Source organism: Phocoena sinus, chromosome 5 (genome assembly GCF_008692025.1).
Source record: "Phocoena sinus isolate mPhoSin1 chromosome 5, mPhoSin1.pri, whole genome shotgun sequence".
Classification (NCBI taxonomy): domain Eukaryota; kingdom Metazoa; phylum Chordata; class Mammalia; order Artiodactyla; family Phocoenidae; genus Phocoena; species Phocoena sinus.
In genome coordinates this window covers 87,493,961-87,638,139 of record NC_045767.1, presented here as the reverse complement: position 1 = coordinate 87,638,139, position 144,179 = coordinate 87,493,961, and the positions used below count along the sequence as shown (strand labels likewise).

General features: G+C 37.1%; 4 protein-coding genes and 1 pseudogene across 4 annotated transcripts in view; 4 read left to right on the top strand and 1 right to left on the bottom strand.

Annotated features, from left to right (window-relative positions):
* Positions 1–1,249: 1,249 nt before the first annotated feature.
* LOC116754360 (vacuolar protein sorting-associated protein 45-like) lies at positions 1,250–2,839 on the bottom strand. The gene is given in 3 exon segments (XM_032632935.1): positions 1,250–1,289; positions 1,405–1,916; positions 1,919–2,839. Coding segments are annotated over 2 exon segments (1,191 nt in total). The 5' UTR covers positions 2,613–2,839; the 3' UTR covers positions 1,250–1,289; positions 1,405–1,419.
* Positions 2,840–24,891: 22,052 nt separating this feature from the next.
* TMPRSS11E (transmembrane serine protease 11E) lies at positions 24,892–64,944 on the top strand. The gene is made up of 10 exons (XM_032631989.1): positions 24,892–24,974; positions 29,905–30,029; positions 34,544–34,665; positions 36,827–36,894; positions 40,371–40,534; positions 48,250–48,288; positions 49,769–49,946; positions 50,800–51,059; positions 51,666–51,808; positions 64,783–64,944. The coding sequence occupies exons 1-10, from the start codon at positions 24,892–24,894 to the stop codon at positions 64,942–64,944; spliced, it is 1,344 nt and encodes a 447-aa protein (XP_032487880.1).
* Positions 64,945–70,451: 5,507 nt separating this feature from the next.
* Positions 70,452–71,549, top strand: LOC116753972 (annotated as a pseudogene).
* A 206-nt stretch (positions 71,550–71,755) lies between these two features.
* Positions 71,756–98,980, top strand: TMPRSS11B (transmembrane serine protease 11B). The gene is given in 11 exon segments (XM_032631988.1): positions 71,756–71,819; positions 84,206–84,321; positions 84,402–84,433; positions 84,435–84,467; positions 85,653–85,813; positions 87,197–87,235; positions 95,719–95,896; positions 97,421–97,548; positions 97,551–97,679; positions 98,039–98,179; positions 98,817–98,980. Coding segments are annotated over 11 exon segments (1,185 nt in total).
* Positions 98,981–134,686: 35,706 nt separating this feature from the next.
* Positions 134,687–144,179, top strand: part of LOC116753970 (transmembrane protease serine 11F-like) — a 9,841-nt gene continuing 348 nt past the window's right edge. Inside the window, 4 exon segments of the mRNA XM_032631987.1 lie at positions 134,687–134,946; positions 138,691–138,861; positions 138,863–138,948; positions 140,172–140,314. Of these exon segments, the coding sequence (XP_032487878.1) occupies positions 134,687–134,946; positions 138,691–138,861; positions 138,863–138,948; positions 140,172–140,314 (660 nt within the window).

The following is a 144,179-nucleotide window of genomic DNA, read 5'->3' as shown; positions in this document are numbered from 1 at the left end:
CACACCATCAGCAAAGAACTCTCAATAACAGAATCTTTTAGCAGTAGACACAACTGGATTGAACCAGAGAAAGACCTGGGACGCTTTCCCACACCGACACATAGCTGATTATGTAAAATCTCTACTACCCTATCTCCTCTGTCTGACCCCAAGCTAGAAGAAATAAGCACTGAGGAGGAGGGGCCAGACCTCCTTCCAACTTCTCTACTCCAAGCAGCCAGCGTCATAGTTTATGCTTGCGTTAAGGGGAAGAGGAGGTGATCGTATTTATATCAGACACACTATTGAAGTTTTACACTAGACAAAGGTTTAAAATTAGACTATAATTAATAGAAAATGATCGTATGTACCAAGATTTCTTTAAGGAATATGAAAAGGAGATTTGGCACATCATGGATAGAAGCTTTTATTGGAATAAAGATTAACCTATGGTGCATTTATGCACCTATTGAGATACATTATACAATCCAGCAAACTATGAGACATAATAATACAAACTACACAGGAGCTAATAAGGAGTCAAAGTGCACTAATCTAAAATCATAATCTCATGGGGCTTTATGTTATTTAAAAGTAAAGTTTCCTCCAGCTCCTCAGTTTTGACAAAGTATTGATATTGTCAATTGCCTCTTTGGTGTAACAAAGTAAATTAATCTTCCCTCAATCAGCAATGCATAATCCTAACTCTCCAGGCCTTTGTCAAGGATATGAATTCAGAATCTCCTTTTCTGTTCTTATAAAGGTCTTCTGAGAGAAGTGATATTTAGGAATGTTCATCTAAGGAACATAGTATCCCTAGTTAAGGTAATTCAAGTTCTACCTTTGGATCAAGCTAGACCAAAAAGTTTTTTCTTTTCTATAATGAGAATTGTCTAAGTTTCTGTTGTTATCCTTACTGCCAGGAAGTTCAAAGCCAAATTGTCAGCTCTATCAAAGCAAGTATAAACAATATAGAGAGATAGTATATTTGCATTTGTAGTTTTTCTTGAATTTGATCCTTATTTTATCAATATATTTATACATCTTGGGGTGTCTATTTGTAAAGAGGTAGAGTGTAGATAAATACATTTAATTCATATCTCAGGAAAAGTCTGTTCAGAAGACTGAAAGGTGATCCCTCAACATGAAATTCATAAATCTTTATTTTATGCTATCAAATACAAGGAATACATTTATGTATTTGATAAAGAAAACATGAGAAAAGTGGGTTGGAATGGGCTCAGACTTATTCTCAACTCACCACTGGAGTCTTGGTGTCTGTGCCAACAGTTCAGGAATCAGCAGGCTACCTGGAGATGGTTTATAACAAGAAGTACAAAACCCAAGGCTCTTCTCCAACACCCCTCTGGTCAGTGGAGAAAGCCTGCAGTGAGGCAAGAGGGGAAGTTGTGTCATTCTTCTCACCTCTCTATCACCATTTCATCTTCTGCTTGCTAACCTTGATGTAACTTGAGAGCTGTCCTTGCTTTGGCTGTGCAGTCCAGAAGCCAGAACTTCCTCTAGGAAGCTTTTCGTGTTATGCACAGTGGCTCCCCCCAGGACAATCCTCACTCCAGGAGTGGTACGGTTCAGGTTATAAACTGTTAGAGCCTCTTCATAGGTGGCTCCTCCAATTATAAACACAATGATATCCTGATGTCTGTCTCTGAGTGTGCTGGGGCCTAGATAAGGATACAGGTTTTCCTTAAGCTTTCCTTTGATGAGATGGTCCAGGTTCTCATGTAAGAAAGGCTGATGCTGAGCATATACATTTTCTACTCCCTTCAATCTTTTGAGGAAATGTTTGGTAATAGCCACAGCGTCTTTGGGGCTGAAGAGGTCACTTCCTCTGACCCGTTTACCACCATATTCAACAACTGTAGACCCAAGCTTTCGATACTTCTCAGAAACACCTTTATTCCTAAGGTCCATCATAATCCTGGTAGGCTATTGCTGCTGTGTTGCTCATAATGTAGAGGATAAAGCATCAGCAGGCTGCACGCATCAAACTCTGTCACTTTGGGGTTCTGCAGGAGACTCTTTACATTCTGGAGAACACTAGAATGGTCATTTTGACAGGCCAGTTCTTGCTCAACCTCCAAAACCTCCAGCAGATTCCACTCACTGACCAACAGAGACAGCTCTCCAACCACTGTCATGTGCTTTGATACAGTCCCAGACATCTTCTTGAATTGTGGGTAATTCTCAACAAAGGCCTTCATGTCTGCTATTGATTCTAGTTTTTGCTGTTCTTTTGGTTTCTTCTTCTGAAAGTCTTCCATGAGATTCTTTATGTTGCTACCAATCTCAGCAAAGTTCAGGTACATATTGTTAGTGTAGAATTCATCATTTTCAGCAGATAGGACCACCTCTCTCATGTCTTTACTGATCCCTGGCACTCTGGAAAGATCAATCCGATTGTTGTTTATGCCCAGTAGTTCATGGACCATGGCCTGATATGTTCACTGGTTTAGCAATGGGGTGATGGCATCATCGCAACGATCTAAAATAAGTAGCAAGGGAGGAACCTCAGTCCGCCAGAATTCAAACAGTTCATATTCTTTAGTTATCACTTGCTTAACACATTCTACAAGTCTCTTTGCTGCCTCTGATGAAAGCTGGTAATGAATCATGGGACATTTCTTCAGAGATAAAAGGAGAGCTGCCAGTCCTTGAGTTGCTCTGGATAGTTGGACTGGATCCCAATTTCGACCCTGGCAGCAACCCAGAATATTGAGGGAAAACAAATGTGGATTCACAGCAATGTAATCACCATAAAATTCCTGAACCTCAGCCACAACTTCCTGTTCATCAGGTTCAGCTAATGACTTCACATCACTCTTGCTGATCACATTACTGAAATAAATAAAATATATACTGTATTTGGGTCTTCAGAGCTCCTGAATCAGATAATCCACATTCTCCTGCTAGTGTGGGATGGTCTCCTGCAGAGGCAGAGGGTGGCTGTGGCTCACCATGGGGGCAAGGACACTGGCAGCCTGATAAATCTTAAAAATGTTTTTTAAAGACTAATTTAAAAAAATGTTTTAAAATTAAAATGGGTCCAAAAATGTTATCCTCATTCACTCACTAGTTTAACGACATTAACTAGTCTATACTGTATATCCCAATACATTAAACAATAAAGATTGTTTTAGCATTGTTATTGTCTTTTAATTGTAAAAACCATATCTCTGGTTTTTACTATATGTATCACTATGTATTGTAAAGCTTAGCAGATCCTCATGTCAATGGCCAGGAAAACTATCCCTAGCATAGGAGACAGTTATAGCAGGTGCGAAACATCTTATAGAGGACTTTGTTTTTCATTTCATAAAACTTTATTTGATTAAAAATTTGCCTTTTCTGTGTAAACTGGAATGCTTTATTCCTATGCATTTTACAGAGTTACAATCTCTCATTTTAAATATTACCCCAAAAGTAATTTCAGAAAAAAAAGGTTTTTTGAAACTAAACTTGACTTTTAAAAAACCATATGGACAAACAACTCTCAAACAAAATTGGATTAATAATATTTCTTGCCTGCTTAACTACATGACAGATTTCTTGTCCCAGTCCCCTTTCTCAAAAAAAAATCATGTGGAAACTAAGCTAGAGAAAAGATTCTTCCCTAAGGCAGTTAAGGGAAAGGGAAGGGCCAGAAATTTCTTCGGCAAACAAGTATATGCATAGCCATTTGTGTGTTTTGCTTCAAGTACAGTACATTCTTTGGAGGGAAGGTGAGATGTTGTTCAGAGTGGGAGTGGTACTCTCCAACCAGCTGAAGTGCAGGAAGTTATCTACAGCCTCTTCCCCATGCTTGTGGTTGCATCCTGGAATCAACTCTGCCAACCCTATGAGTGCAGTACCAGGTTAAAAGCCAATGCTAGTTTGGCTGAGATGGTCTCTTCCACTGCAAAACAATGGATAAGATGGGACTGAGAAACAACCACTACATGATGACATTCAATAAAAAAGGTTTAGGGAAGATAAAAAAAGGATTTCAAAGACAGGGACAGATAGGCTGGTGAAAAACAAATCACATTTTTGCTAAGAAAATTAGATAAAGGAGAGTGACAGAATGGTGATAGCTTGTTCTTCAGAGGAGCTCTGCATGATCTCTTTTTGCTGAAATAGAGGCCAAAGGTTAATTAATTATATTAATGCTCTTTGTTTTCTCAGCTTAAACAAACTAAGGTGCATGGGTACCTTCAAAACAATACATGATAGGAGGAAATGGATCCACAAATGACAAAATAGCTATGTTTACTCTGGTAACTAGCTCATTCACTAGTTTAACATTGGTCTGTTTGTTATGTACAACCCAATAAACTGGCCAATGAAAGGATCTCTTTAGCATTACAGAGACATAATCTAGGTATAACTTTGAGGGTTTCCGTAAATTAATCAGATTACTATCCTTAAACATCCATGCATTGATATTATCAGGCATAAAAGAACTTGGTTCAAGCCAGGGGACTTGAACCACCCATGACTAGCCACACTGGCACTATACCTCTTTAGCATACTCATCCTTGTGGCCATCAGATGTTTCATTGCTATGACATTGCTAAATATGTAAAGAACTATGGAATAGTTTGTTGGCTGGTGAAAATGCCTGTGGTCTAGTTGCTATTTTACTAGTTATGCAATGTGACATATCTACTGTGGGTTTCTAAGAGACTTGAATCCACAAATATATTCCTCCTGACTCTGCTTCCACATTGCACAGAAGGACACAGGTAAGATAGATTGTCGTATCTCAGAAACAAAGAGGTGGATAACTCTGAATACATTTTCTTCACACCATAGTTTAGGGCAAAGGATTGCAGAATAAAATTTATGATTTCAGAAAAACAGTATAAAGAAAATAAATATTTGAATGAAAGACAAATTTTTGCTCTAAGATACTATTTTTCCCTCTTAGAGATCAATTAATTTAAAACTGATTGGCTTTGTTTTGGTACCCCATAACTCTAAGAATGACTTTTTAAAAATTTTGTTTTATTTATTTTTTTATATAGCAGGTTCTTATTAGTCATCAATTTTATACACATCAGTGTATGCTTGTCAATCCCAATCGCCCAATTCAGCACCACCATCCCCACCCCGCCATGGCTTTCCCCCTTTGGTGTCCATACATTTGTTCTCTACATCTATGTCTCAACCTCTGCCCTGCAAACTGGTTCATTTGTACCATTTTTCTAGGTTCCACATACATGCGTTAATATATGATATATGTTTTTCTCTTTCTGACTTACTTCACTCTGTATGACAGCCTCTAGATCCATTCATTTCTCAAAAAATGACTCAATTTCATTCCTTTTTATGGCTGAGTAATATTCCATTGTATATATGTACCACATCTTCTTTATCCATTCATCTGTCGATGGGTATTTAGGTTGCTTCCATGACCTGGTTATTGTAAATAGTGCTGCAATGAACATTGGAGTGCATGTGTCTTTTAGAATTATGGTTTTCTCTGGATATATGCCCAGTAGTGGGATTACTGGATTATATGGTAATTCTATTTTTAGTTTTTTAAGGAACCTCCATACTGTTCTCCATAGTGGCTGTATCTATTTACATTCCCACCAACAGTGCAAGAGGGTTCCCTTTTCTCTACACCCTCTCCAGCATTTGTTGTTTGCAGATTTTCTGATGATGCCCATTCCAACTGGTGTGAGGTGATATCTCATTGTAGGTTTGATTTGCATGTCTCTGATAATTAGTGATGTTGAGCAGCTTTTCATGTGTTTCTTGGCCATCTGTATGTCTTCTTTGGATAAATGTCTATTTAGGTCTTCTGCCCATTTTTGGATTGGGTTGTTTGTTTCTTTAATATTGAGCTCCATGAGCTGTTTATATATTTTGGAAATTAATCCTTTGTCTGTTGATTCATTTGCAAATATTTTCTCCCATTCTGAGGGTTGTCTTGTCGTTTTATTTATGGTTTCCTTTGCTGTGCAAAAGCTTTGAAGTTTCATTAGGTCCCATTTGTTTATTTTTGTTTTTATTTCCATTACTCTAGGAGGTGGATGAAAAAAGATCTTGCTGTGATTTATGTCAAAGAGTGTTCTTCCTATGTTTTCCTCTAAGAGTTTTATAGTGTCTGGTCTTACATTTAGGTCTTGAGTCCATTTTGAGTTTATTTTTGTGTATGGTGTTAGGGAGTGTTCTAATTTCTAAGAATGACTATTAAAGAAATACCTTGAGTGCATGAAAGGCTCCATTCAGTGGATAATTTTGTATAATGTTTCATTCCTCTTTCTTTCCTTGTTATTCTTCAAATTTCTATTGAAAGGTAAGTAATATCATGAAATTTGATGATACACACTGTTAATGGTCTTTGTGTAGGGTGAATGAAGGCCTTTTATATAGGAAGGAAATCGTTATGGTTATATTTTGACCGACATCCACTCATCCTCTATTTACGTATCCTTAGTCTCTGGTTTTCTATAATTTCTAGCTTATATTCATAGGGTTTTTAAAAAATTCATGAAAGCCCTCTCATTTTTTTTTTCATTTACATGTTCAGGTATACATAAACTTAAGTAACTAGACTATATGAAGGATTTATTTGAGTTTGGAGTCTGGATTTTGGTAAAGAGAAAGAGTCATGGGGTTCTGTTAAAATGAGTCTGACAAGTTTTGGCCCAAAGTCACTCTGAGGGAGAATATGTCTTCCTTTGAAAGCAAGAGTATAATCAATATTTTCATAAAATATTAATATGAAGTAGAATATAGTATGTCAAGCCAGTATTAACATTTCATTAATGAGGATTTCATTTTTTAAAGGCTATATAACAAGAACAGGTTAATCTCATAACCTGAAAGTTTTTACTTCATTATTGTTTCTTTATTTCTGGCTAAATTGTACTTTCAAGTGAGTAGAGAGAAACATGATACTATATATTAAGTAACTTCAAGTAAATATCCATGCTATTCTTCAGTGTTAAGTGATCTCTTGGCTAATAAAAAGGGTAGATGTGATGCTCTCTCTAGTCCTAAGTACAGTGTGCCCCAACGTAGAGGTTTCTTGAGTTACTGTTAGAGAATGATTCCAATTCTTGGCAGTCTAATCCCACACTTCAGTATGGATCCCAACTTCTACATCTGTTCAGATGAGCCGTTGGCTAAATTGCTGTGTAGTAGTATTCAACAATATTTATTTGTCTTATTTATGGTGATTTTTAGGACTGGTCATACATACCCCCTTCCTCCTTCATCCCCTCTCTCTTTTCCATGCATATTTTTGAGAGCCCATATGTCTTAGAAATAAAGTTACTGTCTGTTAAGAATTCACAGTCTACTGGGGTTGAGATAAAAATAAAAAATTCTAGTACAATATGGTAAGTGTTATGATACCATGAGGACACAGAGGAGAAACATCTTATCTAGTTTATGGGGATTAGGGGAGGCAATTTAAAGATTATGCCTGACACAAATACACAGATATTTGTATATACATGTGTTGGCACACATTTTTAAAAACTAGGTTATTATCATTTCAGAAATAAGGTAGTAATGCCTCAGTGTTGGCTGATATGCCTGTCTCCACCATAGTAAAAGAAACACACTGTCTTAATTGGGGGTTAATATTTGCAAACTACTTGACTTTTCTAGTAGAACGGTGGCATTGAGATATTAATGCTTTTCTAATCTTCGCTGTATTTTCAACAGCTGACTTATAGTAAATACCAAAGTAAAACTTTTATAATATGCATGGTAGGGTGGAAAGCATGTCAGATTAGTTTTTAAAAAAATAGGTTTTAGTCCTATATAGAGGCATTAACTATGTGATTTTGACCTATTTAACTTAATTAAACCTCAGTTTCTTCATTGGAAACATGAAGAAGTTTAGCAAGATGATTTAAAAAAAGTTTTCTTCTAGATTTAAACATCTGACTTTTATTGAAAAAATCTGGTTTATATTAACATTTTGAAATCATTATAATCAGAAGACAATAGATTTTAAGTTCCCACTCCTAGGAAGTGCTTGTATTATTGATGTTCTCTCCCTCCCTATAAAATTTGACTTCATCTTACTAGTCACACAGTTCCCATCATACTAGCCAAGACTTGTCAGACTGGTTCTAGTTAGATCATCAGTGACTTCTTTCTTCACCTCAGACTAGCCTACAAAGTTGCTGATAGAGCCTGGATACACACACTTGATGGCAGACCTCGGTCTCCACAGGACCAATCCTTGCTGGTCAGCAATGTATCGGTGAGTTTTCTTCTCTTTTCCTCTGTCTTAAGTTAACTTGCTTAAAGTGGCATGAACCACACCAAGGAATGTGTAGATCTCCAATTTATTATTTGCTTAATGTGGAAAAATACTTTTGATATTTAACATAAAATTATGTCAAGAAATAGGTTTCTTTTCTTTCTATACTAGTGTTCCCTGTCCTCTTGTGACCCATCCCAAATGTTTATGTACTTTCAGAAGAGCTCAACAAAAGATAAAGTCACATGGTGTTTAACAACTGTCTTTTAGTTTGTTTTGTTTTGAGAAAAATAGAATGTGTTTTTAGCTTGGGTTTTATTTGTCCCAAGTTTATTATATTATATTATATATTATATTTAATACTCAAAATTATACATGAGAAAAAAATCTAAAACCATGAAGATCAAACTTACACTTCTTTCTGTAAGTAAATAGTATAAACTAAAAAATATATATATGTTTTAAAAGAACAAGAAACAATTTAAGAAGACAATGTGATTAAATTATTATAGTTGGATTTTTAAAATAAATCCAGTGATATACCTGGTCACAATCAACTTCTCTAATAGAGAAGTCATAATTATTCTGAGGTTGTTTTCTTTAAAAGTTAGAAACTAAACAGTAACAAGATTTCAGTGTACCAGTTTGGGCTCTGAAAATAATTTTATCTTCATGTTAAGAATTCATTTTCTCTGATTGAGATATTGGCATGCTCTTTTTTGTTAATTTCTGTTTTGAGGAGAAAACAGTTTGAAAAGTATAAAGCTTCTAATGGAATCTTAATAGTGAAAAACACTCAGGCCCTGTAGTTGATAGGAAGAAAGTTCTACATAGTCCTCATGAGAAATTTAATACTCTCTATATTTGTTGATGAATCAACTAAGAGCTACAGACATCACAAATTAAATCAGACTTTTCAAGGCTTCCTGCCTTCTGCAAGTACTTCTCTATAATCCATGATGGTTTTGTGTCCTATCCTTTTTACCTGGATTATCTTTAAGAATATTACTATAGAAAACAGTGCTTTTATTTAAACATATAATTTCTATCAAACTCAAGATTCTAAATTGATTTCAGGCTTTGCCTATGCTAAATCTGAGTGAGTCTGGAGTTTGTGTAGGGGAGTTATAATTTGGAGGTATTGGAACGAATTTTCCTGAGTATAGTCTCTAATTTGAAGCAAAGATGTTTTCAGTCTTGCTTCAGAGTAGATGGAAGATACCTCTCAAGGAAAAACAAACAAACAAAAAACTCCTTCCTGATCTAAAACTTGTATACAAAGTGGAGCATATCGATGTTTGAGTCAGCCTAGGAGATGTTCAGAGAATGGGCTAGAGTGAAAAGGGATTAAATTTATTAGCACATTTGCTGGAATAAGTGTACCAACAAGAATGCTTTGAAAAAAGAGGTATATTGAGATACTTGGCAATTTCTTTTTAAGGCCATTTGCTCATAACTGGGAAGGCATATCAGAAACAGGTGGAGAGTTTTATCAAATGGCATGTTCCTTTCTCTTTGACCAAAATTTTGATAGCCCCTTCCTCACTCCACCTGTTCTAAATGAAAACCACTATGTTAGAATTTAAAGGTTAGAAGAAAGTTAGACCAGGTAAACATTATTCTTCAGATGCTATCATTTTTTCCAAACTCTGATTTTATACTATCCTTTGAATATGAAGAAATCAACACATTAATTTTATAAAAACACATACAACAGAAGGTTATACAAACACATAAAAACACATTAATTTTATAAAAACACATACAACAGAAGGTTATACAAACACATAAAAACACATACAACAGAAGGTTAAAGAAGACTTTTTCAGGTATAAGTTTATAGGGAAGAGATTTGAGAAGAGAAGAATATATTTATTAAATATATTTATTATTGATAGGAATGTCTGCCAACTGTATTCACCAGCAACCTCTGACAACCAGCAGACCAAATTTGTAGACATTAATATCTACACATGTTTAGATAGATGAAGGTAAACTGAGTAATATTCAAATGAAACAAAATGGACAACTTTAATTTTTACTTCGTAGGGTAAGCATTATCTCTCAACATGTGACCCATGGACCCCCTCCATTAGATTCACTGGGTACTTATTAAAAACAGAAAAGTCCAGTTCCCATCCAAGAAATTCCTGTGAATCTCTGGTTGAGGCATGGGAATTGTATTAAAAGTTACACAAGGTAATTCTTATTTACTGTACAGTTTGAGAAGAACTGATACAGTACAAAGCCATAAAAAAAGGAACTTGTAAGATAGAAAGAAATTAAAGTGGAAATGAAATAGGTCAGTTTTTGAAGTGGTAACTCTTTGTTTTATTTAAACTGGTATAATTATACCTCAATGGGAGGTGTTCTCTCGCAGTTTACCTTTTCCTCCAAGGGAGAAGAGTAGTCATTTATGCAACATAGTGATGATTAAGGAAAAGAGGATAATTTCAGAATGTCTGGAAAACTGAAGGGAGGATACAGACATAATTTGGGTAGTTTGTGTCAGACAGGGAGAGTGGTCTTATTTGGATTAAGAATCTATTTGTTTACAGGGGAAAATCTCAATGTAAAATTAATCTATTGTAGCAACCTCTTCCTTTTTGCCCTGAAATTAGTCAATAGATAATGATACTGAAGGGTCCCTCTACTGAGGTGCAGGTCCAGAGTTGCTTTATGATAGTGTTCCAAGCGTTTAATGCTGTGCCTCATTTCTCCTTCAGCTAAGATCAGTCCTGGTCCATGTAACAACATTTAATGAGTTCTCATTGTGTACTAAGTTCTGTATGGAAGAAAACTTTGTTGAGCACCTATTATGTATTGCACATTTTGTAAAATGTTACCTGATTGAATTTTGGCAATACTTTGAGAAACCATTATTGTTATCTCTCCTTAAAAAGATGAAATAACTGCAGCTCAGATTGTCCAGGGTTAGTAAGTGTTGGATCTAGAACCTGACCTTGGCATTTCTGGCTTTAAAGTCTATGTTCTTTCTACTGTAACACACTGTCTTATCATGTGTGGGAAGCAAAAAGAAGAGTCTTTGGAAAGTTTGCCCTCTAACAGAAATGGAAAATGTGCACACATGCATATACACACACAGAGAAAATGTGTATGTATGTGTAGGCATACATGTTTATATAATGTATAGGCAAAGAAACAGGTCAATACAGGTTAATATGAAAGAATGCACATATATGTTGACGGAGGAAGGGTGGTGGTATAATTTTACTTTCATTGACAGGTCTTTACAAATGTTTTGAAGAATGCACAGACTACTGTTATGTAATTTTCTTAAAACTGTCTCTGTATTTAAACAAGATAAGAACATGACCTAACTTTTCCGCACTATCTCAAAGGTGATCAGTGACTGAGAGTACAGCACTTCAATTATATCATCACTGTTTTCTAAAAAAGATTGCAACATTTGCTATTGTGTGAAAATCAAGTTCATCTTAGTGCAGCATTTTATGGAAGGAATTCATCAGTCTGTAATAATTATAACTGTCTAGTGAACCTTTGTTATTTTTTCATTATTGTCTGCTTTCCTCCAAAAATATAATTGCTTCAATATAATAAGGGAATAAATAGAAACATTCAAGAAAAAAGCAACATCATGTGCTTCCTTGTCAGCACTGAGATTTATAATTATGCCTGATGCTTTTGTGCCTGACGATGGGGCTATTGGGCAGTTGTGGAGCAAGTCTTCTAAGATGGTCGGTGGTGAAATGAGTGCTCTGTCTGCGTTTCATGGCTTTATCAGGGTTAGATTTTAGAGGAACTCCACTAAGTTCATCTCAAAGCACACTCCTTTGACATATTCTCATCAAAGATGGTGGATAAGAATTGTGGAGAATGTTCTCACGGTTTCAAGCATAATTTGATAGGTTTGAAATGAGTGGATTAGAGGGTAGGAAAGTTTTAAGAGGTTGAGGGGAAAAAAATGCACTGCAGACATACCAGGTCATGCCAGAACCTGCAAGCCGAACCTTCTCCCAGGTACATATATGGCCTGCATGGTTGAGCAATTTCTGAGAACTTTACAATAGTAATTCTGAGATGATAGAACTAAGTTTAGGGGAATCCAAAGTATCAGTCGCCATTAAATTCTATCTTGCAGTCTTTCAACCTTTTATCTGAAGATACCAGATGATGTCTTTTTTTTTGAAGCTGCAAAAGCAAATACAGAAGGATTTAGCACTCTGTTTAAAGTTGAGCTATGATTCAGTGCAGAACAAATAATAATTGCTATCATTTGTTTCACATGTACTGTGTACCAACTACTGTTCTAAAATAGCATGCACATTTAATCTTTATAACAAACAATGGTTATATTATTATACCCATTTCACAGATGAGGAAACTGAGGCTCAGACAGTATTTGCCTAGAGGTGATAATGGCAGAACTGGAAATTAACCCTGGTCTATCTGACTCCAACCCATGATCTTAATCACAATGCTATACCATCCCCACAATTCCTCCTTTATCTACCTAGGTGATGCTACTGCTATGCTGACTTAACTGTTTTACTGTGTTAAAAGATATAAAAGTTATATTTACAAGGAACAATGTTATTGTTCAATGGATAATCTTCTAAGTAGACCTCTGAGGATTGTAGACAGGAAGCATCTATGTGTTCTATAAATTAAGGGATACCACAGTCAAGGATTAGGTAGTTTGCATGTGGTCACAGGAATGGGTGAGTCAGTCAATACTAAAGCTTGAATCTGTCCTCCCAGTTCACCTGTGTACCAAGTCCAATGTTGTCAAGTAGAAGAGTTAAACCAACACAGGTGTCTACCTGACCCAGGAAATATTGTTATTGTTATTACTATTACCATTTGAATTTGTATAGAATTATACGGACTTTTAAAATTTGGTTATTGCACATTAAAAGCTTAGCAGGTCACAGCAAAATCCAGAGAGGGTACATATAGTAGGATATATATGTATATACACATATATATGTTCTTTACACATAATTCCAACATATATTCTTATTTGATACCTATCAACAACTGTGAGGCAGACAATTTTAATATTATCATGATTTTACAGATAGGAAAACCAAAGATTAGGAAGATTGAGATTTCCGAATCTCTGAGTAAGTGATTGGCAGAACTGGAGTTTGCCACACATTTCTAACTATGGTCCTGAACTTTCTAATACTCCCTGCTGCCTCCACTACATCATGATCCCTGGAATCACAAGTGTTCCCCTTGGTTAAGCAGAGATAACTTTCCTTTCTCTTTAAACAATTAGCTTAACCCTTGTGTCTCAACTTTCCTAGTCCAGAAAATACCAAAGATAATAAATAATACAACTAAAATATTTCAAACCAATCTTTCAAACCTTACAGTACATTCAAGTTGTAATTAAGCACTTGGATATATATTACTGGATTCAACAGCAAAGCTAGATTTGGGATTCCTTGTTTTTTTTTAACATCTTTATTGGAGTATAATTGCTTTACAACGGTGTGTTAGTTTCTGCTTTATAACAAAGTGAATCAGTTATACATATACATATGTTCCCATATCTCTTCCCTCTTGCATCTCCCTCCCTCCCACCCTCCCTATCCCACCCCTCTAGGTGGTCACAAACCACCGAGCAGATCTCCCTATGCTATGTGGCTGCTTCCCACTAGCTAGCTATTTTACACTTGGTAGTGTATATATGTCCATGCCACTCTCTCACTTTGTCACAGCTTACCCTTCCCCCTCCCCATATCCTCACGTCCATTCTCTAGTAGGTCTGTGTCTTTATTCCCATCTTACCCCTAGGTTCTTCATGACCTTTTTTTTATTTTCTTAGATTACATATATATGTGTTAGCATATGGTATTTGTTTTTCTCTTTCTGACTTACTTCACTCTGTATGACAGACTCTAGGTCCATCCACCTCACTACAAATAACCCAATTTTGTTTCTTTTTATGGCTGAGTAATATTCCATTGTATCATCTCACACTGGTCAGAATGGCCATCATCAAAAAATCTAGAAACAATAAATGCTGGAGAGGATGTGGAGAAAAGGGAACACTCTTGCACTGTTGGTGGGAATGTAAATAGATACAGCCACTATGGAGAACAGTATGGAGCTTCCTTAAAAAACTAAAAATAGAATTACCATATGACCCAGCAATCCCACTACTGGGCATATACCCTGAGAAAACCATAATTCAAAAAGAGTCATGTACCAAAATGTTCATTGCAGCTCTATTTACAATAGCCAGGACATGGAAGCAACCTAAGTGTCCATCAAGAGATGAATGGATAAAGAAGATGTGGCACATATATACAATGGGTTTCTTAAGTAGAGTTCTAAATCCTTGCACAAAACTGTATATGTCATGGCTGACCATTGGCTTGATGTATAGATTCTTAGAGCTAAAAAGGTCCAAAGATGAGTAGTTTTACACATTGTCTTTACCAGTTGAATCCCTTTCACACATAAGGCTAATGCAAACCCCTGCTGTGTGGAGCAGTGTTGCTCTGGGTGGAGTGGGAATAAGGCTTGGGAGCCTCACCTGTTCCATCTTCTCCTTATCCCCTCAGTCACATGAGGCAATTTGAGGGATTTTTCAACCTGTTTTGAAAACAAATTAATTCCTCATTATGAAGGAGGAATAATGACAAAGCCAACATTTGCTGTGCATGTACTGTGTACTTGGTATAATGCCAATTGCTCCATAAGCGTTATTCCATTTAATCCTTAGAAGAACTCTATAGTTAGGTTCTATCATTATCCCCATTTATGGGAGGGGAAATGTAGACTTAGAGAAGGTGAGTAACTTGCTTGGAGCCATCTAGCTAGTAAGAGGTAGAGCCGGGGCGAAACCCAAGCTGTTTGACGCAAAAGCCCAGACCTATATCCACTAAGCAAGAAAATAGAAGTCATTTGCTTAAAGTCGTAGAACTTTTTACAATGAGATCATCGATGAAAACTTGGCCTCCTTATTTATTAGCATCAGATATATTACTTGTATCTCAAAATTGTGCAGCTAGAAAATATTAAGTAAAAATATTTTATTAAGTAAATATATTTCTTGAATGTCTTCTTCTCCCAAAGATAATTACATAAAAAATCACAATTTACCTTGATTGCAACTAATCTGTTTTGCATATTGCAATAGTATCAGCTTAGATATGAGTGACAGGAAGCTTAGGATAAAGTGGCTTACATAAAATGTCATTTTATTTCAGTTTAATGTAAAACAAGTCTGGAGATAGTCAGGTAGGGGCTGATAGGGAGGTTTACCAAGTAATTAGGAATCTACTGCCGTGCTGTCCTATGAACATATATCCTCCCAGTCATGGTTTAGTATGGTTGCCAGAGCTCCAACTAGCACATCAGGATTCTACCCACTGGAATAGAGACTCCATTGGTCAGAACTTATATTCACAGGGAGAGTCATGGATAAAGGACGTTATTCTATTTTCCAGGGGGCCATATGCTCAACCGAAAATCAAAGATTCTATTATTAAGGAAAATATTTGGGATAGGCACATATGAGTCTGTAGCACAGACATGCTTAGTTCGAATGATGAGACGTATATCGTGTTGTGATGAACAGTAGGCAGATGAATATATGGGTCTGAAGTTTAGACAGGTAATCTGTATTTATAGATTTGGTAGCCATCAGCATTTAGATATGAATTAAAGACATGGACATTAGTGACTGAAAATATTTAGCCCTTTTGGATAAAATAATACTTTTAAAAATAAATTTATTATTTTTGGCTGTGTTGGGTCTTCGTTGCTGCTCACGGGCTTTCTCTAGTTGGGGTGAGAGGGGGCTATTCTTCGTTGCGGTGTGCAGGCTTCTCATTGCGGTGACTTCTCTTGTTGTGGAGCACGGGCTCTAGGCGCACGGGCTTCAGTAGATGCGGCACATGGGCTCAGTAGTTGTGGCTCATGGGCTCTAGAGTGCAGGATCAGTAGTTGTGGCGCACGGGCTTAGTTGCTCCGCGGCATGTGGGATCTTCCTGGACCAGGGCTCGAACCCATGTCCCCTGCATTGGCACGAGGATTCTTACCCACTGCGCCACCAGGGAAGCCCTAGATAAAATAATACTTTTATAATTTTATGGTATTTGCACAGTAAATTCTACCTTATTCTAATATGAATCTGAGCATATTTCACTATGTTATTATTAAAATGCCAATATATTAAAGTATAATTAAGTAAATATATTTATATTAAGTAAATATATAATGATCAACTTCACAAATTTGTGTTCCATCCAAAAGTTAAGACTCAATACTTCCATTATATTATAGGTCAACAACTGAGGCAGGAAATTCATTAGTCAAGAAATCCCTCTTTTGGAAGAATAATACAAACACTAACAAGAGTCAATACATTTCCAGTTGTCTCTCATTGCTAAATTAATTCAGATAGGGTTTTATTATATACAGAAATTTCTAGATTATCTGAGGGATTCTTTGTGTATGGCTTACAGTACTTGCCAGGGAAACAGCCAGAAGGACACCACACAGTCTAGCACATGTTGCAGCTGGCACACTCCAATTTTAAGGCCCATCAGTGGCTTGCACAAAATGCAGTTTTACAAGTCTAGGAATTTAAAAACTGGCTTAGAATGCAGGTAGTCAAGAAACTTAATGACTTCCTCATATGAAACTTGGATTATTTCAAATGACTTGCAGACTCTTAATTTGACCATTCCAAATGATCTGGCATGTAGCCATCAGAAAAATAACATGTGAAAAATTATGTTAAAGTTGATTGTTTAAAAAATGCTAAATTTTAATTATAATAATGTTGAGCATTTTTAGGTTATTTGAGGCATGGAAGGCGAGCTTTGGTGGAAACTAAAGAGCAGCTAGATCAATTAAAATTCTCATTGTTTTCTAATAATAAATGAAGAAAATGAGAGCATACTTTGCATCATTTAAGTTGGGGGTTACAGGATGCTGGAACTTCCGTGATGTTGAATATGCTCTCAGATTTCTCATCTGAGAAACTTAGGACTTAGATGAAAGGACTTAGTCTTTCAATAAAAGTTCTAAGATGGAGACACAGGTCACTGGTCTTCCAGTTCAGAGTTATTTCCACCATATCATGCCAACTTTCATAAGAGGCATCTAGACAAAGTCATGAGAAAGATTTGGTAGAAAGATATCTAATGTTACAAAAAAATTTCTGAAAGGGAGTGCTATACATTAGCAGCTTCAAGAGTGTCTCTAGCTCAGGTTTCTCAACAATTTTTTCTTCTGATACAACAGCCACAACATAGTCACACACTCCCTGTTAATGCTTTTTTTTTCCTTCCACATTTTAAAGTGCATACAATTCCCTATGACTAGCTGCAACGGTGTCTCTTGTCAACATTTCTGTGGGAAACTGCTGCTTTTAAAATTGCTTACTCAGATCATTTTGACTTATTATCTTGAACTGCAAAAAGTGTGAAGAAAATAAAGCAAATATGTTAGTGTAATTGTGTTAAAGTAGCTCACTTTATAATTCTATAGACCCATACTTAATTACTTAATAATATCTTTAAATTTTTTGCACCCCATCTATCTGTGACTGTAAATTTCTAGACGTCAGGCAGAGTGCCAACCTAAATCTCAGTTTGTAGTCTCCTGTGACACATCATATCTGGCTGGGAACTTAATAAAGAGCTAGATGATAACACAGTGGAGACCAGAGACATTCGTTACAGTTGAATTGTCACTAATAGTTATATAACACACGTGTCCAATAAAAGCCTGATGATACCATATTTGTAATCACAAATTCCTTTTAAAGTAGGTGGGAGGAAACATATTATCACTTGAGTTTTATGGTTAGTTAAATATAGGAGTCATTAAGCTATGGGTTTTACCTAAGTTAACAGTTAGTGGTAGGGTTTTATTTCATTCCCAATATTTATTAAAAACTTACTATTGCACTTAGTAATACTACGCTTATTAAAAACTTATTATGGTACTAAGTAATAATATATTTTTATGTCTATGATTTCAACTTTTAGGTACTTTATAATGTGAAAGTGCCACACAGAGCCATTTCAATAATTCGCAAAGTGTTGTCAGATATTTAAAAACATTATCTTAGAGCTTGGTATAAATAATTTCACACTGCTTCCCCCACATAAAATTGTTTTTATTGAATAGTCATTGGTGCCATTTTCCAGTATTTAGGGGCATACTAAGAGTATTATAAAACTAATTTTTGTTTCTATGCTAAGAATATTGTGGTGAATAGAGTTCATGATATTACACAGTATTCTTTTTATTAGAATCTGAAAGAATTGTATTGTGGCTAAGTAATTTCTCAGTTTTAATCTTATGGGTGACATGAAGAATGTAACTGAATAGGGTTTAGTTGTTTTCTTGTTTAGTTTTGTTTAGTTTTGCTTTTGAGTTGGCTGCTAGAAAGCTACAAAGTTTGTCATCTGACTTAAGGAAATATCTAGATAGGAATTATGATATGTAGTTTTAGTACTCTTCTCATTTTGTGTTTTCACTTATGTTTTGCTTTATTCTTGCATCTCTATGTTTAATTTAATACCATATATGTAAATGTAATTTAATACTATATATCATTTAATAATTATATAAATGTAAATATATATCTTTATAAGCTACCTTAAATCAGTCTAGAACACGGTAGAATATAAATAAAAACATTTAGAATAAAAACAATGACTTTCCCACCATTTGTCTTGGTGCTATTAAAAGAAAATGGAAACAGTTGTCTGGTAATTAGACTACCACCTTGTTATGATGTAACTTCTCTTTGAGAACTATTCACAGTTATTATGGTAGGGAATGCACACATAATTCAGTCCAAGGGCCTGGCTGATGCTATCAGACACTTTATAGGTATGTTTGTATAACAGTGGAGACGACAGCAGTAGGCTATTTGTAATTTATTTTTTGAATTGTATTTTATTTATTTTTTTATACAGCAGGTTCTTATTAGTCATCAATTTTATACACTTCAGTGTATACATGTCAATCCCAATCTCCCAATTCATCACACCATCCCCACCCCCCCTGCCGCTTTCCCCGCTTGGGGTCCATACATTTGTTCTCTACATCTGTGTCTCTATTTCTGCCCTGCAAACTGGTTCATCTGTACCATTTTTCTAGGTTCCACATATAGGCATTAATATACGATATTTGTTTTTCTCTTTCTGACTTACCTCACTCTGTATGACAGTCTCTAGATCCATCCACATCTTAACAAATGATCCAATTTCATTCTTTTTTATGGCTGAGTAATATTCCATTGTATATATGTACCACATCTTCTTTATCCATTCATCTGTCGATGGGCATTTAGGTTGCTTCCATGACCTGGCTATTGTAAACAGTGCTGCAATGAACATTGGGGTGCATGTGTCTTTTAGAATTATGGTTTTCTCTGGATATATGCCCAGTAGTGGGATTGCTGGATTATATGGTAATTCTATTTTTAGTTTTTTAAGGAACATCCATACTGTTCTCCATAGTGGCTGTATCTATTTACATTCCCACCAACAATGCAAGAGGGTTCCCTTTTCTCCACACCCTTTCCAGCATTTGTTGTTTGTAGATTTTCTGGTGATGCCTATTCTAACTGGTGTGAGGTGATACTTCATTGTAGTTTTGATTTGCATTTCTCTAATAATTAGTGATGTTGAACAGCTTTTCATGTGCTTCTTGGCTATCTGTATGTCTTCTTTGGAGAAATGTCTATTTAGGTCTTCTGCCCATTTTTGGATTGGGTTTTTTTTTTCACACACACACACACACACACACACACACTGTATTTTATTTTTACAAGAGATAAATTAACTGACACCAAGCATTATAAATGGATGACTACAACAAAAGCAACAATGATTGCATTTACCAAACACGAAACACACTCAAACTATGTCATAATATTGACATTCAGTCCAGTAATCCTCCACTGTAACAGCTCCTTTACTTTGCAGTGAAAATTGATTTGTATATTTTTTGCCTCTGAGTCCTTGTGGGGTTTTTTTGTTTTATTCAAACAGAAATTCACAAAAATTATAATAATCCTCATCAGTTCACTCAGTCCCATGTAATTTTTTTCATCTTCATCTTTTGTTAGCACTTTTATGAATTCATCAGTTTTCCATTAGAGTTCTGAAAATGCTTATTCATACTGCAGTATAGTCAGTTACTAGAAACCTGTACTTGTCAGAGTCTTTTCCATGAATTCCTTGAAGATGAAACCCTTTATAGGAACATATTTGCAAAAGCATCACAGTGGGTTGTTTGTTTTTTTAATATTGAGCTGCATGAGCTGTTTATATATTTTCGAGATTAATCCTTTGTCCATTGATTAGTTTGCAAATATTTTCTCCCATTCTGAGGGTTGTCTTTTCATCTTGTTTATGGTTTCCTTTGCTGTGCAAAAGCTTTTAAGTTTCATTAGGTCCCATTTGTTTATTTTTGTTTTTATTTCCATTACACTAGGAGGTGGATCCAAAAAGATCTTGCTGTGATTTATGTCAAAGACTGTTCTTCCTATGTTTTCCTCTAAGAGTTTTATAGTGTCTGGTCTTACATTTAGGTCTCTAATCCATTTTGAGTTTATTTTTGTGTATGGTGTTAGGGAGTGTTCTAATTTCATTCTTTTACATGTAGCTATCCAGTTTTCCCAGCACCATTTATTGAAGAGACTGTCTTTTTTCATTGTATATCCTTGCCTCCTTTGTCATAGATTAGCTGACCATAGGTGTGTAGGTTTATCTCTGGGCTTTCTATCTTGTTCCATTGATCTCTATTTCTGTTTTTGTGCCAGTACCATATTCTCTTGATTACTGTAGCTTTATAGTGTAGTCTGAAGTCAGGGAGTCTGATTCCTCCATCTCCACATTTTTCCCTCAAGACTGCTTTGGCTATTTGGGGTCTTTTGTGTCTCCCTACAAATTTTAAGATTTTTTGCTCTGGTTCTGTAAAAAATGCCATTGGTAATTTGATAGGGATTGCACTGAATCTGTAGATTGCTTTGGGTAGTATAGTCATTTACACAATATTGATTCTTCCAATCCAAGAACATGGTATATCTCTCCATCTGTTGGTATCATATTTAATTTCTTTCATCAGTGTCTTATAGTTTTCTGCATACAGGTCTTTTGTCTCCCTAGGTAGGTTTATTCCTAGGTATTTTATTCTTTTTGTTGCAATGGTAAATGAGATTGTTTCCCTAATTTCACTTTCAGATTTTTCAGCATTAGTGTATAGGAATGCCAGAGATTTCTGTGCATTAATTTTGTATCCTGCAACTTTACCAAATTCATTGATTAGCTCTAGTAGTTTTCCGGTGGCATCTTTAGGATTCTCTATGTATAGTATCATGTCATCTACAAATAGTGACAGTTTTACTTCTTCTTTTCCAATTTGTATTTCTTTTATTTCTTTTTCTTCTCTGATTGCCATGGCTAGCACTTCCAAAACTCTGTTGAATAATAGTGGTGAGAGTGGACATCCTTGTCTTGCTCCTGATCTTAGAGGAAATGCTTTCAGTTTTTCACCATTGAGACTGATGTATGCTGTGGGTTTGTCATATATGGCCTTTATTATATTGAGGTAGTTTCCCTCTATGCCCACTCTCTGGAGAGTTTTTATCATAAATGGGTGTTGAATTTTGTCAAAAGCTTTTTCTGCATTTATTGAGATGATCATATCTTTTTTATTGTTCAATTTGTTAATATGGTGTATCACATTGATTGATTTACATATATTGAAGAATCCTTGCATCTCTGGGATAAATCACACTTGATCATGGTGTATGATCCTTTTAACGTGTTGTTTGATTCTGTTTGCTAGTATTTTGTTGAGGATTTTTGCATCGATATTCATGAGTGATATTGGTCTGTAATTTTCTTTTTTTGTAGTATCTTTGTCTTGTTTTGGTAACATGGTGATGGTGGCCTCATAGAATGAGTTTGGGAGTGTTCCTTCTCTGCAATTTTCTGGAAGAGTTTGAGAAGGATGGTGTTAGCTCTTTTCTAAATGTTTGATTGAATTCACCTGTGAAGCCATCTGGTCCTGGACTTTTGTTTGTTGGAAGATTTTTAATCTCAGTTTCAATTTCATTACTTGTGATTGGTCTCTTCATATTTTCTATTTCTTCCTGGTTCAGTCTTGGAAGATTATACCTTTCTAAGAATTTGTGCATTTCTTCCAGGTTGTCCATTTTATTGGCATAGAGTTGCTTGTAGTAGTCTCTTAGGATGCTTTGTATTTCTGCAGTGACTGTTGTAACAGTTCCATTTTGAACTGTTGAAACTGTTCCATTTTCGTTTCTAATTTATTTATTTGGGTCCTCTCCCTCTTTTTCTTGATGAGTCTGGCTAGTGGTTTATCAATTTTGGTTATCTTCTCAAAGAACCACCTTTTATTTTTATTGATCTTTGCAATTGTTTCCTTTGTTTCTATTTCATTTATTGTTGCTCTGATCTTTATGATTTCTTTCCTTCTGCTAACTTTGGGTTTTGTTTGTTCTTCTTTCTCTAGTTCCTTTAGATGTAAGGTTAGATTGTTTATTTGAGATTTTTCTTGTTTCTTGAGGTAGGATTTTATTGCTGTAAACTTCCCTCTTAGAACGGCTTTTGCTGCATCCCATAGGTTTTGGATCATCGTGTTTTCATTGTCATTTGTCTCTAGGTATTTTTTGATTTCTTCTTTGATTTCTTCAGTGATCTCTTGGTTGTTTAGTAACGTATTGTTTAGCCTCCATGTGTTTGTGTTTTTTACGTTTTTTTCCCTGTAATTCATTTCTAATCTCATAGCCTTGTGGTCAGAAAAGATGCTTGATATGATTTCAATTTTGTTAAATTTACTGAGGCTTGATTTGTGACCCAAGATGTGATCTATCCTGGAGAATGTTCCATGTGCACTTGAGAAGAAAGTGTAATCTGCTGTTTTTCGATGGAATGTCCTATAAATATCAATTAAGTCCATCTTGTTTAATGTGTCATTTAAAGCTTCTGTTTCCTTATTAATTTTCTGTCTGGATGATCTGTCCATTGGTGTAAGTGAGGTGTTAAAGTTCCCCACTATTATTGTGTTACTGTTGATTTCCTGTTTTATAGCTGTTAGCAGTTGCCTTATGTATTGATGTGCTCCTATGTTGGGTGCATATATATTTATAATATTTGTTATATCTTCTTCTTGGATTGATCCCTTGATCATTATGTAGTGTCCTTCCTTGTCTCTTGTAACATTCTTTATTTTAAAGTCTATTTTATCTGATATGAGTATTGCTACTCCAGCTTTCTTTAGATTTCCATTTGCATGGAATATCTTTTTCCATCCCCTCACTTTCAGTGTGTGTCCCTAGGTTTGAAGTGGGTCTCTTGTAGACAGCATATATATGGGTCTTGCTTTTGTATCCATTCAGCAAGCCTGTGTCTTTTGGTTGGAGCATTTAATGTATTCCCGTTTAAAGTAATTATTGATATGTATGTTCCTATTACCATTTTCTTAATTGTTTTAGGTTTCTTTTTGTAGGTCATTTTCTTCTCTTGTGTTTCCCACTTAGAGAAGTTCCTTTAGCATTTGTTGTAGAGCTGGTTTGGTGGTGCTGAATTCTCTTAGCTTTTGCTTGTCTGTAAAGCTTTTGATTTCTCCATCAAATCTGAATGAGATCCTTGCCAGGTAGAGTAATCTTGGTTGTAGGTTCTTCCCTTTCATCACTTTAAGTATATCATGCCACTCCCTTCTGGCCTGTAGAGTTTCTGCTGAGAAATCAGCTGTTAACCTTATGGGGATTTCCTTGTATGTTATTTGTCATTTTTCCCTTGCTGCTTTCAATAATTTTTCTTTGTCTTTCATTTTTGCCAATTTGATTACTATGTGTGTCAGTGTTTTTCTCCTTGGGTTTATCCTGTATGGGACTCTCTGTCCTTCCTGGACTTTGGTGGTTATTTCCTTTCCCATGTTAGGGAAGTTTTCGACTATAATCTCTTCAAATATTTTTTCTGGTCCTTTTTCTCTCTCTTCTCCTTTTGGGACCCCTATAGTGTGAATGTTGTTGTGTTTAATGTTGTCCCAGAGGTCTCTTAGGCTGTCTTCATGTCTTTTCATTCTTTCTTCTTTATTCTGTTCCACAGCAGTGAATTCCACCATTTTGTTTTCCAGGTCAGTTATCCGTTCTTCTGCCTTAGTTATTCTGCTATTGATTCCTTCTAGTGTAGTTTTCATTTCAGTTATTGTTTTGTTCATCTCTGTTTGTTTGTTCTAGGTCTTTGTTAAACATTTCTTGCATCTTCTCGATCTTTGCCTCCCTTCTTTTTCCGAGGTCCTGGCTCAACTTCATTATCATTATTCTGAATTCTTTTTCTGGAAGGTTGCCTATCTCCAGTTCATTTAGTTGTTTTTCTGGGGTTTTATCTTGTTCCTTCATCTGGTACATAGGCCTCTGCCTTTTCATCTTGTCTATCTTTCTGTGAATGTGGTTTTTGTTCCACAGGCTGCAGAATTGTAGTTCTTCTTGCTTCTTCTGTCTTCCCTCTGTATTATTTGTAATTTTATAAGTAGTAATTTATTTGTATTTCTTTTAAAAACATAGCAATGAAAACATATGATCCATGAGCATGTATTCAAAATTTTAGTTCTGCCCTGGATATTTTAATAGTCTTGTTCAAGACTAAAATAAGAATCTAATAAGATTGAAGATCTCACCAATGCCGGCTGATATGATTCTTCCACAAAGCACAAAGCATCTGAAGTGTTTGTGTGAACAAGACAAGCAGGCACAATCTATAAGGTAAAGAAATGAGCTAGTGCCAAATACTCAACAAAAACTGAATAAATATTTATTAACTAATATTTTAAAACTTAAGCACTGACTTAGGGAATTAGTAATGTCATGAGGTACTATGCTGTTACTTCATTATGGTATCTTTCCTTATGCTTTTGTTTGGATATTGTAATTATATACAGACATTCAATGACCACAAATAAGAAGTGTCTCCTGAAATTAATGTCTCCTTATTTTCATTTATCACTTTCTGAACTATGATAATACTTCACAGTAGATAGATAAAATCATAGTTGGAAAATTATATATTTTAAACAAGTGAAATAGACATATCAACCACAAAGCTTGATTATTATATAAAGTGTTTTATGGAAATCAGGTTTTACTTAAATAGTAATTATTCTTCACAACGTCTGACCTTTCTTTTCTTTTTGTAATATTCCAAGTTCTTTTCTAAGACTAAGGCAGAACAGAAGTGCTTTGAGAGAGGTTGAAACCCATATTGTGGTACTGACAAATGGTCAGTTCAATTTGGCTTAATCAACTTCAGTTCAATCCCCTCTGTGAATATATATTGAGCATCAGAGTGGTCAGAGAATAAAGAGATAAGTAAGGCACAGACATTATCCCCAAGGGGCTCAAGATGTATATTATGATGTGATACTTAGGGGTGAATATAGTTTACTGAAATAAAGGAGACTTTTCTGAACTGGCTCTTAAATGCACAAAGGCTTTTATGATGCAAGCAAATTACAGACTCTGAGTTAGTCCATATAGGAGGCAGCAGGAACAAAGGCAAAGAGCTAGAAAGCTCGTGGGGAAGAGGGGGAATGCCAGGCTAACTGAGGCCAACTTGGGTTTCAAGTGATCCTAGCCATTGGCTCTATCACTTCCAGAAAGAGCACTTACTGTAATGGACAATGATTCAGAGATTGGGGAGGCAGATGAGAAACCTGTCATCGAGCTGGACGATGAGTTTTAGTGACAATTATCAGAACAAAGTTAGTGGTAATGGGATTGGAGACACACTAAATTAGATTTGCCATGCAGTTGAGACTAAAAAATGAAAAGACTATTATAACTTCCCAACACAATTATCATTGACTTGTAGGCTATTGCTTATGTCAGCCATCAGTAAACTATGGCCCAAGGGTGAAATCCAGCCCACGACCTGTTTTGAGCTTGAGTTAAGAGTGATTTTTATACTTTCTAAATGGTTGAAACAAATCAAAATTTAAAAAATATTTCGTGACAAGTGAAAATTATACAATAGTCAAATTTCAGTGTACAGAAATAAAGTTTTATTGGAACACAGCCATGTTCATTTGTATATGTATTGTCTGTAGCTGCTTTTGCAGTACAATGGCAGAGCTGACTAGTTGCAATAGGGAGTGTGTGGTCCAGAATATCTAAAATAGTTACTATCTGGACCTTCACAGAAAACTTTGCTGACCTCTGGCTTAAGTAGTTAATGATGCATTAGCATCACCAGCTTTATAGATATTGTGCATGTGTTCATTCAAAACAGCTCAGCTGGACTGAGCTGATGAAACATTCCAACTAAGAATATCAGCACTGCTTACCATTACAGAGAATGGGCAATGAGTTGGACATCTACTATTAATCGGTCCATGGTGGTGGTGTTAGGAAAGCATTTGTTCTGGTAAACTTTCCTCTGAAGCACTGTGAGCCTTGACTTATGGTTCTCCAGTGCTTGCCATGTGGTTTATTTGTGGCAGTATGTTTTTTCCTCTCTTCTTTTTGTTGTTGTTTCTGCTGCTTTTCTTTCTTATACTATTCTAGAAAAAGACACATTAAGAAGTGATAATGATAATGCACCTCTGGACTTGTCTTCTGGCAATTTGGAGATTATAAAAATATAACCATATTTTAACTGCTATATTCACCTGCTACATTCACCGTCTAATTACACATCCTCAATTGAAAAGAAAAATCATAGAAAGAAATCTGATACCACTGAAGCTATTAGAATTTACCCAGTCTGTCTGAAGGTGGTTTTATAAGAGCAGGTTCATGTAAGTTTCAACAGGCCCCAGTAATGATTGGACAAGTGTTTATGTGCAGGAAGAGGTTAGTTACACAAGTGTCTGTTGATATGTAAAATAGATTTATTCCTCCATTTTACTAATTTTTTTTTAGCACACTTCTACTACATCTAATTTGGAGCAATTCAGTATAGAATCACTTGCTGAGAGAGCAAACAAAAAAGGTAATTAAGAAACAGGGTGAATCAGTTTGAAAAGCAATCTCATACAGACTGGGAAGGGAAGAGATAATGTTTCAAATGAAAAAATCTCAGTAATGTGGTCATTACCATTATTATTAATAATTAAAATAATGATGATAATAATAATAGTCCTTACTATTTGTACAATGATTTTCTACTGGGCAGCTCAAAGTAATGAAATACTTCATCATTTTTATCTCTAAGAGCTCATCAAGTTAGGAAGGGTCTGAAATTCTTATCCTTGTTTTTCATATGGAGAAAATAAGGGAGAGAAGTGAATCTGCTGGTACCACACTATACAGTAGGTTGGTGGTCAGAAACAGAAACATACTCTCTTAACTGTTTATTCAAAGTGTTTTTGATGGATTCTCTTTTTTCCTTATCCCTTACTATCCCTATTATTTCCCTCAAAGCCACCAAAGACAGAGCATCCCTAAAATAGTTTTGAAAGGTGGGAGACAGGAAAAGAAGACACAGCAGTACCTCAAACAAGATAGTGATAGGAACTCCATGAAGAGACACGTATAACCGTCCTCGTTACTTTCTCTCTCTTTCTCTCTCTCTCATTTAATTCGAAAGCCATGATTTTTTTTAAAATCCATCATAACATAAAAAGTACCTAAATTAAAATTAAAGTTGCTCTCTTACTTCTGTTATTCCACTTCTTACTGTTAAAAATTTTGTGTGTCTTTCTATATACTTCACTATGCACCTACACATATAGCTTTATTATGTACAAAAACTGGAACATAGTATGCATATTATTCTGCAATATTTTTTCATTAAAATATATCATTGACATTTTGCATGTTAATATGGGTAGCTCTACCTCATCAATTTAATGGCTGCATTGTTTTAATTTTCTGTCTTAAGAGTTATTGTAGAATAAATAGAACTTGTCTTATATTTCACAGTTCTACATATTCTTTTGATGATTATCAATATCGATTGTTTCCTACATTTACAAATTCATGTTCTTCATCTGACATGTGTTGAAACTAGTTGAGAAGCCCTTCCCTCCCCATATTCCCTCCAAACTTTTGCTTATGTCTGCTATATGCATCTCCTTTCTTCTGCAAGAAATGAATAGCAAGCATTCAGGGATGAAGGAACAGGAGTCAATTTATAAGTTTCTTACGCATGTTTTCACGTAAGAAGTGTGCAGAAGAGAAGTGGAGAAGTCTTTTTATATTACAGTAATTGTCATTGTAGGAACAGGTGCTTGGAATCCCACTCAAGGGAGAACTGGAGATGGAAGAGATTGGGGAGAGAAAGATAGTTTCCTCGGCTACAGCCCCATGGGGATATCACAGAAATAAGGGAGGAGACCAAGTAGAGTCCCTGGAGCCTTCCACTACATTCCAGTGACTTCAGCAGGGCAGAGTCATGTAGCGATGAAACTGTTGACTTCTGCAACAGTGTTCCCACCAAACAGGACATTGAGACAGAGCCAAGATGGGATGATGGTATGCCAGGGACCAGAATGATTATATCACTTCCTGGTCTTGTATCATCAGGAAACAGAGTTCTCTTGATTTCTGTAAGCAACGATTATTTACTGTGAAATGCTTCACAGTTTCCAAGAAGTTTTCACATTCCTGATCTCATTCTGGGTCCCACAGTCAACCATGTGCTTTAAACAGAATGGGTAGGCTGTCTCTTATTGACAGATGGACAAACTTAGTTCAGAGTCTAAATAACTTGTCCAAGCTGGTAAGGAAAGGGCTGGACTTGGAATTCTCTTTATTCTGAAGCAACCCCAGGTGCTCCTTCAGGATAAGACTTCCCTTTCCCTCAGTTCTTGCACCAGACTGCTCTGGAGATAAGAACACATGCCTTGATTCTACCAACGTGCTAAATACCTCAAGAAATTTAAAATAACAGCATCGTATTTAAACAACTTGGCCAACTCTGACTTATTTCATTTTCCCTAACTTTTGAGTTTGTTTAGCAGCTATTTTAACACAAGGGAATGACAACCTTACTAATCAAACAAAAATCAGGTTGATCAACATTTTTCAGTAACATGTATTTTTGAAGGCAGAACAAATGGGAGAGGTTGAGGAAGTTTCATGCAGAAGGGATTTCCTGCAGCATTGCTGAAGTTTAGAGGTAAATATTAGCTCAAACACTCAGGTTCTTTAGAAGAGACCTCTGGTTATCTCTTATGTGTATCTTCTAAGTTTGTTTCAGAAAAAATAGTAAGAGAATAGAATTAGAAACTCTGCCCTCAACCTAATATGGTTCAAACTGTAACATATATCATAGGCCATTTAAGATTCTACAGTGGAAGTGCCCGACTTGGTATCTTGCACATAGCTGGCTCAGCAAATCATAGCTAACTCTTAAATAGCACTTTCTACATGCGAGGCACTGTTGTAGGCACTTTACATACAGTAATTCATTTAATCCTTACAATAATCCTATAAGATTGGTACTATTATTATGATCTTCATTTTTTGAATGAGGAAACTGAGATACAGAGAAGTCAAATTACCTGCCTAAGGTCAAGCAACCAGAGCCAGGAATGGTTTCAGCAGCCAGGGATTAGGATGTGTTCTAAAACAAAACAGTACTCTTCCTTCTAACTGAGTGTCCTGAATTAGTTCCCCAGGAATATCTACTTCACCTAAGGAGTGGCTATGGGTGTGCACTGTAATATAATCCATTGTTTGCTTTCTTTCTCAGGCCAGCTGTGGTGAGGGCCAGGAGGAGAGCTTGTTTGGAGCCCTGGGTTATTGGCCTCATCACCTTTATATCCCTGATTGTCCTGGCAGTGTGCATCGGACTCATCGTTCATTATGTGAGATACAGTAAGTATGGGTTGCCCTGGCATCAAGTGATTTACCTCAAGTATTTCCTGATTATATACCTGTTTTGATTTGCCTCAAGCTTATTCATTCATTTCTATAATTTGTTTGCATAGCCGGTACAAAGAACTCTTTACCAGCCTTGTTACTCATTTAACCCTCACAAGCCAAGGAGGATTCTTTCTTCTATCTTTGATGTAGCAATGCTTCCTGCTGGGAATAGCATGCTAGTTTTCATATTCATTAACAGCAATAATCAAGTCTTAATTAAGGGAAAACCATAGGAAAGCTACAGTCCAATGTTTGGGGTTGTTTGAGGTCATAGGACAATCATCTTGATTTAAAATAACTCCAACTCATTGAAATCCCGACAGCTCAATAAATTGTACAATCAGGGATCATAGGGAAGTAGGCTCTATTTTGTACTAGTAAGTCGGGAAAATGCTTATAGTAATATATTGCTGAATAAATGCCTATTCGTTATTTTAAAATCATCTTGGTATATATTGCAAGTGATTAAAGGAGATAGGATATGCTGAGAATATTAATTACAAAGAGGTTCACTCTGTGGTAATCAGGTACCTCCCTGCTAGATGAACCCTGAACACTGCTATGTTATTAGAAAGGTCCCCAGGGTACTTCAGAACTGTTCTTCTAGGGCATAACAACCCTTCTGAAGTTTCCTTCTTACTCTGTCTCAGGTTTTAATTTGTTGACTACACTTTGACCTATTTGTTTAATATCTCCTTTAGTGACTAGATAATGCTTTGATGTTCAAGACCCTGTAACCAAAGAAGCTAATCACTGGATTCTAATTGAATTGGGAATTTGTAGCAGTTGCTTTTTTGTAAAGAGAGATGGTGATCTGTAAATTGGTTATCTTCTACTAGCAGACACAAATCCAATCTCAATTTCCTAAACAAGGTGGATTATTCCTGAAAGAAAAAGTATTCAAAGATTTTTGGGGGGGGGGGTAGAATTTGCCCACATGCAGTTCTTTGAATTTGGACTATCTGCATTTTGATAATTTCTCTGGAGCATGTTTTTTAGTATAAAAAGAATAGCTAAAATAACTTTATAATTCTACAGTTCTGTTCTGAATATATTAAGTCCCATTATGTTGTAAGCATCATTATTCCTCTCCATGGACACCTATGTTTTACTCATTTTTATATTTCTAGAACTTATTAAAGAACTTATTAGGTGCATATTAGATAATTAATGTTTACTGAATACTGAATGATAAAAATAAATGAATTATACCTATGATATTTTCTTGGGGCATATTTTGGTTTGTCTGACTTAACAAAGAATTCCTAGTCATGTTAGGGATCTTATTACTTCAGTGAGAGAAAATGTTCTTACTACTTCTCCTTTGCCTCTTCCCAAGCCAAGTATTATAAGGCTTACAAATCTTACTCATATGCATACAATAAAAACCTGGTAAGATTTCAGTAACCTGTTCCTGTGTACCCTATTGTTGGGATGATCAGCTAAGTAATATGGAACACACAACGTCCACTGCCCACACACCACACCTGAATAAACAGCAATTGTTATGATATGTGTTACTGTCATATTTGTGATCTGTCTTTTGTTTAGAGATATAACCTAAGAACAGAGTAGATATAACACATGAGAATTTAGGTGCTGGCACGCCTAGATAACCAAACTGAGCCAAACAAATCTATTGTAGAAACAGGCAGATAAAGATGGAGGTGATCAGACTGCATCATTTTGGCATAAAACCCAGGACAGCATAGAACTGTGTGTTCAATTTTTATCCAGTGGCCTTTGGGACTGCGTTTCTGTCCCTTTTGTGATTTGACTGACAGCAGGTGAATCTATTATGAACATCATTGTAGGTTATAGAATCACAAAGCTGTTAGAAAATTATCAGCAAACTCATGTTCATCCTTATTTTTCTTTTCTGTTAATATTCTCAATAATATTTTTCAACAACTGCACATGCCATATAATTCTGGTAACTGGAAATATGTTTTTGCACCTAGCAACCTATTTGAGTCTATCAGGCAAATTAAAATATTGACTATAGATAAGTTGTTCATTTGGTTGAAGTGTATAAAATTGCTGATATTTGACCATTTTTAACCTATATAAATGGCAATTTCAAATAATTCAATCTAATAACTGAAAAGAAACAGGTCTAAGGATGTAGAAGAGTATGTTTTCCTCCTCTTTAGAACCTTACTATTCAACATGTGGTTAGGTACCAGCAACATCTGCCTCATCTAGGAACTTGTTAGAAATGCAGAATCTTGGGCCCAACTTTATTTTTTTAATTAATTTTTATTGGAGTATAGTTGATTTACAGTGTTGTGTAGTTTCTGCCATACAGCAAAGTGAATCAGTTATACGTATTCATATATCTACTTTTTAAAATTCTATTCTCATATAGGTCATTACAGAGTATTGAATAGAGTCCCCTGTGCTATACAGTAGGTTCTTATTAGTTATCTATTTTATATCTAGTAGTGAGTATATGTCAATCCCAATCTCCCAATTTATCCCTCCCCCCATTTCCCCCTTGGTAAACATAAATTTGTTTTCTACATCTGTGACTCTATTTCTGTTTTGTAAATAGGTTCACTTGTACCATTATTTAAAATTCCACATATAAGCAATATCATATGATATTTGTCTTTGTCTGACTTCACTCAGTATGACAATTTCTAGGTCCATCCATGTCACTGCCAATGGCATTATTTCATTCTTTTTTATGGCTTTCTTATTCCACTGTGTATATGTACCACCTCTTCTTTATCCATTCCTCTGTCAATGGACATTTAGGTTGCTTCCATGTATTGTAATAGTAAATTTACAATACAATACAATTTACAATACAACACAATTGCTATTGCAAATAGTACTGCAATGAACATTGGGGTATGTGTATCTTTTTGAATTATGGTTTTCTCCAGATACATGTTGGACCCAACTTTAGACCTAAAGTAAACTATTGGTCAATATTTAGATAAATTTAAAATGTTACTTGAAATTATGTATATTGTGATCTGCTTGCATTTCAGGTCAAACAGTCCTCAGGGCAAGGGCAAGGTCATTCAGTGAAAGAGAGGGAGAAAGGCAAATCCTCCCTAGACCCTCACTTAAGTGGCTAATGCTCAGAAGACCCTGACCTTTCAGTGTCATCCATCTCCTTTATGCATAACCAACCCCTCCCCAGGCCTTGTCCGAGTCTGACCAGAGGTTTCCCTTTCTGTACCAACAAATCCTCTGGATGGCTAGAACGTTCTTTTGGAATTTACTGGTAGTTTTTTTTTTTCTTATATAACTCTCATGTAAAACTAGAGATTTCTCCTATAGTCTCAGTGAGTGTATTTGGTTTTTTCCACTCCAAGAAGCAATATATAATGAAAATTTGTGCTTTGGGAATTAGACCTTAGCTTGAAACCCAGTTCAGTCTTTTCCGGCCATGTCACGTTAAGGCTGGGCAATTTATTTACACTTCTGAGATGGTAATCCTTATCTGTTAAATGTGGATAATACTACTTTCTTATGGGAGTTATTTTAAATTGAATGAGATATGCAAATATGCTTGGGACACAGGTGTCTAATGTTAGTTTCCTTTCCCTCTGGGGTTTAAGTGAGGGAAAGGATGAGAAGCAAGAGAGCACCTGAGATTGATGAGGCACACTCCATTTTCCTATCATAACCATACGCAACCATCATGTTCCAGATGCTTGGCACAGAGTCTCTCACAGAAAAGATAGTCAGCTGAATATTCATGGAATGAATCTTCTGAGCTCTGCGCTTGCTTCATGTACAGGAGGGTAGAGGAAAAGCTTGAATTGTTGCACTAATTCTTCAGCAGACCAAAAACATGGGCTGCTTGAACTGGATGCAGAAAGTGGAGACAATGGCTAAAGAAACAGACAAACCAATTCCTATGGCTGGTGGGAGAAAATAAATAGAGTGACAAGGGAACCAGGTGAAACTAAGTAGTGTCTCTGGAGGGTTATGTCCAGTGGCAACTCTACCTCCTTAAACTTCTATATACTGAGCTCCTAGCATTTTAATCCCTACCCTCATCTCCTTATCCAAAATAAATATTCTTACACTAGAGTCCCTATGGCAAGAATTGATGTGTAGTTTATGGAATTGGAAGAAATCTATTTTTAAAATATAAAAATGCATTTACTCTTGGGAAGCTTCCGAATCTATTCCTGTTGATATGCTCAGATGGTGTGACTTACTGCTTCTTGTGGCTTATTCAGGAATGGATAACACATGATTAATTAGCCTACAGGAACACCAAGCATTTCACATGGCTTTTATACTCTAAATCTTATGATGATGAACGTTGTTGTCTTTTATTTTGAGATAACCATGAAGGTCAGAACAGGATGATGGAGATGTTGACCAGGGTAGCATTGTTTCCTGTCTCAGTCTGTCTAGCAACTACCAAATAGGGAAATGATGATGCTTTACACACATCTGATAAAAAGTATGATGAATTTTTTCCTCTATCCTTGTAGATAAAAAGACAACCTACAATTACTATAGCACATTGCCATTTACAAGTGACAAACTATATGGTGAGTTCGGAAAAGAGGCTTCTAAAAATTTCACAGAAATGAGCCAGAAAATTGAATCAATGGTAAGCATTTTATTCCCACTTCTAGGGTATTTGCTATCACTTTTCACCATAATTTTTAGTATCCTAGTTTCTCAAACATCCATTCAACTGATCTTGTATATCTTGCAAAATGGGGAGAGGCCCTACCTGAGAGATATAAGACAAAACTAACAATACATGAATTGGAGGAATATGCCTTACAGGGCTAAACCTAGTGACGTTTAGCCATTTCTTTTTGTACCTCCTACTCACCCTTCCTTAGCTAGTGTTACAGTATTGATCAGCAGAGTCTAGAAATTCTGAGAATGTTAGGGTGACCCAAGATACAGTGTTGTATCATTGATTTCCTAAAGAAGAGACCTTTAGCAAAAGGACACAAGATTGAAACTATTCAGACACATACTTGAGAACTATCTTAGTATTTTAAAATATCCAACCTTGGACAAGTTTTTGGTACATAAGTCTACAGGAAATCCTTGGATATTCACCTTTATCCTTAGGGCATCAACATTCATCCTGAGGAATGAACTGAATATTTTAAATAGTGGAAAATTTAGCAGTATAGGCCAAAAGAGCAAGAGCCTGGGTGATGACTTCTCTTCATTGTCAGACTACTTAGAGAATAATTTAGACTTTTCCTGGTAGTCTGGGAAGTAATTAGTGAAATGATGTGATGGAAAGCACCCTAAACTAGGAGTTGGGACACCTAGTTCTAGTACCATTTACTAGCCAGTGATGTGTCATTGACATATCTCTTTATCATTCTGGAAAAATTCTCTTATGTGAAAATTAAGGCACTAGACTAGAAAATTTCCAAATTGTCTTCCAGTTCCAATATCCTGAGTGAGAACAGAATGGCAGTGGCCCACCTAGAAACTGCCTGGTAGACTAGGAGCCTGAGGATTTGGATACTTTGCTGAGAAGAGGGTCAAATCCTGGTTGTATTTGTACTTGTAAACACCAAACCAGGGAAATATCAAATAAGCTCTTTTTAAGGAGCTATATTTTAGGAGATATATATATATATACTTAAAATATAACATATATTAAAGGAAAGGAAATAGAACTAAAGAGATCAAGTAAAGATGCAACTATTTTCCTTGTTTTTTGTGCCATTCACTAAAATTTTTATAAGATCCAGACTGACTTAAACATATAGGAATATAAATAAGACTCTAATACTCTTAAAAATTTTGAAATTGTTTGATAAAAAAATAAACCTTTAAATAAATATTTCCAAGTGAATGCTGTCATTAGAGAACTCATTTGAATTGTGCTGATTTGTCTCATAATTGAAGTAACTTTCCTTGGGCACAAAGACTCAGAAGTCAAACAAAATGTAAGAAAGAATAAAAAGGCTCATTGTTTCTGTCAGTCAATTACCAGCTTGTAGTATCTGTATTTGGTAAATATCCATACAGTGAAAACAAGAAACACTTGATGTGTTTATCTTGACTTTTAATTTAAAAATTTAAGGTGGCTAGAATTCTTATTTGTAGTAGTAAGAAATACCTCCACAAAATACATTCTTCCACCCTACTAGAATAAACCTTATAGGAGGTATTAGGCTATGTATCCCAGTTCACCTGGGCCTTCCTAAGAGCATCTTGAGTGCTGAATTGAGTGCAGATTATGACAGGATATTTGGTAACTTTTTCACCAGGTTTGAGAACCATGTGACACCATTATGCGTTCATTTCCCTCTTCCAAGTACTAATCAAGCCCGACCCTGCTTAGCTTCTGAGATTAGATGAGATCCAGCATGTTCAGGATGGTGTGGCCATAGATTGTCCTCATTTTTATGATCTACCACTTGACAGAGCTTTTTCATTTCCTTTGTTTATCTACTGTAAAAGTCTGTATCTCACGGTGTGGATGCTTACTCTTACTTTTCAAAACCCAATCTGTTTATTCTCTTTTGTCTCTTTCTGAGTGTAAAATAGAAGATGTCACTCCTGGCCCCCCTACTATGGTTCCCCAGCTCCTATAATTCCTAAGGCAGAGTTCAGTTGAAATCACTGAGTAGAATACAAAAAGAGATCCCTCAAGTTTAGCACATTGTGAAATGTCAGTCAATGTGTTTTGTTTTTAAGTTTTTTAAAAATGTTTTTAAGCTTTGAATCAATTTGCAGAATTTCAGAAAATTATCCTTGCCGACGTATTTTGAATATTTTTGGAACAGGTGAATAATGCATTTCATAAATCTTCATTGAGGCAAGCATTTGTCAAGTCTCACATTATCAAGTTCAGGTATGTAGATTTAAAATGCTGACTTCTGAATATAATTTAAAACTAAAGCTGTTAACCTGGTCAGTAATAAATACTGTTGAAGTGTTAATGATATGATATAATTCAATTCAATAGACGTTAATTTGGTACCTGCTCTGTATAAGTCATGGGTTACAATGTGCCTTACTCATTCTTTAAATTCAAAAGAAGGCATTTGCAAGATGATTTTGAGGGACAGAAGTGTTATTGGTGGCTATGTTATAGAACTGTTTTTTTGTTTGTGTGCTTTTTTGGAATCCCTAATTAGCACAAATAGGGACCTAAGCCACATCCCTCGGTTTAATAGCAAATAAGTGTCCTATGTAAAATAGTGTAGTAGATGAGATTTTTCTTCTCCTCTTGGTTCTCCTTCCTACCAATTTTCTTTCCTTTCCTTCATTCCACTCATTTTTTCTACAAATACTTAAGATCTCAGATCTAATCATCAACCATCAATAAATAGAATCCAGAACATAACATTTTAAGCAAAATACTATACGAGGATCTTAAGTAATGTATTATCTTAATACAAATTATTTTTATTTTTCAAAATAAAACAAGAGCTATTTCCAACATTATTTCAATGACAAAAACTCCAAGTTACTTCTCAGTCTATTACTTAGTTGACATCTCTGAGGTGTTAGTTTGCTCACTTTCTCCTGAAAATTCCATACTGTTTGGTGTTTGAATTTTTACTTTTTCTTAGATCTGCTTCTCCAGTTCTTAAATTTTCACTCTCTCAAGGGGACTTCATCCACCCACAACATGGTTTCATGTGCTATTGAAACCCAAGTTTCTATTTCCAGTCTAAACTGTTGTCCTGATTTTTAGAACTATATGCCTGCCCATGCACACCTCCACATGGAGGTTTCACAGAAAATTCTTAAACTCAAGAAAAACCCAATCACACTAATGAGAAAACTGGAAGTCATCCCACACTCCTTCCTTTCCTGGGCCCCTCGCACTTTATGAATAACTACCAATTCTGTCTTCCAAATAACTTTCTATTTTGTTTAGGCCTTCATCCCAGAAATCTTGCTACTCATTATTCTTTCTTCTGTTACTACAATATGAAGAAGTGTAATTTGTTGGAAAGATAAAGTCAGTCTTAGAGATGTTGATTTGAGGTACTAAGGGACCTTACGAGCCTGAAACATGCGTCTGACGTAAGGGAGGAAATGGAAACTGAGCTGAAGACATAAATTTGCTCAACATCAACTCAAAGTATTAGAAAGTGTGGGTGTCAACAGAATTTCTCAGAAAAGGAGTAATGCAAGAAAAAAAAGGATGATGAAGAAAGCTTGAAGAATGACAGTATTTAAGGAAATAGAAGAAAAATAGGAACCTAGGAAATAGGGAAGGGGCAGGAAAAATGAAGAAACAAGAGAGGCACCACTGAAGGTAACAACAGAACGTCTCAGGGAGTGAGTGGTCAGCATCAACAAGACTCCTGAGATGCCAAGTAATGTGACTAGAAAGAATCCATTGGAAATGTCAATGAGGAAGTCATTAGTGTTCAAGCAGAGAAACAACTCAGTGGAACAGAAGGGGAGGATGCAGACTGCAATGAAGTAAATATGAGGCAGAATGTAATTTATCCATTTAAGAAGGTTTTCTGTGATATGAAGGTGTGAGATAAATTGTATAGCTGGGGTAGAGGGAGAGTTTTGTTTGTTTTTGTCTCTATTAGCCAGCCAGTATAGGAATAGTTTAAGATAAATAAGAGTAAGTAATAGATTATAGGGTTGCTGAGGCAGTGAAATGGGATGAGATATATAACAATAATCTCTTTAAAGTCCTATTTGTTTTTTTCATATTACGAAAACAATAGAAAATTTTATAAAATTCAAATAACACAGTATTACAAAAAATAGAACGCGAAAGCCCCCTCTCCAATAATTTCACACCCAGAAATGATATGTTTTGTTAACAAATTATATTTAACATTTTCCCAATGACTGCATATAGATCTATTTCATTCTTTAGCTGGCTGTATAGTATTTCACTACAAGTATATGTCAAGATTGATTTAGCCAATGCCCTTTTGATGAACACTTGGGTTGTTACATATTTTTCTGATTTAAAAATAAGGTTATGACAACATATGTGTATGTATCTCCTTGCACACAAAAGAGTGTATTTGAAAATTAAACTTCTAAAAGCAGAAATGCTGCATCAAAGAAGATGGATAGTCAAATTTATAACAGATAAACTGCCTTCCAAAAATGAGATTCTAATTTATATTCACACTTACAGTTTGGGAGCATAGGAGTTGATGCAGTATACAGTGAGGAGTAAAATTGTTTGGGGTTCTGGTTCAAGATGGTGAAGTAGGAAGAACTGAACTCACCTTCTCCCATGGACACACTGAGTCTGCAGCTACATAAGAAACAATTTTCCCTTAAAAAAAAAGAAAGTTGGTTGAGTAAATACTACACATTGGGCAAATGAGAAGAAAACCACATTGAAGCAGGCTGGAGACAATGGGACACAATTCTGTCATAAACTCCACCCCAGCAGAGCAACCCACACCAGAAGAAAACTCAAAACCCAGAGATTCTCCCTGGTGACTGAAGGGTTCGAACCCCATATCAGGCACCTCAACTTTTAGGATGTGCACCTGAGAGATGAGCCTCCAAAACATCTAACTTTGAAAATAAACAGTGCTTGAGTTCTGAGAACCACAAAACTGTAGCCACCTGGGAGATGGCTCTTAAAGGGCCCATGCACTTAGGCTCACCCATCCCAGGGCCCAGCACTGAGGCAGCTTATTGCACCCAGACTAAAAGGGAACTGATTGCATTTGAAAAGAAGGGGTAGAGTAACTGACAGAGAATGAGAAAGTGTAGTCAAGGATGATTCCAAATAAATAAATAAAGGATGATTCCAAAGTAGTAATTCATTCAAATAATGCTAAAGCTAGTGAACACTCTATCTTGGAAATATAATCATGTGAAGTCAAAACAACTTGCTCAAGCTTTCTAATGTCCTTAGGATTGGGAGTTGTTTAGGATAGCCTGAAGGCTGCTTAGGAGAAATCACTGGATTTACTTAAGCCACTGGAAATTAAGCCTGAAAGTCAAAGCCAGAGTTGATTTCATATTTACCATACATTTTATTTGATAATTTTGAATGGTTGACAAGAGAATTGTTTTTTATATTAATAACCCAAGTATTTAACTAGATCCTATGGTGGTAAGGGAGATCATGAGCATACTAGTTGCTTATCAGAGAGGCTGAGATGGGAGTTCTGTATATGACAAACAATAGGAGTATAGAAGAAAACAAATTAAAACTTTTAAAATTGCATTTATGGATTTGTTTTGTGTTTGTGTTTGTGCTTCAAATGAATGATAAAGAAAAAAATAGAGTTTGATATTACCATAAATCTTATTTGGAACTTTATCATTAAAAACCATCTTTCTCTTTTTTTTTTTTTTTTCCTTTTTGGTCCATAGTCAAGAGGAACATGGAGTATTGGCTCATATGCTGCTGATTTTTAGATTTCCCTCTTCTGAGGATCCTGAAACCATAAATAAAATTATTCAACATGTTCTACATAAAAAGCTGCAAGATGCTGTAGGACCCCCTAAATTCAATTCTGAATTTGTTGAAATTAAAAGTAAGTTTATTTCCTATTATGTAGTTCAATTCTCTTACATAGACTAGCTCCATGTTAAGTTTGGTCTTGGGCACTGATTTTTTAAAACGTTTTTGGATGTCTTTCATTGTAGGGATCTTGCCACCAACAGAATATTTCTTTCGGACTAAATTGGTTCTAATGAAGTTTAAAATTTTTTAATACTACCTTAAACTTACACCACTCATGCAAGTCTGTCATTAATCCCTGAGCCTGTGTTCTTTTTCTATGTTGGGGCTTACACTTTAGCTATAGAATCCAATGATAAATGGAGAAAGTGGCTTTGTGCGTTTATTCCTCTTCTTTTTCTTGTTGCTTACTTTTTATGTTCTGAGTATGATGCATGGAAAGATTCATGCCATCCACATATTTGCTTTCAAATGTCATTAGCTTCTTTACTTAGGCCCTTTACTGATGAAAAGTTTATAATTTAGTTTCTGGTATAAATTATTTTTGGTATATTTTACAACTAATTTGAAAAATCTGAGGTTTTTGTTTTAGCTTCTTTACTTAGGCCCTTTACTGATGAAAAGTTTATAATTTAGTTTCTGGTATAAATTATTTTTGGTATATTTTATAACTAATTTGAAAAATCTGAGGTTTTTGTTTTTGTCAGGGGAGGGGGACAAGATAAACAGTGATAGGTCCTCATTACTAGAAAGTATAAAAATAGGAGATCCTTAGGGAAAATAAAAGACTGGTTAAAGCTAAGTCATGTGCTATAGAACAACGCTAGTCTGTGGAAATATTGTGCCAGCCACATGTATGATCTTAAACTTTCTAGTAGCCACATTAAAAAAGTAAGAGTAAACATGTGAAATGTATTTAAATAATTTATATATTTAACCCAATATATCCAAAGTAGTACTATTTCAACAAGTAGTCCAATAACTGACTACTGGTTGAAATGCTAATGTAATTTACATTGTATTCACAATGTAATTTATATTGACAAATAGCCCATGTAAATATTACTCGTGAGATTTTTTTTTGTAATAAGTCTTTGAAATCGATTGTATATTTTATATTTACAGCGCATTTCAGTCACATTTCAAGAGCTCACTAGGCGCATGTGGCTAGTGAATAGAATATTGGATATGGCAGCACTAGAAACTAGAGAAGAGGGGACAAGTAGAAAGAATGAATACAAGTGCTGATATAAAAGCTGACAGATGTAACTAGAGGCCTAACCTGGTGGTCAGCCCCTCTACTTGCTTAGAAAAGGAGGCTCACTTGTCAGGGCCAGCTATGTAATTTGTCGGGCACAGTGCAAAGTGAAAGTGTAGGACTCTTTGAAAAGCAATTAAACAATGCTGTTAAAGGTACTAAGATATAAGACTTTGCTTTCTTTCATGGTCTCTCTCGACTTATCATGGCATTTTTACTTGTTAATTAATGATTTCTAAGTGAAAAAATCCAAACTTTAAATTACTAGCATGAGTTTTGCTGTTCACCTTTATATTGTGAAATGTCAATTTCAAATGTAAATATAAAAGCATTTAACTTTTATTTGGAATCATGAAAATTATACAACGGTATTTCATAGCTCATCCATGCATGTACTTTGGTTCCATGCAATGGAAACACTACAGAAGTCTAGCTCAACATTTTTTATTTCCCTTCTTGATACAGGCACATTTTACCAATGCTCTCTACCTTCAGCTTATGTGAGGAAGAACCAAAAGATCCTTCTATGTCATTATTTTCAGCTGAAGCTGTTGGTTAATACAAAGAAATAACAGGAGCAAGAAAGGATATGAGAGGGCCCCTTAGTCATTCATGTTTATTAGAATGCCATTGCCTTCTTTTGTGTTCTAAGCAAGTTCTGGTTCAAACAGAAAACAGCCTCCTGAGACTGTCACTGCTCTCTGCTTACACAGTGGTAGACATCACACACTTATACTCACTTTGAGTTTGCTAAACATTGTGGGTCCACTGGAATTCTTAGTTCTTAGGATGTTGTGCATGATATATACAAATGGGGTAGCAAGAATCCATGGGCACACCTATTGTGTATATCACCTCTGCCCATGCCATCTCTATTATCCTGTCAAAATTCACTTCCAAACATGTTATGAGATAAAATTATTATGAATTTCAAGACAGTGAACATTAAACCAAGTGAGATGTCATGCTGAGAGCAGGACTCAGTGCAGATACACAAGTCACACACCCATGAAGTCAGCTCTGTTAGTAGTATTGTATAAAAAAAAAAAAAGAAATTCAACTAAATAAATTTAAAGATCTAATTGTCTTTATTTAATGATTCACAAATTGTGCAGCATTCTGCCTTAGCAGATAGATAGGAGCTCTGAGGAGCTGTACAAAATGGAAGATTTTTATAGCCAGAAGGAGGTGAGACAAGGAAGCTTTCTAACAGAGTGGACTGTGTCATGAAAGGGCAACTTCATTTGGGGGTAGGTGGGGTCTATCAGACAGATTACTTCACTGGTGCCGACCAGGTAATTCCAGATTGACTGATTAAAGGTCACATTCCTGAGACATGCTGAAACTGCAATTAGGCTAGGTATTAGGTGGTTTGCTGATGTAGGACTTACAACAAGTCACTCCATTTTGAGTCTCCTTATTTCTTTGTTTAACAGTATCAACATGCAAAGCCATTTAAAGCTTGTGTTTCCATATTTATTTTCTGTTTGGATGATCTGTCCATAGTGTAAGTGGGGTGTTAAAGTCCCCTACTATTATTGTGTCACTGTCAATTTCCCCTTTTATTGTTGTTAGCATTTGCCTTATGTATTGAGGTGCCCCTATGTTGGATGCATAAATATTTATAACTGTTATATCTTCTTCTTGGATTGATCCCTTGATCATTATGCAGTGTCCTTCTTTATCTCTTGTAACAGTCTTTATTTTAAAGTCTATTTTATCTGATGTGAGTATTGTTACTCCAGCTTTCTTTTGATTTCCATTTGCATGGAATATCTTTTTTCATCCCCTCACTTTCAGTCTGTATGTGTCCCTAGGTCTGAAATGGGTCTCTTGTAGACAGAATATATATGGGTCTTGTTAAATAATACAATAGACCAGATAGATTTAATTGATATTTATAGGACATTCCACCCAAAAGTGGCAGAATACTCTTTCTTCTGAAGTGCACATGGAACATTCTCCAGGATAGATCACATCTTGGGTTACAAATCAAGCAGTGGAAAATTTAAGAAAATTGAAATTGTATCAAGCACCTTTTCCAACCAAAATGCTATGAGATTAGAAATCAAGTGCTGGAAAAGAAACTGTAAAAAAACAAACACATAGAGGCTAAAAAATATGTCATTAAATAATCAAGAGATCACTGAAGAAATCAAAGAGGAAATAAAAAAATACCTACAAACAAATGACAACGAAAACACAATGACCCAAACCTGTGGGATGTAGCAAGAGGAAAGTTTATAGCAATACAGTGCTACGTCAAGAAACAAGAAAAATCTCAAACAAACAATCTAATCTTACACCTAAAGCAACTAGAGAAAGAAGAACAAAGAAAACCCAAACAGTAGAAGGAAAGTAATCATAAAGATCAGAGCAGAAATAAATGAAATAGAAATGAATAAAACAATAGCAAAGATCAATAAAACTAAAAGTTGGTTCTTTGAGAAGATAAACGAAATTGATAAACCTTTAGCCAGACTCATCAAGAAAAAAAGGAGAGGACTCAAATCAATAAAATTAGAAATGAAAAAGGAGAAATTACAACTGACACCACAAAAATACAAAGGATTATAAGAGAACACTACAAACAACTATATGCCAATAAAATGGACAACCTCAAAGAGGTGGACAAATTCTTAGAAAGGTACAATTTTCCAAGACTGAACCAGGAAGAATTAGAAAATATAAACGACCTATCACAAGTAATGAAATTGAAACTGTGATTAAAAATCTTCCAACAAAAAAAAGTCCAGGACCAGATGGCTTTACAGTCGAATTCTATCAAATATTTAGAGAAGAGATAACACCATCCTTCTCAAACTCTTCCAAAAAATTGTAGAGGGAGGAACTACAATTGTAGAGGAGGAATTGTAGAGGGAGGCCTCATTCTATGAGGCCACCATCAACCTGATACCAAAACCAGACAAAGATACTACAAAAAAAGAAAATTACAGACCAATATCACTGATGAATATAGATGTAAAAATCCTCAACAAAATACTAGCAAACAGAATCCAACAACACATTAAAAGGATCATACACCATGATCAAGTGGGATTTAGCCCAGGGATGCAAGGATTCTTCATGATACACAAATCAATCAATGTGATACGCCATATTAAGAAATTGAAAAATAAAAACCATATAATCATTTCAATAGATGCAGAAAAAGCTTTTGACAAAATTCAATGCACATTTATGATAAAAACTCTCCAGAATGGGCAAAGAAGAAACCTACCTCAACATAATAAAGGCCATATATGACAAACCCACAGCAAATATTCTCAGTGGTGAAAAACTGAAAGCATTTCCTCTAAGATCAGGAAGAAGACAAGGGTGTCCATTCTTGCCATTATTATTCAACATAGTCTTGGAAGCCCTAGCCATGGCAATCAGAGAAGAAAAAGAAATAAAAGGAATCCAAATCAGAAAAGAAGTAAAACTGTCACTGTTTGCATGTCATGACACTATACATAGAAAATCCTAAAGATGCCACCAGAAAACTACTAGAATTAATTGATGAATTTGGTAAGGCTGCAGGACACAAAATTAATGCACAGAAATCTCTTGCATTCCTATACATGAACCACAAAAGATAATAAAGAAAAATTAAAGAAACAATCTCATTTACCATTGCAACAAAAAGAATAAAATACCTAGAAATAAACCTACCTAAGGAGGCAAAAGACCTGTCTGTACTCAGAAAACTATAAAACAATGATGAAAGAAATAAAAGATAACATAAACAGATGGAGAAATATACCATGTTCTTGGATTGGAAGAATCAATATTGTGAAAATACCTATACTACCTAAAGCAATCTACAGATTCAGTGCAATCCACATCAAATTACCAACGGCATTCTTCACAGAATTAGAAGAAAAAGTTTTACAATTTGTATGGAAGCACAAAAGACCCCAAAGCAATCTTGAGAAAGAAAAACTGAGCTGGAGGTATCAGGCTCCCTGACTTCAAACTATACTACAAAGCTATAGTAATCAAGACAGGATGGTACTGGCACAAAAACAGAAACCTAGATCAATGGTACAGGATAGAAAGCCCAGAGATAGACCCATGCACATATAGTTATTTAATTTATGATGAAGGAAGCAAGAACATACAATGGAGAAAAGACAGCCTCTTCAATAAGTGGTGTTGGGAAAACTGGACAGCTACATGTAAAAGAATGAAATTAGAACACTCCTTAACACCATACACAAAAATAAACCCAAAATGGATTAAAGACCTAAATGTAAGACTGGAGACTCTAAAACTCTTGGAGGAAAACATAGGAAAAACACTCTTTCACATAAACCACAGCAAGATCTTTTTTGAACCACCTCCTTGAGTAATGGAAATAAAAATAAAAATAAACAAATGGGACCTAATGAAACTTCAAAGCTTTTGCACAGCAAAGGAAACCATAAACAAGACAAAAAGACAACCCTCAGAATGGGAGAAAATATTTGCAAATGAAGCGACAAAGGATTAATCTCCCAAATATACAAACAGCTCATGGAGCTCAAATCAAAAAAAACAAACAACCCAATCCAAAAATGGGCAGAAGACCTAAATAGACATTTCACCAAAGAAGACATACAGATAGCAGTGAGGCACATGAAAAGATGCTCAACATCACTAATTATTAGAGAAATGCAAATCAAAACTACAATGAGGTATCACCTCACACTGGTCACAATGGCCATCATCACAAAATCCACAAACAATAAATGCTGGAGAGGGTGTGGAGAAAAGGGAACCCTCCTGCACTGTTGGTGGGAATGTAAATTGATACAGCCACTATGGAGAACAGTATGGAGGTTCCTTTAAAAACTAAAAGTAGAACTACCATATGACCCAGCAGTTCTAGTACTGGGCATATACCCTGAGAAAACCATAATGCAAAAAGACACATGCACCCCAATGTTCATTGCAGCACTATTTACAATAGGCAGGACATGGAAACAACCTAAATGTCCAATGACAGATGAATGGGTAAAGAAGATATGGTACATATGTACAATGGAATATTTCTTAGCCATAAAAAGGAATGAAATTGGGTCATTTGTAGAGATGTGGATGGACCTAGAGTCTTTCATACAGAGTGAAGTAAGCTAGAAAAATAAAAACAAGTATTGTATATTAACGTATATATGTGGAATCTAGAAAAATGGTACAGATGAACCTATATGCAGGGCAGGAATAGAAACATAGATGTACAGAACAGATATGTAGACACAGGTAGGGAAGGGGAGGGTGGGATGAACTGAGAGATTAGGATTGACATATGTACACTACCATGTGTAAAATAGCTAGTAGAAACATGCTATAAAGCACAGAAAGCTCGGTGCTCTGTGATGACCTAGATGGGTGGGATGTGGGGTGAGTCGGGTGTGAGGGAGGTCTAAGAGGGAGGGGATATATGTATACATATAGCTGATTCACGTCACTGTACAGCAGAAACTAATACAACATTGTAAAGAAAATATACTCCAATTAAAAAAAATGCAAATCCAGAATTTTCTCTAGGAAAAGCTTGAAATAAAGAACAGATTATTGAAATAGGGAGACTAGTGGTGGTGTTTTATTTACTGAGAATAAATGGTCGCTTCTTCCTCATTTTTGTCATTTTCCCCAAATATAGCCAGAACAGAGAAAGTTAGAAAGAAGCCTCTCAAGAATACAGATTTTTTTTTTTTGGTAAATCAATACTATTAAATACTAAAATAAAAATTAACTTTAAAATTTTTTGCATTTAGAACTCCCATCTTACCAGGTTCTAAGAAAATAGGTTGGGCCACTGGAAATCTACTGAGTCAGGAAATTTGAGTTCTTAAAGTTTTATGTATCTGTCGGTTGGTTTAGTGTTTGTATAGCATTAGGGCCTGATTGTTGACAAGTCAACAAACTAAGGAGCCACTGGCTAGAGTTGAATGACAATTTGAGGGCAAACTGTCTTGCTAAAACTTCAGCAGAAAGAAGACCTGGAAAAGGATAACATTTGCTTTTAAATGGGAATAAGGACAAATTTATGGCCACTGGAATATGTTATACAGATGGAACTATGACTATGAGTTTGGTAAAAAAAAAATCTGAAATAATGGGCAATAAAAATACTATCGCATCTGGGGAATCAATACTCTGGTTTAGAATAGTATGTCCCACGCAAAAGGCTGAACTACCTGCATCTTATTTCCGGCTATAAAATTCAGATTTCTGGGTTTCAGCACAAAGCTACTGAGTCAGAATCAGTGGGAAGAGGAACAGGAATTTACAGTATAAAGATGCTCTCTAGGTGACTTTTAGCCACACTAAAGTTTAAGAAACACTGTTCAAATCTCCCTTCTCCCCAAGACAATGAACGTTTTCTATCTATGATAAACTAACTGTGTTGCTTTTTTTTTTAACAACATAGAGATACTATCCGATAATGGAATTGAGCAACCTTTAGTATTTGAAGTACTCAGAGGCATTATGAAATTCTGATGTGCAGACCCTGTTCTATTCACCATTTCTGTGTGTTTCAGAAATCAACAAGACAGAAACAGACAACTTTCTAAACAATTGTAAGTTTAATATATTTATTAAAATTGCATTACCTGAATGAAAAATTTAACTCTGGATTATTTAGGCTTACTTTATTGGTATTATAGGGTCAGAACAAAGTTTGATCTGTGCACAGCTCATGGTATTTTATCTTATTTCTGAGGCACATTTTATTGCAAAAGGATAAAAACTGGGAGGACTTTGGAATGGGTGTATGGGGCTTGTGGCAGATGTGTAGTGGAAGAGAGTAGTACAGTTGTTAAAGAAAAGGCAAAAATACTCCTCAATGTTCTGATTGCAGATATCTACAATATACTCTCATGAACATTTTCTAAAGATTATATAAAAGTAATCTGTATGTTGCTATTTGTCAGCTAGAGGCAGAAATTTAGTGTTACTCTACACTAAATAAAATCTTGATGTTATTAATCCCTATTGTAAAAATTACAGACAATTACGGGGTTGGAGTATAGACTGATGAAATTATTGAAGGCCCAGATAATATCTTCACCCATATTTTAAAAAAATACTGACTCAAGGCTTAGTATTTCCTTTCCCCTATAGCAGAGTACCCTACCATGATTTAGAGAATACATTTGATATTTAACAGAATTAGTACACAATACATTTATGTTAAAAGATGAAAGGAAGTGTGTTATTCACTAGCTCAGAATGTTGGTTAATTCACAAACTTAACTAAACATAAAAACCAAAGGATAATCCCATTACCTAAATGGCATATATTTTTGTCACCAATATTTAGTGGGAACTTGCTATGTGCTAGTGCTGTGCTAGTCAACAGGGATATAAAATGGATAAGATTTACTCCTTGCTTAAGGCAGCTCATACTCAAATGAGACTAGATATATGAGACTAATGCATAAACAGAGTTCTAAAATAATAGTTCTCAAACAGGGGCAATTTGGCCCCCAAGTGACTCTGTCCTATTGTGGCATTTTGGTTATCATGATTGTAGTGGGGGGATGCTACTGGTACTAGTGTATATAGGCCAGGGATCCTTTAAACATCCTATTATGCATGAGACGGCTGCCCACACAAGGAATTATCCATCTAACAGTGTCAATAGTGCCAAGATTGAGACATCCTGTTATAAACAATAACCCTCATACTAATATTAGACATATATACACACAATAATATAAACTAATATATATTAATCTATTATATAGAGAGATATATATACACAGAGTATTATTATTGTTATTATTATTTTGATGTAAGCATCAAGAAAGTCATAAGTAATCCAGTCTGGAGGCAAGGGAATTATTAGGGAAGGCATCCTAGAGAAGGTCATGACTGATTTAAATCTTACAAGATGAAAAGGAGTTAAATAAATGGAACACTATAGTTTAAGCAAAGGTAAGCGCAAGAGAAAATATTTGATACTGTTGGAGCACAAAGTATAAGAAATTTGAGACGCAGTAACACAATTTGATACTTAAAAAACAACTGCTAACTAACGCATCATGTCTTTTGCAGGCTGCGGGACACGAAGGAACAAAACTACAACACAGAGTCTCAGGATTGTTGGTGGGACAGAGGTACAAGAGGGTGAATGGCCATGGCAAGCTAGTCTGCAATGGGATGGGATCCATCGCTGTGGAGCAACTTTGATTAATGACACATGGCTTGTGAGTGCTGCTCACTGCTTTAGAACGTAAGTCCTGAACCTTGAGAATGACTAAGGGTAAGCAAAGTGCACTGCGGCTTGGCAGGAAGGAAATACCTCATGAGAGATGAGTTTAATACAAATTAAAGATCATATACATATGAGAGTGGGAAATTCATAAACCTTAGTAAGAGGTTTTATAGTTTAGAAATGGAAATGGTACCAAAGTACATGTAGATAAATTATCCATTGACAACTACACAATAATTTATCAAAGGAAGCAGGAATTTGAGAGTCATCTATCAGGGATGGAGGCTAGGTGGATTGTAGGTTTGACCCTGATAGGGAAATTCCACGTTGTAAGAAAAAATTAAATATGAAGAAATTTGGTAGTAACAAATTATACAACTGAATAGGTCGACTAGTTATATTTCAATGAATTTCAATTCAATCTTCCAACCCAGTGCAAAATGCCTACAGTATACAGGATAAGTAATACTTTGTTAAATTATTGTATAACATTTTTGATTTTCAGAGAAATGTGTGGATAGGCAACATGGTGCACATAGAATACATTCAGTTCTCTCATTCTGTACAGGATATGCTTTCCATATGTCCCCTGGAGTCAACTGATGCCCAGAAATGTCAAAAGGTCCTAGGATCTGGAGTGGGTGACTCAGCATGCTGAGTGGCGTGCATATCCTAAGAAACATGCCAAGGTGGAATTTCCACCTGATCTGACACCTGAGCCTTAGATTGGAAAGAGTTTGTATCTATGCATATAAACCATCATTTTAAAAAGAACACTTACATTGATACTTTTACACTAAATTATTTAATATAAATAGTTATATTGGTAAAAATGGTAAAGTAGGATTTGTTCCTCATACTTTCTCCTCAGGTATAAGGACCCAGCCAGATGGACTGCTTCCTTTGGAGTAAAAATAGAGACTCCAAAAATGAAACAAGGCCTCCGGAGGATAATTGTGCATGAAAAATACAAATATCCATCACATGACTATGATATTTCAGTTGCAGAGCTTTCTAGCCCTGTTCCCTACACAAATGCAGTACACAGAATTTGTCTCCCTGATGCATCCCGTGAATTCCACCCTGGTGATGAGATGTTTGTGACAGGATTTGGAGCACTGCAAAATGATGGTGCGCATCTGAGGAGAAAGTCAAATCATAGTAATTTAATTTGGTATTCTAAGGCATTTAAACAATGGAATGCCATTATGCCAAAATATGTCTGTGGGTTGGTCATATGGACCGGGGCCAAGTCAGGCCCTACTTGTGAACTAAGTCATTTAGAAGACACATAAATTCCTTCAGGCCTTAGGTTACTATCAAATACATCACTACCACTATAGTAACTGTGCTTGGTAAGGTGTCTGAAAGAGTAAATATATCTGAAATTTTTATTAGGGTATTAACCACATAAGAGATTAGGGATCATTAATACATACAACCAGTTGTGAAGATCAGAGAATCATAAAGCCACCATTCTCCCCTGCTGAAATTATCTTCTAAGCTTAACAATGACAGAGAAATTACTTAAACAACTGGAGCTTCTTTCCTAGGCACCTAACTTCATTTAAAATAGTTAGAAAAGAATTCATTTCCCAAATTTTACTGTACCTGAAAAAATATGTATCCTAAGATTCTATGCCACCACCTTATCTAATAATTAATTATAAAAGAATTTCTTCAGGTTTATAGAATATATGTAGATTTATAAATATGAAGTCTATTTTTTTCCTTTAGGAAGTAGTCAAAATCACCTTCGGCAAGTACAGGTGGATCTCATAGACACTAAAATCTGTAATGAACACAAAGCTTACAATAATGCCATAACTCCTAGAATGTTATGTGCTGGATCCTTGAAAGGAAACAGAGATGCGTGCCAGGTAAGTGGTTTGCTACATAATTTTTTGTTCACCTTTTATTTTTAAATAATTACAGCTTTACAGGAAGTTGCAAAGATAGTACAGAGGGGTCTCATCTATCATCACAGAGGTCTGTCTCCCTTTATAATAACATCTATTTCCCTCTCCCAACACTTTACCATCACTAACACCTGGCAATCACCAATCTGTTCGCCCTCTATAATTTTGTAATTTTGAGAGTGTAGCATCATACAGTAACCTTTTTTTAGAATTCCACTTTGATTTATTTATTAGTGTTTTTGACCAGACTCTCGCTTTGTAAGAAAATTGTGTGGTTCCTCTAAGTTAAACACACATAACTTATCAGAGTCTACTGGCACTGAGATTTTACTAGTTTGACTGGGGTTTAGAATAGAAAATGTACCTCCCTTTAAGTCTCTTTAACCCTCCCTCATTTATAATATTAAATATTAATAAATATTAAATATTTCCTCTCTATATGCTGAGAGCCACATCAAACAGTGTTTCTGCTTCAAGTGCCAAATGTAACTTAGAAAACTCAAGAGGAGAAGGGAAGTCTATTTACTCGTAATTTGTTCTTTCTTTCCCTCTGGTTTTCTAAGATTATTTTTATATCATTTCTTTCCTGTTTCAGAAACTTCCATTAGCCATTCTTTTTTTTTTTTTTTTTTTTTTTTCTGATTCTTTTTTTTTTTTTTTTTAAACATCTTTATTGGGGTATAATTGCTTTACAATGGTGTGTTAGTTTCTGCTTTACAACAAAGTGAATCAGCTATACATATACATATGTTCCCATATGTCTTCCCTCTTGCGTCTCCCTCCCTCCCACTCTCCCCATCCCACCCTTCCAGGCTGTCACAAAGCACCGAGCTAATATCCCTGTGCCTTGCGGCTGCTTCCCCCCAGCTATCTACCTTACTACGTTTGTTAGTGTGTATATGTCCATGACTCTCTCTCGCCCTGTCAAAACTCACCCCTCCCCCTCCCCATACCCTCAAGTCCGTTCTCCAGTAGGTCTGCGTCTTTATTCCTATCTTACCCCTAGGTTCTTCATGACATTTTTTCCCCTTAAATTCCATATATATGTGTTAGCACATGGTATTTGTCTTTTTCTTTCTGACTTACTTCACTCTGTATGACAGATTCTAGGTCTATCCATCTCATTATAAATAGCTCAATTTCATTTCTTTTTAAGGCTGAGTAATATTCCATTGTGTATATGTGCCACATCTTCTTTATCCATTCATCCGATGATGGGCGCTTAGGTTGTTTCCATCTCTGGGCTATTGTAAATAGAGCTGCAATGAACATTTTGGTACATGACTCTCTTTGAATTTTGGTTTTCTCAGGGTATATGCCAAGTAGTGGGATTGCTGGGTCATATGGTAATTCTATTTGTAGTTTTTTAAGGAACCTCCATACTGTTCTCCACAGTGGCTGAACCAATTCACATTCCCACCAGCAGTGCAAGAGTGTCCCCTTTTCTCCACACCCTCTCCAGCATTTATTGTTTCTAGATTTTTTGATGATGGCCATTCTGACTGGTGTGAGATGATATCTCATTGTAGTTTTGATTTGCATTTCTCTAATGATTAATGATGTTGAGCACTCTTTCATGTGTTTGTTGGCATTCTGTATATCTTCTTTGGAGAAATGTCTATTTAGGTCTTCTGCCCATTTTTGGATGGGGTTGTTTGTTTTTTTGTTATTGAGCTGCATGAGCTGCTTGTAAATTTTGGAGATTAATCCTTTGTCAGTTGCTTCATTTGCAAATGTTTTCTCCCATTCTGAGGGTTGTCTTTTGGTCTTGGTTATGGTTTCCTTTGCTGTGCAAAAGCTTTGAAGTTTCATTAGGTCCCATTTGTTTATTTTTGATTTTATTTCCATTACTCTAGGAGGTGGGTCAGAAAGGATCTTGCTGTGATTTATGTCATAGAGTGTTCTTCCTATGTTTTCTTCTAAGAGTTTGATAGTTTCTGGCCTTACATTTAGGTCTTTAATCCATTTTGAGCTTATTTTTGTGTATGGTGTTAGGGAGTGATCTAATCTCATACTTTTACATGTACCTGTCCAGTTTTCCCAGCACCATTTATTGAAGAGGCTGTCCTTTCTCCACTGTACATTCCTGCCTCCTTTATCAAAGATAAGGTGTCCATATGTGCGTGGGTTTATCTCTGGGCTTTCTATCCTGTTCCACTGATCTATCTTTCTGTTTTTGTGCCAGTACCATACTGTCTTGATTACTGTTGCTTTGTAATATAGTCTGAAGTCAGGGAGCCTTATTCTTCCAGCTCCTTTTTTCGTTCTAAAGATTGCTTTGGCTATTCGGGGTCTTTTGTGTTTCCATACAAATTGCGAAATTTTTTGTTCTAGTTCTGTGAAAAATGCCAGTGGTAGTTTGATAGGGATTGCATTGAATCTGTAGATTGCTTTGGGTAGTAGAGTCATTTTCACAATGTTGATTCTTCCCATCCAAGAACATGGTATATCTCTCCATCTATTTGTATCATCTTTAATTTCTTTCATCAGTGTCTTATAATTTTCTGCATACAGGTCTTTCGTATCCTTAGGTAGGTTTATTCCTAGATATTTTATTCTTTTTGTTGCAATGGTAAATGGGAGTGTTTTCTTGATTTCACTTTCAGATTTTTCATCATTAGTATATAGGAATGCCAGAGATTTCTGTGCATTAATTTTGTATCCTGCTACTTTACCAAATTCATTGATTAGCTCTAGTAGTTTTCTGGTAGCATCTTTAGGATTCTCTATGTATAGTATCATGTCATCTGCAAACACTGACAGCTTTACTTCTTCTTTTCCGATTTGGATATCTTTTATTTCCTTTTCTTCTCTGATTGCTGTGGCTAAAACTTCCAAAACTATGTTGAATAAGAGTGGTGAGAGTGGGCAACCTTGTCTTGTTCCTGATCTTAGTGGAAATGCTTTCAGTTTTTCACCATTGAGGATGATGTTTGCTGTGGGCTTGTCATATATGGCTTTTATTATGTTTAGGAAAGTTCCCTCTATGCCTACCTTCTGGAGGGTTTTTATCATAAATGGGTGTTGAATTTTGTCGAAAGCTTTCTCTGCATCTATTGAGATGATCATATGGTTTTTCTCCTTCAATTTGTTAATATGGTTTATCACATTGATAGATTTGCGTATATTGAAGAATCCTTGCATTCCTGGAATAAACCCCACTTGATCATGGTGTATGATCCTTTTAATGTGCTGTTGGATTCTGTTTGCTAGTATTTTGTTGAGGATTTTTGCATCTATGTTCATCAGTGATATTGGCCTGTAGTTTTCTTTCTTTGTGACATCCTTGTCTGGTTTTGGTATCAAGGTGATGGTGGCTTCGTAGAAGGAATTTGCTTTGGAATTCCTTCGTAGAAGGAATTTCCAAACTCTGCTATATTTTGGAAGAGTTTGAGAAGGATAGGTGTTAGCTCTTCTCTAAACGTTTGATAGAATTCACCTGTGAAGCCATCTGGTCCTGGGCCTTTGTTTGTTGGAAGGTTTTTAATCACAGTTTCAATTTCAGTGCTTGTGATTGGTCTGTTCATATTTTCTATTTCTTCCTGATTCAGTCTTGGCAGGTTGTGCATTTCTAAGAATTTGTCCATTTCTTCCAGATTGTCCCTTTTATTGGCATAGAGTTGCTTGTAGTAATCTCTCATGATTTTTTTTATTTCTGCAGTGTCAGTTGTTACTTCTCCTTTTTCATTTTTAATTCTATTGATTTGAGTCTTCTCCCTTTTTTTCTTGATGAGTCTGGCTAGTGGTTTATCTATTTTGTTTATCTTCTCAAAGAACCAGCTTTTAGTTTTATTGATCTTTGCTATTGTTTCCTTCATTTCTTTTTCATTTATTTCTGATCTGATTTTTATGATTTCTTTCCTTCTGCTAGCTTTGGGGTTTTTTTGTTCTTCTTTCTCTAATTGCTTGAGGTGCAAGGTTAGGTTGTTTATTCGAGATGTTTCCTGCTTCTTAAGGTGGGCTTGTATTGCTATAAACTTCCCCCTTAGAACTGCTTTTGCTGCATCCCATAGGTTTTGGGTCGTTGTGTCTCCATTGTCATTTGTTTCTAGGTATTTTTTTATTTCCTCTTTGATTTCTTCAGTGATCACTTCATTATTAAGTAGTGTATTGTTTAGCCTCCATGTGTTTGTATTTTTTACAGATCTTTTCCTGTAATTGATATCTAGTCTCATGGCGTTGTGGTCGGAAAAGATACTTGATACAATTTCAGTTTTCTTAAATTTACCAAGGCTTGATTTGTGACCCAAGATATGATCTATCCTGGAGAATGTTCCGTGAGCACTTGAGAAAAATGTGTATTCTGTTGTTTTTGGATGGAGTGTCCTATAAATATCAATTAAGTCCATCTTGTTTAATGTATCATTTAAAGCTTGTGTTTCCTTATTTATTTTCATTTTGGATGATCTGTCCATGAGTGAAAGTGGGGTGTTAAAGTCCCCTACTATGAATGTGTTACTGTTGATCTCCCCTTTTATGGTTGTTAGTATTTGCCTTATGTATTGAGGTGCTCCTATGTTGGGTGCATAAATATTTACAATTGTTATATCTTCTTCTTGGATCGATCCCTTGATCATTATGTAGTGTCCTTCTTTGTCCCTTTTAATAGTCCTTATTTTAAAGTCTATTTTGTCTGATATGAGAATTGCTACTCCAGCTTTCTTTTGGTTTCCATTTGCATGGAATATCTTTTTCCATCCCCTTACTTTCAGTCTGTATGTGTCTCTAGTTCTGAAGTGGGTCTCTTGTAGACAGCATATATAAGGGTCTTGTTTTTGTATCCATTCAGCCAATCTGTGTCTTTTGGTGGGAGCATTTAGTCCATTTACATTTAAGGTAATTATCGATATGTATGTTCCTATTTCCATTTTATATATTGTTTTGGGTTCGCTACTATAGGTCATTTCCTTCTCTTGTGTTTCGTGTCTAGAGAAGTTCCTTTAGCATTTGTTGTAAAGCTGGTTTGGTGGTGCTGAACTCTCTCAGCTTTTGCTTGTCTGTAAAGGTTTTAATTTCTCCATCAAATGTGAATGAGATCCTTGCTGGGTAGAGTAGTCTTGGTTGCAGGCTATTCTCCTTCATCACTTTCAGTATGTCCTGCCACTCCCTTCTGGCTTGTAGGGTTTCTGCTGAGAGATCAGCTGTTAACCTTATGGGGATTCCCTTGTGTGTTATTTGTTGTTTTTCCCTTGCTGCTTTTAATATGCTTTCTTTGTATTTAATTTTTGACAGTTTGATTAATATGTGTCTTGGCGTGTTTCTCCTTGTATTTATCCTGTATGGGACCCTCTGTGCTTCCTGGACTTGATTAACTATTTCCTTTCCCATATTAGGGAAGTTTTCAACTATAATCTCTTCAAATATTTTCTCAGTCCCTTTCTTTCTTTCTTCTTCTTCTGGAACCCCTATAATTCGAATGTTGGTGCGTTTCATGTTGTCCCAGAGGTCTCTGAGACTGTCCTCAGTTCTTTTCATTCTTTTTTCTTTATTCTGCTCTGCAGTAGTTATTTCCACTACTTTATCTTCCAGGTCACTTATCCGTTCTTCTGCCTCAGTTATTCTGCTATTGATCCTATCTAGAGTGATTTTAATTTCATTTATTGCATTGTTCATCGTTGCTTGTTTCATCTTTAGTTCTTGTAGGTCCTTGTTAACTGTTTCTTGCATTTTGTCCATTCTACTTCCAAGATTTCGGATCATCCTTACTATCATTATTCTGAATTCTTTTTCAGGTAGATTGCCTATTTCCTCTTCATTTGTTAGGTCTGGTGGGTTTTTATCTTGCTCCTTCATCTGCTGTGTGTTTTTCTGTCTTCTCATTTTGCTTATCTTACTGTGTTTGGGGTCTCCTTTTTGCAGGCTGCACTTTCGTAGTTCCCGTTGTTTTTGATGTCTGTCTCCAGTGGCTAAGGTTGTTTCAGTGGGTTGTGTAGGCTTCCTGGTGGAGGGGACTAGTGCCTGTGTTGTGCTGGATGAGGCTGGATCTTGTCTCTCTAGTGGGCAGGTTCACGTCTGGTGGTGTGTTTTGGGGTGTCTGTGGCCTTATTATGATTTTAGGCAGCCTCTCTGCTAATGGGTGGGGTTGTGTTCCTGTTTTGCTAGTTGTTTGGCATAGGTTGTCCAGCACTGTGGCTTGCTGGTCGTTGAGTGAAGCTGGGTGCTGGTGTTAAGATGGAGGTCTCTGGGATATTTCCACCGTTTAATATTATGTGGAGCTGGGAGGTCTCTTGTTGACCAGTGTCCTGAAGTTGGCTCTCCTACCTCAGAGGCAGAGCCCTGACTCCTGGCTGGAGCACCAAGAGCCTTTCATCCACACAGCTCAGAATAAAAGGGAGAAAAAGTAGGGAGAATTGGTAGAAGTATGAGTAAAGAAAGAGGGAAAGGAGGAAAGGAAGGAAGGAAGAAAGAAGCAAAGAAGGAAAGAAAGGAGGGAGAGAGGGAGGGAGGGAGGAAGGAAGGAAGGAGGGAAAGAAGGAAAAAAGACAGAAAGAAAGATGATACAGTAAAAATAAAATAAAGTATAATATAGTTATTGAATTAAAAAATATTTAGAAAAAAAAAAAAGGGACGGATAGAACCTTAGGACAAATGTTGGAAGCAAAGCTATACAGAGAAAATCTTACACAGAAGCATACACATACACCTTCACAAAAAGAGGTAAAGGGGGAAAAATCATAAATCCTGCTCCCTGAGACCACCTCCTCAATTTGGGGTGATTCGTTGTCTAAAGGAGGGAGGGAAGGAAGGAAAGAAAGAAAGAACGAAGGTAAAGTATAATAAAGTTATTACAATTAAACTTAATTATTAAGAAAAAGAATTTTAAAAAAAAAGTCATGGACGGATAGAGCCCTAGGACAAATGGTGGAAGCTAGAGTATACAGACTAGATGTCACACAGAAGCATACACGTACACATTCACAAAAAGAGGAAAAGGGAAAAAAATCATAGATCTCGCTCCTAAATTCCACCTCTTCAATTTGGGATCATTCCTTGTCTATTCAGGTATTCCACAGATGCAGGGTATATCAAGTTGATTGTGGAGCTTTAATCCGCTGCTTCTGTGGCTGCTGGGAGAGATTTCCCTTTCTCTTCTTTGTTCTCACAGCTCACAGGAGCTCAGCTTTGGATTTGGCCCTGCCTCTGCGTGTAGGTCGCTGGAGGGCGTCTGTTTTTTCGCTCAGACAGGACGGGGTTAAAGGAGCCGCTGATTCGGGGCCTCCGGCTCACTCAGGCCGGGGGTTGGGGGATGGGGGAAGGAGGGGCACTGCGTGTGGGGCGGGCCTGCGGCGGCAGAGGCAGCGTGAAGTTGCGGCGGAGACTGCGGGAGGCAGAGGGGGGAGTTTCGGGACCGCGGAGTAGCTTCCTAGTGTGTGGAAACTTTTCCTCCTTCACAGCTCCCTCCCACTGGTGCAGGTGCCGTCCTTATTCTTTTGTCTCTGTTTTTTCTTTTGCCCTACCCAGTTACGTGGGGAGTTTCTTGCCTTTTGGGAGGTCTGAGGTCTTCTGCCAGCCTTCAGTAGGAGTTCTGTAGGAGTTGTTCCACGTGTGGATGTATTTCTGGTGTATCCGTGGGGAGGAAGGCGATCTCCGCGTCTTACTCTTCCGCCATCTTCAAGGTCCCCCCCTCTTGCCTACCTAGCCATTCTTTTAGTGTAGATCTGCTAGTGACAAATTCCCTTAGATTTTCTTTGTTTGCAAAATTCTATATTTCCTATTCATTTCTAAATCATAATTTTGCCAGATATAGAATTTAGGATTGACAATTTTTTTTTCCCAGCACTTAAATCATGGCCTCTGTGATCTCTGATGAGGAATCTGCTGTTATTAGAATTGTTTTTCCCTAAAAGAAGAGGTGTCATTTCTCTTTTGCTGTGTTCAAGGTTTTTTCTTTGTCTTTAGTTTTCAGAAGTTTGATTACGTATCTTGTCATGGATTTCTCTGGGTTATACTGCTTAGGGCTTGCTCAGCTTTTTAATCTGCAGGTTTATGTCCTTTGACAAATTTTCAGCCATTATTTATTTGAAAACTTTTTCAGCCTTACTTTCTTTTTTGTCTCTTTCTGGAACTCTAGTAACAGGTACGTTAGCTCTTCCATTATGGTCTCAGAGATCTCTAAGCTTCTGTTCTTTTTTTTCCCACTCCTCTTTCTCTCTGTTCAAATTGAGTAATTTCTATCATTCTGTCTTTAAGTTCATTGATTTTTTTCTTCAATCATCCCCATTCTTCTGTTAAGTACTTCTAGTGAGGTGTTTTTGTTTTTGTTTTTGTTTTGTAGATTATTGTATTTTTCAGTTCTGAGATTTCCATTTGATCCTTTATGTATGCTATTTCTTTACTGAAACTTCTAAATTTTTTCATTTATTTCAAGCATGGTGGTAGTTGCTCGTTAAGATATTTTTGTGATGGCTGCTTTAAAATCTTTGTCAGATAACTCCAACATCTGTGTCATCTCAGTGTCAGTGTCTATTGATTGCCTTTTCTCACTCAAGTCAAAATATTCCTGGTTCTTGGTATTGAGTGATTTTCAGATATATCCTGGACATTTTGGGTATTATGTTATGAGTCTCTGTATCTTCTGTTTTAACAGGGTTCCTCTGACATGACACCAAAGGGGGTAGGGAAGTGCTATCTTAGTCCCACTCATTGTCCTCTGACACTAGGGTGGTGAATAGTGCTTTGTTACTGCTGGATGGAGGTGGAATTTCAGGCTCTTCACTAGGCGTGGCTTTTTTTGGTTGTTTTTTTTTTTTTTTTTTAAAGGTTAGGGAAACTTATTAAATATAATTTTCTTTAAATATTTTCTTTTTCCCATCCTCACCAACTCTGGATGGGGGCATCTTGTTACTGCTCCCCTTGTGGTCTCCACTGACCTCATGGGGTAGTGGCCTCATCACTGCTTGGCTCTCCACTAGGCCTCTTCTGACATCACCCTACTGGGAGAGAAAGTTATGCCTTCTTACCATTGGGCAGTAGTCCATGCTCCCCAGCTGGTCACCACAGAGGAGACAGAGGAGGGCTTCATCATCACCTGGCAGAGATGAAAGAGTGGCTCCCCACTCAGACTTCTCTGACATAAGTCTGATGGGGGATTGGGCCTCATTAGATCCTGGTAAGGCTGGAAGTCTAGGCTCCCCAATTGGCCTTTGCTTATGGGGGTTGGAATGGGGCCACAGTTTTTTCTGTTATAGGCTGGAGTGTGTACTCATCACCCAGCTTCAACATTATCAACTCATGGTCGATCTTATTTCATTCCTATATATTTTAACCCCCCAACCTTCTTCTCCCCATCCCAAACTCTAGATCTATTTTGAAGTAAATCACAGATGTATATGATTTCACTTGAAAATATATCACCTATTCTACAATGCCATTTTGATAATAGTATTAGATGTGAATGTCTCATAAATTTGGGGAATTAAAGAGGAGAAACCAAGTTTAGCCTTGTGATTATAATATCCTGCTTTTCTATTTCAGGGGGGACCTGGCACCCATTTTTCCCCCTCTTTTATGTCTACTCTCCACAATTTTTGCCACTTTACTGCCTCCATTTTTTTTTTTTGCGGTACGCGGCCTCTCACTGTTGTGGCCTCTCCCGTTGCGGAGCACAGGCTCTGGACACGCAGGCTCAGCGGCCATGGCTCACAGGCCTAGCTGCTCTGCGGCATGTGGGATCTTCCCGGACCGGGGCACGAACCTGTGTCCCCTGCATCGGCAGGCGGACTCTCAACCACTGCGCCACCAGGGAAGCCCCTTCCATGTATTTTAATATCTCAAAAATCATTAATAACTTTATATGCAAAAACCTTTACTTGGGTGTCTTACTCCTTCCCATCTCAGTGGCATGTGGCTACCTCCTCTTAAAATATGATCTTTCTTTGGGTTCTATGATCCTGAAATATGGTGATTTTCCCCTCCCTCCTTCTCCAACAACTCATTCCTGGTTCCTTATTTTGGTTTCTCTTTCTCTTCCTCTCTCCCTCCCTCTAAGCCTGGCTGTTCCTCAACACTCATTTTTTTTCCTCTCTATATACTCACTCAAAGAAATTATCTTTTCTTTAAGTCAGCTGTCACTTTAATGACTTCCAAATCTACATCTTCAAAATTAACCTCTTGCCCAAATTCAGTCTCACATTTTCATGTACTCCAAAACCGTTTCCATTTATATGTTTTAAGTTGTTAGTATAAGACTAAAATTTATTTACTTGCCATCTTAAACTCAACAGGCATCACGAAATGTTACCTGTTTTTTCATTTCAAGTTTCTCATTTATGTGGTTGGCTTTCATTTTTCTTGGAATTTTCTTTTACTCTTAAATCTCCTTCACATGTAATCAATTAAGTCATGAAATATTTTTCCTCTTTACTATTCCTTCCAAATTTATCTCTTTGTCTTTATTCTTTCTTTTAAGACCCTACTCTATTCCTTCATTACTTCATATCTTGATCACTAACATTGGTTTCTAGTTTGGCTTCTTCTAGTTTTAAAAGTTTCTGTTGTGATATATATATATATATATATATATATATATATATATATATTCTTTTAAAAATTTTTTTTGTTGGAGTATAGTTGATTTACAATGTTGTGTTAGTTTCTGCTGTACAGCATAGTGAATCAGTTATATCAGTTATACATACACATATTCTTTTATTTTTTCTTTGGCTGTGTTGGGTCTTCCTTGTGGCAAGCTGGCTTTCTCTAGTTGCAGCGAGCACGGGCTACTCTTCGTTGTGGTTCACGAGCTTCTCATTGTGGTGGCTTCTCTTGTTGCAGAGCTCGGGCTCTAGGCATGCAGGCTCAGTAGTTGTGGCTCGCGGGTCCTAGAGTGCAGGCTCAGTAGTTGTGGTGCATGGGCTTAGTTGCTCCGCCGCGTATGGGACTTTCCCAGGCCTGGGATGGAACCTGTGTCCCCTGCATTGCCAGGCAGATTCACTGTGCCACCAGGGAAGTCCCATACACATATTCTTGAATAAACTTCCTGTTATGTTTCTCACTAAACCACTCACTAAAAATAACTGAATTTATGGTAAAAATAGGGTTAGATACAGACCAACAGACCCCTCAAAGGCTATGCAACTTTGTAACCAGAGAATTAACAACATCGACAACAACAAAAATAATTGTACCTTGAAAAATAACTTAGACAATGTAGGTAGACAGAATACCCAGGGTGGCTGGTGGCTGACTTAAGGGAAGTTAAAAATGCACAGAAACAATAGAGTAGAAATACTGACTTGCTAAGGCTGAGACAATGCACATGGGAGTATAGCTCTGGGCAGAGGAGGAACTCCAACCTGCCAGGACCCAAGAATTAAGCAAGCCTGGGCTGTGTCACTCTGGGCAGGGAGAGGGCTTCCTCGGCACAGACACTCTTAACATTTTCTTAAAATAGAGCCTCAAAGGCTTCCGCCTGTGCAATAGCTGAGCTGAGGCCTTTTCTTCTGAAGATTGCAATTCTACTTCCATTATTCTGGCTCCACTGCCTAAGACAAAAACACATATAAGCCATGAAAACTTCCACCTTATCCTGATATAACTCCCCTATTCACCAATCGCATGTGACCTAACTAATGTTAACAGAACCCACTATATCTTTCTCTATTTGATACTTGCTGGCATTAACTTAGTTTTCAGCTTGTAATGCTGTTAGACTCACTGCTTTCTTTTTTACCTTAATTACCTTATTCTCAGACTCATTCACTCCTGTCTCTTAAACAAATTTAAGCTTTGTTGTCTCTGGCATCTTCTATTTCTTTTTCCTAATCTGCTATGTCTTCACATATGCCTGGGTTTCAATTATCAAAATGATTTGTTATCAAATAGCTTCATATAATACATTTTATTTCTATAAGCAGATTGTACACTGCTTGAGAGGAGGGCTCATATGTTTATACTCTTTTTACATCTCCTACCACATATGAGAGTATAAGTAAATACTTATTGGTTAATTGATTTAAAAATTACAAACACATTATTTCTAATTGAGTTATTATTACTATTAGTTAAAATTTTTATGTGGACAAAAGAAAATTCACAAGGAAGTTAGTATAATGTAAGGGGAAAGAAAGCATAGGCTTCTGAGTTAGATCACTCTGGATATTGAATAGCATGTGATATCAGGAAAATTGCTTAACTTCTGTTGGCTTCAGTTTCTTCACTGCTAAAATGGAGAAAATGAAACCTAACTCCATGTTTTGTTGCCAGAATTACATGGGTTAATGAAATAATAAATTAATAGTTTCATATAGTGCCGAACACTTAATGGGTGGTCAGTAACTAGAGACCCCAGGATTTTTCGGGAAGATCAGTCAGCACCTTGTTTTTATGACCTGTATAATGAAACAGCCCACTGGCTGTTTTTCACAAAGCACAAACAATTGGAATTTGTGGTTATATATAATATTTACTAGGTTCTGTTTTGTGCCAGGCTCTATGCTGAGCACATTGCATACACTGTCTTGCATAATCTTCAAAATTATCATTGAAGGTAGGTATTATTAGGAGCGTTACAAATAAGCAAATTAAAGGTCTTAGCCAGCTTCAAAGGGCCAGACTTGAGATTTAAACTCAGGTGTCTGACCCTAATGTCCGTATTCTTTATCAGTAATAAATTCTTCACCCTTCTTTTGGGAGCTGTGTTAAACTGATAAAGAGTATGGGCAGTTATCTTGTCAGATGTATCAGACTAGTACTGTCCTGCCAAGAGATGGAGTCTTTAATCTCTCTGTACTGAACCCTGAGTCTAAGCTGTTCTCCAGGTAGGGGAGTGCCTCCTTTATGTCAATTACTGGCATAGATAAAAAGCATTGCTTCTCATTTGAGCACACTGAAGATTTTTGAAAACTGCCCCTTTCATTAAACTCATGTTAGAAAAACAGCACATTTCTCTGTGAAAAACTGAAATACTAATTACCAATCTCTTCCTTCTCCTTTAGGGTGACTCCGGAGGACCACTGGTTAGTCCAGATGCTAGAGGTATGTGGTACCTCGCTGGAATAGTGAGCTGGGGAGACGAATGTGGGCATCCCAATAAACCTGGTGTTTATGCTAGAGTGACTGCCTTCCGGGACTGGATCACTTCCAAAACTGGTGTCTGAGAGAGAACAACCTAGAAGAATGGAACACATTTTTGTGTAGAGGCCGTTCTTAGAGATACAGAATTGCAGAAGTCATGCAGATCACCTGGATGTGACCGATCGAACTAAACTATCTGCTATTTCCTTCCTAGCTCTGCTTCACTTAGCATCCTGCTTCTGCCAGATGGATTCTGTCCCAACTTGCAGTCACTTGTTTTCTATCATCAAATTTTGGCTTGTTGACATAAATTTCTCATGCATACATACAATCTGAAGCGATCCCCTCCTTCATTTCCCCAGTTTCTCTCATCTCAGTAAATTTCCACTTTCAAGGTGCAGGACAAAGAGTAAAAGGAAAGAGCTACATTTTTATGTACAGGAAAGTATTAGGTGTTTTTTTTCTTAATGAAATGAGGAAAGTGATCTTAATCATTATGAAAGCTCAAGCACACAGACAGCGGAATACCAAACACTTCATGACAGCAAAAGAATGGGAACTAAAGTTAAGGGAACAAAGAGAAACCGAAATACAACTTTATTTTCATTTCCAGCAAACAAGAGATAAGTGTGGGGAAGATTCTGTTTTCTTGTGGCCTATAAATTTATACAAACTATATAATGTACTTATTCTAAGTTAAAGCAAATAATATTTAACATTGCACTACTGAGAATGTCAATATATAATAATAAAAAATAAATATCATCAATTTGCTTGATATTATAATAATCCAAGAGGAAGGGGAAGATGGGGAAAATGTCACCAATCAATTTATTGCAAATTCTTTTAAAGTCTGAGGCTAGAATGAAAATTCACTTAAGAACAACCAGCATACCTTATGTGGTAAGATTTTTGTATGGTTGGATAGGAGGAAATAAAAACAGCATCAGTACAAACTACTGAATGAAATGGAATTATCACCAAGTGCTTGTGTATTTGTATTTAAAGCTTTTCCAAACTGCAAGGCCTTGAAGGGGAATAAGGTCCAGGTGTTAGTGTGTAGCTGTAGTTGTGCAAATGAAGCTAGAGGTCAGACCTCTATTTTGAAATGACTGCAGATTCCCCTTCTTACCACTCCCTCCCCCTCCTCCACATTTCCAGTCAGTGCTTGGACCATGGGCCTCTTAGACTCTTCTGGGCTCAGGGGGAAGACATCATCGTGAAAGCTGCCTCCTGCTACCTCTAGCATGACACTGAATTGCTCACTGCCTAGATATAAAGTTGATGAGAAAAAGCCTAATATCAACCACCTTCATAATTTCAGCTTTGGTAAATTATTACTGAGTTGTTAGATACACAACATTCAAGTGATCTAGGCACTGTGAAGTTAGGATCGGTGCCATGGCATACAGGTCTGTTGGTGGTGAGATTTCACGGAATCTTTCCATTACCCTTTCCTCATTGTGTATAGCTACTCGTGTGAGTTCTGTATTGTACCGTAACCACTTTGAAAGAAACATTAGTAGAAAAAGATTGATTTTTATCAACCTAAATAACGCTGGTATATGAACTGATAAAATTTAGGGACTTGGCTAAAATAAGGTAGGAAATCTGATATGAATTGACAGCATTAAATATTTTGCAAAACCATATTTCATTTAATGAACTCTTTTGAAAAACATTGAGGAAAATGTTGAATTTTAAACAAAGACTTAAGTACATTTCAAACTTAATTTCTCTCAGTGTTCTGTTAAAAATTGGTTCCCCTTGTTTGAGTATGTTTTGCAGTTGGGCCTCTAGGTAGCACACAGGTAGATACAGGGAAGCAAGCCCTTGGGATGTTCAAGTAATAATGAAAACTGTAGTAAAACCGAAAGAATACAATTCATCTTTGCGAAGGCATTTAAAGATGAATCCATATAAATTGACACCATGAGTAGTATATTCCAGATTTCTGGACGTGACTTTCCAAATTAAAATAAATTTTATAATGTGATAATGAGGAATTTCTTTGGCAAACAAACTTGAAGAGATTTAAATTAAGGAGAAATTTTAGAAGTTTAATTTCACAATGGCATCACATTTCTCAGAGAAATATTTCTGATATTTTTTTTTACAAAAGATTTGAGAAATAGAGGTTAGGCCACAGTGAAAATATGAGCAATAGTTCAAATTTTATGTGCACAGAGAAATAGATAATACAGTATCATATTTTTAAAATAACTTTCTTTGAAAGATAACTTATAAAGGGTTTCAGCATTCCTGGACATGTCTGTTTTAACCATCTCATTGGAAAAAGTTAAGAAGTCATGACTGAAATAATACTTATTAACTGTGCAAGAGGGCAGGCCATTTCTCAGCGACATCTTTTAGCTCTCTTCCCACAGTACCTAATAAAGTGCTCTGTATATAACAGTCTTTCAATAAGTGCTATTGAACTGATCTTTTATTTTTGTATTATGCAGAAAATATAGCTTTGTTATTATTTACACATTGATTTAACACATTTTTGACCGGAGACATATTACGGCCACAGGCGTTAGTTTCTGCAAAAATCCCCCAGTTAATAATGTGTTAAGAAGTAATCCCAGATTTTACATTGTGTGACTTAATCCAGTTATTTATACACACTAAGCCTCAGTATACTCACTTATAAAACAGGGATAATAATATTTACCTCAAACACCGTTGTAGAGATTAAAATGCGATATTTCAAAGTGCTTAGCGAAGTTCTTGGAACATAGTAGGTGCTCAAGAAACAGTGTTATTATAACTGTTGCTGTAACTACAGTCTTATTTTATACAATTGCTACTTGATCACAATAGCTTGAATAAGTATTTTCAAAATGAAGAGATGAGTAGGTCAACAGAATGCGCTGACTTCTTGTTTAGTTTTAATTCTACAAAAGAAGTTTTATTAGGATCATTCCAAAAGAGATTGTCAAGTTGTTCTCTGTTATTCTAATTTTTCATTTCAACTTTTAAAAATGATAAACCTTATTAACCATAGAGTTACTGGATTACATGAAGATCTACAGTCTAATTCAAACGATGCCTCCTCCACGAAGCCTTCCTTGACTCCGTCAAGTGGAGATAACATTCTTTTTTCTGAAATTTCTTACCACTTAAAAATAACGTTTTTATTTTCAGATAATCATAGACTCACACAGAGTTGTAAAATGTAATACAAAGAGATCCCGTGTATCCTTTATCCAGTTTCTGGCAAAGGTAACATCTTGCTTAGCTATAGTACAATATCACAACCAGGAAGTTGACATTGAGACAATCTATTAACCTTTTGACATTTTATGTTTTTAAAACATGCAGTTATTTCCATGTGTGTGTGTATTTAGTTCCATGTTGCTTTTTATCTCATGTATGGATTTGTGGGCCACCACCACAGTCAAAATGCAGAATAGTTTGATCACAAGGACCCCTCACACTACCCATGGCCATCTGGCTCCATCCCTACCCCTGTTCCCAGTCTTTAACCCCTGGCAAACATTAATCTGTTCTCCATCTGTATAATTTTGTCATTTCAAGAATGGTATATAAATGGAATCATACGATATGTAAACTTTGGAGGTTGGCTTCTTCACTCAGCATAATTCCCTTGAGATCAATCCAAGTTGTGTGTGTCACACACACACAATAATTCATTCTTATTTTATTGCTGTGTAGTATTCCACAGTATGGAAGCACTGCAGTTTGTTTAACCATTCATACATTGAAGGGCATTCAAGTTGTTTATAGTTTTTGGCTACTATGAATAAAGCTACTATAACATTTGTATGTGGGTGTGTAGGTTTTTGTGTGAACCTAAGTTTTCATTGTATCTTCCCATTTTTTTCTCAATCTTATATAAAGTACTATGCAAACACACATCAATTGTCAACCCTAACCTCCTTTGGTGTACAAATTTTACATTTACCACTGTTCCTGGTGCATCATCCTATGTACTTACACACTTAGAAACTTTGCAGGACCAGTTATATGTTCAAATACAGTAAGACTATATCTTAATAATAGTGTTATTATCTTAATATCTTTTCATGTAAACATAGGGAATTTAATAATTAAATTCTGTGACGTTCAAGAAATTCACAAAACATTTTCAAAGAAACAACTTTCAGCAGAAAGCCAGTGCAGCAATAATGTTTTTTAACTCTAGGCTATTTCTCTTGTTAGTTCTAGCACTCTGGTGGTGTAAATTAACAAACATTACTGATGTTCAGGTTTCTTCCTGCAAAATGAAGCAGCCATACCATGGATTGGGTGATTTTAATAAACAACAGAAATGTGTTTCTTACAGTTCTGGAGGTTGAGAAGCCCAAGATCAAGGTGCCAGTTATAAGACAAATAAGTACTAGAGATTTAGTGTACAATATTATTAATATAATTAACACTAAAAAGTAATTTTATATTTAAAAATAAATATGAGGACAGTATTAAATAAATTGCACTCAGGGTGCCATTAAAAATGGATTTTTAAAAAATCTAAACAGACATTACTCCAAAGAAGACATACAGATGGCCAAGAGGCACATGAAAAGATGCTCAACATTGCTAATTATTAGAGAAATACAAATCAAAACTACAATGAGATACCACTTCACACCAGTCAGAATGGCCATCATCAAAAAGTCTACAAACAATAAGTGCTGGAGAGGGTATGGAGAAAAGGGAACCCTCTTACACTGTTGTGGGAATGTAAATTAGTAGAGCTACTATGGAGAACAGTAGGGAGGTTACTTAAAAAACTAAAAATAGAGCTACCATATGATCTAACAATCCCACTCCTGGGCATATATCCAGAGAAAACTATGGTTCAAAAGGATACATGCACCCCAATATTCATTGCAGTGCTGTTTACAATAGCCAAAACATGGAAGCAACCTAAATGTCCATTGACAGATGAATGGATAAAGAAGATGTGGGACATATACACAATGGAATATTACTAACCCATTAAAAATAATGAAATAATGTCATTTGCAGCAGTATGGATGGACCTGGAGATTATCATACTAAGTGAAGTAAGTCAGACAGAAAGACAAATATTATATGATATTGCATGTATGTGGAATAAAAAAAATGATACAAATGAACTTATTTACAAAACAGAAGCAAACTCACAGACTTAGAAAAAACAAACTTATGGTTACTAAAAGGGAAAGGTGGGGAAGAGGGATAAATTGGGGGTTTGGGAGTGAATACACACTACTATATTTAAGATAGTTAACAATCAAGAGCCTACTCTATGGCACAGGGAACTCAGTATTCTGTAATAACCTAAATGGGAAAAGAATTTGAAAAAGAATAGATATATGTATATGTATAACTGAATCACTTTGCTGTATGCCTGAAACTAACACAACATTGTAAATCAACTGTAGTCCAATATAAAATAAATTTTTTTTAAAATGTACTTTTTTAGGTCCGCTCTGCAGCGGGCCCAGTGAGGCCCCCCAGAATTCGGGGCAGCCGGGAACTCGGCCTCCGTCCTCGCGGCCCTCTCGCCAGGGAGACCCAGGCCGGCAACGCCGAGCCCTACCCTGGAAGTGCTCACAGCCCGGCGCCTGGACTGGAGACTTGCTGCACTTTGGCGTAAATTGCAATCGATTAGGGATCGTTTCTCAGACTCAAGTTAGAAGTGAGAGTTCAGATAAGTGAGGCCGCCACTGCTGCTGTGAACACCTCAGAAGGGGAGAATGCATTTATCAGGAGTGAAAAAGAAGAGCTTGCTAGGAGTCAAAGAAAAGAATAAAAAGTCCAGCACTAGGGCTCCTTCTCCTACCAAATGCAAAGACCGCTCTGATAAGCAGTCCAAGGATCGCTCTAAAGATAAGGGGGCCACCAAGGAGTCGAGCGAGAAGGATCGTGGCAGGGATAAAACTCGAAAGAGGCGCAGCGCTTCCAGTGGTAGCAGCAGCACCAGGTCTCGGTCCAGCTCGACTTCCAGCTCGGGCTCCAGCACCAGCACAGGCTCCAGCAGCGGCTCCAGCTCATCTTCAGCATCGAGCCGCTCAGGAAGTTCTAGCACATCCTGCAGCTCCAGCTCCGGCAGCTCCCCTGGCTCTCCGAGTCCTTCTCGGGGCAGGCAGGACAAGAGGCAGCGCTCCTGCTCCAAATCCAAACCACCCAAAAGAGATGAAAAGGAAAGGAAAAGGCAGAGCCCTTTGCCTAAACCTACCAAAGTGCACATTGGAAGGCTCACCAGGAATGTGACCAAGGATCGTATCATGGAGATATTCTCCACCTATGGGAAAATTAAAATGATTGACATGCCTGTAGAAAGGATGCACCCACCATCTGTCTAAAGGCTACGTATATGTGTAGTTTGAGAATCCAGATGAGGCCGAGAAGGCACTGAAGCACATGGACATGGACGGAGGACACATCGATGGCCAGGAGATCACTGCCACGGCTGTGCTGGCCCCCTGGCCTCGGCCAACCCCCTCCTCCAGCCCCCCGGCGATTCAACCCTCCCAGGAGAATGCTGCCACCGCCTCCCATGTGGCGCAGGTCACCCCCACGGATGAGAAGGTCGCGTTCCCCTCGGCGCAGGTCCCCTGGCCGCCGCAGCCACAGGAGCCGCTCCAGCTTCAACTCCTCCCGATACGCAGGGCCACCGAAGCTCTGCCCTGTGACTTGTATCGCATCCAACTCACTTCTGTCACTTTTTTAGCCGAAGGAGGATCGGTAGGAAAGAAATTCCTCACTCAGGGGCAGGCTTCGAAGGTGAAGGCAGTAATTGCTCTGGCGGCAGAGTTCCGGCTGCAGGAGTGTTGTTGGTTTGGGGTCGTGCTTATAAAGATGCCCTCCAGTTTTCTGGCTAGAAATCTTCAACATTTCTAGTTCCTGAGAGTCAGTTTAGTGGCAAATCCAGCAGGGATGAGCCGGGGGCTCCAGGAGGTGGTACAGCCCCAGACTGGGAGCATGTTTTCCCGTTCCACAGGTGACCTGGGGCCGATCTGGTGGCCTGCTCGTGCCCTAACCTGTTGACCTGCAGGGTCCCACAGGAAAGGGTGTGCTTTTATGCAACTGCTGTTCCTGTGAGCCTGGCCCTGCTCTCCTGCTTGAGTCCTCTTCTGACCTCTAGGGCCAAATACCCAAAATAGTTCTTTCCATGTGTACTCATGTGCGTGTACACACACACACACACACACACACACACACGTCTCCCTTTCTCTCTAAAACTGGTAAGTTGAGAGCCATCTCTGTCAGGTCATCACAGAAGCCCCCCATTTTGTTGGTATTCATGGTGGTCGTGCAGGTTACCTTGGCAACATGTACATTGTTTTTTGGCTTTTATTGTACAGTCAGTACTACATATTTTCTGTTTTGAGTTTTGTAACTTTGTATGTAACATTTTAGGTAATATTGTGTGTGTACTTTGTAGTGTAGAGGAAAGAATTGTGTTGAATAAACCTAGGATTAGAGTGCCAAAAAAAAAAAAAAAAAGGACTTTTTTGCCCACAGAGATATATGTAGGTAGAACTCTAGATGGTGCTACAAATCTGCAAATCAGAATTTCAGCCAGGAAAGAAGACTTACTGGTCCAGGTGGAATAATTCTGAGGGGACAATTAGAATATCTATACTTAAAAACTATGATAAAAGAAGAGAATTCATTTGCTCTTTGTGATTGCATTCTTAAAAATACTCAGGTGAAGTAGTATAAAATATTAGTATTTTCAGGACACTAAAAATATTTTGCAAACCATAAGAAAATATGTAGTATCTACAACTTCAGTAGTTCTTTCCCCAGTAATTTGGAAAGTATTTGCTAAGGATAAATTTGTAATGTTTAATTATATGAACAAAATCACATTTATCACATAAATATATTTATAGTTATAAAGATTTTACAATAGCCAGGACATGGAAACAACCTAAATGTCCAATGACAGATGAATGGATACAGAAGATGTGGTACATATATACAATGAAATATTACTCAGCCATAAAATGGAATGAAATTGGGTCATTTGTAGAGATGTGGATGGATCCAGAGTCTGTCATACAGAGTGAAGTAAGCCAGGAAGAGAAAAACAAGTATAGTATATTAACGCATATATGTGGAATCTAGAAAAATGGTACAGATGAACCTATTTGCAGGGCAGGAATAGAGATGTAGACATAGAGAATGGACATGTGGACACAGTGGGGTAAGGGGAGGGTGGCGCGAATTGGGAGATTAGGATTGACATATATACACTACCATGTGTAAAATAGTTACCTAGTGGGAACATGCTATAAAGCACAGGAAGCTCAGCTCGGTGCTCTGTGACAACCTAGGTGGGTATTCGATGGGGGGACCAGGGAGGTCCAAGAGGGAGGGGATATAGGTATACATACAGCTGATTCACTTCACTGTACAGCAGAAACTAACACAACATTGTTAAGCAATTATACTCCAACTAAAAAAAAAAAATTTGAGAGTAGGGGTTTTAAATACCAGCAGTATATTTAAAATTTTACACATTTAGCTATGTAAATAATGGGTACTCATTTTCTTCTTATGAAAACTCCATCTGAAAATGGAGTGCACTGAAATGTGTAACTCTTGACAAGTTTTCTTGGAAAAAGTCATTTAGTTATTATAATAACAATATTCACATATGTTTCAGGTATATTAAATTTCTTATCACATCTAACCTCTTTAGATTGCAGATGCATTCTTTTCAGCATCTTTCATATCTACCTTCATAGCACCTTGCAAGGTGCTCGGCAGTGTAGTAAGTTTTCAGTACATATTGTTGACAGGCTCTTTATTTTGCTTTCATACAGAAATAATTTCCTTTTGAATAGCTTACATATTAATTTTTCAGAAATTTTGCTGTGAAGTATAACACAGAAAAGAACACAGGAGACAAAGGTACAGACCAATACATTGTCACAGAGTGAATAGCCATGTAATTACCACCTAGTCAAGAAATAGTACACTGCCAGCATCCCAGAAAACAGTAACCTAGACTTCTAACTCTATACTCTACATCTAATTGTGTTTGAATATTACAGAAATGAAATCATAAGGTATATATTATTGTGTAACTTTTCATTTGTGAGAATTATCTATGTTTCTGCACGCATCTGAAGTTCTTTTACTTAAAATGCTGTGGAATGTTTTATTATGTAAAAATACCACAAGGTATGGTATTTTGTGGTAATACTTTTTTGTGTGTGTGAAAACTTTGCTGTCTTCACAGTCATTAAGACTATTTCCTAAATTATCTTCTAAAACTTTATTATTTTTCCTTTTACATTAAGATCTATGATCCTCCTATAGTAGAATGCCATGTAGGGACCAAGTATCATTATTGTTTTTCATAGAGATATCCAATTCAGTCATTGGGCATATACTTTCATTTAGCAAACTGCCTTTCAGGACCCCAACTCAAAGCATGTTGGGTTTATCAACCACCTTTACCCAGTGTGGGCCCTGGATTCCAATTTTTTATGCTGTTGCCCTGATACTGTCAGATGCCCTACTCAGCTTTAGCATACTTTTCAGAAATAGCAGCTCCAAATGGCAGGCTAACCCAACTTCTTTGAGTTTATCTTCACCGAGATCTTGGCCCTGAAATTTTTATCTTGTTATCTCTATGACCTCGTCAACAGAATCTCTATTGATTTTACCCATCTTTCCTACTATAATTATCAGAAGTGTTGGTCTGAATTCCTTAGTCCATCATTACAGGAAATGCCAGACCCATGTATTTTTTTTTTAAAGTGTTTATTGAATTTGTTTGCTTCTGTTTTATGTTTTGTTTTTTTGGCCCCGAGGCATGTGGGATCTTAGCTCCCTGACCACATCTCGAACCCGCACTCCCTGCATTGGAAGGCGAAGTCTTAACTACTGGACCATCAGGGAAGTCCCAGACCCATGTATTTTAAAAAAAATTTTATTGGAGTATAGTTGATTTACAATGTTGTGTTAGTTTCAGGTGTACAGCAAAGTGAATCAGTTATACATATATCCACTCTTTCTTAGATTATTTTCCCATATAGGTCATTACAGAGTATTGAGTAGATTTCCCTGTGCTGTACACTAGGTCCTTATTAGTTATTTATTTTATATATAGTAGTATGTATATGTTAGTCTCAATCTCCCAATTTATTCCTCATCCCCCTTCACCCATAGTAACCATAAATTTGGTTTCTACTTCTGTGACTCCATTTCTGTTTTGTAAATAAGTTCATTTGTTCCATTTTTTTTAAGATTCCACATATAAGTGATATCATATGATATTTCTTTCTCTGTCTGATTTACTTCACTCAGTATGACAATCTCTAGGTTCATCCATGTTGCAGCAAACGGCATTATTTTGGTTTTTTTATGGCTGAGTAATATTCCATTATATCTATGTACCACATCTTCTTTATCTATTCCTCTGTCAATGGACATTTAGGTCCATGTCAGTCACATATATTTTTAAAAAATTAATCTTGATTTCACTACTCACTATCTGGGTGACCTTTGACAAGTAACAAACTCCTTGAAGTTCAATTTCCTCATTTGTAAAATGGGAGTGGCAAAATTTATCTCATAGAATTGTTGAAAAAATTAATATGAAAGGTGTATAGAAGCTTGGAAGATGCAATATAAGACTGATAGTATACCTTCAATGAATGGCAGCTATTATCTTTGTTATATTAGTGATGATAATAATTATTAAGATGATGATGGAAACAGTAAGAGTTCTAAGTACCTCTGTCTACCACATTGCCCTATTTTCCTAATCTAAGTGGTATAAAGTTAATCTCACAACATTTATTTTAAGTGAATCAATATAGTCTTCAAGTAATGATTGCTCCCAGTTTTTAGATTTGCTTAAGACATACTTTTAATAATTTATCCTTGATTTTTTTTTTTTACCCAGAATTTTGTCAGACTCAGTGGCAAATGATTTTCAATAACAACTTTTCTCTTTGCGAAGACCTAGAGGGGTGGGATAGGGAGGGTGGGAGGGAGGCTCAAGAGGGAGGGGATATGGGGATATATGTATGCATATGGCTGATTCACTTTGTTGTACAACAGAAACTAACACAGTATTGTGAAGCAATTATACTCCAATAAATATCTATTATAAAAAATAAACTGTGTTATCTCCACTCTTGTATTCCTCTCATCTTATGATTCATCAAAATTTCATAAACATTAGCTATAATGCTGCACACAGTTTCATTTGTAAGTACTCTTAGTACCTAGGAATGTAATTCATCTTACAAAAGACTGAAACCTATTGAACAGCAGCTTGGTCTCTTACAGTCTTTTTATTAATGTTAGACTTCAGTTCACTATGTTACAAGGGTTGGCAAGGAAAGTCAATCTTCTTTCAACTTTCCTTAGTCTGAACAGAGTATATAATGAAGTTATAGTTTTAGCAAAAAAAATTACCAATGCACAAGAAACGGTGTTTTATCTAGAGGATTTATAGGAAGTGGGCGGGCACTCAAGTATCAGAATATTTGAATTTGATACATATACATCACTTTTTAATTTTTTTTAAATTTTTGGCCATGCTTCAGGGCATGTGGGATCTTAGTTCCCTGACCAGGGATTGAACCCATGCCCCTTGCATTGGAGGCACGGAGTCTTAACCACTGGACCACCAGGGAAGTCCTACATCACTTATTGACTAACAGACCTATTGACTAGGTTAATAGGTTACCCAGGTTACTTGAGAATATGAAGGTAGCTTCCTAGTGATGGACTCATGCATCCTATAGATAGGGAATACTGTAGCTTCCATTCTAAGTTAACTACATGACATCTTGGTCAAAAAAATACACCATGAGTTTGATAAATATGAAGTAATTCCCTAGACCTGGATCATGATCGACTATTGATAAAACTGAGCTTCTGGTTTTGCTATTTTGAGAACCAGGTCCTGTTAGATGTATGCTTATTAAGAAACAGTGTCCTGAAAAAGGCCACTGTTACCTCACTAGATGAGCTAAACCAAATATTATTGTAAATGCAAAAGAAAATAGTATAAGAGCCAAATACTATGTAGGAATAAACAAGCAATAAAGAGAAAGGAGAAGAGGTACTTGCTTCCTGTTCCAGACAATGAACCTGTAAGTGCTTATTGAGAACCTGGAATGTATGAAAAATTAGTAAAATACATAAACCCTGCACTTTAGGATCTTATCATCTTCTTGGGGAAACAAGTATGGCACAAATAGAACGATAAATAGTAATTAGTTGTTGTGAGGTATGTGCAATTTTATGACAGAAAATATTAAAATTAATGTGGACCAGAGTTATTGCAGATTTGGTGGCTTTGAAGGATTTTGAAAATTTTGAAAAGAAATATATTTGGATGCAAATGTCATGATAATGTTTGTGGAGAAATATAAACCCAGGAAGAGGAAGTGCTGTCATGAGATGGATAATTCCAGCTGCTACAGAGCATTTCATTAATTCTTATCCAAGTTTGTTAAGACACTGAGACTTCATAACTGAATTGAAACTGGGACATGCAGCCTATGGGAAATGTATTGGAACACATGTGCATTCTATAATATACTCATTTATGATGCGTTCAACCAGATCATTAACATATAGCATGACATATTGTGATTTTCCATTACAATTGACAGGACTTTTGTGGTTATGGGACCAAGGGGAGAAAAAGTGCATAAGTACTGAAATTTTAGGCTTTGTTCAAGATGGAAGAAAGGCTTATACTGTTTCAGCAGCAACACTGTTTATCCGTGGAAAGTTGAAGAACCACGTCATTCAGTAGTTGCTATTTTTGACATTAGAAGCAAATCAAAAGAAAAAAGAGATGAATATGAAATGATTGATATCTAATATAAATATTTTATATACATCAGCTTCAAATCTTTAAGTCTTGTTTTAAAAAGATAAATTGACAGTAAATGTCATATAACATCTCTATGAGTCACGGATCATATTTCTATTAGCTGTTTCAACAAATATTGGGTTGGCCAAAAGGTTCATTTGGTTTTTTCCATAAGATGGCTCTAGTAGCACTTAGTTGTCTTTAACTTCATTCAAAACAGTTTTGTTAGATTGTATGTGACAGCTGTCATATCAGCATGCATTTAAAAAAAGACTTCAAAATTGGTGAATTTTTGTGTAGCCATTTTAATATTGAAGATGGAAGAAAAAAAGCAACATTTTCGGCATATTATGCTTTATTATTTCAAGAAAGGTAAAAACACAACCAAAACACAAAAAAAGATTTGTGCAGTGTATGGAGAAGGTGTTGTGACTGATCGAATGTGTCAAAAGTGGTTTGTGAAGTTTTGTGCTGGAGATTTCTCGCTGGACAATGCTCCACGGTCAGGTAGACCAGCTGAAGTTGATAGCAATCAAATCAAGACATTAATTGAGAGCAATCAACATTATACCATGTGGGAGATAGCCGACATAAAACATCCAAATCAAGCCTTGAAAACCATTTGTACCAGCTCAGTTATGTTAATCGCTTTGATGTTTGGGTTCCACATAAGTTAAGTGAAAAAAACCTTCTTGACCGTATTTCCTCATGCGATTCTTTACTTAAACGTAATGAAAACGTTCCGTTTTTAAAGCAAATTGTGACGGGTGATGAAAAGTGGATACTGTACAATAATGTGGAATGGAAGAGATCATGGGGCAAGCGAAATGAACCACCACCAACCACACCAAAGACCAGTCTTCATCCAAAGAAGGTGATGTTGTGTATATGGTAGGATTGGAAGGGAGTCCTCTATTATGAGCTCCTTCCGGGAAACCAAATGATTAATTCCAGCAAGTACTGTTTCCAGTTAGACCAACTGAAAGCAGCACTCTACGAAAAGCATCCAGAATTAGTCAACAGAGAACGCATAATCTTCCATCAGGATATTGCAAGACCACATGTTTCCTGGATGACCAGTCAAAAACAGTTAGAGCTTGGGTGGGAAGTTCTGATTCATCCGCCATATTCACCAGACATTGCACCTTCAGATTTCCATTTATTTTGGTGCACGTTCAGATTTCCTTTTATTTTGGTCTTTACAAAATTCTCTTAATGGAAAAAATTTCAATTCCCTGGAAGACTGTAAAAGGCACCTGGAACAGTTCTTTGTTCAAAAAGATAAGAAGTTTTAGGAAGATGGAATTATGAAGTTGCCTGAAAAATGGCAGAAGGTAGTGGAACAAAGGGTGAATATGTTGTTCAATAAAGTTCTTGGTGAAAATTTAAAATGTGCCTTTTATTTTTACTTAAAAACTATAGGCAATTTTTGGCCAACCCAATAAATTTCTGAATCTCAGGGAGTTAGTTTATTTTGACTTTGTGCAAAGTCCAAAGGTGGTATGCTTGAAGGGCAGGTAGCATTTCTTAGAGTGGTGATTACATCTGTTTTGGAGACTTGAATTTTTTTCTAGGAATTTTTTCACTTGATATAAATTTAAAATTTTATTTGCAATAAAATAGTTACTTTCCAACTTGTTTTATAAGGCCAACATAACCTTGATTATAAAACTTAACAATGACATTAAAAGACAATAAAATTATGTCATTCTTTTTCAGAAGCATGGATGCAAAAATCCTAAACAAAATAAGATATGAAACCCAGTGACACAAAAAATGTATATTTTATTTGCAATCAAGTTGGGGTTATTCTAGAAATACAAGGTTGGTTTAACATTTAAATATCAATCAATGTAATTCACAATATTGGTCAGATAAAAGTAGAAAAATGATATGATTATCCCAATAAATGCAAAAAAAAGCATTTGGTCAAATTCAAAATTCATTTATCATAAAAATTAGCAAACTAAAAGTAAAAGAAAACTTCTTTAATCTGATAAAATGATAGCAAACATCCTATTTAATGGTGAAACACTGAAAGCTTTTCCCTGAAATTAGGAACAAGAGAAGGATGCCAGCTATCAACCCTTTCTATTCAACAGTGTACTAGAGTTCTATAATGTAAGGCAATCAATCAACCAAGCAACCAAAAAAAAAGAAAATATAATCGATGGAAAGGAAATAATAATACTGTTTTTACTTGAAGATGTAGGTGTATGCTAAAAATCTAAAATAATATACAAATAGAGGGCTTCCCTGGTGGTGCAGTGGTTAAGAATCTGCCTGCCAATGCAGGGGACACGGGTTTGAGCCCTGGTCCAGGAAGATCCCACATGCCGCGGAGCAACTGGGCACGTGCGCCACAACTACTGAACCTGCTCTCTAGAGCCTGTGAGCCACAACTACTGAAGCCCACGGGCCTAGAGCCCATGCTCTGCAACAAGAGAAGCCAGAGCAATGAGAAGCCCGCACACTGCAACGAAGAGCAGCCCCCGCTCGATGCAACTAGAGAAAGCCCGCGTGAAGCAAGGAAGACCCAACACATACAAAAATAAATAAATAAAATAAATAAATTAAAAATATATATATATACAAATAGAAAAAATAAAATTAATAAATGAATTAAGTTTTCTCAATACAAGGTCAATAGACAAAAGTCAATTGTATTCTATGTCAGCAATAAATATAACACGAAATTTAAGGAATAATACCATTTACACCAGGATAGAATAAATCAAATACATGAGACTGAACCTAGGAGAACATGTATAAGACTTCTATTTAGACACTTGTGAAACACTATTGAGAGAAATTAAAGAAAATCTAAATAAATGAAAGAATGTACCAAGTTCACAGATTGGAAGCTTCAATATATTAAGAAGTCAATTCGTCCCCAATTGATCTATAGGTTCAATGCTATATCAATAAAAGTCTAGAGATTTCTTTTTGGAAATTGATCAATGTTAAAATTTATAAGTAAAGGCAATGGACTAAAAATAGCCAAAATAATTTAGAAAAAGGAAAACAAATATGGGCTTACATACCAGATATCAAGTGTGAACAGAGAAAAACAAGTGTTTTCTACAAGGATTAAGTCATAACCCACTACATTCGCTGACCTACTGCAATCTGAGAAGAAATTAAGAGGATGACAGGATGAGGCTGTCTAGATAAACATCTCCAGAAGAATTTTAATAACCCCGGATTCCTGCATCTTCCCATACATAGAAAAGCACTAAAATCACTGACTTGAGATATCTGTTCTTTGTGATAGCAGTACACTTTTACCAAGATGTATGCTTGATTGCATGTATTTCCCAGCCAAAAATCATATATAAACTGGTTTCTCCCCTACCTCTTTGCAGCAGTTTCCTCAGAGCTAACTGAGTGGCTAGTCCTCAGTAAGACCTTGAATACAACTTAAACTCACAACTCTTATGTTGTGTGTTTTTCTTTAAGTTGACACAAGACATTCTATAACTTCAATAACTAAGGTGGTGTGATATGGCACAGTAATAAAAAAATAAATCAAAGAAACAATAAAAAATTCAGAAAGAGACCTGCATTTGATTTATACTTGATTTATAACAGAGGTGACTTTGCAGGGCAGTAGATAAAGAATTGCACATGCATGATTTCAATAAGATGTACAGGGTCAATTAATAGTCATATGGAAAAAAATGCTCCTACTTCATAATATACACACAAATGAATGCAATGTGAATTGGTGACTTAAATGCAGATGGTAACACATTAAAGTTTTTAAAATAAAACATACAAGTATATCTTTATAAAAGGCAAGGAATTCTTCAACAAACTACATATATATACACATAAAATACTAACCTTGAAAGAAAATATTGACAAATTTTAAACTAAAATTAAGAAATTCTGTTTTTTAAAAGTCACCAATAACTCGTTCCACTTCCAGCAATGGTGAAATTTCTTATATCAAGCCCTTCTAGAGTTAATAGTTATAAACTTTGGAAAAAATATAAAAACCATATGAAGGCAGTACAGAGTGACAAAAAACTGATAAAAACTGTCTCAGAGTCAATTCATGAAGGGAAGGGACCGTACTGGGCAAGATTTACATACATATGGTTTCTTGCCAGAGGGCACTGGCCAGTCCAGGTGATGTAGAGGAGCTAAAAAGTTAAGCAGAAAGCCACAGTCTCACTGGCTTTAAGAGTCAGAACACAAAAATTGGGGTTGCAGCATGGCTGAAAAGTGAAATATGTAAAATAATGATCACAATGATCATTCTCACTGGTAATTAGGGAAATGAAAATATAAACTGCAATTAAATAGAATTTCATTATATCAAAATGATGGCAATATTAGTTATGTTAAAATCGGTACTTTGTGGAAAGTCTTTTGTCAGAAACTTCTACATAGTTACAGATGGTTTCAGTTGAGGAGGAAGAAGCCAGAATGACGGAATTGGTCAAACACAAGAGTTAGGATTATCCTGATTTACCACAAAGCTGTTTCTTGGGTGTGCATTTTAAGTGACTAGTCCAAGACTAGGCTATTACTTTTTCTAAATAGCCAAGTCAAGGAAGTTTGTCACCCCCTGGATGACTCCTATCTTGAAACCATAGAAATACGACAGTCATTAACGCTAGTTGGACAAGTTTCATCTTATTTGTTCTCTATATTTCAGCCAGCCCATAAAAACAAACCAACCAACACTGGATGTAGCACATAAACCTGTGAAACACTGATCATCTTAAAATCTACACCAGAAGGCCCTTATTTTTATTACCACTATCATCATTGCCATCATCAATCACTACCCTTGTCCCTGACATCACCACCACAATCAGAACATTATGTTCAGGTAAATGGGATTTTATTTGGGAGATTAAGTCTATAAAAGCTAACAGGTTGCTACAGAGTATTTTCTAGTTTTTTGCTAATTGGTTGCTTTTTATAATTTAGATTTTTGTTTCTGGACCCATGCTATTATTTCTGAGGTCTAGAGGCCCTGTAAAGTCTCTGGGAAAGTTTCAGAAATTTGGAAAAAGAATAATCAAAGTTCAGCAAAATTTTGTCTACTTTTTAAAAATAATCACTCATAAGATACTACCATTTTTGTTCTCTAATAGTGTAATTAAAACCATATTTTCTAGCTTGAATGTCTTTTAGAAATAATTTAAAAACCTGAATGCCATTATAGATTTTTAGAATAATGTACTTTATAACACAGATCCTAAATTAGCACTTGACAAACTGCAGTGGGCCCACAAAACTTAATAGATTTTCAAGTGAGTTCCTTTCCACTGACTCTTGGCTTTCCTCGAGTTCCAGAAGAAAGTTGGTGGTGGAGGCCATTTGCTTCATTTGATCATTAGTTTCTTTGTTCCTTATTCACAAGCCTCTCCCTAATAATTTAAAGTCCTCTATGAAAAAAAAAAAGGTTTATCTTTACAGAATTTGAGGAATTTTGTTTTGGAATTTTTTTTAACACTCTTCACTGTATAACAGAAATCAGGTTAATCCAATTCAAATGGTTGGAAATGAAGTTTTAATAAATTAAAACTACTGTTTGTAATACTTTGCAGTTTAACTGCTAATGCAGTATCAGAATGTGGCTATAGGGAAGTCTGATCTAGGAAATGATACCTGGTATGGGCTGTAGGAGATAAATTACAGTGAGATTGATGTTTTAAAATTGTGGGGCTTCCCTGGTGGCGCAGTGGTTGAAAGTCCGCCTGCCGATGCAGGGGACACGGGTTCGTGCCTCGGCCCGGGAAGATCCCACATGCCGCGGAGCGACTAGGCCTGTGAGCCATGGCCGCTGAGCCTGCACGTCCGGAGCCTGTGCTCCGCAACGCGAGAGGCCACGACAGTGAGAGCCCCGTGTACCGCAAAATAATAATAATAATAATAATAAAATAACTTTATTCACAAAATGTCCTTATTTATAGTGCTCTGAGTTTTCCAAATCAAACCCTCATAAAGAAGCCCTGTCAGCATGTTAGTGAGGACCAGTAGCTTAATTAGCTATCCTTCCAAAATATAGTTTGCATTTAACATTGTTTCTTCTTCTGGGGGAACAGTGACTTAGTGGAAAGGAGTGATGCAAAAGGTAGAACTGCAGGCATCCTGGCTTGAGCAGGAAGTGTGTGGATGAGAATTTACTCTTGAATTTCTCTATATGATCAACTATCTACAATTTCAGATACAAGGCTGGACGAGCTTATATTTCCTGAAGTTAAATTAGTTGAACTGGGCTTCTTGAAGTAAAAATAAACACTCAAACTCTGTTGTAAAGGTTGTTTGAAGTCATTTTGGAAGATGGGTTTACTCTAGGATTCTGGCTTAGGAGCTAACACAATCTTTGTTAATACTGACAGTAACTAGAGTTGGATGAAAGCTAGGGGAATCTCTCATTCAAGTGGTAGTAAATTAATTTCCCTGTCTGAGTATATCCATTGAATATTAATTTTGAGATAAAGATATGGAGGGACTTGAGGTCACTTTCTATTTTAAAATTTTCTAAGTATTTCTTTATTTCACAGGGAAGACTTACTATTACCAAGGTGATTTTCATATTTCTGGAGTCATATACAATGATAATTGTGAAAAAGCAGTTTCACAAGTCAGCACAGATCTGAGAAAATATATTGAGACTATGGTAAGTCAGAGATTTATCTTACTAATTTTACTATAAATTTGATTGAAACATGTGGTGGCTTTGTTTTTTTCTCTTGACAGATGTCTGATGCATTTCAAAATTCTGGTGTATACAGAGTATATCAACTCTCAAGTCATCAAACTTCTGTAAGTACAAATTCATTCAAGATCTTATGGAACAAAAAAATAATTAAAAAGAAAGATCTTATGGAATGAGAAGTAGGTAATATGTCATATCAGCTCCAGTTTTAAATAACAACAACAGCAAGAAACAGAAAGAGAGATAGAGGGAGCAAAAGAGAAGGAAGGAAGGGAGGAAAGAAGGGAAGAAGGAAGGAAGGAAGGGAGGAAGGAAAGAAGGGAGGAAGGGAGGGAGGGAGGGAAGGGATAAAGAGCTCCCCATAAATTAAAGTATCACTGTATTTAACAAATTTTTATTCAGTGTAGGAAGTGTTCTGTACATATCTTTAATCTCTGTACTTGAAGGAGAATTGTAAGGTTTTTGGTGGCAGTCAGTCCTAATTGATTTCTATGATAAAAGATAACTGTAACTATGCAAAACAAGGAGTCTGATCTGATTGTTTTGCTACCTATATACTAGCCACCTCTTCTCCCATCCATACCCATCTGGCCATATCTTTCCTAAAATAATCCTCTTTTGGTCTCTTTAATAATTACCATCACTGTAATGCCTGTGAACAAAAGTGAATCTTTTGAGATAACATTTGTCTAAATATGTATTGTAAGTGTGCTTGATGGTGGTAGTGGTGAGGGCTGCAGGGAGACAGGTATCACAGGGCATAGGGGATGAGTGATAAAAGGAGGGACACCTGTAATTTGGTAACTGCCAATATCTATTCTGGGGAAGTCTGAACTCTCCAAACAAAACAAAACAAAAAATCCAGCTAGCCAACCAATGGACCAACCAATCTACTTACCTACAGACAATATCTTTTGAATGCTTCCTGGCCCTGCATTTAAGTTCTCATTTATCTCTTTCTCTAAAATTATTAGAAAATATCTGTACAAGAACACTTTTTACTGTATTATTATAAAATCTCAAGTCAATTATTTGTTGGTCAGTTTCTCAAATGTGTTTGAAATATTCTGATTTCTAGTTTGTGGTTCATATCCTCTTTCATGAACAATACCTCTTAGCCAGTTAAATTTTTAGGGACCATTGCACTTTATTTATACTGAGACAATATCTGTGTATTTTTTTAATATGTATGTGAAGGCAATATAATAATTAAAATGTGGCAAATCCAATGTGTTCATGAAACATCTAAAAAATCAAGAAACAACACACTAGAACATTTCTGTTGCTTCTAGTTCTTATCCCAATGGTTCAAGTGTACAGTTACAGTTGACATTCAAGTTTCCTCCAGCAAAAAAGAACAGCATGAGGACTAAAATCAAGGCTATCTTACATCTGATGTTGAAGGACAACATGGCATCTTGGAATGCAGTTCCCACTTCCATCGAACTTATAGGTATTTCACTTATTTTCTACTACTTAACTATCTAAACTATTAAAAAAAAGTACTGGAAAAAAAAAATGAACCAAGAGTTTCAGGAATTTGCTTAGGAAAAACTAGTCTTCCCAACTGTGGCACTCCTACCATTGAGGTGGTAGTGGAGAAGGCAGTGCTATAGAATCTGTCTGCACAGTGACAGAAATAAGTGTTAAGCTACAGGTATGCTTGTGAGTTTGGAAGGGTTGGCTGTAATGGATGGAAAGGGGGTGAACAATAATAATTGAAGCATTATTCCTCCCTACTTCTACTTTTGTCAGGAACTCATAGGAAACAGACAGGGTTTTCTTGATCATTAAGCGTGAAGACTGCAGAAGTCAGTGTGAAGTTGAGGACGGGGGTTCTCATTGTTTCTTGTGGAAGAATGGAAGTAATACTATTAAAGACAAAATCTGTCTGAAATAATTCCCTAGAAAACAAGGGAAGAAAATGATAGGATTTTGCCCCAGTACAGAAAGTAAAGTTTGTAAACATTCAAAGGTCCTACGAAGTTCTTCAAATGTTAAATTGGATTGTTAAAAGGTCTATTAGGTGATAAGCTTGTGTTTCCAGAGCCGTTTTGTGCTTCTTCCAGACTGACAGTTGATCCAGAAGCTCTGATGGCTGCCAGCTGCCAGTTACAGCTCTTTTGCCTCAGAACATAGTCCCTGTCACCAATGGGCCACTCATGAGAAGTGAGTTTGAGGTAGAGGTTCTGAAAGGAGCGATACGATTCCTTTGTGGGTAGTCATTGGGAAAGAAGGCTGTACAAGTTACTGCCCCTCTGTATCCCAGGGATTCAGAGTCAGCACTTTCCGATGTGTCTTTTTTTAGTTCTCTCTTCTCTTTCTCTCTAAAGCCTCTTCCCAATAGAAAAGAGACTTGAATTTAAGTTAAATTCTCAAAATTTCATAATTCAGTCTTAGTAATGAGATGACTTCTAAAGAGCAGGATAGGTCTAATGAAATATAATTTGAATTGGGTTTTTTCTTTAAAATATAGATAACTACATTTCAGAGTAATGAGAATTATCATAGGGAAAAAAAAATCCAAAGATTATGCCCAGTGCCATTTTTAGTAAGAGTGTCAGCTTCTTACTTCACTAAATATTTTACTTCAACCATCAAAAAACTGAGAGCTTTGCTTTTTTATTTCCTTTTCCCTTTTCCTATACTACCTGGTAGAGATGCGGAGAGATGGCCAAAATATAACAAGTAGAAGTGAGAGGGGTTGATAGACAATACATGAACTAGTCTGAATAGTTAAATGTTGGGAGTAATTGGGTTAGGAAACTTAGTCCTCGGGCTGAAGAGAATTGCTTGGTGATATTTTATCAACCTTATGTTTTTATTTTAATTTCAGAAATCAGCAAGGCTAATGCTGAAATGCTTACCAATAACTGTAAGTTTAGAAACTTTATTATAAATTTAACACATTCAAAAATAGTTCCCCATCATTTTGCTAAAAAGGATCTAGAAGTACTTAATGCTGGAAATCTATAGTAGTTTTTCAAAATTATTGGATATACCACATATCTATCTGGCATTTCTTTTTGAAAAACACTGACCATTTATAATGGGTTGTCCAAAAGGGTGAAATGAGAACTGTTTCCAAAGAATGGAATCATGAAGAATATCATGTCTGAATTAGTTTTTTAAAAAAAGTGGGGGGGACCTTGAAGATGGCGGAAGAGTAAGACGCGGAGATCGCCTTCCTCCCCACGGATACACCAGAAATACATCCACACGTGGAACAACTCCTACAGAACTCCTACTGAAGGCTGGCAGAAGACCTCAGACCTCCCAAAAGGCAAGAAACTCCCCACGTAACTGGGTAGGGCAAAAGAAAAAACAGAGACAAAAGAATAAGGACGGCACCTGCACCAGTGGGAGGGAGCTGTGAAGGAGGAAAAGTTTCCACACACTAGGAAGCCCCTCCGCGGGCGGAGACTGCGGGAGGCGGAGGGGGGGAGTTTCGGGACCGTGGAGTAGTGCACAGCGACGGGTGCGGAGGGCAAAGCAGGGAGACTCCTGCACAGACGATCGGTGCCGACCAGCACTCACCAACCCGAGAGGCTTGCTGCTCACCCACCGGGGCGGGCGGGGCTGCGAGCTGAGGCTCGGGTTTTTGTTTTGGACGGAGCTCAGGGAGAGGACTGGGGTTGGCGGCTTGAACATAGCCTGAAGGGGTTAGTGCACCACGACTAGCCGGGAGGGAGTTCGGGGAAAAGCCTGCACCGGCCGAAGAGGCAAGAGACTTTTTCTTCCCTCTTTGTTTCCTGGTGCGCGAGGAGAGGGGTTTAAGAGCGCTGCTTAAAGGAACTCCAGAGACGGGCGCGAGCCGCGGCTAAAAGCGCGAACCCCAGAGACGGGCGCGAGCCGCGGCTGAGGGCGCGAGCCCCCGAGACGGGCGCGAGCCGCGGCTGAAAGCGCAAACCCCAGAGACAGGCGCGAGCCGCGGCTAAAACCGCGGACCCAAGAGCCGGGCGGGAGACGCTAAGGCTGCTGCTGCCGCCACCAAGGGGCCTGTGTGCGAGCACAGGTCACTCTCCGCGCCCCTCTTCCGCGGAGCCTGTGCAGCCCGCCACTGCCAGGTTCCCGGGATCCAGGGACAACTTCCCCGGGACAACGCACGGCGGGCCTCAGGCTGGTGCAACGTCACGCCGGCCTCTGCCGCAACGTCACGCTGCCTCTGCAGCCGCAGGCCCGCCCCGCACGCAGTGCCCCTCCTTCCCCCATCCCCCAACCCCCGGCCTGAGTGAGCCGGAGGCCCCGAATCAGCGGCTCCTTTAACCCCGTCCTGTCTGAGCGAAAAAACAGACGCCCTCCAGCGACCTACACGCAGAGGCAGGGCCAAATCCAAAGCTGAGCTCCTGTGAGCTGTGAGAACAAAGAGAAAGGGAAATCTCTCCCAGCAGCCACAGAAGCAGCGGATTAAAGCTCCACAATCAACTTGATATACCCTGCATCTGTGGAATACCTGAATAGACAAGGAATGATCCCAAATTGAAGAGGTGGAATTTAGGAGCGAGATCTATGATTTTTTTCCCTTTTCCTCTTTTTGTGAATGTGTACGTGTATGCTTCTGTGTGAGATCCTGTCTGTATACTCTTGCTTCCACCATTTGTCCTAGGGCTCTATCCGTCCATGACTTTTTTTTAAAAATTCTTTTTCTTAATAATTAAGTTTAATTGTAATAACTTTATTATACTTTACCTTCGTTCTTTCTTTCTTTCCTTCCTTCCTTCCCTCCTTTAGACAACGAATCACCCCAAATTGAGGAGGTGGTCTCAGGGAGCAGGATTTATGATTTTTCCCCCTTTACCTCTTTTTGTGAAGGTGTATGTGTATGCTTCTGTGTAAGATTTTCTCTGTATAGCTTTGCTTCCAACATTTGTCCTAAGGTTCTATCCGTCCCTTTTTTTTTTTTCTAAATATTTTTTAATTCAATAACTATATTATACTTTATTTTATTTTTACTGTATCATCTTTCTTTCTGTCTTTTTTCCTTCTTTCCCTCCTTCCTTCCTTCCTCCCTCCCTCCCTCCCTCCTTTCTTTCCTTCTTTGCTTCTTTCTTCCTTCCTTCCTTTCCTCCTTTCCTTCTTTCTTTACTCATACTTCTACTAATTCTCCCTACTTTTTCTCCCTTTTATTCTGAGCTGTGTGGATGAAAGGCTCTTGGTGCTCCAGCCAGGAGTCAGGGCTCTGCCTCTGAGGTAGGAGAGCCAACTTCAGGACACTGGTCAACAAGAGACCTCCCAGCTCCACATAATATTAAACGGTGGAAATATCCCAGAGACCTCCATCTTAACACCAGCACCCAGCTTCACTCAACGACCAGCAAGCCACAGTGCTGGACAACCTATGCCAAACAACTAGCAAAACAGGAACACAACCCCACCCATTAGCAGAGAGGCTGCCTAAAATCATAATAAGGCCACAGACACCCCAAAACACACCACCAGACGTGAACCTGCCCACTAGAGAGACAAGATCCAGCCTCATCCAGCACAACACAGGCACTAGTCCCCTCCACCAGGAAGCCTACACAACCCACTGAAACAACCTTAGCCACTGGAGACAGACATCAAAAACAACGGGAACTACGAAAGTGCAGCCTGCAAAAAGGAGACCCCAAACACAGTAAGATAAGCAAAATGAGAAGACAGAAAAACACACAGCAGATGAAGGAGCAAGATAAAAACCCACCAGACCTAACAAATGAAGAGGAAATAGGCAATCTACCTGAAAAAGAATTCAGAATAATGATAGTAAGGATGATCCGAAATCTTGGAAGTAGAATGGACAAAATGCAAGAAACAGTTAACAAGGACCTACAAGAACTAAAGATGAAACAAGCAACGATGAACAATGCAATAAATGAAATTAAAATCACTCTAGATAGGATCAATAGCAGAATAACTGAGGCAGAAGAACGGATAAGTGACCTGGAAGATAAAGTAGTGGAAATAACTACTGCAGAGCAGAATAAAGAAAAAAGAATGAAAAGAACTGAGGACAGTCTCAGAGACCTCTGGGACAACATGAAACGCACCAACATTCGAATTATAGGGGTTCCAGAAGAAGAAGAGAAAAAGAAAGGGACTGAGAAAATATTTGAAGAGATTATAGTTGAAAACTTCCCTAATATGGGAAAGGAAATAGTTAATCAAGTCCAGGAAGCACAGAGGGTCCCATACAGGATAAATACAAGGAGAAACACGCCAAGACACATATTAATCAAACTGTCAAAAATTAAATACAAAGAAAGCATATTAAAAGCAGCAAGGGAAAAACAACAAATAACACACAAGGGAATCCCCATAAGGTTAACAGCTGATCTCTCAGCAGAAACCCTACAAGCCAGAAGGGAGTGGCAGGACATACTGAAAGTGCTGAAGGAGAATAGCCTGCAACCAAGACTACTCTACCCAGCAAGGATCTCATTCACATTTGATGGAGAAATTAAAACCTTTACAGACAAGCAAAAGCTGAGAGAGTTCAGCACCACCAAACCAGCTTTACAACAAATGCTAAAGGAACTTCTCTAGACACGAAACACAAGAGAAGGAAATGACCTATAGTAGCGAACCCAAAACAATATATAAAATGGAAATAGGAACATACATATCGATAATTACCTTAAATGTAAATGGACTAAATGCTCCCACCAAAAGACACAGATTGGCTGAATGGATACAAAAACAAGACCCTTATATATGCTGTCTACAAGAGACCCACTTCAGAACTAGAGACACATACAGACTGAAAGTAAGGGGATGGAAAAAGATATTCCATGCAAATGGAAACCAAAAGAAAGCTGGAGTAGCAATTCTCATATCAGACAAAATAGACTTTAAAATAAGGACTATTAAAAGGGACAAAGAAGGACACTACATAATGATCAAGGGATCGATCCAAGAAGAAGATATAACAATTGTAAATATTTATGCACCCAACATAGGAGCACCTCAATACATAAGGCAAATACTAACAACCATAAAAGGGGAGATCAACAGTAACACATTCATAGTAGGGGACTTTAACACCCCACTTTCACCCATGGACAGATCATCCAAAATGAAAATAAATAAGGAAACACAAGCTTTAAATGATACATTAAACAAGATGGACTTAATTGATATTTATAGGACACTCCATCCAAAAACAACAGAATACACATTTTTCTCAAGTGCTCATGGAACATTCTCCAGGATAGATCATATCTTGGGTCACAAATCAAGCCTTGGTAAATTTAAGAAAACTGAAATTGTATCAAGTATCTTTTCCGACCACAACGCCATGAGACTAGATATCAATTACAGGAAAAGATCTGTAAAAAATACAAACACATGGAGGCTAAACAATACACTACTTAATAATGAAGTGATCACTGAAGAAATCAAAGAGGAAATAAAAAAATACCTAGAAACAAATGACAATGGAGACACAACGACCCAAAACCTATGGGATGCAGCAAAAGCAGTTCTAAGGGGGAAGTTTATAGCAATACAAGCCCACCTTAAGAAGCATGAAACATCTCGAATAAACAACCTAACCTTGCACCTCAAGCAATTAGAGAAAGAAGAACAAAAAAACCCCAAAGCTAGCAGAAGGAAAGAAATCATAAAAATCAGATCAGAAATAAATGAAAAAGAAATGAAGGAAACAATAGCAAAGATCAATAAAACTAAAAGCTGGTTCTTTGAGAAGATAAACAAAATAGATAAACCACTAGCCAGACTCATCAAGAAAAAAAGGGAGAAGACTCAAATCAATAGAATTAGAAATGAAAAAGGAGAAGTAACAACTGACACTGCAGAAATAAAAAAAATCATGAGAGATTACTACAAGCAACACTATGCCAATAAAAGGGACAATCTGGAAGAAATGGACAAATTCTTAGAAATGCACAACCTGCCGAGACTGAATCAGGAAGAAATAGAAAATATGAACAGACCAATCACAAGCACTGAAATTGAAACTGTGATTAAAAACCTTCCAACAAACAAAAGCCCAGGACCAGATGGCTTCACAGGTGAATTCTATCAAATGTTTAGAGAAGAGCTAACACCTATCCTTCTCAAACTCTTCCAAAATATAGCAGAGGGAGGAACACTCCCAAATTCCTTCTACGAAGCCACCATCACCTTGATACCAAAACCAGACAAGGATGTCACAAAGAAAGAAAACTACAGGCCAATATCACTGATGAACATAGATGCAAAAATCCTCAACAAAATACTAGCAAACAGAATCCAACAGCACATTAAAAGGATCATACACCATGATCAAGTGGGGTTTATTCCAGGAATGCAAGGATTCTTCAATATACGCAAATCTATCAATGTGATAAACCATATTAACAAATTGAAGGAGAAAAACCATATGATCATCTCAATAGATGCAGAGAAAGCTTTCGACAAAATTCAACACCCATTTATGATAAAAACCCTCCAGAAAGTAGGCATAGAGGGAACTTTCCTAAACATAATAAAAGCCATATATGACAAGCCCACAGCAAACATCATCCTCAATGGTGAAAAACTGAAAGCATTTCCACTAAGATCAGGAACAAGACAAGGTTGCCCACTCTCACCACTCTTATTCTACATAGTTTTGGAAGTTTTAGCCACAGCAATCAGAGAAGAAAAGGAAATAAAAGATATCCAAATCGGAAAAGAAGAAGTAAAGCTGTCAGTGTTTGCAGATGACATGATACTATACATAGAGAATCCTAAAGATGCTACCAGAAAACTACTAGAGCTAATCAATGAATTTGGTAAAGTAGCAGGATACAAAATTAATGCACAGAAATCTCTGGCATTCCTATATACTAATGATGAAAAATCTGAAAGTGAAATCAAGAAAACACTCCCATTTACCATTGCAACAAAAAGAATAAAATATCTAGGAATAAACCTACCTAAGGATAAGAAAGACCTGTATGCAGAAAATTATAAGACACTGATGAAAGAAATTAAAGATGATACAAATAGATGGAGAGATATACCATGTTCTTGGATGGGAAGAATCAACATTGTGAAAATGACTCTACTACCCAAAGCAATCTACAGATTCAATGCAATCCCTATCAAACTACCACTGGCATTTTTCACAGAACTAGAACAAAAAATTTCCCAATTTGTATGGAAACACAAAAGACCCCGAATAGCCAAAGCAATCTTGAGAACGAAAAAAGGAGCTGGAGGAATAAGGCTCCCTGACTTCAGACTATATTACAAAGCAACAGTAATCAAGACAGTATGGTACTGGCACAAAAACAGAAAGATAGATCAGTGGAACAGGATAGAAAGCCCAGAGATAAACCCACGCACATATGGACACCTTATCTTTGATAAAGGAGGCAGGAATGTACAGTGGAGAAAGGACAGCCTCTTCAATAAATGGTGCTGGGAAAACTGGACAGGTACATGTAAAAGTATGAGATTAGATCACTCCCTAACACCATACACAAAAATAAGCTCAAAATGGATTAAAGACCTAAATGTAAGGCCAGAAACTATCAAACTCTTAGAAGAAAACATAGGAAGAACACTCTATGACATAAATCACAGCAAGATCCTTTCTGACCCACCTCCTAGAGTAATGGAAATAAAAACAAAAATAAACAAATGGGACCTAATGAAACTTCAAAGCTTTTGCACAGCAAAGGAAACCATAACCAAGACCAAAAGACAACCCTCAGAATGGGAGAAAACATTTGCAAATGAAGCAACTGACAAAGGATTAATCTCCAAAATTTACAAGCAGCTCGTGCAGCTCAATAACAAAAAAACAAACAACCCCATCCAAAAATGGGCAGAAGACCTAAATAGACATTTCTCCAAAGAAGATATACAGAATGCCAACAAACACATGAAAGAATGCTCAACATCATTAATCATTAGAGAAATGCAAATCAAAACTACAATGAGATATCATCTCACACCAGTCAGAATGGCCATCATCAAAAAATCTAGAAACAATAAATGCTGGAGAGGGTGTGGAGAAAAGGGACACTCTTGCACTGCTGGTGGGAATGTGAATTGGTTCAGCCACTATGGAGAACAGTATGGAGGTTCCTTAGAAAACTACAAATAGAATTACCATATGACCCAGCAATCCCACTACTTGGCATATACCCTGAGAAAACCAAAATTCAAAAAGAGTCATGTACCAAAATGTTCATTGCAGCTCTATTTACAATAGCCAGGACATGGAAACAACCTAAGCGCCCATCATCGGATGAATGGATAAAGAAGATGTGGCACATATACACAATGGACTATTATTCAGCCTTAAAAAGAAATGAAATTGAGCTATTTGTAATGAGATGGATAGACCTAGAATCTGTCATACAGAGTGAAGTAAGTCAGAAAGAAAAAGACAAATACCGTATGCTAACACATATATATGGAATTTAAGGGAAAAAAATGTCATGAAGAACCTAGGGGTAAGATAGGAATAAAGACGCAGACCTACTGGAGAACGGACTTGAGGGTATGGGGAGGGGGAGGGGTGAGTTTTGACAGGGCGAGAGAGAGTCATGGACATATACACACTAACAAACGTAGTAAGGTAGATAGCTGGGGGGAAGCAGCCGCAAGGCACAGGGATATTAGCTCGGTGCTTTGTGACAGCCTGGAAGGGTGGGATGGGGAGAGTGGGAGGGAGGGAGACGCAAGAGGGAAGACATAGGGGAACATATGTATATGTATAGCTGATTCACTTTGTTATAAAGCAGAAACTAACACACCATTGTAAAGCAATTATACCCCAATAAAGATGTTTAAAAAAATAAATAAAAAAAAAATAAAAAAAAAAAATAAAAAAAGTGAAGGAAGAACGAACAACTTAGGATAATAAGAAAATGCAAAACTAGGCTATATCAAATATATTTATTATAAGGTAAATAATAGTTCTGTACCTTTTAAGCAAATTCTCTTTAGAGTATCATGAGGCCTACAGTGTGATACATACATGTATTCATTCGTTCAGTGGATATTTATGAAGTATCTGTTGTCTACATGGGGCTTTACAGATAGCATTGCATATGCTATACAAGATACAGACCTTAATGAAGCAAAGTCTCCACCTTCAAGAATTATGCAATGTACTTGGGGAGACTAGAGTTATAACAGATAGATACAACAAAAATCAGTAGTTGAAAAATGCTTGAAACTGGAAAAGAGGAAAAGTAAAAGTCACCCAAACAAGAATGGAATGGGCTATCATGATAAGGGTACATTCCAGGAAAGAAACAACATTGATTAGGAGATGCTGGACAATCATTGAAGGGTTTCAAATAATGTTTTAAAATATATTTCTTAAAAAATATAATGAAAGATACATGCTCTTATATAAATAAATCCTTTCTTCAGGTTGTGGGGGACGACTGACCAATAGTATCACAGCAGGCAACCGAATTGTGAATGGGGAAAATGCCCTGACGGGGGCCTGGCCATGGCAGGCAAGCATGCAGTGGAAAGGCCAACACCACTGTGGTGTTTCTCTGATCAGCAGTAGGTGGCTCCTATCTGCAGCTCACTGCTTTGCTAAGTAAGTTTGAAAGTCTGACTAAATGCAGGATTCTGGTTGCAGGCCTATTTGGGAGGTCTGTGGGGTTAACCTAAATGTGTAAGGTTCTGCCAAGACCATATGAAATTTACAACCACTTACATAATTGAAGGGCAGCAAAGACATTTAAATTGGGCAACTAAGGGAAAAGTGAATGGAAGCAATTAACATTTTCCAAATAGGGGCTTTGGCCTGATGTTAAGTACTTTACTTACACCATTTTATTTAATCATAACAATAATTCCGTATGAAAGGTATACTTTAACCTATTTAAAGATGAGGAAACTAGGGTTTAGAAATGGTGATGTAACTTGACCAAGATCATACAGCTCTTAAATAAAAGAAACTGAGTGTGAACTTGGGTATGTCTGACTCCAGTTACAGGGTGCTTATTTGTCTTACCCTCTGGGGGTTTACAATCTAGTTGAAGAAATTTAAACGTGATATATTAAAGGTATAAGGCAGCACAGTGTAGTAAGTGTCACATGCACAACACAGATAGCACGTGCTATGGAAACTTGGTGAAGAAAGAGAACACAATCTAGCTGAGGTATTCAGTTGTAAGATTTGATCTAGACTCTAAAGATATAAGCTTTGATTGATTGGGGTAGGTAGATCAGAAAAAAATAATATGCATTTCGAGTTGGAAAAATAGCCTTCTTCAAATGTGTTGAGATGGAGCAACACAAGTTGTATTCTATGGACAGCAAACAGAAAGAACTATTTGAAGTAGAGAAGATTTGTAAAAGGAAACATTAGAAAATATGCTTAGAAAATGTAGTTTTATTCATTGGGGACACCTCTAAATGACAAGATGCTTACTTACTGGAGAAACACAGCTAATGAATGTGTGGAGTCACTGAAGATTTCAGAAGGAGAGAAGGACTGAAGAGGGTCACAGTTACATGAAGGTCTTGAAACCTTAAAAAAAAAAAGGCACCTGACATTTTGAGGAAGTGACAATAGTTAAATAGGATCTTAGGGCCTAAACTGGGAAAGAATCTCAGGGGAACTGGAGAAACTGGTCAGAAAATCTAAATTAGAAGCCAAGATGCATTGACTTGGTAAACATAATGGGGTGATTGGGTGAGAACAGATTGCAATTGTTTATGTATGCAGACGGATGCCCAGAGCCTGCCACAGGCTCCTGCAGCCCAGGGTATATGACAGTATGAGTGATTCTGGACTCCATCCACTGAGACTGCTTATATGATTCTTACCCAACTCAAATGCATAGAAACCAGATGGGGCTGAACTAGCAGGAGACATCAGTGACTCTAGTTAGGAGGACTTGAAGAAGGCTGACAGCTGTAATAGTCCTTAGCACTATTTTTATGTGTCTGTAGCATTTATGACATCCCCACATCAAAGACATTTTAAAAATAAGAATTTAAGTGCTTTATAGTGTTGTTTGGGAAACTCACACCTTAAAGTGATAAGATAATCACTGTGAATACCGTTTTGGCCCCCAAACTGAGTGTATTTTAATTAAATTGTGTCCTCCAGGAAAAATAATTCAGAAGATTGGACTGCCAACTTTGTAACTATAGTAAATAAACCATATATGACACAGAAAGTCCAAAACATTCTTTTTCATGAAAATTATAGCAGAGCTGGGGTTCATGATGATATTGCCCTGTGCAGCTTGCTGAAGAAGTCTCTTTTACAAAGTACATTCATAGGATTTGTTTTTCTGAAGCCAAAATGAAGCTCTCAGAAAATGACAGTGTTGTAGTTACAGAATGGGGAACACTTTATATAAATGGTAAGTTTTTCTGTAAATATGTAATAGCTTCATAAGAATAATTATTTAATCAATCAATCAATCAATCATTCTTTCACACAATTAACCAGTCCATAAATATACTGAAAAGAAAACCAAGTGATGGGACCAAAGGCATGGTGTTGTCTTCAATTTCTAAAATATCTCTGGGAATAAGAATTGGAAAATTTGGAATTTATGTGTGAGGCAGCCAGCTCTAATAAACATTAGAAAGAAAGCAATCTAGCCTGGGACTGGTCTGGCTCTTGGTGACCAAGAGAATCTGCTTTATTCCATAGATGTTCTTTGTCTCAAAAAACAAGGTTAAGATCTCCATGATATGCAGAATTTATTGCCCTTAGGTTCTCTTCCAGTGATACTTCAGCAGGCTTTTTTGAAGATTACTGATAACATAGTTTGCAATGCTCCACATGCATTGTCTGGCTTGGCAACTGATACAATGCTGTGTGCTGGATTTATGTCAGGAGAAGCTGATGCCTGTCAAATACTTCTAGATACATTATCAAATCATTTTTTCCGAAGTACTAATTCAATGGAAGTTTTTATCACCATAATTTTTTTTGTCTTAATGATTTTCACAGAGTAGCTTCTTATTTCAATCCACATAACAAACATTTATTAATCTCATTAATGTACCAGAACCCAGCTCATAAGCTGGAGATGCAGTGGTGAACACAATCCCTGTTCTCATGGAGTTTTCAGTCTAGGAATCCATAGTTACAAGGTAATAAAATAAATTTGGCCCTATTTTCTGGGCAACCTGCAGAACTAGAATGCTTGCCTCTCTCTTATCAGGAGATGCAGCAGGAGGCTTTACAGGTGCACATGTCATGCATTCCTGAGAGGCTTCATCATGGAGCCTCTGAGTCACTTTCTCCAGAGTTAAGTTTGGACTCATTAAAAAGTCAGCTTCTAGTCTTCCCAATCCACTCCAGTCCAGCTGTAGGTAATATACTCTGGTTTGTAGTTGCCCTGGGTTTTGAAGAAATTCAAGAGTCCCACGGTTCTAAGCCCAAAGAGGGTGGATTGTCTCACTGCCTAGGGGCTGTTGACAACTCCAGAGGAGAGATAGAAAGAAATGTTTCAGGACAAGAAACATTTTTTTTCTCTTTTTATTCTAGAATGATTCTGGTGGACCACTAGCTTATCCCAACTCTAGGAATATCTGGCAACTTGTTGGAATAGTAAGCTGGGGTGAAGAATGTGGGAAAAAGAATAAACCAGGTGTCTATACTTGAGTGACTGCTTATCGTGGATGGATTACCTCCAAGACTGCACTCTGAAAGAGAAGTAAGTTTGAAATGGAACAAAAAGACAATTATAGGGTATTCTTATCCATTGCTTCAAAATCTTTTTCTTTTGATTGTTGGTATACCAATCATTTTCTTATATACAAATGCATAAAGGTCTTGATTAATGTTTTATTTTATCTAAAACACTATCCATTTATTTATCTATTTAACTAATATAGTAAACAGAAAGAAAAGAAAAAGGCCAAAATATTTTTATTCATAGCCTAGTTCTGATTTATCTTACCTTTATATTTGGAATAGACCTTAATTTATTTTTCAGAATTTAAAAAAATACAGATTTTGTTAGTATGAGAACATGCATGCTGGATCTACCAAATATATTATTTTTAATTCTATAAATCATAAATTTATAGATTTATAATTCTATAAATTATAAATTCATTTTGTTAAACTGGAATATGTAAGGCAAATAATGTACATTCACACTTTGTTTATATTTGAGATAGTTTGTGTATCTTGTAAAATCATATAATCTTGGAAGGGAGAAGGGGAAACATAGGTTCAGTTAGACCAAGTCTCTTAATTTACAGAGTGAGGAACACTAAGAAAAACAATTATTTGCTTGAAGTCATTCTTCAGCCTCTCTGATAAGTTGTAACCCTCACATGAATTTTCCCTCATAGAATTTAAATCCAAAATTAGTCAGGTATTTAAAAATGATTTTTAACTTGCAATTATTTATATAATATTTTCTTCATGTCCTTCTTTTGTCATCTGTTCGCATTTTCTTGCAGCAAAGATAATGTGAGGCCCTCAAGGGGAGAGGACGGTGTGGCATCTATTGCAGTAGCTCTCCTGATAGTGCATGTGAAATTGTATGGAGGGCTGATTTTGTAATCTCTGCAAATAATTCACCTTTTAACTCTCCTAAAAATAAAACAAGTACCTTAAAATTTTAAAAACTGCTAAAACAAACTAAAAATTATCTTCCTTCAATTGTTTGTGACATTACTTTTATTTTCTCTTTATTATAAATTATTGACTCAGAGCAGAAGCAAGAAGAACTGCAAACCTGCAGCCTGTGGATCAAAAACCACATTCACAGAAAGATAGACAAGACAAAAAGGCAGAGTGCTATGTACTAGATGAATGAACAAAATAAAACCCCAGAAAAACAACTAAATGAAGTGGAGATAGGCAAACTTCCAGAAAAAGAATTCAGAATAATGGTACTGAAGATGATCCAGGACCTTGGAAAAACAATAGAGGCAAAGATCGAGAAGATGCAAGAAATGTTTAACAAAGACCTAGAAGAATTAAAGAACAAACAAACAGAGATGAACAATACAATAACTGAAATGAAAACTACACTAGAAGGAATCAATAGCAGAATAACTGAGGCAGAAGAACGGATAAGTGACGTGGAAGACAGAATGGTGGAATTCACTGCTGTGGAACAGAATAAAGAAAAAAGAATGAAAAGAAATGAAGACAGCCTAAGAGACCTCTGGGACAACATTAAACGCAAAAACATTCGCATTATAAGGGTCCCAGAATGAGAAGAGAGAGAGAGAAAGCACCCAAGAAAATATTTGAAGAGATAGTCGAAAACTTCCCTAATATGTGAAAGGAAATAGTTAATCAAGTCCAGGAAGCACAGAGAGTCACATACAGGACAAATCCAAGGAGAACCATGCCAAGACACATATTAATCAAACTATCAAAAAATAAATACAAAGAAAAAACATTAAAAGCAGCAAGGGAAAAACAACAAATAACATACAAGGGAATCCCCATAAGGTTAACAGCTGATCTTTCAGCAGAAACTCTGCAAGCCAGAAGGGAGTGGCAGGACATATTTAAAGTGATGAAGGGGAAAAACCTACAACCAAGATTGATCTACCTAGCAAGGATCTCATTCAGATTTGATGGAGAAATTAAAACATTTACAGACAAGCAAAAGCTAACAGAATGCAGCACCAACAAGCCAGCTTTACAACAAATGTTAAAGGAACTTCTCTAGGCAGGAAACACAAGAGAAGGAAAAGACCTACAATAATAAACCCAAAACAATTAAGAAAATGGTAATAGGAACATACATATCGATAATTACCTTAAATGTAAATGGATTAAATGCTCCAACCAAAAGACACAGACTGGCTGAATGGATACAAAAACAAGACCTGTATATATGCTGTCTACAGGAGACCCACTTCAGACCTAGAGACACATACAGACTGAAAGTGAGGGGATGGAAAAAATATTCCATGCAAATGGAAATCAAAAGAAAGCTGGAGTAGCAATTCTCATATCAGCCAAAATAGACTTTAAAACAAAGACTATTACAAGAGACAAAGAAGGACACTACATAATGATCAAGGGATCAATCTAAGAAGAAGATAAAACAACTGTAAATATTTATGCACCCAACACAGAAGCACCTCAGTACATAAGGCAAACACTAACAGCCATAAAAAGGGAAAACAAGAGTAACACAATCATAGTAGGGCACTGTAACACGCCACTTTCACCAATGGACAGATCATCCAAAATGAAAATAAATAAGGAAACACAAGCTTTAAATGATACATTAAACAAGATGGACTTAATTGATATTTATAGGACATTCCATCCGAAAACAACAGAAAACAATTTCTTCTCAAGTGCTCATGAAACATTCTCCAGGATAGATCATATCTTGGGTCACAAATCAAGCCTTGGTAAATTAAGAAAATTGAAATCATATCAAGTACCTTTTCTGACCACAATGCTATGACACTAGATACTAATTACAGGAAAAAAACTGTAAAAAATACAAACACATGGAGGCTAAACAATACACTACTTAATAACCAAGAGATCACTGAGGAAATCAAAGAGGAAATAAAAAAATACCTAGAAACAAATGACAATGAAAACACAATCACCTAAAACCTATGGGATGCAGCAAATGCAGTTCTAAGAGGGAAGTTTATAGCAAAACAATCCTACCTTAAGTAAAAAGAAACATCTAAAATAAACAACCTAACCTTACACCTAAAGCAATTAGAGAAAGAAGAACAAAAAAACCCCAAAGTTAGCAGAAGGAAATAAATCATAAAGATCAGAGCAGAAATAAATGAAAAACAAAAGAAGGAAACTATAGCAAAGATCAATAAAACTAAAAGCCGGTTCTCTGCGAAGATAAACAAAATTGATAAACCATTAGCCAGACTCACCAAGAAAAAAAGGAAGAAGACTCAAATCAATAGAATTAGAAACGAACAAGGAGAAATAACAACTGACACTGCAGAAATACAAAGGATCATGAGAGATTACTACAAGCAACTATATGCCAATAAAATGGACAACCTGGAAGAAATGGACAAATTCTTAGAAATGCACAACCTTCCGAGACTGAACCAGGAAGAAATAGAAAATATGAACAGACCAATCACAAGTACTGAAATTGAAACTGTGATTAAAAATTATCCAACAAACAAAAGCCTAGGACCAGATGGCTTCACAGGAGAATTCTATCAAACATTTATAGAAGAGGTAACACCTTTCCTTCTTAAACTCTTCCAACATATAGCAGAGGGAGAAACACTCCCAAACTCATTCTACGAGGCCACCATCACCCTGATACCAAAACCAGACAAAGATGTCACAAAGAAAGAAAACTACTGGCCAATATCACTGATGAACATAGATACAAAATTCCTCAACAAAATACTAGCAAACAGAATCCAACAGCACATTAAAAGGATCATACACAATGATCAAGTGGGGTTTATCCCAGGAATGCAAGGATTCTTCAATATATGCAAATCAATCAATGTGATACACCATATTAACAAATTGAAGGAGAAAAACCATATGATCATCTCAATAGATGCACAGAAAGCTTTTAACAAAATTCAACATCCATTTATGATAAAAATCCTACAGAAAGCAGGCATAGAGGCACCTTACCTCAACATAATAAAGGCCATATATGACAAACCCACAGCCAACGTCATCCTCAATGGTGAAAAACTGAAACCATTTCCACTAAGATCAGGAACAAGACAAGGTTGCCCACTCTCACCACTCTTATTCAACATAGTTTTGGAAGTTTTAGCCACAGCAATCAGAGACAAAAAAGAAATAAAAGGAATCCAATTAGGAAAAGAAGAAGTAAAGCTGTCACTCTTTGCAGATGACATGATACTATATGTAGAGAATCCTAAAGATGCTACCAGAAAAGTACTAGAGCTAATCAATGAATTCGGTAAAGTAGCAGAATACAAAATTAATGCACAGAAATCTCTTGCATTCCTGTACACTAATGATGAAAAATTTGAAAGTGAAATTAAGAAAACACTCCCATTTACCATTGCAACAAAAGAATAAAATACCTAGGAATAAACCTACCTAAGGAGACAAAAGATCTGTATGCAGAAAATTATAAGACATTGATGAAAGAAACTAAAGATGTTACAAATAGATGGAGAGATATACCATGTTCTTGGATTGGAAGAATCAACATTGTGAAAATGACTCTACTACCCAAAGCAATCTACAGATTCAATGCAATCCTTATCAAACTACCACTGGCATTTTTCACAGAACTAGAACAAAAAATCTCACAATTTGTATGGAAATACAAAAGACCCCGAATAGCCAAAGCAATCTTGAGAAAGAAAGAAGGAACTGAAGGAATCAGGCTCCCGGACTTCAGACTATACTACAAAGCTACTGTAATCAAGAGAGTATGGTACTGGAACAAAAACAGAAATATAGATCAATGGAACAGGATAGAAATCCCAGAGATTAACCCACACACATAGGGTCACCTTATCTTTGATAAAGGAGGCAAGAATATACAGGGGAGAGAAGACAGCCTCTTCAATAAGTGGTGCTGGGAAAACTGGACAGTTACATGTAAAAGAATGAAATTAGAACACTCCCTAACACCATATACAAAAATAAACTCAAAATGGATTAAAGACCTAAATGTAAGGCCAGACACTATCAAACTCTTAGAGGAAAACATAGGCAGAACACTCTATGACATAGATCACAGCAAGATCCTTTTTGATCCACCTCCTAGAGAAATGGAAATAAAAACAAAAATAAAGAAATGGGACCTAATGAAACTTCAATGCTTTTGCACAGCAAAGGAAACCATAAACAAGATGAAAAGACAACCCTCAGAATGGGAGAAAATATTTGCAAATGAAGTAACTGACAAAGGATTAATGTCCAAAATTTACAAGCAGCCCATGCAGCTCAATATCAAAAAAGCAAACAACCCAATACACAAATGGGCAGAAGACCTAAATAGACATTTCTCCAAAGAAGATATACAGGTTGCCAACAAACATATGAAAGAACGCTCAACATCATTAATCATTAGAGAAATGCAAATCAAAACTACAATGAGATATCTTCTCACACTGGTCAGAATGGCCATTATCAAAAAATCTACTAACCGTAAATACTGGAGAGGGTGTAGAGAAAAGGGAACACTATTGCACTGTTGGTGGGAACGTAAATTGATATAGCCACTATGAGAACAGTATGGAGTTTCCTTAAAAAACTAAAAATAGAACTACCATACGATCCAGCAATCCCACTACTGGGCATATACCCTGAGAGAACCATAGTTCAAAAAGAGTCATGTACCACACTGTTCATTGCAACTCTATTTACAATAGCCAGGACATGGAAGCAACCTAAGTGTCCATTAACAGATGAATGGATAAAGAAAATGTGACACATATATACAATGGAATATTACTCAGCCATAATAAAAAACGAAATTGAGCTATTTGTAGTGAGGTGGATGGACCTAGAGTCTGTTATACAGAGTGAAGTAAGTCAGAAAGAGAAAAACAAACACCGTATGCTATATATATGGAATCTAAAAAGCAAAACAAAAAATGGTCATGAAGAACCTAGGGGCAAGACGGGAAGAAAGACACAGAGCTACTAGAGAATGGACTCGAGGATACAGGAAGGGGGAAGGGGAAGCTGGGACAAAGTGAGAGAGTGTCATGGACATATATACACTACCAAATGTAAAAGAGATAGTTAGTGGGAAGCAGCCGCCTAGCACAGGGAGATCAGCTCGGTGCTTTGTGTCCACTTAGAGGGGTGGGATAGGGAGGGTGGGAGGGAGACGCAAGAGGGAGGAGATATGGGGATATATGTTTATGTATAGCTGATTCACTTTGTTATAAAGCAGAAAGTAACATACCATTGTAAAGCAATTATACTCCAATAAAGATGTTAAAAAAAAAAAAGGCACTTATAAATGAGTTGCATGAGGCCTGTGGGCTTGAGGGTGTTTATCTCTACTATAAACTCTTTTGTCTGCACTCTTGTAGTCAGCCTACTATGTTAGCTTTGCCAGATGCATATCCTTGATCTTAAATTATCTATAGCAGTGGTTCTCAAACTGTGAGCTCTTAGGATTGATTTATATTCTTCAAAATTATTAAGAACCCCAAAGAGCTTTTGCTTATATAGGCTATAACTACTGATATTTATCATATTAAAAGTTAAAAGAGAAAAGTATTTAAAATATTTAATCCACTTAAAATAACAATAATAAACTCATTACATGTTAATATAACAGAATTTTTATTTAAAAAATAGCTCGATTTTCCAAGACAAAAATATGAGAAAAATGGCATTGCTTTATAGTTTTGCAAATGTCTTTAATATATAGCTTAATAGAAGACAGCTGGATTCTCATATCTGCTTTTCTATTAAACTTTTTGTTTTGGTTAAAGTACATGAAGAAAATCTGACATTTACACAGGTATGCAGTTGAAAAAGGGAAGAGTATGGCAATAATATTTCTAGATATTCTCCATTGAAAATACTATTCAACGAGTGGTAGTTTCTTCCAATGTGGAATTTAACCTTATCAATGAACTTTTGGTGCTGTTCCAAGTATTGACAGCTTTCATTATATAATATCAAAAAAATCATATTCATCAATATCAGAACCAACCTCATCATAAAGTCTTTCATTATCTGGGGACTGTCAAGTTCACAGGGGCACATATACATTTACCACAATTCTAATTTTTCACAATAAATCTCAAATTTTATCATTAACAACAAATACTGTTAGTTGTTTTCCTTGTTTACTTTATACATTTTCAAGGTAATGTCTACCAAATACTGATTCTAAATAACCACAGTTTTCAGTCATTCTTTTCAAATAAAATGTTGTTGCATTACAAAAGTGGTGACTTCAGCTTATAAACTGTACAATTGCTCAAGTGTTGTCCCTCAAGAGAGCCATTTTAATTTAGTATGCAGCAAAAGTGCTTATGTGTACTTCTCATTTTGTCATTTAGAATATTACAAAGACAGATACTCAGTGTCAAGAGTTTATACAATTTATAATTTTTAATGTTTCATTCAGGGCATTCTTGATGAAACTTGATATTTTCCCCTGTGAATATGTGGCAGTGAAAAATACTATGATACAATGACTCCTATTATAGTTTGATTCCACTAACATGATTTGCTAGAGTACTAGCAGTTTTAGCGGTTACTGCTTTCACACCATTGGTTTAATTTCACAGACCTCTTGAAAGGATCTTAGAGTCCCTCAGGGGTTAACAGACCACACTTTTAAAACCACTGATCTATGCTAATTGTTCTCAAGGGAAGTGTATATAACCAATATCCAAAATAATCTTATCAATCCATACAAAACCAAAAATCACTAATCTATATACTCATGTATGACAGAAGCATGTGGAAGAGGCAATTAACCCAGAAAGGGGGATGAGGGCAACCAAAGGTTTATCAGAGGACGTGCCCCTGAGATGAACAAGAAGATGAACAAGAAAAATCCAGAAAAGACTTCCTGGTAAAGGGGTGGAGGTGCTTGGGAATGGCACCCAAAACAGAGAAAACATACTGTCAAACACTGTGACTGGACATAGCATCGTGTATTAGTCAAGATAGGCTAGATCATATTGTGCTAATACACAACTAAATCTCCATAGTTTAGCACATCAAAATTTATTTCTCCCTCATTGACTATTACCAGTAGGACAACTCTCTAAGGCAACTGGATCAGCAACCCAGGCTTGTGTTGTGGCTATGCCATGTGAACATGTGGCTTCAGAATCCATGGCAGAGGAGGAGAAAGCTGCAAATAATAGCTCCACTAATAGAACTGAACAAATATCCGCTAATGCTCCTAGACCATTAGCCATAACCCCTCAAATGGCCGCTTCTAACTTTAAGAGGCTGAGAAATATGAGAGAGGGCTTGGATATTTGGAGAGCCTTACATTTCTATGGCTTAACCTATTTCCTTAAAAGAGATCCCTGGCACACATAATTTCTAAGAGTAAAGAGTTAAGAGCTCTGTTAATCAACCATAATGATGACTAGTAGAAAGATTCACACTGCAGTTTCAGACCAAAAAGGAGTATAAGTAGAGGACAGGAGATCAGATAAAAAGTGAGAGATTCTTTATGGTATAAAGATCAAAATCTCCCTCTGATATTGGAGAGCTAACTTTTTTCTTTAAATGGGTTAAAGAGGGAAAGAGAAACAGGTACTATGTAGAGAGAAGTCTAGAATTACACAAATTTATATCATAATGCTAATAGAAAAAAATGTTATACTAAACTACTATGTAGCTTGTCCCTACTGTGTAAAATATGCATAAAAAGACTAAAAGGAAATACAGGATGATTTCAACAATTAATTCTGGTGATATTTCTATTTTCCATAATGAGCATGTTTACATTGTAATCAAGGGAAAAACTTAAGCTTCATTTTAAAAATGCCAATCTAAATGATAACATTTTCTACAAATAAGTCTGATATTGAGATGAGATATTCATTAATACAGTGAACATACTTTCCCCCACCTTAAATTGGGATGTGTGGCTTGATATAAATTTGACAAGATTGAAACTTTTGCATTAAAGAGTCTTGGAAAATCATATGGCTGCATAGCCACAAAGAACTAAAAAGCTGTAATTATTCTTCTTTAAGCGCAAATGGGACATATTTACATATATGTATATATACATAACATACATATAATGTGTATATACATATGTATATATGTACATAATGTACATATATATATTTTAACATACATCCTTGCTCTCCACAGAGGTGTTACTGAAATTTGTGTTAATCCAATTTCTGTAAACTGAATTATGTTTTAAATCACCAAAATAGCTTGGTATTTAAATAATGCATTATTTTGAATTATTTTTCTATAGAAGATATACACACACACACACATATTTGCTTAAAGGATAATAAGCATCTAATTTTTACCTCTGAAATCTGGGCTTTTTTTTTTTTTTTTTTCTTTTGCAAACAGGAGAGAACACCTATGTTCTATCATTTCTCCCAGCAGAGGGCACTACGACCCAAGCATCATGCTTCACAAATTAAATCTTTATTTTGGGTAAAGGAGGAAGATAAGCTGAGGTGATTTGTGCATATTCTTATCAATTTGTGCCAGACGTCAAGTGTGTGGAGACAGACAGCTAACAGCCCAGAGGGCAAACAGTTTTTAATGAGGGTGTCATCACATCTAGGGAAGGTTAAAAATGGTTCTGGGAAGAAGCACAGGTTAAGTTCATTTTTTAAAATCCACTCTTGCAAAGGACAATATCAAGTTCCATGATAAATAAAGATATATCTATTAAGTAATGGATTCTGTTCTAAAAAACACATGATCTAGTGAAGATAAAGTATAAATACCCAGCAAACTCAGATGCAAGATAGCTGTAATAACTGCCAGTTTTAGACCTCTAAATACCATTTAATATCTCTGGACACCCCGGAGGCAGATGCCCCTGCAGGAGAAGACATGGCACAGCGGTGTGTGTTTCTTCTTGCACTTCATGCCCAGGGGACAGCAATCTTTGAGGATGTCGGTGCAGACCTCTGCCTGAGGGACACGTAGACGTGCCTATAGGGACAGTAGCTGTTACGGCAAATCCCCTGAGGCAGGGGCAGTGCTCTCCTCAGTTGCACCTGCCCAAGTGGATGTAGTAAGTGCAATACTCCTCCTTCTTCTGCCGCTTCTGCCTGGCCTACCAGATGATAGTCAGGCTGCACTGGCTGGCCTGGCTAGCCAGGGAGCAGCTGCAGGTGCCGGTAGACTCTAACCCACCTGTGTGCAGGAAGGGACTGCTGCCCCCATTGCAGGTTTACCACCAAGTATTTTCTGAATTTATATTTGTTCAGAACCATAAACATTGTTATTGAATCTGTTGAAGAAGTACAAAATATGTTTGTTGCCTACAAACTTGGGGAGTATAAACTAAATACTATATGAAATATTAGTGGACAAAGCAAGGCAGAACAAAGTTGGGAAGTATACTTTCTGTCAGCATTCTAAGATGGTAAAATCATATCAAGATGGAATAGTTGTCCCAGAATGATTTAAAGCATGGATGCCAGAATCATCAGACCTGAACTGGAATTCTGTCCCTGCTGCCCAGCTGTATGAATTTGGCAAGTTTCTTAAGCTCCACAAGTCCCCATGTCCTTGTCTACAAAGTAGGAATGATAATAGTACCAAGGCTCATAAATAACATAACGAATGTAAAGTATTTAACACAGTGCCTAGTGCCCCACCATACGTGTTTGCACACACACACACACACACACACACACACACACACACACACACACACACACACCCGCCCCAAATGGTGATCTACTGTTAGAGAAGCTTTAGGGAAGTTTAGGCCTTGATGGAAAGGGAGAGTCTGGACAGGTAGAAACCATGGGAAAAGGCTGGAATTCTGGGTGAGGGGAATAATGAACTTGAACAAAGCAACGATGGTGACACATCTGAGCACACTAGGAAAGAAATGCACATTAGGGAGCATAGGGATGGGATCTGGCATATGGGGTTAATCTAGAGAAGGGCTTCTCAGCTTTGGAGCCCTAAAGGAGGGAGTGGGATGTGTAGCTATTATGAGGAATCCTCAAATCTATTAGTGCTCCAAACAATGCCTTAAAGTGAATAATATGTATTACTTCCCACTTCCCAATATGTATAGATGCTACTGAAATTCATAAAATATAAATTTATTTAAAAGAACTGTTGAATTAAAGCTATTTTAACATTTATCAAAGAACACCATTCTTCAGGTCTCAACTTAAATCTTACATCCTCAGAGATTTTTCTCCTCATTCCACTACTTGAAATAGTGCCCAGGTCCTCATCAATTTCTGCCCTCATTTGCTTTAATTTGTTTTTTAGCATCAAAACCAACCTGGAATTATGTGTTTATTTGTTTACTCCCTGTCTCCTCTCTTTGTAAGCCACCATGAAGGCAAGGACTTTGTCGTATTCACTACCAAAACACCAGCACCCAGAACAGTGCCTCTACATGGTGGGCTTCCAGTAAATATTTGCTGAATAAATGAACAAGTCTACAAAATACTAGATTCAAATGCATGCTACAAGGCAAATAAATTATGTTATATGCATCATCTTTGTCTTCTCAATGAATAATTTAAAGTAAAATTGCAGCAGAAGACTCTTCACTTCCTCTTTATAGTCATCATCAGCCCTTTTCATGAAATGACAATTTCTTATTAATATAAGAGATGACACAGAAGAATTGGCCCAATTATGACACACATAAGAGGGAATGAATCTTTGTTCTAAGAGGCTGCAGCTTAATCACGTGAAAGAATATTGCTTTTGAGATATAAGTATATGACCTAACCATTTCAGTGTTGAAACGATAAAGACATTAATCAGAGTTTCCCCTAACCTCACGCAGGTTAAACCTCTACCATATTATTTAAAATTAGGTAATATGTATTGTCACTTGGATGCCTAGTCATCTATTACCAATACATTTTGAACTCCTACAACCCCAGACACCTTAAGAAAATGATCGTATGTCATGATATTGTTTAAAGACGTGATAGAAACAAGATCTGTTATTATATATTAAACAAGCAGGTCATCAAAGGATATACTGAACATTTGATGAGAAATTTGGTGTGATCCAAAGTACTCAATATATAGTATTATGTCAGGAGGCATCTGAATTTTTAATAACAATGTCATATTATTGTTCCCTGGTCATGTTTATTCATTTCCCTGACCTTTATTCTGACATAATTAGATTACCGCTAATTGTAGGGCAAAAGATGATAGTTCATTAAAGTATTTTAGCCCATTCTTTGCCCATCCTTTCCTTACCCCTCTTATTTCTTCCACCTGTCACCCAACACACAAAAAATATAACCTTGATAATAACTTAAAATACTGGTGATGGGGGGGACCCTGAAGATGGCGGAAGAGTAAGAGGCGGAGATCGCCTTCCTCCCCACGGATACACCAGAAATACATCCACACGTGGAACAACTCCTACAGAACTCCTACTGAAGGCTGGCAGAAGACCTCAGACCTCCCAAAAGGCAAGAAACTCCCCACGTAACTGGGTAGGGCAAAAGAAAAAACAGAGACAAAAGAATAAGGACGGCACCTGCACCAGTGGGAGGGAGTTGTGAAGGAGGAAAAGTTTCCACACACTAGGAAGCCCCTCCGCGGGCGGAGACTGCGGGAGGCAGAGGGGGGAGTTTCGGGACCGCGGAGTAGTGCACAGCGACGGGTGCGGAGGGCAAAGCGGGGAGATTCCTGCACAGACGATCGGTGCTGACCGGCACTCACCAGCCCGAGTGGCTTGTCTGCTCACCCGCCGGGGCGGGCGGGGCTGCGAGCTGAGGTTCGGGTTTTGGTTTTGGACGGAGCTCAGGGAGAGGACTGGGGTTGGCGGCTTGAACATAGCCTGAAGGGGTTAGTGCACCACGACTAGCCGGGAGGGAGTTCGGGGAAAAGCCTGCACCGGCCGAAGAGGCAAGAGACTTTTTCTTCCCTCTTTGTTTCCTGGTGCGCGAGGAGAGGGGTTTAAGAGCGCTGCTTAAAGGAACTCCAGAGACGGGCGCGAGCCGCGGCTAAAAGCGCGAACCCCAGAGACGGGCGCGAGCCGCGGCTGAGGGCGCGAGCCCCCGAGACGGGCGCGAGCCGCGGCGGGAAGCGCGAACCCCAGAGACGGGCGCGAGCCGCGGCTAAAACCGCGGACCCCAGAGACGGGCGGGAGACGCTAAGGCTGCTGCTGCCGCCACCAAGGGGCCTGTGTGCGAGCACAGGTCACTCTCCACACCCCTCTTCCGCGGAGCCTGTGCAGCCCGCCACTGCCAGGTTCCCGGGATCCAGGGACAACTTCCCCGGGAGTACGCACGGCGGGTCTCAGGCTGGTGCAACATCACGCCGGCCTCTGCCGCAACGTCACGCTGCCTCTGCAGCCGCAGGCCCGCCCCGCACGCAGTGCCCCTCCTACCCCCATCCCCCAACCCCCGGCCTGAGTGAGCCGGAGGCCCCGAATCAGCGGCTCCTTTAACCCCGTCCTGTCTGAGCGAAAAAACAGACGCCCTCCAGCGACCTACACGCAGAGGCAGGGCCAAATCCAAAGCTGAGCTCCTGTGAGCTGTGAGAACAAAGAAGAGAAAGGGAAATCTCTCCCAGCAGCCACAGAAGCAGCGGATTAAAGCTCCACAATCAACTTGATATACCCTGCATCTGTGGAATACCTGAATAGACAAGGAATGATCCCAAATTGAAGAGGTGGAATTTAGGAGCGAGATCTATGATTTTTTTCCCTTTTCCTCTTTTTGTGAATGTGTACGTGTATGCTTCTGTGTGACATCTAGTCTGTATACTCTAGCTTCCACCATTTGTCCTAGGGCTCTATCCGTCCATGACTTTTTTTAAAAAAATTCTTTTTCTTAATAATTAAGTTTAATTGTAATAACTTTATTATACTTTACCTTCGTTCTTTCTTTCTTTCCTTCCTTCCTTCCCTCCTTTAGACAACGAATCACCCCAAATTGAGGAGGTGGTCTCAGGGAGCAGGATTTATGATTTTTCCCCCTTTACCTCTTTTTGTGAAGGTGTATGTGTATGCTTCTGTGTAAGATTTTCTCTGTATAGCTTTGCTTCCAACATTTGTCCTAAGGTTCTATCCGTCCCTTTTTTTTTTTTTTTCTAAATATTTTTTAATTCAATAACTATATTATACTTTATTTTATTTTTACTGTATCATCTTTCTTTCTGTCTTTTTTCCTTCTTTCCCTCCTTCCTTCCTTCCTCCCTCCCTCCCTCCCTCCCTCCTTTCTTTCCTTCTTTGCTTCTTTCTTCCTTCCTTCCTTTCCTCCTTTCCTTCTTTCTTTACTCATACTTCTACTAATTCTCCCTACTTTTTCTCCCTTTTATTCTGAGCTGTGTGGATGAAAGGCTCTTGGTGCTCCAGCCAGGAGTCAGGGCTCTGCCTCTGAGGTAGGAGAGCCAACTTCAGGACACTGGTCAACAAGAGACCTCCCAGCTCCACATAATATTAAACGGTGGAAATATCCCAGAGACCTCCATCTTAACACCAGCACCCAGCTTCACTCAACGACCAGCAAGCCACAGTGCTGGACAACCTATGCCAAACAACTAGCAAAACAGGAACACAACCCCACCCATTAGCAGAGAGGCTGCCTAAAATCATAATAAGGCCACAGACACCCCAAAACACACCACCAGACGTGAACCTGCCCACTAGAGAGACAAGATCCAGCCTCATCCAGCACAACACAGGCACTAGTCCCCTCCACCAGGAAGCCTACACAACCCACTGAAACAACCTTAGCCACTGGAGACAGACATCAAAAACAACGGGAACTACGAAAGTGCAGCCTGCAAAAAGGAGACCCCAAACACAGTAAGATAAGCAAAATGAGAAGACAGAAAAACACACAGCAGATGAAGGAGCAAGATAAAAACCCACCAGACCTAACAAATGAAGAGGAAATAGGCAATCTACCTGAAAAAGAATTCAGAATAATGATAGTAAGGATGATCCGAAATCTTGGAAGTAGAATGGACAAAATGCAAGAAACAGTTAACAAGGACCTACAAGAACTAAAGATGAAACAAGCAACGATGAACAATGCAATAAATGAAATTAAAATCACTCTAGATAGGATCAATAGCAGAATAACTGAGGCAGAAGAACGGATAAGTGACCTGGAAGATAAAGTAGTGGAAATAACTACTGCAGAGCAGAATAAAGAAAAAAGAATGAAAAGAACTGAGGACAGTCTCAGAGACCTCTGGGACAACATGAAACGCACCAACATTCGAATTATAGGGGTTCCAGAAGAAGAAGAAAGAAAGAAAGGGACTGAGAAAATATTTGAAGAGATTATAGTTGAAAACTTCCCTAATATGGGAAAGGAAATAGTTAATCAAGTCCAGGAAGCACAGAGGGTCCCATACAGGATAAATACAAGGAGAAACACGCCAAGACACATATTAATCAAACTGTCAAAAATTAAATACAAAGAAAGCATATTAAAAGCAGCAAGGGAAAAACAACAAATAACACACAAGGGAATCCCCATAAGGTTAACAGCTGATCTCTCAGCAGAAACCCTACAAGCCAGAAGGGAGTGGCAGGACATACTGAAAGTGATGAAGGAGAATAGCCTGAAACCAAGACTACTCTACCCAGCAAGGATCTCATTCACATTTGATGGAGAAATTAAAACCTTTACAGACAAGCAAAAGCTGAGAGAGTTCAGCACCACCAAACCAGCTTTACAACAAATGCTAAAGGAACTTCTCTAGACACGAAACACAAGAGAAGGAAATGACCTATAGTAGCGAACCCAAAACAATATATAAAATGGAAATAGGAACATACATATCAATAATTACCTTAAATGTAAATGGACTAAATGCTCCCACCAAAAGACACAGATTGGCTGAATGGATACAAAAACAAGACCCTTATATATGCTGTCTACAAGAGACCCACTTCAGAACTAGAGACACATACAGACTGAAAGTAAGGGGATGGAAAAAGATATTCCATGCAAATGGAAACCAAAAGAAAGCTGGAGTAGCAATTCTCATATCAGACAAAATAGACTTTAAAATAAGGACTATTAAAAGGGACAAAGAAGGACACTACATAATGATCAAGGGATCGATCCAAGAAGAAGATATAACAATTGTAAATATTTATGCACCCAACATAGGAGCACCTCAATACATAAGGCAAATACTAACAACCATAAAAGGGGAGATCAACAGTAACACATTCATAGTAGGGGACTTTAACACCCCACTTTCACCCATGGACAGATCATCCAAAATGAAAATAAATAAGGAAACACAAGCTTTAAATGATACATTAAACAAGATGGACTTAATTGATATTTATAGGACACTCCATCCAAAAACAACAGAATACACATTTTTCTCAAGTGCTCATGGAACATTCTCCAGGATAGATCATATCTTGGGTCACAAATCAAGCCTTGGTAAATTTAAGAAAACTGAAATTGTATCAAGTATCTTTTCCGACCACAACGCCATGAGACTAGATATCAATTACAGGAAAAGATCTGTAAAAAATACAAACACATGGAGGCTAAACAATACACTACTTAATAATGAAGTGATCACTGAAGAAATCAAAGAGGAAATAAAAAAATACCTAGAAACAAATGACAATGGAGACACAACGACCCAAAACCTATGGGATGCAGCAAAAGCAGTTCTAAGGGGGAAGTTTATAGCAATACAAGCCCACCTTAAGAAGCAGGAAACATCTCGAATAAACAACCTAACCTTGCACCTCAAGCAATTAGAGAAAGAAGAACAAAAAAACCCCAAAGCTAGCAGAAGGAAAGAAATCATAAAAATCAGATCAGAAATAAATGAAAAAGAAATGAAGGAAACAATAGCAAAGATCAATAAAACTAAAAGCTGGTTCTTTGAGAAGATAAACAAAATAGATAAACCACTAGCCAGACTCATCAAGAAAAAAAGGGAGAAGACTCAAATCAATAGAATTAGAAATGAAAAAGGAGAAGTAACAACTGACACTGCAGAAATAAAAAAAATCATGAGAGATTACTACAAGCAACTCTATGCCAATAAAATGGACAATCTGGAAGAAATGGACAAATTCTTAGAAATGCACAACCTGCCAAGACTGAATCAGGAAGAAATAGAAAATATGAACAGACCAATCACAAGCACTGAAATTGAAACTGTGATTAAAAACCTTCCAACAAACAAAAGCCCAGGACCAGATGGCTTCACAGGTGAATTCTATCAAACGTTTAGAGAAGAGCTAACACCTATCCTTCTCAAACTCTTCCAAAATATAGCAGAGGGAGGAACACTCCCAAATTCCTTCTACGAAGCCACCATCACCTTGATACCAAAACCAGACAAGGATGTCACAAAGAAAGAAAACTACAGGCCAATATCACTGATGAACATAGATGCAAAAATCCTCAACAAAATACTAGCAAACAGAATCCAACAGCACATTAAAAGGATCATACACCATGATCAAGTGGGGTTTATTCCAGGAATGCAAGGATTCTTCAATATACGCAAATCTATCAATGTGATAAACTATATTAACAAATTGAAGGAGAAAAACCATATGATCATCTCAATAGATGCAGAGAAAGCTTTCGACAAAATTCAACACCCATTTATGATAAAAACCCTCCAGAAAGTAGGCATAGAGGGAACTTTCCTAAACATAATAAAAGCCATATATGACAAGCCCACAGCAAACATCATCCTCAATGGTGAAAAACTGAAAGCATTTCCACTAAGATCAGGAACAAGACAAGGTTGCCCACTCTCACCACTCTTATTCAACATAGTTTTGGAAGTTTTAGCCACAGCAATCAGAGAAGAAAAGGAAATAAAAGGAATCCAAATCGGAAAAGAAGAAGTAAAGCTGTCACTGTTTGCAGATGACATGATACTATACATAGAGAATCCTAAAGATGCTACCAGAAAACTACTAGAGCTAATCAATGAATTTGGTACAGTAGCAGGATACAAAATTAATGCACAGAAATCTCTGGCATTCCTATATACTAATGATGAAAAATCTGAAAGTGAAATCAAGAAAACACTCCCATTTACCATTGCAACAAAAAGAATAAAATATCTAGGAATAAACCTACCTAAGGATACGAAAGACCTGTATGCAGAAAATTATAAGACACTGATGAAAGAAATTAAAGATGATACAAATAGATGGAGAGATATACCATGTTCTTGGATGGGAAGAATCAACATTGTGAAAATGACTCTACTACCCAAAGCAATCTACAGATTCAATGCAATCCCTATCAAACTACCACTGGCATTTTTCACAGAACTAGAACAAAAAATTTCGCAATTTGTATGGAAACACAAAAGACCCCGAATAGCCAAAGCAATCTTTAGAACGAAAAAAGGAGCTGGAGGAATAAGGCTCCCTGACTTCATACTATATTACAAAGCAACAGTAATCAAGACAGTATGGTACTGGCACAAAAACAGAAAGACAGATCAGTGGAACAGGATAGAAAGCCCAGAGATAAACCCACGCACATATGGACACCTTATCTTTGATAAAGGAGGCAGGAATGTACAGTGGAGAAAGGACAGCCTCTTCAATAAATGGTGCTGGGAAAACTGGACAGGTACATGTAAAAGTATGAGATTAGATCACTCCCTAACACCATACACAAAAATAAGCTCAAAATGGATTAAAGACCTAAATGTAAGGCCAGAAACTATCAAACTCTTAGAAGAAAACATAGGAAGAACACTCTATGACATAAATCACAGCAAGATCCTTTCTGACCCACCTCCTAGAGTAATGGAAATAAAAACAAAAATAAACAAATGGGACCTAATGAAACTTCAAAGCTTTTGCACAGCAAAGGAAACCATAACCAAGACCAAAAGACAACCCTCAGAATGGGAGAAAACATTTGCAAATGAAGCAACTGACAAAGGATTAATCTCCAAAATTTACAAGCAGCTCATGCAGCTCAATAACAAAAAAACAAACAACCCCATCCAAAAATGGGCAGAAGACCTAAATAGACATTTCTCCAAAGAAGATATACAGAATGCCAACAAACACATGAAAGAATGCTCAACATCATTAATCATTAGAGAAATGCAAATCAAAACTACAATGAGATATCATCTCACACCAGTCAGAATGGCCATCATCAAAAAATCAAGAAACAATAAATGCTGGAGAGGGTGTGGAGAAAAGGGGACACTCTTGCACTGCTGGTGGGAATGTGAATTGGTTCAGCCACTGTGGAGAACAGTATGGAGGTTCCTTAAAAAACTACAAATAGAATTACCATATGACCCAGCAATCCCACTACTTGGCATATACCCTGAGAAAACCAAAATTCAAAGAGAGTCATGTACCAAAATGTTCATTGCAGCTCTATTTACAATAGCCAGGACATGGAAACAACCTAAGCGCCCATCATCGGATGAATGGATAAAGAAGATGTGGCACATATACACAATGGAATATTACTCAGCCTTAAAAAGAAATGAAATTGAGCTATTTGTAATGAGATGGATAGACCTAGAATCTGTCATACAGAGTGAAGTAAGTCAGAAAGAAAAAGACAAATACCGTATGCTAACACATATATATGGAATTTAAGGGAAAAAAATGTCATGAAGAACCTAGGGGTAAGATAGGAATAAAGACGCAGACCTACTGGAGAACGGACTTAAGGATATGGGGAGGGGGAAGGGTGAGTTTTGACAGGGCGAGAGAGAGTCATGGACATATACACACTAACAAACGTAGTAAGGTAGATAGCTGGGGGGAAGCAGCCGCAAGGCACAGGGATATTAGCTCGGTGCTTTGTGACAGCCTGGAAGGGTGGGATGGGGAGAGTGGGAGGGAGGGAGACGCAAGAGGGAAGACATATGGGAACATATGTATATGTATAGCTGATTCACTTTGTTGTAAAGCAGAAACTAACACACCATTGTAAAGCAATTATACCCCAATAAAGATGTTTAAAAAAAAAAAAAAAAAAAAAAAAAAGATATCCAAATCGGAAAAGAAGAAGTAAAGCTGTCAGTGTTTGCAGATGACATGATACTATACATAGAGAATCCTAAAGATGCTACCAGAAAACTACTAGAGCTAATCAATGAATTTGGTAAAGTAGCAGGATACAAAATTAATGCACAGAAATCTCTGGCATTCCTATATACTAATGATGAAAAATCTGAAAGTGAAATCAAGAAAACACTCCCATTTACCATTGCAACAAAAAGAATAAAATATCTAGGAATAAACCTACCTAAGGATACGAAAGACCTGTATGCAGAAAATTATAAGACACTGATGAAAGAAATTAAAGATGATACAAATAGATGGAGAGATATACCATGTTCTTGGATGGGAAGAATCAACATTGTGAAAATGACTCTACTACCCAAAGCAATCTACAGATTCAATGCAATCCCTATCAAACTACCACTGGCATTTTTCACAGAACTAGAACAAAAAATTTCCCAATTTGTATGGAAACACAAAAGACCCCGAATAGCCAAAGCAATCTTGAGAACGAAAAAAGGAGCTGGAGGAATAAGGCTCCCTGACTTCAGACTATATTACAAAGCAACAGTAATCAAGACAGTATGGTACTGGCACAAAAACAGAAAGATAGATCAGTGGAACAGGATAGAAAGCCCAGAGATAAACCCACGCACATATGGACACCTTATCTTTGATAAAGGAGGCAGGAATGTACAGTGGAGAAAGGACAGCCTCTTCAATAAATGGTGCTGGGAAAACTGGACAGGTACATGTAAAAGTATGAGATTAGATCACTCCCTAACACCATACACAAAAATAAGCTCAAAATGGATTAAAGACCTAAATGTAAGGCCAGAAACTATCAAACTCTTAGAAGAAAACATAGGAAGAACACTCTATGACATAAATCACAGCAAGATCCTTTCTGACCCACCTCCTAGAGTAATGGAAATAAAAACAAAAATAAACAAATGGGACCTAATGAAACTTCAAAGCTTTTGCACAGCAAAGGAAACCATAACCAAGACCAAAAGACAACCCTCAGAATGGGAGAAAACATTTGCAAATGAAGCAACTGACAAAGGATTAATCTCCAAAATTTACAAGCAGCTCGTGCAGCTCAATAACAAAAAAACAAACAACCCCATCCAAAAATGGGCAGAAGACCTAAATAGACATTTCTCCAAAGAAGATATACAGAATGCCAACAAACACATGAAAGAATGCTCAACATCATTAATCATTAGAGAAATGCAAATCAAAACTACAATGAGATATCATCTCACTCCAGTCAGAATGGCCATCATCAAAAAATCTAGAAACAATAAATGCTGGAGAGGGTGTGGAGAAAAGGGGACACTCTTGCACTGCTGGTGGGAATGTGAATTGGTTCAGCCACTGTGGAGAACAGTATGGAGGTTCCTTAAAAAACTACAAATAGAATTACCATATGACCCAGCAATCCCACTACTTGGCATATACCCTGAGAAAACCAAAATTCAAAAAGAGTCATGTACCAAAATGTTCATTGCAGCTCTATTTACAATAGCCAGGACATGGAAACAACCTAAGCGCCCATCATCGGATGAATGGATAAAGAAGATGTGGCACATATACACAATGGAATATTACTCAGCCTTAAAAAGAAATGAAATTGAGCTATTTGTAATGAAATGGATAGACCTAGAGTCTGTCATACAGAGTGAAGTAAGTCAGAAAGAAAAAGACAAATACCGTATGCTAACACATATATATGGAATTTAAGGGAAAAAAATGTCATGAAGAACCTAGGGGTAAGATAGGAATAAAGACGCAGACCTACTGGAGAACGGACTCGAGGGTATGGGGAGGGGGAGGGGTGAGATTTGACAGGGCGAGAGAGAGTCATGGACATATACACACTAACAAACGTAGTAAGGTAGATAGCTGGGGGGAAGCAGCCGCAAGGCACAGGGATATTAGCTCGGTGCTTTGTGACAGCCTGGAAGGGTGGGATGGGGAGAGTGGGAGGGAGGGAGACGCAAGAGGGAAGACATATGGGAACATATGTATATGTATAGCTGATTCACTTTGCTATAAAGCAGAAACTAACACACCATTGTAAAGCAATTATACCCCAATAAAGATGTTTAAAAAAAAAAAAAAAAAGTATTTTATGTTACTGAGCTTCCTCTCCCAAGAATTTGACAGGGTTGTTTTCATTTCACTGTCTTCCTATGAGAAGAATGTGAAAATAGTGGTCATGCTGCGCTCTTTTCTTCTCTCTAGTCTGGCTGTTATTATTTAAACACATTACATTAGCAAATTTGCTCTGGTTATTTGGCCACAAATGAATGGTGTGCATTAATATTAATCAAATAGTAATCAAATAAACAATTACACATTGGATAACCTGTTTATCCATATACTCACCTATTACTACATCAGAGTTTCTGATATGTCTGTTCCTAAAACATCCTAAACTCTAGCAAATCAAGTAAGATTTTTTACAGTGCTAATGACTTGAATAGTTGTACGTATAACTCCCTTCCACCCACCAAACCATCTGTTAACCTATGAAATTTGTCATGGTTCTCCTAGTAGGACAATCTCATCTACTTTCTTGGAGCCCAGTAAATATGATTCTTCTGTTCCTCTTATCTCTCAATAAATTAACTTTAGGTAAGTTCAGAAAGATTCTGTTTCTGCAATTTAAAACTATTGCTGGTCTTTTTTAATAAGGTGAATAGGACTTGACTCTAGGCAGAAACCCTAATCACAGGGGATCTTAGGATCACCAACTATCTTAGTCTGGATTTCTTAGAAAACAGAGCCTGAAGCAGAAAGCCTTACTTTGGGGGGTTTGCAATTCTAGGGAAGGAAGAGTGAGGGAAAGGGGCCAATGAGCAGGGAGGTATGGAAAGCAAATGCAACAAGGAAGATTACCAGTCTGGCTAGAGCTTTATATCAAGCTAATACAATATCTTCAGAATATCTATATGAGCTACTGTGTTTCTGCAAAGACTGACCAGGGAGAGAGAGGAAGATGAGTTTATCCACCTTCTCCTACCTACCTCTGAACAAAGTTCACCATACAGTGAATCAACAGTGACACACTTTTAGGTTGTACCACCTGGTCCTTCCAGTAGCCATGGGAAATCTAAATCCCAAGACAGCAGTGACAGCATTCATAACACCAGCCACACTGCATGAGGTGAGCTAGTGAGCAGAAGCAAGTCAGTGATACTGCCTACCTGTCCATGTATAGGCTTCAATCTCACAGGCCCAGCTGGGCAAGCCAGTGCACCTCCTGTGTGTCTCAGGCAAAGGAAGAGCCCAAATGGGAAGCATGAGGTATAGTGTAAAGAATGAGACAACATGTTGTCACTCTTGCTTGAGAATCCCATGAACGAGGGACTGGGAGCAGTCACCCCAATGTGACTGCCTGGCCAAGCAAGCAGAATACCATGAAAACATGGCTCCCACCACAAAGCCATCAGCAAGCTTTCCTCCAACAAAGTCTGAAATTCCTCTTCTATGGTCTATGTTAATGTGTAGGTGCCAGGAAATCTGGAGGATTATTAGGACCAACCAGAGAAAACTATGGTCTAGAATCCAAAGGTTGAACAAAAACTGGGTCTAGTCATAACCCAACAGAGCTGGAAGGGAGTGAGCTCATGAAAGAGTATTGCGGCCATTATAAGAAAAAAACCCACTATTTATGGAAAGTAAGCTTATAAAAGAAGTAGGGGAATAAGCCACTCTTAATTCTTACCTGTTCAAACTAAGTTCATTAAAGATATCCAACGATTTTGCAGTATTCACTAAAATGAGGCAATGTAAACCAAAGCAAGTAGTACCCCAAAGAATACATACAGATGGCCAACAGGCACATGAAAAAATGCTCAGCATCACTAATCAGAAGAGAAATGCAAATCAAAACCACAATGAGATATTACCTCACACCTGTCAGAATGGCTATCATCAAAAAGACCACAAATAATAAATGTTGGTGGGGATGTGAAGAAAGGGGAACCCTTGTATACTGCTGGTGGGAATGCAAATTGATACAGCCACTGTGGAAAACAGTATGGAGGTTCTTCATAAAACTAAAAAATAGAATGACCATATGATCCAGCAATTCCACTCCTGGGTATATATATCTGAAAAAAAATAAAGACATTAATTTGGAAGGATATATGTACCCCAATGTTTATAACAATATTATTTATGATAGCCAAGATATGGAAGAAGCCTATGTGTCCATCAACAGATGGATGGGTAAAGAAGATGTGGTATATATATATATGTATATATATATATATATATATATATATATAAATAATATACTCACACACGTGCATACATGCGCACACACACACACACACACACACACACACACACACCCACAATGGAATACTACTCAGTCATAAAAAAGAATGAAATTTTGCCATTTGCAACATCATGGGTGGACTTGAAGGGTATTATGCTTAATAAAGTAAGTCAGAGAAGACAAGTACTGTAGGATATCACTTATATGTGAAATCTAAAAAATAAAACAAACTAGGGCATATAGCAAAAAAAAAAAACAGACTCACAGATATAGAGAAAAAACTAGTGGTTACGAGTGAGGAGAGGGAAGAGGGGAGGGGCAAGATAGGAGTTTGAGAGGATTGAGAGGTACATACTACTACGTATAAAATAAATGAGCTACAAAGATATATTGTAAAGCACAGGGAATATAGCTAATATTTTATAATAACTATAAATGGAGTATAACCTTTAAAAATTGTGACTCACTATGTTGTACACCTGAAACTTATAGAATATTGTAAGTCAACTATACCTCAATAAAAAAGAAAACAGTACCTGCACCATGGGAAATGTGAGGCACTGTGAGGTAATGAAAAGAAAACTACTTGGAAGTAAGAAAAACTGGATTCCAGTCCCAATTCTGTTACTCATATTGTGGCTTGAGAAGTTTACTCAACTTCCCTGATCTCAGTTTGCTTTCCAGCTTTGTGCTGTACACTTCACAGTGATGTGAGGATTAAAGGAAACGAAGTACTGAAAATGTTCATTACAGCAACAGGAAATCAGCAAATCTTGTTTAAATCAGAAACTGCTCCTGAACTATATTTTGTCACAATTTTTTTTCTTCTCCAATATTTAACTTTACATGCAAATATGTATACTAGTATCTCTCACCATCTATGTGACATTAATTGGTTGGATCTTGCTATGAATTAGTTATTTTGCTTTGAATGAGTGAATTAGTGAAAAATTCAACTGAGGTGTTACACACATTCTCTGAAGAATGACTGTTCTCAGGCATGAATATCTGGGCACTGACAATAACTCCTCAATAACAATACTTAACTATTTATTGGCCACTTCTTGTGTAACAGGTGGTAACCTAAGTGCTTAATATAGGTAATATCATTTAACTTCCTAGTAGCCCTATGATGTAGAAACAGGTCAGCTACATAATTTGTAAGGCCTAATGAAATGTGAAAATTTGAGGTCCCTTAAGCTTTTTCCTCTAAAAACATTTTATTACTAATGAAACATAATAGGGATATTGGTGTTGTGTGAGTAACATTACAAAATAATAAAGGGCAAAATATATAATTATTGTTATCACAATAAATAGCAACACTTTGTAATATGTTTGTTATAAAAATTTGGGGTTTACTTTTATAAAAACTCATTTGTTAGCTTATTAAAATTTATACTTTTATCAACCTTGTTTTCAACTGGTATAATTAAAATTTATGTCAGTAGCTCTTGGCAAGATCACAATTTTTTTCTTTTTTAAAAGGTAAACAATTTAGTTAAAAGTAAATAAACATAATTTTTGACAGTTGTACGTTTACAGAAAAGTGCAGTGTCCATGTCCCCACACAGTTTTCTCTATTGTTACCATCTTACATTAATATGGTTTGTTATAATTATTGAACCAATATTAATACATTATTATTAAATAAAGTCCATACTTTACTCATATTACTTCAGTTTTTTTTCCTAAGTCCCTTTTCTGTTCTTGGACCCCATCCTGGCTACCATAATATATTTAATTGTCATGTCTCCCTAGGATCATTTTGTCTGTGAAAGTTTCTCAAATTTACCTTATTTTGATGACCTTGATAATTTTGAAGAGTACTGGTCAGGTATTTTGTAGAATGTCCCTCAACTAGGGTTTGTCTAATGTTTTTCTCATGATCAGATTGGGGTCACAGGTTTGGGGGAAGGATACCACAGAGGTACAATGTCATTATGTGCCATTAACGTGATTTATTACCGTTGATGTTGACCTTGTTCAGCTGGCTGAGGTAGTGATCGTGTGGTTTCTCCACTGTAAAGTTACTCTTCCTCTTCACCTTCCCAAAGGGTACTCTTTGGAAGGAAGTCACTCTTTGCAGCCTCCCTTAAGGAGTGGAGAGTTACATTCCACTTCCTTGAGAATGGAGTATCTACATAAATTATTAGGAATTCTTCTACATGAGAGATTTGTCTCTTCTCCCTCACTTCTTTTTTTCTTCCAAGCATTTACTTATATCAGTATACATTCATGGATATTTATTTTGTACGTTGAGTTATAATCCAATATTTTGTTGCTCAAATTGTTCCAAACTTAACCTTCGAAGCTCTTTTTTTTTTTTTAGTAAATTTATTTATTGATTGATTGATTTTTGGCTGTGTTGGGTCTTCGTTGCTGCACAAGGGCTTTCTTTAGTTGTGGCAAGCGGGGGCTACTCTTCGTTGCCGTACATGGGCGCTTCACTGCGGTGGCTTCTCTTGTTGCGGAGCACGGGCTCTAGGCGCACGGGCTTCAGTAGTTGTGGCATGTGGGCTCAGCAGTTATGGCTCATGGGCTCTAGAGCACAAGCTCGGTAGTTGTGACACACGGGCTTCAGTAGTTGTGGCATGTGGGCTCAGTAGTTGTGGCTCGCAGGTTCTAGAGTGCAGGCTCAGTAGTTGTGGCGCACAGGCTTAGTTGCTCTGCGGCATGTGGGATCTTCCTGGACCAGGGCTTGAACCCGTATCCCCTGCATTGGCAGGTGGATTCCTTTTTTATTTTAACATCTTTATTGGAGTATAATTGCTTTACAATGGTGTGTTAATTTCTCCTTATAATAAAGTGAATCAGCTATACATATACATATATCCTCATATCTCCTCTCTCTTTCGTCTCCCCCTACATTGTTACATTCTTTCTTTCTTTATTTTTATTGGAGTATAATTGCTTTACAATGGTGTGTTAGTTTCTGCTTTATAATAAAGTGAATCAGTTATACATTTAAATATGTTCCCATATTCTTCCATCTTGCGTCTCCCTCCCTCCCACCCTCCCTACCCCACTCCTCCAGGCGGTCACAAAGCACTGAGTTGATCTCCCTGTGCTATGCGGCTGCTTCCCACTAGCTATGGCAGGTGGATTCTTAATCACTGTGCCACCAGGGAAGTCCTAGAAGCTCTTTTAGTTGCCTCCTGTGTCCAAACTAGGTGACATACTACCATCACGTTTTTTTGTTTTGTTTTTTGGGGGGCTTTGTTTGTTTGTTAGCACTTTCTTTCTGGAATTACAAGGTACTGTGAGCTCATCTCATGTATTTCCTGTCCCAGTCCTAAACTCAGCCGTTTCTCCATGGAGCCCTGGTGACTTTTATTGGAGAATGGTATTAGAAATCAAGATCTGGGAGCTAAGTGTGTTTGTGGCTACTGTGTTTCCTTGCTTCTAAATCCTCTCAGCTGAAAGAAGGAGGAAATATGCCTACATATATACATACGTAGTATATACATAGTAAATATATGTTTGTATGCATATGTGTTATATACTATGTATACATATTTACAAGCATAGTGTATACATAGTAAATATATGGGTGTATATGTATATATATATATCCAGTGTATATGTGTCTACAAATATCTCTCTGTGTAGCAATTTGTATCCATATTAAACTAAACATGAATTCATACTTATGTCTCTAAATCTAATCCATTATCACATGGATCTTTCTAGTTTTAAAATTTTTGAGAATTTTTAATTTTGAGAAAGCTCTTTTCACTGATGTGACTGCTACTTGACCTCTTAAGAGTATTTTATACAAGCTGACATCATTAGATAAATTTCTAATAAATTATTTAAAAATATAAGTTTTAGTATCTCTAGAGCTGATGATTCTCACATAACTAAAAAGATTTTTCTAAAAAGAGTTAACTTTTCATAGAAATCAGTTCTGAGTAAGTCTGAAATTAATTTTAAATTCAAATTTATACAATGAAATTTTAATGTTTCTTCAGACATTTCTTATAACTTGTGGAAGCCATACAAAAAATTGAAAGTGGCATCATGATTTGTATATAATTCAAAGTGCCTATACAAAGAAAACAATTTAAAAAAACTTTTTTTGTTTGTTTGTTTTTTTTTCTTTTTTTGCAGTACGCAGGCCTCTCACTGTTGTGGCCTCTCCCATTGTGGAGCACAGGCTCCGACGCCCAGGCTCAGCGGCCATGGCTCACAGGCCTAGCCGCTCCACGGCATGTGGGATCTTCCTGGACCGGGGCACGAACCCGTGTGCCCTGCATCAGCAGGCAGACTCTCAACCACTGCGCCACCAGGGAAGCCCCTAAAATTTTTTTCATTAATAATCACTTCATTCAAAGTACCATGTGAAAATAGTTTTCTTTTCCATTGAATGAAATGATCTTTAAAGACAATTTCTACTTCTAAGACTATAGGTATTTGTTTTGCAATGGTGGAGAAGTTTTCAAAATTGGAGACTCTATACCTTTTTAAGAATTCTAATAACTCCCTGATATACTTTATTACAAGGTCCATGTGTATGACTTTATTTTGTAATAATTTACTGGGAAAGTTTATTGATTGAATGCTTGCAGTCCTTCTGACAAAGCTCAGGCTAGAGAGTTAATATTTGTGCAGACTTTGCAGGGAGAGCTCTGGAACAGAAGGATGAGCTGGTCTTCTACCACCATCTCATCCCTGTGTCCATGTGAGGACCTTTCTTGTGCAATGGCCACTACCACTGCTACTGTTACCTCTATTGCTGCTGCCACAATTGTCACTACCAACCTGAACCAAGGTCCCATTCTGGCAGCCCGCTCAGACATGTACATGTGCTCCAGAGAGTGAGGCTCACAGCTTGTCACCTATACTGCCCGTGGTGCCTTGGGACTTGAGCCTACAGATGTGGGCACTACTGCTTGATCACAATCATATGTGCTCACTGTTACCCAGTGTATTGCCTCTGCTCATGCACATGTTCACAGTTAAAATAACTAAGAATTTCAAGATGGCACAGTAGAACATTAAACCAAGTGGGAGCCCTTCTGGTAGGAAGTGTCCTGTAAGACTATACAAGTTGTACTCTCATGAACCTGTCAGTAGGATAGAGACTCTTAGTAGCCTTGTTTAAAAAAATTAGAAAACTAAGGTTTGAAAAGTCACCTGCCCAAGGTTATACAGCTAGTAAACAGCAGAGCTAGGGATTAAACCCAAACATATCTAATCCGAAAATCAAATTCTTAGTTATGTGCTGAGCCATATAGAAAAGCTCACTCCATCATAAACTTCTGGTTGGTCACAGAAACTGCTGATGGCTTATTCTGTTGGAGCAGTAGCACTGTCTTTCTATAGGGTAATGTCTTATTCCTAATTCCAAATAAAAATAAAAATTAAAAAAATAGGTCTGTGGTACTGACATCTTTAGTAGATTAAATGTTATAAAATGAATGAATGGTTGTGGATATGGCTTATTCCTTCAATTACAGTGGTGGAGGAACCATATAAACCACACTCCAGGGGTGCACTAATCAGATTTGAATCCCAGTGGGGCCACTAACTTACTAGGTGACCTTGGACAAGTTGCTTAATTTCTCTTTGCCTTCTTCTCCCACCTGTAAAATGGTAGGAACAATAATACCTACCTCATAGGGTTTTCACTGAGAATTTAGTGAGTTAATTCCCATGAAGCACTTAGTAAGCTGCCTGGCATATATATTTAAGTACTTAATAAATGTTAGCATTTGTATATCTTTAAATTTTTATAATAATTTTATATTTGTAGGTATGAGGAGTGAAGAGAAAGAAAAATTCGGGCATAACTCAAAATTTTAACAGCGATTACCTCCAGGTGATGAAATTGTGGATTTAAAATTTTTCTTTACACTCTTATGTATTTTCAAAATTTTGTGTAACATATATATCAATATTATTATAATACAAAGAAAAATAAATTCTATTTTAGAAACTTAAAATAATATTTCTTATACTTACTCCACCTGGAGTCATCTACATTTCATCCCTGTCTCTCTCCACACAAGCACACACACACACACACACACACACACACACACACTCATGACAATACACATCCAGAGAAATATATTCACAGATCAATCACACTCTGTTTAATTTGAATTTCAGTAAACAAAAAATAGTTTTTTAGTATAAGTATATTTCAACTATTGCTTGTCTTTGCAAATAAATGGCTCAGCTGGGTTTCAAACCTGGGCTGTGCAGCTGTGGAATGTGGGAGGATGTCAAATATGGCATAAAATATACTTACACTAAAAATTTATTTATTGTTTACACGAATTTCAAATTTAACCAGGTATCCGACATTTTATCTGTCAACTTAACTTCTTAGGCCCCATTGATAGACTAATTCTGATTTTCCTCTGTTTTTCTAACCAGATCTAAATATAACCAATGAAATGAATTTTTTCAAATCTTTTGTTTAGAGTTGGCAGCTCAATATTACTCAATAAAAATAAAACAAAATGCTTCAAGATTCAAACATATAATTTTTGCTTCCCCTCCAGCCCTGAGTTCTTGTTCTATCATATACACAAACACACACAAAACCACACACTCGGGAACATTTCCCTCCTCCTCCACCACCGCATCATCTCCTCATCTCTTCCTCATCATAATGACCCACCATTTCCATTCTTGTGGTCTATAATATTTTTTTAAGGGAGAGAAGGAAACAGAACTAAAACATCATACTAAGGAAGTAAAGTAAAATAGTTTGAATCAGAGTAACATATCCTGTTTTTCTTGTCCCTTGTGTCTGTGATGTGTTTTTTCAATTACTTTGTGAGTCATGGTCCTTCCTATGCTTTGCTGAATCACAGATAGTCCTTATGTAAATGCTCTAGTGTCAGTTGTTATACTGATAAAGAACTTTTTTTTTTTTGAGAGCTAAATGAGCCCTGAGCTGAGTTCTTCATTCCTTTGCTGCTTGTTTCTTTGCTTATCATTTTCACTGGTTTCTTTTCAGCTGAAGACTCATGGGCATTGCTATGGGTTTTTAATTTCCCCCCATATATGTATTATCATGTTGGATCTTTTCCAAAACATGAAAGGGTAGGTATTATTTCCACCATTTTAAGGAAACTAGACTCAAGCAAGATGTCAGACATGGGACTAGCAAGCCTTGGGGGAAGAATTAAAGTACAGGTATCCTGACTCCCAGAGGTCTTTACTGGTCAGTTATGGGGGTTAGCTTCTATAGTATCAAAGAAACAGACATCTTTATGAAGGTTGACCCCTGTTGGAAGAACCATTGACATGAACTGTAAAGAGGTTCTCTAGTTTATTTCCAATTTTAAACAATTTCTTATTCATCTCATCATTGATTCCTCACAACACAAACTCAGAAAAGTTCTCATTTTATTTTCCCCCAAAAGTGGAAGAAAATGAAGTTCAAAAGGTTATGAAACTAAAACTACCTCACAACTGGTTGGAAACCAAACTGAGAGACATTTCTATTTTTCTATGCCAACATATAATTAGAGAAAGTAAAATAATGTGTTTCAAATAAGATTGTAAGGGCCAAGGTAAGGGACTGTGTCTTTTTATTTTCTTACTCCTCCCCCTGAACTCTAGTATACGTCTCACAGGCATTAGGTGTTCCAGCTCTGTTCATTGCTTCCAATTAAGTATTTCCAAGTGTAGTTACTTCTGACTTAATACCAAAAAATAAGGCTTGTCCTTTGGACCTAGAGTCTTTTCCCCTCCCAGCAGCCGTGAAGTGAAGAAACAGATCATCTAAAGTGAATTTCTCTATTGTTAGACATCAGGAAAATCCTTTAAATACATTTTGAGATAGAATCTCCACACATAATAGTGACAACTTCTTCCTGAAGTAATTAGAAGTGATGAAGAGTATGGTATCCACCTTTATTTTTAATCAATTATATTCCAAAGAAAAATATGACATTTTCCAGCATGCTGTAAATGGCAATCTCAAACTAAATCTCAATTCCTAATAATATAATTTCCCTAATACATGATTATATAAGCTAAAGTAAAATATCCATCATAAAAAATGTTAAAATTGTAGAGTTTCTTATTTTACAATTTTTAAAAATCACTTTTCGGCCTTCTTGGTCATGTATACTGACTTTTTACTATAAAGGTTGTTTTAATATCAAAATAACGATATTCTATGACCATCCTCAATAACCAAAATTCTACCACATATATTTTCTTCTGCCACATACATAGCTCTCATTAAATGAAGAGAAATGAAATGTCCAGGAAATCTATTAATATTCTTTTTCAAAATATCATGTTCCATTTTATCCCAATATTACAATTATTTACCCATCACTAAAGACTCTTGTTATATTTTTACTATTTCTCCTTCTTGAGTCTTGATTTAAATTCACCTTTTTGCTTGCTGAACTCTATCTTCAAGTTATTTTTTTTCTTTTTTCTGTTTCTTTTTTTTTAAACATCTTTATTGGAGTATAATTGCTTTACAATGGTGTGTTAGTTTCTGCTTTATAACAAAGTGAATCAGCTATATTCAAGTTATTTTTAAACAAGAAAATTATACAGATGGTATATTTTCTGAGAACTCGCATGTCAGAATCTTTCTACTTCCTTTTTCTCATTTTATAGGAATATTGGACCATAAACTTTCCCAAATAATTGTATATACATTATTGCCTTGTATTCTAGTGTTTTTGTTATAGAGTAGAAGTCTAAGGCTGGTGTGATTTTTATTCTTATATAGGTTACCTTTTTGGTTTCTGGATGAAGATAGGAAATCTTTATCCTATAACTTTTTTTCTTTTTCTTTTTCTTTTTTTTTTTTTGCCAAGAGATCTAGATGTGGTTATATTTGGCACTAAACTTTGGGAAATTATGAGCATTTTCAATGTTCTCATTCTGGAAAAATGTTCTTCCTCTATAAATTTGATGATTGATTCTGTTCCAATTGTTCTTTTTTTTCTTCCTCAGGAAGAAAAATGATTTATTACCTGAATGTCCATTTTCTGCTCTCCATGTCAATCATTATTTCTAGTTCCAGCTCAGGTTACTTTCCTCTGCATTCTGAAAGATCTCATCAGATCTATACTCCCAAAAACCACTTATCTCTGTTATTTGGCGTCACTTTTTCTTTTTACTACTTCTACGTGGATTTTATATGTTATGACATTTCTGTGATATTTTGAATTTTCTTTAGTGACAGACAACTCTTTCGTTATGTGTACTCTTATCACAGTATATTTTCCCCTTATGTTTGGCTACTTTTTTTTTTTTTGTGGTATGCGGGCCTCTCACTGCTGTGGCCTCTCCCACTGCGGAGCAACAGGCTCCAGACGCCCAGGCTCAGTGGCCATGGCTCATGGGTGCAGCCGCTCCGCGGCATGAGGGATCTTCCCGGACTGGGGCACGAACCCGTGTCCCCTGCATCAGGACTCTCAACCACTGCACCACCAGGGAAGCCCATGTTTGGCTACTTTTGTTTAATAAGATCATGTCTTCTTGCATATCTTTGCTAATACCAAGCACATGTCCTAAAATTTTTTGAAGAAAACTTTCTGAGATATGTCTGTCTTCTGAGTTTATATATCATCTGATTTAGAGGACCTTAACCATGACATACAGTTAGATGCAGGATTAATTTCTGATCTTACAAAGAGAGTATATGAAAACTACATCAACGACCCATTTTAGAGTACCACCAGCTCCAGCATTCACTGGTGCCAGTGCTCTTTCTTTCTCTGTTTAAATTGCTTTTCATTAGTCCATTCCTTGTGTGATAACAAAATATCATAGATTGGGTAGTTTATAAACGGCAGAAATATATTTCTCACAGTTCTGAAGGCTAGAAGTCTGAGATCAGGGTGCCAGTATGGTCCGGTGAGGGCCCTCTTCTGACTCAGACGTTTTGCTGTATAGTCAAATGGTGGAAGAGGCTAGGGATCCCTGTGCACACTCTTCCATAAGGCCCTAATCCCATTCATAAGAGCTCCATCCTCATGACTTAAGCACCTTCACCTACTAATACCACCACCTTTAAGGGTTAGGATTTCAACTATAAATTTTGGGGTACACATTCAGACCATTTAATAAAATAACTACATTTTCATAGAACTTTTCATCTTTCCTGTGTCCCTAGACAGGATGGTATGCTAGACAGTGTGGCTTCTTTGGAACACACACACAGAGAAAAGCTTGATGGGTCACAACTGGATGGTTCAAACTATAGTTTCTATTTGGCTAGCTTTATTCCCTGGGCTAGGGAATCACAATAGCAGTGGCTTTGTCAGAATTGTTGGGGTTCTCCACACAATTCTGGTTCAGGGATATACCTTGGGTTATCTAAGAAGTTGCTTTTTAAACCAACCAACCGAACACTGCAGTTACTGAAAATTACTACCAGAATTTATAATTTTTCTTATCCTTCCTTAATTTCTGGTGATTTTGCTCCTTTTGCCTTTGAACAATACCATAGACTCAATTTTTTTCATCTGCAATATGAGGATAATAACATCTAACATAGAGGGTTGTTATAAAAATTAGGGAAAATATATGTAACACTATGTACAGGGCCTGGCTCATAACTAGTAGATATTGTTTTTATTATTATTATCTTCATGCTTACTTTAAGGGGAAGTTGGGAGAGCAAGTATTAGGCAATACTGATATGGCACCATATTAACCTAGACACTCTATTTGTTCAATTTTATGGTCACCTTAAGCTAAAGCTATTTAACACTAAGGGAGTTATGATAAATTTGTAAATATGATTTCAGGCAACTATTTTTACCTGTTTTTGAATAAAACCCCTTTTTGTAAAAAAAAACACTTGTATTCTTAACAAAATATAAATAATTAAAAAGCACATTAATAAAGTATGCTAATATACTTTCAAGTATTACTTAAGGTTGATTTGAAGTCTAATCAATTGAGGGTTTGCTATCAGGGAATCAGAATTTTTTTTAAAACTGGTCTTTTAAATTTTAGAAAAGCAAAAAAGTCATTGTATTTAAGACTTAAATATCAGGGCTTTACAAAGACAGTCTACAGATTCATGTCAAGGCAGAATCATGACCGACATTCAGTGTTGGGCTCTCTCTCAGTAGTAAGAATACAAGCTTTGATGTGGATCCTTCTAATTTTATATACAACTCTGTCATTTATCAGCTGGGTGACCTCCAGTAGTTTACGTTCTCCTCCAGAGCCGAGTTTTCTCATTTGAAAAGTATTTTGCTATAAATGTATCTGAAACCCTTAGCAGAGGATCTATACATTTTTATGCTCAGTAATTTATCTACCCACCTGTTTATTCATCCGTATATGCTTTATATGGAGACCGAAGTTAATTCCTGGTTTTGATGCCTTGAAATGTTGGTAAATATTTCTTCTGAACCTCAATAGGATTAGTAGGACCCTTACAGAATAACCCCAGAGACTGAGTGCTAGGAATGGGTTAAAGAATAGCAGGTTCAATGGACTGTCTAACCATCTGCACGCAGTGCAAATCAGGATGTGCTTTTCTTCCATTCCTTTTCATGAAAGCAAACTAACGCATGTTTCTGTGACAGACTGTGGAATAAGGATGACATCTTCATACATGCCATTACTAGCATCGTCTTCTACTGAAAGGGTTGTCCAAGGAAGTGAAACAGCTATGGAAGGGGAGTGGCCATGGCAGGCCAGCCTCCAGCTCATAGGGGCAGGCCATCAGTGCGGAGCTAGCCTCATCAGTAACACTTGGCTGCTCACGGCCGCTCACTGCTTCCGCAAGTAAGTTTATTAGAGCTGTTGCTAGTCTTCCTTACTCAGTTATTAATTACCGTCAATTTAGTGCTGGGAAGAGTCCAATCTCACCAGCTTAGCCTCTACTCCATTCTGGATGGACCCTGTCCCCTAAATACATTATGGTTGCTCTATGCCCCAAACATACTCATCCCCTCACCCTTCTCTCCGAATCTATCATGTTTGGTTTGCATCATTCTTATGGCTCTTACAACATATTCTCTTGTAGCATCATGACACCAGTGTGATCTTTTCTACTATACCATAAATTATTTTAGTTTAAAGACTATTATATATGTAACAAATTTAAACTCTTCTACCTATTTAAAGAGAAAATTCAGCCACTTTAAAAAATATTATTCCATCTATCCTCCAACTATCAACATCCACCATCACTTTAGTAAGTGATGAGAAAAAAATCAAATAAGAAAAAAGAAAAAAATCAAAGGTATCACTCTTGAAGCGCTCCCTTCCAATTGCATTATCCAAGAACTGTGTGGGCTTTTATGGACCAGAGAGGTGTGTGGATGGTGAGAGAGACCAGCCAGCCTTTATCACTGCCCTCATAGAATGTAAGACTGATCACACACAATCTAAAAGGAGCTCTCTGCTTGGGCTTTCACAGTTGTAGCTCTTAACACTCAGCTATATCACTTCACATACACAGACATGCACTGGCACGCTATTGCCCCAAGACCAGGGACACACTATCTTTTCTCCCTGAGGTTTCACTATCAGGGTACAGAAAGTTTTTCCTTTTAAACCCTCAAAACACAAAAGCTCTGAGTAAAGCCCTGGCCAGTGGCACTGTTCACACACCCTTTCAGAGGAAACTATCCTTGGTGTGTCTAGGAGGTGCTTGATTATCCTTCTGTGGTAACACCCAAATTGTTTCAAGATGCCTACACCTTTATTTATGGAGCAGACGTGCAATGAGAATAACCTAATGAATTTAAGGTGATTGTCACTCTCTCATGAAAGAAGAGAAAAGGGACTCACACAAATTCACAACCCTGAAAATGACTAGCATCATGCCTTAGGTAAACTTGAGTCTCACTAATTTTTCAAGGCTTTCTGATTTTTTTTCATGTTTACAGACTCCTCCAATCTTCACACTCGTGTTTGGGAGTGTCATCTATTTTGCTTTGCAACTGATCTTTGCTTATATAAATTAAAAATAAATAAGCCCAGAATGTCAATACATTTAGAGAAGAATATAAGCTATAATGACTGAGATACATTTTCGGCAGGTCCAGTGCCATCTCTGTGTGTTGGCAGACCTACATGGGGATCGGCCATTGAGTTTGATAAAAATCGAGATAACTGGTGACCTTGATAAAAGAAACTGTGATTATATGATGGGAATGGGAATGAATTCAAGAGAGAAAAGAAGGAGAAGGATTGGATGTAGTGAGTTTAGATGCCACTTTCAAGGAGTTTTTAAATGAATGGGAGCAGAGAAATTTGACAGTTGGGGGTGGTTGTGGACTCAAAGGAAGGATTTTTTAAAATATGAGAAATGTAATAGCATATTTTATGCCAGTAATAATAATAATATAAAAGAGTTGGGAAAGGTAATGATCCTGGAGAGAAAGGGTTCCATTTCGCAGGTGATATAATTTCATATAACTGCATAATGCAGTGCACTGTTGTGAAGGAAAAATAAGGATTCTTTGAAGACAATTTCACAATTATCCAAATACTTTTAAACTTTTTATGTTTTTTCCCTACAGAATTAGTGTATTTTTAAAAATTTTATTTAAGACAAATGTTAGTACCTTTATGTCCAAGAAAAATGATCCCAGTCTTTGTGAAACAAGAGTGTGTAGGGAAAAAGTTCTTGACGGGATATCATGAGACCTAGGTCATCTCTCTCTGACAGTAACCAGGTGGATGTGTGACTTACCTGCGCAAGCCATTTAACTTCTTAGTGAGTCTTAGTGTTCTTATCCACAAAACATATTGAACTGTGTCTATGACTGGAGACTCCCTTTCTGGTTGATGATGCATGAAGAGATGGGTATTCCTGTTTTGTCCACTCCATTAGCTTACAAGCTCCTTAAGGACTGAAGTAACATATGTCTTTGTAGCTTCCAGAATTCTAGTTTTCAAATGAATGCTTCAGCCCTAAGATTTCTGCTTTGAATAAAATCTCCCTTTAAAGTGTAAATAAGTAAAACACATGAGAGGCACTTCCCTGGTGCCGCAGTGGTTAAGAATCCGCCTGCCAATACAGAGGACACGGGTTCCATCCCTGGTCCGGGAAGATCCCATATGCCGTGGAGCAACTAAGCCCATGCACCACAACTACCGAGCCTGCACTCTAGATCCTGCGAGCCACAACCACTGAGCCCACACGCCACTACTACTGAAGCCTGCGTACCCTAGAGCCTGTGCACCACAACTACTGAAGCCCCCACGCTCTAGGGCTTGCGGTCCTCAACTACTGAGCCCACGTGCTGCAACTACTGAAGCATGCACGCTTAGAGCCTGTGCTCTACAGCAAGAGAAGCTGCCCCAATGAGAAGGCTGCACACTGCAGCGAAGGGTAGCCCCCGCTCACCACAACTAGAGAAAACCCGCGTGCAGCAATGAAGACCCAACGCAGACAAAAAGAAAAAACAAATTATATACATAACCAAGTGGAAATTAAAAAACAAAAACAGATGAGAGAGGAGCCCTCCCCATATCCCAATCCCTCCACCCCTAGGCTTGCCTGCTCATCCCTGGGGCAGTGCAGAGTACTCTGAAAACTACTGATCTTTCAGGTTTTTCATTACACTTAAAAGTTATGATTCACCAACACAGTAATCCTGCATGAACAAGGAAATCCCCTTTCTGAATTCTCTTCTGTGTGATTTGCTTTTAAATAATTTTCTTCTACATAGAGAATTTCAAGTTTCTATATATTTCTAGTCATTCTTGAAAGGGATAATTAGACAAAGAGGGAACTGGGCTTTAGATTAGAATAGGGAGGTAAAGAGATGATAGGAGTAAACAGAATTTGCTTGTTATATAACCTTGTGGTAGAGAAAAGCATCTGTGTTAAGGAAGAGCCTCAAAAATAGTAAGAGGGACTGACTAGGCCAGGTCAAAGGCGGTGGGAGCACTAACAACATGACACTGAATAGGGCTGCTTAGCCCTTGAGTATTGGGGCAGGGTATGGGCCTTGGGTGGAGAAACAATCCTGTGTACATATGAGGGTTTGTGAATTAGACAAATTGCACTTTATCTCAAAGATCAAGGTAAGACCCAGTAAACAAGAACTGACAGGTGAGTCATAAAATAAGAATGGATGGAGTGTCTCATATAGAAGGAAAATACCTCTTACGGTGCATAATATCCAAAACAAATCAAAATTAATTTCTACATACTTCACTGAAATTATAGAAGAAATCAAATTTGAAGAGTTTCTAATAAACAAGGAATTAAAATATTAGAAACTAATTGTATAGTAGCCATTACTATTATTATTCCAAACATAGTATGGAATTCCATTTAGTTACTGTACTCTCTTTAATTTTAGAGTATGTAAAATATTTTAAGGGCTTTCATACTCTCATTTGTATCAATATTTTAACCTCTTTTTTCCATAAGGTCATCAACTGCAAATTCTCTCACCATAGGGATTTTTCAGGAGCATAATTCCAATAGTTGGGGAGAATATGGTCTCAATCTTTTTTTAAAGGATACAGTTAAGCATCACACATTTTACCCTTTATATTTTGCAGACATAAAGACCCAAGTCAATGGATTGCTACTGTTGGCACGACTATAACACCACCCGCAGTGCCACGAAGTGTGAGGAAAATTACCTTTCATGAGAATTACCATAGAGAAACAAATGAAAATGACATTGCTTTGGCTCAGCTTGCTACCCGAGTTGAGTTTTCAAATGTAGTTCAGAGTTTGCCTCCCAGATTCATCCATAAAGTTGCCATCTAAAACAAGTGTATTCGTCACAAGGTTTGGATCCATTGTAGATGATGGTGAGCTGTTCAACATAATTTACTTCTTAGTACAATTTTATCTTGGGATCTAATGAGGCATCTAGGGGATACCGCTTTAGACTCTTCATTAAAATGTGGATGTTTCTAATGTGTATGGCTCGGAGAAGAAAAAGGTACTGTGGGTTAAAAAGTAAAAGGAATCAGATACCTGTCCTTGAGGAGTTCACAATTAATTGGAGCAGTGGTGAGGAAAGGGAGAGGTCAATAACATGATGAATAGAACAGACCGTTTTAGATACTATAAGGAACAAAATGCTATGGGAGTACAAGGGAGTAAAGGATTACAAATTGTATATTTGCCAGATGTAAACACTCCCGGCTAGCATATACTTCATATACTTTTTTTGGTATAAATTCTTCCTAATTTTAATGAGGATATATAATGATCATAAACATGAAAGTGTTTTGTAAATGTTTTGAGACTCAGTTGTGCAGTATTCTCTCCTCCTAACCACTGGCCTTACTCTCTGCTGGTGTCATATTGTTGCTGTATCTTGGGCATTTGTTTTGTTTCTCATGTTTTGAAACACCTGAAATAACATGCAGGGGTCCCCAACCCCCAGGCCGTGGCCTGGGAGCAGTCTGTAGCCTGTTAGGAACTGGGCCGCACAGCAGGAGGTGAGCAGTGGGCAAGTGAGAGAAGCTTCATCTGCTGCCCCCTATCGCTCGCATTACCAACTGAACCAACACTTACACCCACTGGTCCATGGAAAAACTGTCTTCCACGAAAACGGTCCCTGGTGCCAAAAAGGTTGGGGACAGCTGCTATACAGCACAGAGTAGGACAAATAGACCTGTGCTGCTTGTACCCTGGTTTCTTCTTGAGTAGCTTTTGGAAAATCAATGAACTCCTCTGAGCCTCAATTCCCTTACATGGAAAAATGTGAAGTTGGACAAGATCAGTGTGATGAACCCTCTTCTCATGAAAAAAAAGGGCATACACACACAATGTTGCATGTAGTTTTGAGGGTTCCAATAACTCTTGAAGAGCTAAAAATATGATATAATATTGGGTCATGTATGTGTATTGTTCCTTGCATGTAGGCATTTTTGACACAGAAAATAAAATTAGACAATAATTAAATAATAAAAATCTTAATGCTTTTGTTCCTAGAAATATACAATTTATGTGTCTTCTGAGTCTTAGATATAACTCTATTCAAAGAACATGTTTTTCGTTTTTACATTTGTTTGTGTAATAGGACCTACACAAAATAGATTTCGGCAAGCCAGGGTGGAAACCATAAGCACTGATGTGTGTAACAGAAAGGATGTGTATGATGGCCTGATAACTTCAGGAATGTTATGTGCTGGATTCATGGATGGAAAAGCAGATGCATGTAAGGTAAGTCCAAAGTCAAGGTCAAAACTTTAAAAGGAAAGTTTCCATTAACTATTTCTAATTTGGGCATATACTTTATCTGGGAGAAAAAAAATGACATGAATTTTACCAAAGACACAGTTTGCTTAAATAGACATGATAACAAAAATGATTGTACTGAGTGTTTACTATGCCAAAACAACGCTAAGCACTTTCTATACATTATTTCATTTAATATAATGAGATTGAAGCATTACTATAATTATCCCTATTTTACAAATTAGGAAATTAAAGTCTATTGCTCCAAATTTCTGGTTCACACAATAACTCTTATGCTCTATTGTTATTTTCTTAAACAAATTTGGAATCAAAAGACAGAGAAACCTCTCCTCTGAAGACCACTTTATTCAGCTCTATCATCATCTCTCATGCATCTTGTTTTTATTCCCCCACCTCCAAATCTCTGTCCCTTTCATTCTTTCATGACTGACACCTGAAACAGATTTTGTCTCCATCCCAAGGCCTGCAATATTAACGTCAACTCACTTAAATGCTGGATTCTTAGTTCCTAGATCTCCTAACCTCCAGTGATCTTCACTCCTCCTCAGTCACCTATTCTTAGGGTCACACCTTGAGCTTTGTCACCAAAAACTATTCCATTTCCAGCAACACTAAATCCCCAAGTCATCCTATTTAACAACAATCCTCAATCCTTCTGCCTGCTTTTCAACTACTTCTGTTTCTTTGGCCACACTCTGTTACACCCCAACCTTCCAACCCTCACACCCCCAACATACACAACTTACACATATATTCTTTGTGTCCCTTCTCTGTTTTATTTTTATCTTTAGCTCTTGTACCATTCAGCACACAATATATTTTATTTAACTGGCTTATTATCTGTCTCTTTCACTAACCTAGAATGTGAGCTCCATGAAGGCACACATTTTAGAGCATCTATTTTATTTTACTGCTGTATTACCAACACCTAAAACAGTGCCTGGCACAAATATTTGTTGGCTGAATATCATCCTTCAATTTCATAGAGACCTGTAGAGCACAGCTTCTCTGCTATTTCACATCCCATTAATCCTTTCCTTTCATCTACCATCCACTTGTCCAATTTAGATTTCACTGTGATCTTTTTTTTTTTTTTTTTGGCCATGCCTTGTGGCATGTGGGATCTTAGTTCCCCCACCAGGGATCAAACCCCTGCCCCCTGCAGTGGAAGCATGGAGTCTTAACCACTGGACCACCAGGGAAGTCCCTGTGATCATTTCTTAAACACTTTTGCTAATACCCCAAGCCCACCTGATGCTCTCTCTTCCCAGTATTTCTGTCTGACAAAGTCCCAAACCTGGAAGAACTCAATTATTTAGTCTCTCTCTCTCTCTCTCTGACTGTATCTGGAAAGTCAAATGCTCCTGGAAGAAATACAAGAGAACCCATGGTTCCACTATAGGTTCCAGATAACAAAACTGACAACCTTACTCTTTTCGTTAGTTTGTTTTTTTCTAAATCTACCTTTCTCTGAATTCTTCCGCCATTTTCTACTTTCCTTAACTTTCAGTTTCTCCTGCCTGTTTATTCTCAACTGATGATTTTGTTTCCCAATTTTCAAAGAAAAATATAAGTCAAAAGAGGGGAGTTTCCCATCTTCCCAACACCAAGCATACAGACATGCCTTCATCCGGACCCTTGTCATCCACCTTCAGCTTAGATCACAACAGAGGAGCTCCCTCTTCGCTAAGGCTGGTCCCTTCTCCTTTGCTCCATTTCTTCTTCTTGCTGGCCTCTGGGGAAGTTTACACTGGCAATTATGTCCTCTCTCTCTCTTTTCAGACTCAACGTTTCTCTTGTAACTAGATCCTTCTCTATTCAGATCTCTTAAGTTAGGGAAAAAAAGAAATAGCCAATTCTTTTTTGACCCATAATGCCTCCAGCTAGCTTCTCATCTTATCTCTTTACCACCAAATATTTGTGAAAATGTCTCTACCCATGGTCTCAATTTCCTCACCTCCCACTAACTCCTCAAACCAATTTCAATATGGTTTTTGCCCTATTACTTCATCAAAATCTCTCTTCCTGATGTTTTCAATGAACCACTAATGACGTTATACAAATTCTTTGGTCTTCTTTTTTTTTTTTAACCTCTTAACAGCATTTAATAATGCTTACCACTCCTTCTTTCTTGAAATACAATCTTCCCTTGGCTTGTAATGATTTTCATCCTACATCTGTCTGCTCCTTCTCTGTCTCCTTTTCAGGCTCATTCTCTTAATCCCATCTAATACATGTTAATCTATCCTATGCCTGTTTCTTTTTTCACTCTATACTTTCTCCCCAGAGAATCTAATTCTCTCTCATACCTTCAATTATCATCTTTTTGTTGATGTTTCATACATTTATACTTTTAGTCCTAACCTCCTTTTTGATCTCCAGACTTATATATTCTATTCCTACTTGGCAGCTCCAGTTGGATGTTTCAAAGGCATCTCAGATTCAAATGTTGTACATGATTCTGTTCTTATTCCCCTCCCCACCTGATCTTCTTCCTATGTTTTGTACCTCTATGAATGGAATCCCCTTTCATTATGTTAAATAAGCCAGAGTCTAGAAATCATTCTAATTTCTCTCTTTATCCCATATCCAATTGATTACCTAATCCCATGGGTTTTACCTCCTAAAATCTCTCTCCACCATCTCTTGCCTTTCTCTCTTCTCTCAACCTCCCTCTCCTCCCCTTCCCTTCCCTCCAACCCCCAACCACATTAACCATCTACCCTTATATTCATTCTTATGCTCCTTTAGTGCATTAGTCAAATGAATGCCAGGACAGTTTCTAACAAGATGTAATCTGATCATGTCAACCCCCTCCTTAAAATACTTAAAACTTCAGTGGTTTACCTTTGCTTTTATCTTATAATAAAAATCAAAACCGTCTGTAAAAGACCCATAGGGCTCCATATAGACTAGTCTCTCCTTACCTCTATGGCCTCATTATGTACCACTTGCTCTGTTGCTGTCTTCTCTCCAGTCCCCCTTTCTACAGGCCTTTGCATATGCCAGGCTCCTTCATGCCCAGAGCATTTGTCATGCTGTTCCCTCTGTCTAGAACACATTTTATCCACACCTTTCTTTTCATGATTTCCTCCTCTTCTTTTAGATATCAGCTCAATTACATCTCATCAAGGCAAACATCCCTTTCCTCCCTGACTAGTCGAATCCCCCATTGTGTGTTTCCATAGCACTTATCACAGTTGTCATTTTGCATATTTGTAGGCTTATTTAATATTGTGGTTTTTTTAACCTAAATGTCAAGCTCTATGAGCATAGGGACCGTTCATTTTTGGTCATCGTTTTATCCTCAATGTCCATCAGAATGCCTGGGACACATAATAGGAATTCAATAAATAGCTGATAGAAGAAAAAATAAATGAAGGAGGTGAAAGAGGCACAGAGAGGTTACCCTGTGTATCTTACCTCAGGTTACATAACCAGTAATTAATAGAACTAGACCTGAAACTTGGGCAGTTCAACTACTGAGACCACAATTTTAATCTCTACACTTACAACTGTTTATTTACTTAATCTTCCTTGATCCAAAAGAGATTTAATCTATATAAAATTCAGAAAGCAAACATAAATTAGAACTAGGTGAGTAACAGAAAAGGAGACCAAGATTAGGTCCATAAAATACAGTCAAGCTAAGACATTCAGAAGAGATCACAGAAAATTTCTACCTAGGCACAAATACCAACCTCATGTTAAATATTTTAGATAAATGCTTACTAAACCCCATGCTTAAAGCGTCTAATAATACTAGCAAAAAAATCTAGGGATGCTGAACCAGAAATAATGTAACCATTCCATATGAATGAGTGTTAGT

What these genes read in the sequence shown, in the direction of transcription:
- TMPRSS11E (XM_032631989.1), top strand. Translation starts at nt 24,892, where the DNA reads ATGCCGGCTGATATGATTCTTCCACAAAGCACAAAGCATCTGAAGTGT. An exon ending in GCCAGAAAATTGAATCAATG is followed by an intron (nt 34,666 to 36,826) that starts GTAAGCATTTTA and finishes TTTTTGGAACAG; the next exon opens with GTGAATAATGCATTTCATAA. An exon ending in AGACAACTTTCTAAACAATT is followed by an intron (nt 48,289 to 49,768) that starts GTAAGTTTAATA and finishes TGTCTTTTGCAG; the next exon opens with GCTGCGGGACACGAAGGAAC.